This window comes from Candoia aspera, chromosome 6 (genome assembly GCF_035149785.1).
Source record: "Candoia aspera isolate rCanAsp1 chromosome 6, rCanAsp1.hap2, whole genome shotgun sequence".
NCBI lineage: Eukaryota > Metazoa > Chordata > Lepidosauria > Squamata > Boidae > Candoia > Candoia aspera.
Window position 1 is genome coordinate 36,077,206 of NC_086158.1, and position 144,179 is coordinate 36,221,384.

Consider the following 144,179-nt stretch of genomic DNA (forward strand, 5'->3'; position numbering starts at 1 on the left):
CTCTGTTACATTTTTTAAATATTGTTTTGATGTATTGTGAGCCACCTAGAGTCATTTGGCAGGATCAAATTGAATAAATAAACTATTACTGTGTTTGTACAACACAGAGAGCCTGTCTGTCTGTCTGTCTGTCTATCTATCTCACATTTTGGTTTAGTGTGATATGTGAACTAGGTCAAACTATAGGAATCGTTAAGGAAGACAACTACTGAAGAGAGCAAAGCTTTCACACTTGTACTATCTGTCTGAGACAGTGACAGGTTCATGAACTTCCTTTCCTAGAATTCAGTAGATGAGTTCCCACAGCCCACTAAATCATAATGGAGATTGTTTTCATTTTAGCTTATGAACTAGGTATTGTGGTTTGCAAGTCACGGTTTTCTGGTTTAGCATAATGTGCAAATTCTTCCAATTGTAATTTATTCTATAAATCATGGCTAACATATCATGGCTTACTGCAACATGTGACCAGCCATTCAACTTGCATTCAACCTCTCTCCCACTGCAGCCCCTTTCTTCTCTCCCATTGGAATGAATTATCCTATTAACTTCTACAGAAAAAAGTAAATTATAACCTGTCACACAGTAGGGATAGCTAAGATAAAATGTAGCTGTGGTCAGGATCTCCTGCACATTAATCTTCTAAAACTTTAAGCTGATCTTCTATGTCACCTACACCTTTATCAAAATTATTTACTTGGTGCCTTATATATGAATAACCTTTGTATACTGAACCTGCTCATGTAAATTCATGTGTGACTGAAGTGGATGTCACATACAAGACAAACTATCACCTTAAATAGTAGCAGATATGAAGGATTGGCTTAGGCAGGTAAAGTCCAGACCTTTTTCCTTTTATAGTGCTTCCCCAGACAAAGCTGAAATGCTGTAGTTCTGATAGCGGATGACATACCTATGCTATGATTTTCAATGATGGGGGAGTTTTCAGCAAATATTTTACTCAGTGTTAATCCTCCTTTTATAAGAATAAAAATTCTGATTTCAAGGTTATTAAAAGAGACCAAGCTCTGCATCATACAGCATTCATTTGTGGCCACTAACAGATGATTGTGAGGGAAGCAATTACTCAACGTAGATTCCAGCTCATGGTGGAGTGCCAAATTTTGCATTGGGGGAAGAAAATGGCTCCTGAATATATGCTCTGAAGCATGAGATTTGATTACCTTTATCATCACTTGCAAGGCCATAAATGTTGCAATAAAAGAACATAAAAGCATCCAGCCCTTTCCCAACAATTCATTTGCTGTACTTTTCCTTGCTTAAATTTTACCTTTAGTGGCTTTGAATTCCACAGATAAAGACACAATTGGCAGTGTTTTCATTACAAATCTTTTCAAAGCTAGAATGGATTCCTAGAATCTTTATTTCCACTCAAATTCTGCACTGAGGTTAGCAGCAAAGGCTTTTTCAAAAAGAGAACAAAAGGAAGTATTCTTTTAATCTTTCTGCTGTTTCTAAGACAATTTCCCCTGACTTGCTTGAGATATCTTATACTGCAGCTCCTAGAATTCCAACCATTATGGCTGGGGAGTTGCAACTAGATAGTCAAAGCTTTGCTTTTAAAAAGGATGTACAATATGTAATGCAGGAAAACAAATATGCATGCCTTCTAACATATGTTTGTTTTGTTCCACATTAAAAGTAAAATGCATTTTTTTTCTTTCCCTCTCTTAGCCCCCATTATGCTTTCTGATATTAATCAGGTAACATTTGGAAAGGGTGAAAGATTGGGGTGACTGTGTACTTCAATTTCCACACTTCACAAGCTTGCTTTATAGGTCTTTTGAATGATAAGAACATGATTCCAGTTCCTTGTAATGCAAGCTCAAGACCGTTCATTGCCTTGAGCAGAGCTGAGATGGCATCTCCCATACCACTACTATGGCCAATGATTTAAAACAAAAATATATAAGCTATGGTTCCAAGGCTGGATGTGGTCTCCAGAACACTCAAAAAGAGTTACCAAATTGTAGTCCTTAATTTTTGTTTGTTTGTTTGATTTATTGACTGGTAACCTACCTTTATGTTCTGGTGAATACTCAAGGAAGCTAACAAAACTTGAAAAACAAAAGCAGAATATAAAATATTAATGGACAGGTTAAAATTAATACTAATCATTTTAGCATTTAAATCCTTGGAAAGCAAGTGCATCTTTACTGACTTTCTAAAGGCTAAGAGAGTGGGGGCCAAATACAGTATCTGAGGGAATGTATTCCACAGCATTGGAGCAATGCAGGACAAAGCCTTCTTCCATGTTGCAGAAAGACATCTCTTACAGCTGGGAAATCTTCAGAATGATTTCTTCTATTTGGGAGATAACAAGTAACTTAGAGAGGTGGGGTGTCACAATTCCTAAAAAAAAAAAAAGATTAGGTTTGTGCAAGGAAAGCGGGAACATTGTAAAAACCTGCTCTGGTGAAATCTTTCAAATATCTACTTCCAATCCTCTATCTGTTGGGGCAATCAAGCCACCGAACTAGCTATAAGGGCTCTAAGAGCATCTTTAACAATTACAAAATTTGCATTAGGGGAATAAGTTCCCAGCTGCCTTTCAGCTATTCAAGACCAAAGCTTTGGGTATGTTGCTCTGTAGTAGCTCTGCAGTGCGTATATAAGAAGATTTCTATCTTTGACTCTATACAAGCTAAGTTCCTAAAACAATAGCATGCTTCCCTCACTCAGCCTTTAAGGCCATAGTGCAATTAAAATTGGGCTGTATCTCTTTTGGGACCTATAAAGGACTATGTCAGTTAAAGTTTTGGGCAAGGCAAATCCTTATGGGGACCTCCTTGGCTCATCTTACCCTGAACAATATGTTTGCATCCACCCTGCAAAGGCAAATGGATCAAGACTTGATATATTGTACTCTGCCAATGCTAGCTTTAAGTACTTTAGGTACTTTAACCTTAACAGAACTCAAGAGGATCTGGGACTTAGATATTCAGTCAGGTTCATAATCTTCCATCTCTATCATAGAAGAATTGACCTGCCCTCCTGGACTCTCCCCAGCTATTTTTTAAAGATTATGGGAGGCTTTTTTCCCTGGCCCAGATTGATGAACTACCCATCAGGGCAACAACTGACAGATACTTTAACATCCCATATGAAAATCATGTTTGTTAAATTTCGGAGATGGAATCTATATCCCATGTTTTATTAAAATATCCACTCCATACACACTGGTACCTAGTCACTGCATTTTGTACCAATAGCAACTTCTGGGTGCTTTTCTGAATCAAATGAACCCCAACATGCTGCTTGCAGAGGGAACCCTGATTCCTCCTTGTGTACACTTCATATATCCAGAAGATGTATGAATAAGGCTACAGTCTTTAAAAAAAAAAAGTCTTAGCCTGCTTCAAAATGTACGGTGGTTGATCTAGCAGTCGAAAACCACTGGTCTAGAAATCAGTGCGTATCAACCTTTAGACAGTATGATTACATAAAGACTGGTGAATCTTGCTCTCATGCCCTTGCATATTCTCATTAGCAGGGTTTCCTTCACATGCTGTTCTACATTTTGAAATACTATTCATGCTTATTGATCAACAACTCTGAATATTTATTCAACAGGAACTTCATTTATTTTTCTAGCATCACAGCTTCTGATCTACTATGTTTTAGCACTGGGGAAGGTTGTTTTATCAGTTTGGATCTGATCATTTGTATCCCTTGGTGATGCAGGAGCTAAATATAAAGGCTTTAATTATACAGACTGAATGCAGTACATGGTATTTTTCATCTGTTTGCATATTATTCTTCTATTGCAGAAAGGAATCTGGGGGGAAAATTGAAGAAGAAGAGAGTGCATTAAATGGAAGACCTGGAAAAATAATTATACACATATTATAATAGAAAGAAAATAGTGAATTTTAACTCTTTGAACAGAAATAATTAAGATGTAGATTAGACTGCAAAAATCCACATTGCCTCTAGAGGACAGCAAAAAGATCTTTTATATTATTTCTTTGCTGCCATCTAATGTTTGTCCAGGTCTTTGTGCCCATACTTGGTAGCCATAATGGATATTCTTCCGCAACTTTTACTGTGCAACACCAGCTCATTTGTATCTGCTGGCAAGCCAGATTAATACTCACACAGTGTTGAAATATGTCAGCATATATGTTGACAAATAAGTTTTAACTAACTACCTCTGTAATGTAGGTATATGTCACTTCTCTCTCCCTCTCCCTCTCTCCTTTAAAGTCCTTCCAGGCTGTTTGATTTCAGAAGCTAAGCTTGGTTAGTCTGGTTAGTACTTGGATGAAACATCACCAGGAAATCCCTGGAGTGAAGTCTAAACTACGAAGGAGGAGACAAATGCAAACCATCTTATAGTACTGCCAAGGAAATATATGAATGTTTCAGTGTAGTCACCAGCGTGACAGCTTGACTCAAAAAAGACTTTTACTTTTAATACCTGATATGATTCCTTTTAAACATTTCTTGGCAACTCTTACAATATTATCTGCAGAAATTCTAATTATTATAATAGTAGAAGCAACTACTATTTAGTTCTAAATTTCTGGGAATGATATTGCTTCTTTAATTGGGTTGAGAATTGCAATGTATTTATGTAAAGGAAACTATTTAAAGGTGATCTACACAGGTTACATGCATTGAAAGAACATTTCTAATCAGGACTCAGGCAAGATGTTCTCTTCTCCACAAAGATGTATTGCAGGAGGCAACATGGGCAGTTCACTGTCCTTTGTAAGATTTCAAAGCATGTTGAAAAGGACAGTGCTTAGAGCATATATATATCTGTTATTGTCATGAGTAAGGATGGCGAGCAGGGGGCTCCCATCCAGTCTGTTAAGCGCTTGCGTAGCACTGAGGAATTGGGCAGCCATTCAAAGAGACACAGATCGGGACCGCCTTAACCTTTGGGGTTTATATGGCTGGGTTTTTCCCACGCTTCTTCAGTTTGTTAGGATTCCTGTTGTGTACAAGCAATAAAACATTAGAGACCAGTTCCTTGTCTCAGCGTGGTTCCTGGCTGTTAGAACATCAATCCTAACAAACTCCTACTCCCATCGAAAGAGGGAGGAACAAGAAATTAAGGAGAAACATTTGGAAATGTCTTCAGAAAATCAAGAAATGCTGCTCGCCATCCTTACTCATGACAGTTATTCCATAACATCCTTTAGATAAAGCTATATAGGCTGGTAACTCTCATCACATCTTGTAGTAGCAAGCACATAGGAATGTCATTTGGTAAATAAAACAGATCCAGTGTAAAGAAATTAACAAAAATAATAGGACCGAATAACACCAAGTACCACATTGATCTATCTTATTGGTAACTGGTGGCCCTGAGAATAAATTTCAAGGGTTCATTCTAATCCCAGAGCAGAACTGTTTCTTCACTTTTAACTACTGCACTGAGACAGTGATTAACAGTAGTATTACCATTTATGGGTCTAGGGATACGATATTGAATACATCTATTTTGTAGAGTTGTTTCTACTTAAATTTAAAAAGATTTTGTTAGACAATGCAACATTTTCATAGAGATTATTCCTGTGTGCTCTCCCCCTCCCCCATATATTAAGATGGATCCAATCTGTCTGACAACCCTAATTTCCAAAGTTATGAACGGAATCCTATTTATTCTTACCACTGATGTTTTGAGTACATTTACATAGGACTGTAGTGAAAAATTACCTAGCATTATCTCAAGCATAAAATCTTGAACCAATTATAATGCAAAGGTCTCTCTCTCTCTCTCTCTCTCTCTCGTCCTTCTATACAGAAGGCCTCTCTTTAAGGCTTCATTTCATCAGTGATTTCTAAAGAAATAATTAGGCTGAACATCAGTTAGTTGCTACCGTCAGCTTTTGAATTAGGCTGAACATCAGTTAGTTGCTACCGTCAGCTTTTGAATTAGCTACATCCAGACAAGCCATTTAGTGACTGGCAATAAGTTACCTCCTGAAAGAAAGAAGTAATCTGGCTCTCCTTGTCCTCCAGAGGCAGGCAGTGATCATCTCATTTGCTGCAACTGCAGCTTGAAATTCTGCTGTAGCTGCCATCTGGCATGTGAGCAGGGTCTGGGCCTAAATGCAAAATCACAAAGATAGACAGGAAATGTGATGATTTGTTCAGCCATTTGCCAATTTGTAGTGGATTCTCTTTATTAAATGATGCAAAACAATGTGGCAAGGTTACTCTGATGACTGCTTTATCATATCATCCATCAAGCTGTCTTAGGAGTAGAAAACATTTTATAGCCACCACTCTCCAGCTTTGCACACCACACTAAAGCATCTTTTCCTTAACCAATGTTTGTTATGTAACAACATTTGGAGTGATACCCAATACTGAGACATAGCCATGGTTTACCTACCACAATAGCTGGATTCCTACAAATGGCAACACACAACTCAGTAAGCCAAAACTAAAGAAATGAACAAATAAAATGGATAACATATAACCCATTAAGTGACAACTGTGGCACCAATGAGTTGTATCCTTTTTAACTCTGGCATGAGCCTTGATGCCTAAGCCTAGAAATGTGCCTAACTGAAACAGCTGTCTTGGAAAGCCATAGAAAGGACAGGCTGGATTTCAAGGATGGGGTGTTTATTTTAAATCATTAGACTTAAAAGGAGGAACTGTTTGTATATTATATGCACATTAACATGTAATTTCATTAGCACTGCTCAATCATTTATATAGAGTTGTTATGCCTGCACATTCCTCTACCCAAAATACTGAGTACCCATTTTAGCATACTGATGTTGCAATGGCAGAAGCCTTTGAAACAGGTTGTACTGTTAATTGGAATCAATTAGGATGGCAGTAGAGCATGGAGCCCAACTCATCCAAAACAATTTCAACAGCTACTCTTAGATAAGCCACTTCAGAGACAAGTGCTGGTCTTCTAATAAGATCATTCAGCACTAATCATTATTTCTCAGAAAAGTCACAACATTTAATGCTCCATGGGGCCTAGTAAATTATGTAAACCAAATCAGTATATAGAAATATATTTGAAGATACCTGTCTGAATTACCTGGAAAGATAGCTCAGTTTGAAGAGATATAGGATAAAATAATCTTGATGGGATTATTTTTGCTAACCCTTTTCATTGCTTCTACATCTTGCACCTAACCTGAAGTAAGGAAACATGTCACTATAGCTACATTATACATATCCAATCATCTTTAATTCCCCTCCCCCCAAACCGGTAATGTTTCTGTTTGCTAATATATTTCTTTACGCTGTTGTTTATTCGTTTAGTCTCTTCCGACTCTTCGTGACTTCATGGACCAGCCCATGCCAGAGCTTCCTGTCGGTCGTCAACACCCCCAGCTCCCCCAGGGACGAGTCCGTCACCTCTAGAATATCATCCATCCATCTTGCCCTTGGTCGGCCCCTCTTCCTTTTGCCTTCCACTCTCCCTAGCATCAGCATCTTCTCCAGGGTGTCCTGTCTTCTCATTATGTGGCCAAAGTATTTCAGTTTTGCCTTTAATATCATTCCCTCAAGTGAGCAGTCTGGCTTTATTTCCTGGAGGATGGACTGGTTTGATCTTCTTGCAGTCCAAGGCACTCTCAGAATTTTCCTCCAACACCACAGTTCAAAAGCATTGATCTTCCTTCGCTCAGCCTTCCTTATGGTCCAGCTCTCGCAGCCATATGTTACTACAGGGAACACCATTGCTTTAACTATGTGGGCCTTTGTTGTCAGTGTGATGTCTCTGCTCTTAACTATTTTATCGAGATTTGTCATTGCTCTTCTCCCAAGGATTAAGCGTCTTCTGATTTCCTGACTGCAGTCAGCATCTGCAGTAATCTTTGCACCTAGGAATACAAAGTCTTTCACTGCTTCTACATTTTCTCCCTCTATTTGCCTCCCTCTATCAATCAAGCTGGTTGCCATAATCTTGGTTTTTTTGAGCTTTAGCTGCAAACCAGCTTTTGCACTTTCTTCTTTCACCTTCATCATAAGGCTCCTCAGTTCCTCTTCACTTTCAGCCATCAAAGTGGTATCATCTGCATATCTGAGATTGTTAATGTTTCTTCCAGAGATTTTAACTCCAGCCTTGGATTCCTCAAGGCCAGCTTGTCGCATGATGTGTTCTGCATACAAGTTGAATAGGTAGGGTGAGAGGATACAGCCCTGCCGTACTCCTTTCCCAATCTTAAACCAGTCCGTTGTTCCGTGGTCTGTTCTTACTGTTGCTACTTGGTCGTTATAGAGATTCTTCAGGAGGCATACAAGATGACTTGGTATCCCCATACCGCTAAGAACTTGCCACAATTTGTTATGGTCCACACAGTCAAAGGCTTTAGAATAGTCAATAAAACAGAAATAGATGTTTTTCTGAAACTCCCTGGCTTTTTCCATTATCCAGCGAATATTGGCAATTTGGTCTCTAGTTCCTCTGCCTTTTCTAAACCCAGCTTGTACATCTGGCAATTCTCGCTCCATGAATTGCTGAAGTCTACCTTGCAGGATCTTGAGCATTACCTTACTGGCATGTGAAATGAGTGCCACTGTTCAATAGTTTGAACATTCTTTAGTGTTTCCCTTTTTTGGTATGGGGATATAAGTTGATTTTTTCCAATCTGATGGCCATTCTTGTGTTTTCCAAATTTGCTGGCATATAGCATGCATTACCTTGACAGCATCATCTTGCAAGATTTTGAACAGTTCAGCTGGGATGCCGTCGTCTCCTGCTGCCTTGTTATTAGCAATGCTTCTTAAGGCCCACTCAACCTCACTCTTCAGGATGTCTGGCTCTAGCTCACTGACCACACCGTCAAAGCTATCCCCGATATTGTTATCTTTCCTATACAGATCTTCCGTATATTCTTGCCACCTTTTCTTGATCTCTTCTTCTTCTGTTAGGTCCTTGCCATCTTTGTTTTTGATCATACCCATTTTGGCCTGGAATTTACCTCCAATGTTTCTAATTTTCTGGAAGAGGTCTCTTGTCCTTCCTATTCTATTGTCTTCTTCCACTTCCGCGCATTGCTTGTTTAAAAATAATTCCTTATCTCTTCTGGCTAACCTCTGGAATTTTGCATTTAATTGGGCATATCTCCCCCTATCACTGTTGCCTTTTGCTTTCCTTCTTTCTTGGGCTACTTCTAGTGTCTCAGCAGACAGCCATTTTGCCTTCTTGGTTTTCTCTTTCTTTGGCATGTATTTTGTTGCCGCCTCCTGAACAATGCTGCCAACTTCTGTCCATAATTCTTCTGGGACCCTATCTACTAAGTCCAGTCCCTTAAATCGATTCCTCACCTCCACTGCATATTCCTTAGGAATATTAGTGAGCTCATATCTAGCTGATCTGTGGGTCTTCCGTAATCTCTTTAGTCTGATCCTAAATTGTGCAAGAAGAAGTTCGTGATCTGAACTACAGTCAGCTCCAGGCCTTGTTTTTACCGACTGTACAGATGTCCGCCACCTTTGGCTGCAAAGGATGTAATCAATCTGATTTCGGTGTTGTCCATCTGGTGAAGTCCATGTATAAAGCCGTCTCTTAGGTTGTTGGAAGAGAGTGTTTGTTATGCAGAGTGAGTTGTCTTGGCAAAATTCTATCAGCCTATGTCCTGCTTCATTTTGTTCTCCCAGGCCATACTTACCTGTAATTCGAGGTGTCATTTGACTGCCCACCTTAGCATTCCAGTCTCCTGTGATGAAAATAACATCTCTTTTAGGCGTGTTGTCCAGTAGGTGCTGCAGATCCTCATAGAACTGCTCTACTTCAGCTTCTTCAGCATTTGTGGTTGGGGCGTATATTTGGATCACTGTGATGTTAGATGGCTTGCCCTGAATTTGAATTGAGATCATTCTGTCGTTTTTGGGGTTGTATCCAAGCACTACTTTAGCCACTTGACTATTAATTATGAAGGCTACTCCATTTCTTCTGTGGTCCTCTTGTCCACAGTAGTAGATCTGGTGGTCATTTGATGTGAAGTGGCCCATTCCAGTCCATTTCAGTTCACTGACGCCCAGGATGTCTATCTTTAATCTTGACATCTCACCAATAACCACAACCAATTTGCCCTGGCTCATAGATCTTACATTCCAGGTTCCAATGGTGTGTTGATCCTTAGAACATCGGATTCGCCGTTCACCACCAGCACCGTCGGCCGCTAGCCGTCCTTTCGGCTTTGAGCTAGCTGCGTCATCACGTCTGGGGCTAGTTGAGCTTATCCTCTGTTCCTCCCCAGTAGCATTTTGACCATCTTCCGACCTGGGGGTCTCATCTTCCGATGGTATACCGACATATCTCTGGTTGTACTGATCCATTTAGTTTTCACGGCAAGAATACTGGGGTGGGTTGCCATTTCCTTCCCCAGGGATCGCATTTGGTCTGACCTCTCTGTCATGACCTTCCCGTCTTGGGTGGCCCTTCACGGTTTAGCTCATGGCATCATTGAGGTGCTCAAGCTCCAGCACCACGACAAGGTAACGATCCTTTGCTGAAGTTCTTTACGCTAGAAATATAAATTAGTCAGGAGATGCCAGAAAAAGGAAAGATGTTCTTAGCCATTCTGGCTGATTGACTGACAGTTCTTAGTTAAATTCTGCAGTCTTTCAGTATTTGTAAGTCTCACAGAAGTTCAAGGAAACTTCTGAGCAGGATCACAGCGAATGCTGAGCTTCTGGCAAGGCTGCTGATCTTTGGCATTCTTCAGAGAGACTGTGTAATTGGCAGTCTTGCTTGCTTCCTCTGTTCTGTAGCAGAGATATTGCATACTCTAAACCAGAAAACATGCCCTCTGCCTCTCTTTTTTATTTTATTTTATTTTTTGCAAATCCCCATCAAATATCTTAAATTTCACATCATAAACTACCAGTATACTTCCAATAAGCACAGTGCCACCACTAAATTGTAATTAACATGATCATTAATTAATTCATAGGGATATAGACAATGACTTAAATGGAAAAAAAATCATACCTGCTATGCCCAAACTTTGATCATGGTTTCATAATGGAATTAATCTTGAAGATCAGCTTTCTGAAGTCATTTGATGGGGGGGGGGTGTATTCAGTGGTGCAGAGATTTTCTATGAATTAAGTGGAATTTACAGTGGGGTACTGGTGGGCAGAGCAGGGAATGCTGCTTTTTCGTTACGGGGGCTTTGGCAAGAAACCTGACATATTATGAAACAACAGGTACATAGATTTTGGAGTAATGTTTAAGTTTTGATATTTTAACCAAGTTCCCAATCCTCTTCTTTGGGGGCAAATTTAAATGACATCCTCTATGGATAAAAGACTCATCTGAAAGCACTCTGGTTAGAAAGCTCCTGACAAAACATTTTTTGTAATTAAAAAATAAACCTGTCAGTAATTTGATTCATCCCCATGCCAGCATTTTATAAAGAAAGTAAAGCTTATGCAGCATTCCTTACAGACATGCTTGTTTTTTTGTGAGCCACTTTCAAGCAGACCAGTGGACTTATACTAATGGGGGATTTTGTTTTATACTTTTATATCAGTAAAAGTATAAAAACATTCATATATACTTTTGAATTTGATAAGTTGTATTTCCAGTTGTACTTTATGGTTGCTTCATTATGAACGAGACTTAGAAAATTGTATTTTATAAATGGACTAATTGATATAATAAAACGAGTTATATTTTATTACACTAAATTAAAGTAACTGCTATAAAGAAATGGAATTCCAGTGATTGCTATAATCTTGCTATAGCTTGATATTACTTTTTAAAGGAACTTGGTTTCCATCTATTCATTATTTTTACAAAGGAAAAAAATTACAAAGAAATAAATACTTTTGGGTGGTCATATCTCTTGGCTGTGTCATGGAAAAGAAATATCCAAATGGAAGTCCTAGGTTTTTCTGGGATTTGACCCAGGGCTGTATATAAAATAAAGTAATCCCTGAATTCTGTACCTGGGTGCAAACTAAAGGTTTCCACACATTCTAAATGAGTTGGAGAATTAGTCAGTCCTAAGCTGCAATGTCTGCTGCAGGCAGGGTGACAAAATGAGGAAAACAAAGTCACAAGTGCACCCATTTAATAAATGCTTTGGGGCATAGTACACAATACGAAAAGGGTGGAACTTGCAATGCAAAGGTGAATTTTGATGAGCAGCAAGTTGCAGCTGCTCTTAAGAATCCAAGTTAAAGTGTGGGTACTTGTCCAGATTTGTTTTTCTTTGGATGGAAAAAATGGTCTCTCTAGCAAACTGATGACAGTGATAACTTTGATTCTGTTGAATGAGGGTGGAAGGAAAAGTAGAAGTCCATTAGACAGACATTAGAAAGATTTTAGGCATCATTAAGTTAAGAAAGTTAAAAAACTAACCCTAAAATGCACTTGAGTTCAGGCAAAAAAAAAAAATCATGCTATTTACAAGCACATCTTAGATACATATACTGTATATTGCTTATTCATTTAGTCGCTTCCGACTCTTCGTGACTTCATGGACGAGCCCACACCAGAGCTTCCTGACGGTCGTCAACACCCCCAGCTCCCCCAGGGACAAGTCCGTCACCTCTAGAATATCATCCATCCATCTTGCCCTTGGTCGGCCCCTCTTCCTTTTGCCTTTTCCACTCTCCCTAGCATCAGCATCTTCTCCAGGGTGTCCTGTCCTCTCATTATGTGGCCAAAGTATTTCAGTTTTGCCTTTAATATCATTCCCTGAAGTGAGCAGTCTGGCTTTATTTCCAGGGGTATGGACTGGTTTGACCTTCTTGCAGTCCAAGGCACTGTCAGAATTTTCCTCCAACACCACAGTTCAAAAGCATCGATCTTCCTTCTCTCAGCCTTCCTTATGGTCCAGCTCTCGTAGTCATATGTTACTACGGGGAACACCATTGCTTTAACTATGCGGACCTTCTGATTTCCTTACTGCAGTCAGCATCTGCAGTAATCTTCGCACCTAGAAATACAAAGTCTTTCACTGCTTCTATATTTTCTCCCTCTATTTGCCTCCCTCTATCAATCAAGCTGGTTCCCATAATCTTGGTTTTTTTGAGCTTTAGCTGCAAACCAGCTTTTGCACTTTCTTCTTTCACCTTCATCATAAGGCTCCTCAGTTCCTCTTCACTTTCAGCCATCAAAGTGGTATCATCTGCATATCTGAGATGGTTAATGTTTCTTCCAGAGATTTTAACTCCAGCCTTGGATTCCTCAAGCCCAGCACGTTGCATGATGTCTTCTGCGTACAAGTTGAATAGGTAGGGTGAGAGTATACAGCCCTGCCGTACTCCTTTCCCAATCTTAAACCAGGCCGTTGTTCCGTGGTCTGTTCTTACTGTTGCTACTTGGTCGTTATACAGATTCTTCAGGAGGGATACAAGATGACTTGGTATCCCCATACCGCTAAGAACTTGCCACAATTTGTTATGGTCCACACAGTCAAAGGCTTTAGAATAGTCAATAAAACAGAAATAGATGTTTTTCTGAAACTCCCTGGCTTTTTCCATTATCCAGCGGATCCCCAGGTCCCTAGTTCCTCTGCCTTTTCTAAACCCAGCTTGTACATCTGGCAATTGTCACTCCATGAATTGCTGAAGTCTACCTTGCAGGATCTTGAGCATTACCTTACTGGCATGTGAAATGAGTGCCACTGTTCGATAGTTTGAACATTCCCCTTTTTTGGTATGAGAATATAAGTTGATTTTTTCCAATCTGATGGCCATTCTTGTGTTTTCCAAATTTGCTGGCATATAGCATGCATTACCTTGACAGCATCATCTTGCAAGATTTTGAACAGTTCAGCTGGGATGCCGTCATCTCCTGCTGCCTTGTTATTAGCAATGCTTCTTAAGGCCCATTCAACCTCACTCTTCAGGATGTCTGGCTCTAGCTCACTGACCACACCGTCAAAGCCATCCCCAATATTGTCTTCTGTATATTCTTGCCACCTTTTCTTGATCTCTTCTTCTTCTGTTAGGTCCTTGCCATCTTTGTTTTTGATCATGCCCATTTTTGCCTGGAATTTACCTCCAATGTTTCTAATTTTCTGGAAGAGGTCTCTTGTCCTTCCTATTCTATTGTCTTCTTCCATTCCGCACATTGCTTGTTTAAAAATAATTCCTTATCTCTTCTGGATAACCTCTCGAATTTTGCATTTAATTGGGCATATCTCCCCCTATCACTGTTTCCTTTTGCTTTCCTTCTTTCTTGGGCTACTTCTAGTGTCTCAGCAGACAGCCATTTTGCCTTCTTGGTTTTCTCTTTCTTTGGCATGTATTTTGTTGCCGCCTCCTGAACAATGTTGTGAACTTCTGTCCCTAGTTCTTCCGGGACCCTATCTACTAAGTCCAGTCCCTTAAATCTATTCTTCACCTCCACTGCATATTCCTTAGGAATATTAGTGAGCTCATATCTAGCTGATCTGTGGGTCTTCCCTAATCTCTTTAGTCTGATCCTAAATTGTGCAAGAAGAAGTTCGTGATCTGAACTACAGTCAGCTCCAGGTCTTGTTTTTACCGACTGTACAGATGTCCGCCACCTTTGGCTGCAAAGGATGTAGTCAATCTGGTTTCGGTGTTGTCCATCTGGTGAAGTCCATGTATAATGTCGTCTCTTAGGGACACATCCAATTTGCTCTGGCTCGTAGATCTTACATTCCAGGTTCCAATGGTGTGTTGATCCTTAGAACATCGGATTCACCGTTCACCACCAGCACTGTCAGCCGCTAGCCATCCTTTCAGCTTTGAGCTAGCTGCATCATCACGTCTGGGGCTAGTTGAACTCATCCTCTGTTCCTCCCCAGTAGCATTTTGACCATCTTCCGGCCTGGGGGTCTCATCTTCCGATGGTATACCGACATATCTCTGGTTGTACTGATCCATTTAGTTTTCACGGCAAGAATACTGGGTTGGGTTGCCATTACCTTCCCCAGGGATCGCATTTAGTCCGACCTCTCTGTCATGACCTTCCTGTCTTGGGTGGCCCTTCACGGTTTAGCTCATGGCGTCACTGAGGTGCTCAAGCTCCAGCACCATGACAAGGTAACAATCCCTTGCTGAAGACATATACTGTATACTCTCTAAATATTATATAGTTAAATATCAGTTTATATATTTTTACTTCCAAAGGCAGCTTACAAGTAACATCAGTGACTTTCATTGATGAGTAAACATGTTTAACACAGACAATGTGTATGCTAGGACTTCTAGAATTCAGCAACCACAGCTTTCTTCTGTTCTTGGAGTCTTTTCCTGTTCTACATATGTAGATTACTGTAGGAATAGTGCAGGGATGATGCGAATATTAACTGCTGGAAATCCGAATACTGTGGAAGTCAGGTCTGTTGAGGTAGCTTGGTGTAGTGGTTAAGGTACCAGACTAGAAACCAGAAGATTGTGTGTTCTAGTCCTCCTGTAGGCATGAAAACTGCCTAGGTGATTTTAGGACAGTCATTTTGTCTCAGCCCAGCCTCAGATGACATTTCCTAATGGATGGGACCCAAAGCATGCTTCCGTGCTGGATGTCACTGGACTGATAGATACAATTGGGGCAAGATAGTATCTACCCTCTCATGAAGGTGCAACACATCCAGACTATCTGGAGAAAATAGGAGGTGGGAACATATGTACAGCACCTTCAGTTATAAAAAGTGAAAGTGAAATATAATAATAATGATAATAATAATAATAAATACCAACCATAGGTTCATCAGTTTTTTTCTTTCTCCTATGTAAAGCAACCAAGTAGGCCTTGGAAAATATATTCAAATGCTGTGATGTATCTATACCTACAAAGATCAGAATTGTGCAAGCCATGCTATTCCCTGTGACACTCTATGGAAAAAAAATTTGGATTTTGAAGAAGCAAAATAGGAAGAGTATCGATGCTTCTGAACTTTGGTGTTAGAAAAGACTCCAAGTGGACAGCCAAGGAAACAAAAAAATGGATCATTGAACAAATCAACCCAGAGTTCCCACTCGAGGCACAAACGACCAGGTTCAAATTATCCTACTTCAGACACATTATATGAAGACCCAGTTCTCTAGAGAAAGCTTTACTGCTGGGAAAGGTGGAAAGACAGAGAAGAAGAGGATGACCAGCAGTAAGGTAGATAGACTCAGTTACAGTAGCAATAAGTGCACTGTGGGAAGAGCTGAAGTAACAAGTTAAAAACAGATCATCATGAAAAAATCTGTCTACATGGTCACTAAGAGTTGACAATGAATAACTTGATGGCATGTAATCGTCATCATTATTCTCTGATAAAATGTGCAATATACACTATATCCCACTATTAATAATATTTTATAGTAGCTGTGCTTTGAGAATTAATGCAGCCTGTGGCAGGACGGACTGTCATAAAATTGTAGGCACCCTTTAAGTGCTTTCCATCCCCTTTAATCCTAACACACCTCAGCGTTAGGAGGGCTGGGAGATGGTTAAAAGCTCTGGGTTTGGAACAGGTGGTGGTTGTGGTCATGTAGGAGAAGCAGAAGACAGAAGGAAGCGAGGGTTAGAGCAGCAGTCAAGGCTTGCAGCAAAGGTAGAAAAGGAGCAAGTGAGACTTTGTCCACTTAAAGGAGAACTGGGTTCTAAAGATAGTAGTAGAACTGAAGGTAGTGTTTATTAGTTACAGTAATAGAAATAGTAGAGTGATAGAATAGCTTAGTGACCTACATGTCTTAGTTAGAATAGACATAGTTTAGAGTAGTAATGGAGATAGAAATATAGATTAGTTGGAAAGAATTGTAGTAGTTGGTCCCCTAGGTAGAAAAAAAGCACTTTTATACTGTAACTAGTGGTTTTCTAAGTAAAAGAATCCCCCCAACATAAAAGGGGTGAACAAAAGGTCTTCGTGTACAGTGTCTCATTTGGGAACGTCTTGGTGAGTCTGAGTAAGCTAACCCTTGGGTATCAAACGAACCTGTGACACAGCCAATAATAACAGATTTCCTAGTCCATGCAGTCATTGCTGTACTTCTTTTTACGGACTATTGTATGAACGTGGCTGGTGCAATAGAATGGCTAGGGATAAAAAGCAGCTATTAAACTTGATGTCCTTTGTTTCTTTTGCTTTTCCTCTACTAGGGTACTTATCCCTTCGTGTCTCTTGTGCAAATCTCTGTGCCTCCACTCAGATGACTGTTGGTATGGATAAACACAGTAACATGTCAGATATAAAATGTTTTGGCATAGCATTTTAGGTTAACTCTGTCACTTATGGCTCGCTTTATGTGCAGGCCAGGCCAGGCCAGGCCACCATGTCCTGTTCAACACACCGAGTGTTAACACAATGAACTCATCCTGTGAAACCAGTCACAGTGTTATGACAAAATGTGTGTATCTAGATATTATTAAAAACAAAAGGAAGTGCCACCAAGATGTGACTGCTGAACATTTATTGGAACAAGAAACTGTCTGAATAAAAAATCTTATTTCTAAGTCTTGAAAGGAAGATCGTCTGGATGTGTTGCACCTTCAAGTGACAGTAGATACCATCTTGCCCCAGTTGTATCTATCAGTCCTGTGACATCCAGCAGGGAGGCATGCTCTGGATCCCATCCATTAGGGAATGTCATCTGATGGGTCCCTGGAGGAGAGCATTATCTTTTGTTGTGCCTGCCCTCTGGAACATCATTCCCCCAAAGCTTAGACTTGCCCTGACCCTACTGGCTTTCCATATGGCCTTAAAAACCTGGTTTTGTTGGAGAGCCCAGACTGAGTCGTTAGCCTGTATGTTGGTTATGTTGATGGTATTTTTGTTTTCATCTCAGCTCTTATATTATTTTTCAAATTGTTTTAATGATTTTATCTTAATTCTCTGTAGCCACTCAGAGTCATATGTTTGAGATGGGCGACCATGTAAATGGAATAACTAAATATTTATTAGCCCTACATAAACATTGACCCTCCTCTTAGAATAAGATTTGTCCCTTTAAGCATGCTTTAAAAAATGTGATTAGCATAACAGACATAGAGATAGCCCTGTTCTCAGCTCAAATAACAGCTATCCCTTTTGTAAAAAGAAGTCCAATGAAATAAGCTCTAATCTCTAAAGATCAATAGAAAAATAATAGTTGCATTAGAACCCCAATACTGTACTCCAATAATGGTGTATTTTACTGCCTTGACATATAAAATACTAATAAAAATATGAACTTGACATAAATAACATTTCCAGTAGCAATAAGATAGCATTGATATTCTTTTACTTTCAAAACATTTTTTAAAAAGCATTATTGCAGATGAGTCATTGGAAAAGCATTTGTTTCACTTTGTAGATATTGCTTTTTCCTGCCCTCATAAATCCTATTCTCAGTCTTTTATTATTATTTATTATCTTATTTTTCATTGTATTACATTGGTTGCATATGATGAACACTTCTATTTAAACTGAATATTTAATAAGTTGAAGACTCGTTAACATTATACGAGTCTGGAAGAGGTTTGAAGGAGTAAGCACAAGTTTCTGAACTGGGACCACAAATTTGAAATGTCCTTCCTCCCATGTTTAGAGCAAAGAAAAATAGACAATCCTCCAAACAATACCATTTATTCTCCTCTCCACAAGCATAACCAAATCAACATAAATTATCAGAAAAAAATCCCTTCATCCAGAAAAAGATCACTGTATATTTATCTTGACTGGAAAATCAGTAAAATTAGATTGATCCAGCTTGTTTTCAAACCAATGTTATCATTGTATTAATTCACATTTTATTTCAGAGAGCTTTGAAATTTTGAATTAGTCAATTTTTTAAAGCACTTAAAGATCATAACAGAGGAAGTGCTAACTGATTTAACTGTTGGGTTTATTATTGATTTAGAGACTCTTTGTACATGAAATCTTCATTCCTTTTCTGAGAATTTCTGTTTGTATGTTTTCCCAAACCATGATGGTTTGAATTACTGTCTGTGATTAATCATATTTACAACAGAAATGTAGCAGAACTGTAATAAAGTATTCTGAAAAACAGACAACCCCCTGACCCCACTCAAAAAGTAGTAAAATCCTGAAATGAAGTGGCAGCGAAATGGTAATGAACTTATTAAAACAAAAAAGAAAAAGGATTTTTATTTAGATGCCAACTGGGAAGCTATTTTTTTCCAACCACCCCTTTGTGCTCTTTAATTGTGGATTAACAAAATTAAAATTGATGTTATGTCTCCCGCTGTTCACAGAGAGACAGAAAATGTATGACTTTCAACAAAGGCAAGGAGCCCATGACGTTCACAGCTAAACTTCAATTGATTACTATGGTCTTGGATTTCAAGAGCATTGCTTCCACCTTGTCTTTCTGCCTATCAGCCCTGACCAGGAGAGCAGAAAGCAAAATCAAAAGATTCTCCTTTCAGTGTTACTAGCATTGCTACTATTAAATAAAAAGGCAGCAAAAGGAGAATGTATCATAGAATAATTGGTAACATCCAGAGAAAGTTAAAATTGGAAAGGCTTCATCACTGGTTTACTTTTTCTCTCTTTCTATAGGCTTGTACCTTGGGTGGAAGGTGAGGTAGGGTGGTTGGAGGGCCTTGTCTGTAGTGAGAGCCAGACTGGGGCAGGCTCTCACTGTCCTCTGGGGTTAGTGGGAAACTTCAGGGGCTGTGGGGGGTTAGGGTTAGGGTCTGGGGTGGCCATATTTATTGGGATGGAGACCTTTTGCTGATAAAGTTGCTAGGATTTGTTGAAGCCTTGACTCCATATGGATAGAGTCTTTGATGGTGACTGGAGCATCACTTTGCCCCATTATTTGGAACTCCTTTTGGTCTCTGAGGAAGTGGATAGGGTACTGTCTCAAATATCTTCTCCCACCAGCTAGTTGGATCTTTGCCACTCCTGGCCTGTATGGGAACTTGGAGCGGGGGATGTTTTCCAGACAATTGTTGATATCTTTTTGGGGAGGGGGAGCTTCCAGAAAGAGGCTGGAAGAGGCTCTTGTGACTCCACCCCACCCCCAAAGACAGCATCTTTGGACCTAATGTAGTTAGAAAACTACTGACTGGTCTCATCTTTCCTTTTTAGGGAAGATCGTTGAGATGGTGGTGGTGGATCAACTATGCAGCACTCTAGAGAAAGTGGATTATCTGGACCCTTTTCAGCCAGGGTTCAGACTTGGTTTTGAGCAGGAGACAGCATCGTTCATTCTCCTAGATGATATATATCATGACCTGGATGAGGGAAGTGTGCACCTCCTTGTCTTATTAGACTTCTCAGCAGCTTTTGATACCATCTACCATGGTATCCTTTTGGACCACCTGCAAGATCTGTGGCAGTAGGTGTTATTTTACAGTGGTTCCACTCTTTCTTAGTGGGAAGTTCCAGTCTGTACTGGTGGGAGAAGAGAGGTCAGCCCAGTGGCCTCTGACATGTGGGGTGCCACAAGGATTGGTCCTTTCTTTCCTGCTTCTTAACATCCATACAAAGCTACTAAGACAGGCCATCCAATGGTTCAGAGTGCGCTATCATCAATATGCTAATGATACCAAATTGCACATTGCTACCCCAGGCCATGGGGGAGGTGCTGTTGCTGCCTTTTCCTGGTGACTGGAGGCTGTCATGGTCTGATTGGGAAAGAACAGATTGAAGGTGAACCCTGGCAAGCTGAAGTTGCTGTTGATATATTGGGGTCCTCTGTTGCTGTCAGAGTTATTCCTTGATCGGCAGGCTGTACCCACCAGGGAGAAGATTTGCTATTAGCAATGCTTCTGGACTCATGGCTCCTCTTGGATCAGAGGTGCCTATGCCTATCTTCAGCTGGTGCACCAGTTGTGGCATTACCTGGAGCAGGATGACTTTGCTACAGAAATTCGTTCCCTTATCACCACCTGGTTAGATTACTGTGATGCATTCTACTTGGGGCTGTCCTTAAAGAGTATTCAGAAACTACAGCTGGTCCAAAATGCAGTGGTCAGCATTCTTTCAGACTCCCAGAATGGGGAGCATATTGTACCAGTTTTGCAGACACTGCATTGGTTGCCAATTGGTTTCCAGCTCCAGTTTAAGATGCTAGAAAGCTCTTTGTGACTTGGTTCCTGGGTACCTCCAGGACTGCCTACTCCTATCGGTATTGGTCTGACTAATTAGATCTACAAGGAAGAAACTGCCGTAAATCCCATATTTTCAGGAGGTTTGATGGGCTTGAGATAAGGGAACATTGCCTCTCTATAGCAGTGCCAGCACTGCAGAGATCCCTCTATGTTGGCCTTTTAGAAGTTTTTAAAAGCCTAATTGCTTAGGAGAGCTTTCCTCTGATGTGAATGTTGCTATCTTTATTTCTATTTAGGTTATTTATAATTTAGGTTGTATGGCTTTTATTTTTGTTGTGTTTGTAGTTACTTTATTCCTACCATGGATGTTTTAGTCTGTATCTGCTTGGTGCAAGCAGCCAAAAGTCTCTTTGGATTGCAGCAACATAGAAATACATTTCATAAATAAATAAAATCTTCAGTTACCAACCCAGTGTAGAAAACTAGTACTTTAGCATCCCCAAGAGATGTCCATCCAGCCTCTGTTTAAATACTTGCAGAAAAGTGAGTCCACCAGCTCCTGAGGCAACTTGTTCCATCTGAACATTTACCGTTAGGACATTATTCTTGATGTAGAATTGAAATCTGCTTCTTTGTAACTGAAGTTCATGGCTTCATGATAATGTAAACCCTTACCATCTTGGTTGTTCTTATTTGGCCATACTGTACTTGTCTACATCCTTCCTAAAATGTAGTGGCCAAACTAGACACAATATTCCAAGGAGAATCTAAGCAGTGTGGAAAAGAGAGAAATAATGGCTTAGCTTGATCTTGTTACTGTACTTTTGATGACACAGCCTACAATTCTATTTCAGATGGCTTCTCCTGCTGACTCATGTTTAGCCTGGAATCCACCAAGACACCCAGATCCTTTTGCATGCACTGCTACTCATGATAATTGTTTTGTTTGTTTCTGTCCATTGTTCCAGCTTGGGAAGATCTCCCTAAGTTTTATTATTTGCTATTCCCCAGTATCTTTGTGTCATGCAAATTTTTAATTATATTTTCCAATTCTTCATCCGAATAATGTATATATTTACAGGGTCTAGAACAGACCTGTTCTAGACCCTGTAAATATATACATTATTCGGATGAAGAATTGGAAAATATAATTAAAAATTTGCACTCTTTCCATCTTGCTCCAAAGCCATTAATGTATATTTCTTGGGTACAATTGTTTAGCTAGCTCTGTATTCAGTACATCTTTTGCCACTGTCTGTCCTAGAATTGCATGGGAGACTTTAGTAAAATGTTTTGTTGGTCTACTGTAGCCCCAACTATATCAACCACTCTATCAACAAAGGAGATCAGATAGTTTGGCATGATTTGTTCTTGATAAATTCATGTTGGCTGCTGTCAAGCAGTGCATTCTTTTCTAAATATTCACAAAATGACTGCTTAATAATGTGTTCCAACAGTTTTGCCTGGTATCTCTGTCAAACTGACAAGTCTGTATTTTCCTGGGTCCCTTTTTCTTGCCTTTTTGAAGATAGGAGCAACATTTGCACTTCTTCAGACATCTGGCATTATGCCCATCCTCCATAATCTTTCAAGGTTCACAAAAAGAGACTACAAGATAACATCGGTAAGCTCTTCAAGATTCTTCAAGACAGTTCCCCTTTGTGGAGAAGACCAAAGGAAAGTAGGAGTTTAGGACCTCTGACCTCTGCCCACCACCTATTGACACTCTATCATCATGTCCAGGCAACAAGGCCACCCTTTCCTTTTTCTTCCTGTTACTACTGACATAGCCAAAAAGCCCTTTTAGCTTTTAGTTTCCCTTGCAAGCCTACATTCCTTTTGTGTTTTAGCCTTCCTGACTTCATTTCCACGGATATTAGGTACTTGGTGATATAGTATGCTTCCTTGGTGAGCAGCAAGCAAAATAAAAAAAAAATTCTTTCAGTGTTGTTGGCATTGCCACTGGTAAGTAAAAAGTTACAAAGAGAGGAATGAATATGTGTCAAGAAACAATTTAGGTTAACTTTTTTCACCACCCACATATTTTCAGTGCACAGGGGAAGAGACTACAATTTTAATCTCTTCTGGCTTTTCTGTGTTGTAGGAAACTACTGTGTTTTCCTGGAGAATGTGCTTGTGTATTTGTCTTATGCGGGTGTTGTTTTGCAGATGTTTGCTATCATATAAGGAGGGTGGCAGAACGCATTATTGGGTTTTAAAGAAAGCAAGAGTCTATTATGTGTGAATGACGGAGAGATATTTCTCATCTTCCATGTATGCATGCCCATTGTTTTAAATTTCCATGTGGACATTTAAAAACATCAGGGTGGATTCATTCAGAACTCTCTAAAGTGTTGACGAGAATAAATCATGTATAGGAAATGGAAGAAGGGACACAGAACCAATTAGGAATACAAGATAATCTCCAGAAACTGTGGGAACTGTGTCAGAAAACTAAAGTTCAGAATGAGCTGAGGCTTATGAGAGATACCGAAACAAAAAATGAAAAAAGGATTCTTCGTGTATATTAGAAACAAAAGGCAAACCAAAGAGGGCAGACACCCATTGTAAGGAGAAAGTAGTGAAGAAGAAACGGATGGTGGTGAGAAGGCAGAATTCCTTAACTGCTATTTTGCGTCTGTCTCAGAAGGTAAATGGAGCTGTAGTTGGTCATCATTAAGCCACAGGGAGAAAGAGAGAACTGCATCTTAAAATAGACAGGAAGAGGGTAAAATACATACACACACACACACTTCATCTTGAGATATCTATCTATCTATCTAATCTTCAAGGGCAAACTGATTACATCCAAAGGTACTGAAGAAACTAGTGGCAGTGATCACAGAATTGCTCTCAATTATTTTTGAGAACCCCAGAAGGATTGGTACAGTCCTAGAAGACTAGAATGAGGAAGATGTCTCCATCTTCAAGAATGGAAAAGAGGAGGGCCCAGGAAACTATAAATTTGTCACTGTGACATTTATACTGGGCATGATCCTTACATTATTAAACAGCATGTTTCTGAACACTTAGTTACCTAGCCAAGTGCTCATAACAGTTAACAGAAGCCAGTGTAGGTTTGTCACAAATAGGAACATATTAATTGCATCTCCTTCTTTGGTAAAGTTTCTGGCTTACTAGATCAGAGGAACACCATTTGACATAACTGAACATCAGCCAAGCTTTCAACAGAGTCTTTCATGAGATTCTCTTTTATAAAGTGAAAAAAAAATGTGGGCTAGAGGATATAACTGTTAGATGGATTAATAGTTGGTGGAATGGTCTTTAAGAGTATTCATTAATGACTCAAGTTCAGCTTTGAGGAAAATATCAGGGAGAATGCTACAGGGCTTCTCCAAGGCTTTGTATTGTTCAATATTTTTAACAATAACTTGTAAGAGAGAATTGAGAGGTTGCTTATCAAATTGCAGATAACACTAAACTGAGTGAAGATCTAATGCTAATATTTTAGAGGAGATCTAGATAACCTTGAGCAATGAGCTGAAAGGAATAGGATGGAATTTAACAAGGAGAAATGTAAAGGTAGGAAAAATGAAAGGCAAAGTACAGGAAGGGAGAGACCTGACTGGGAAATGGTATGTGAAAGTTAAGCATGAACCAGCACTGTGATACAGTCACTAAAGAGTCAAATACTATCTTGCAGTGCATCAACAGGAACACAGAATCCAATCACAACAAGTAATTGGTTCACTCCACTCTGTGTTGATCATACCTCATTTAGAGCATGCAACTCTGAGTACCCCTGTTCGAAAATGACAATAGCAAACTGAAGAAAGCCAAAACTGAGTTCAGAAGAGGACCACCAAGATGCAAAGAGTTTGAAACCAAGTTTTATGAGGATCTGAGTCTGGTTAGCTTACAGAAGAGTCAACTGAGGGAAGATACTACAGCAATCTGCAGATATCTTTCACACAGAAGAGGGAGTAGACTTAGCCTCTATTGCCCCACAGAGCAGGACCAGAACCAGTGGATTAAAACTACAAGGAAAGAAGTTCAGGCTAGACATAAGTAGGAACTTCCTGACTGTATGAGCTGTCACCCAGTGCAACAAGCTGCTATGCAGTGAGTTCTTCTTCACTAGAGGTCTTCATCAAGCTAGACAGAAACCTGTCAGAAATCCCTAAATGGAACCTGCAGCAAGCAGGAGATTGGACTGGATCCCTTTCAACTCTATGGTTCTATTCCAATCCAGTTTGTGGAAAATCAAATGGCTGCAACTCCAGTTTCAGAGCTTTTCCCCACTGCTGAGTTGGAGTGCTCCTCACCCATTCTTGAGTCACCAGAAAAGTATACAGCAGCCTTTCTCAACCTTTTGACCTGGAGAAGCACTTGAAATATTTATCAGGCTTCAGGGAAGCCCTGCACATATGCTCAAATATAGCCTAATGGGGTGAGCTCCCGTTGCTAGTCCCAGCTCCTGCCAGCCTAGCAGTTTGAAAACATGCAAATGTGAGTAGATTAATAGGTACCGCTTCGGCGGGCAGGTAACGGCGTTCCATTTAGTCATGCCGGCCACATGACCACAGAAGTGTCTACGGACAAACGCCGGCTCTTCGGCTTTGAAACGGAGATGAGCACCGCCCCCTAGAGTTGGACACGACTGGACTTAATGTCAAGGGAAACCTTTACTTTTACCTTTTATAGGTCAGAAGTTACAAAATTATTATATTCATTTCATGTGTAGGCCTGTATATTTGCATTAACAGTGTTCTTAATAAAGAATGGAAATTTCCTCTTTAATGTGAAGTTGCCTGAATTTGAAGTAATTTTTTAAAATAAATTATGATCTCTCAGGGATCCCTAGTGACTTCTCAGGGAACCCTGGGGTTCCACAGAACCCTGGTTGAGAAACCCTGGTGTACAGGCATGAAATTTGCTATCTCACTTTCTGAACTGTATCCTAGCTCTTCAGCCTTGGTTTCAGGTCACTGAAGTAACCTGCCTTCCTTCCAAACTAATGGGTGGTTAACAGATTGGTACATTTTAGCATTCCCCTTGGAGGGTGTCAGAGTAAGGGGTGAAGGGAAACACTGCTCTAACACTGGTCCAGCCAAAGGCAATGAAGGTCCTATCACTCTCAGACTGGAAGTGAGATGAAGAGAAATTTAGGGACACAAAAATAGGCATTGGTTTCATCCAGGACTTTGATCTTACTATACTCCCAAGTCATAGACCTCCCAACACAATATTTGGACTCAAAATTTCTTCCCCCACGTGCTCCGTTATTTTTCTTGTTAAGAAAGAACTACTAGGTACAGCAGAATCAGCGAGCAATACAGAATTCAGAAACTGTTTTCGCATCATGGGCGGAACACAGAAAACTGGGGCGAGGAAGGTAGGTTAGATTAACCACGGATAAGGCCCAATCAGGATCTGTTTACGCTCAAAATCCACTCTCTGGCCCGGCTCAGACAAACTCCACCCCGTCTTGGCTGTCCGGGAGCAGCACCTCCCCTCGAGGGGCAGAGCCTGCTGATTAAGTTCGGGAAGGTGGAAGGACTTGGTGGAGCTTGGCGATATTGACGCCCGCTGGTAAGGGAGGATCAGGCGGTTCAAATATTATTTCCCGTTTGGGCGACGCCAGTGCAGCGTGGGGAGCCGAAGGGGGGATGTTTGTCGCACGGAGGCTTGTGATCTCCCAAGGCCGTAGCGCGGAAAGTGTTTGCGATCGCGCTTTTCCTGAGCTGCGCAAGCGGAGGCAAGGACCGGAACGAGGAAGGCTCTCCTTCGAATCTGAAAATAAATCGTTCAGCATCAGGGACAGGCCTCCTCCCGTCCCCTCTGAGTGGCGCCACGGGCTTAGATTTCCACTTGACCCTTTAAGGCTCTCCTTCTAGGTCAGAGGCAGGCTTTGAATCTAGGCGAGTGGCCAGACAGAGAATATTAAAAATGAGCAACGGAAGATGAAACGCTTTCGTAAGGCACGGACCTGATGAAACTGCTGTTAGAGCCAACAGTATCTCAGTGGCCATGAGAAACAGGTGAACGCTTTGTAATTTGCAAATGGCTCTTCTCACCTGGATTATTAACTTCTCCAAAGATCAGACTGGATAAGAGAGGTGGCTCCAGATGGATCTGTAGCCAAGCTAATTCAAGATGATAACCCATTTGCTTGATACTTTCCCTGTTTTTCGTTAAAAGTATATTTTTTGATATCTGTGCACACCAAAACTTACTGCCCTTTATTAGCGCCAGTCCTTAGTCCAAACTAGAAACCAAAGCAGAGATTGTCATTGCTGGATTTTTTTAATATCTCGATGCCATCTGGAATGTTAACCAAGCCTCTAGATTGTTTTAGGCATGTTTACATTTATAAGTCATTGGAATGTTACCTGTTGGATTAATGCCATTCCTTCTGTGCAGCATATGGTGATGTTTAGGGTTTTCAGTAAAATAAAAAGAAAAAATAGAAGAATGAAGTATAAATATTTTTAATACAAATTACAAGTTCTAAAGATACCTGCTAGCCCTTTCCATTTTTAAGCCAGTGAATTTTTTTATAAGATCTTGAGCTCTAGAGTTTGTTTGAGCAGAGTAAAATAGGCAGACCGGATGTAGTTTGATACTGTAGAAAGGAAAATGCCTTGTGTTCTTGAAATCTAATCCAGTGCTTCTGGAAAGGCTAAAAAAAGAGTATTTCTGCATGGAGGATAGAAATATAGGCTGGGAATTAGCCACCTTGTACTGTTTGGAAAGTGGGAACAAATATGTAAATACATAAAAATGATCTGGATCATTTTCTGCATGTCATATAAAGCTTTTTTTAACAAAAGAAGTTTAAAAAGTATTTAGTGTACTTTAACACATATAACATATAGTTACTGAAAATGCTAATAAACTATTGGGTCAATATTATTTTTTAAAACACAAAAAGAGAGAAATGAACACACTTTTTGGAACTTGTTTTCCCCTTTCTTCCCTTTCTCCCTGTCCATTTAATTGCTTCTGCTCATATCTGCCAGAATACAAACATATCTGTTAGTCCTCCATCAAGTACAAGTTGGATTTTTGGACTTAATTTAATCTGACTCATAGAAGTAGGTCCAATGGCACTTATCTAGAATATTAGGGCCATTCTAGTGATTCTCATCTATTCTGCCTGTTAAACTGGTTGACCATGTAGATACAAGGAATGCATCTGTAAGGAACGTAAAATAATACTTCATCACTGACAGTTATGACTCTTGGTAGTAAGGAAAATAATGCTTCTACTAAATACCAACAATATCAGAATCACTACCCTTCTTTGCTAAAAGTTACAATTAGATTGATCATGACTCTTCTTGTACTCTACATAGTATTATTGTTTTATATGCTGAAAAATAACTATAGTTTTAACCTTCAAAGTGAGTAAATGATTACAATATGCATTATTTCTAAACTATTTGAATTCTTTTAACATAACATGGGCTTTTGTCATTAATTCTGTACACTGGCACTCTTGGTTGGTTGCCATTTTATGTTTGTTGTACCAGAGATATGAAAAATAGCCTTTTGTTTGTAGCACTTTCCATACAAGCTTATACATATGATTAATTTGGCATGTCGCATAAGACAAATATTTTATTAGTACGATACTCCATAAAAGAGGACTACAATTCAATTCATTCAAGTGATGTAAGTCATTTTATTAACGAATACTTTCCTGAAGATCAGCATTGTTAGACATCAACTGCTTTTCTTTTTTGGGTGCTGGAAAAGTAGTGGAAATAGTGAAGGTACGTTGAGCAAAAACATAATAGATAGTTTAATGCAGTAGATCACTAAGGGTTTCTGACTGTCATTCATTTAACAGTACCAAGAAAAAAAGTGATTTCCCTGTTCAGATTAGGTTGCTGATATTAAAAAAAAAAAGCAAGAGAGAGAGAGAGAGAGAAACATACAGAAGATCGCTTCTGGAGGTTTTTTCAACCCCTTAATCGCAGTGCTTCTGCCTCCATGTGACCAGGAGGAAGAAGCGAGGGAAACTGAAGAATGGAGCCGTTGAGAACATTCCAAGCTGCAACCCACCTTCCTCTTCCATAGGGATGTATTGAGGCAATTTTCCCTGTTTGTTTGTTTTTTTAAATGCAACCTCCAGCCAGATCTGGCCCATGTTCAACTTCTTTTGTTTGCCACTTCACCAAATTTAGTCCTATTCTGTTCTGTTGTCAGAGAGTTATTCTGCTGATGGACAGACAGATGGGTAATATGAACAGACACCTGAGCCATCTTCATGATTTATTTCTAACATTCTATTGGGTTGGAAAGAATAGCAAAGTAGAGAAGAGAGAACATGAATTCTGGAATTCTTTCCAATCCCTATACTAGTAGTGGCCATAGGAGGCAGCTGTATTTTCTTCTGTGTAATAAAATAACGTGTTGTGTGTCTCATGTTTGTATGTACTGGGAAGCATAGGACAGACTTCCCAGACATACCTTCTGCTCTGGGTCACAAGGTTGGGAAGGAGTGGAACAATCAACATTCTGATGCACTGCTCAACTGCTTCTCCCATAGAAGTGTATTAGGGAATTTTTTTCTGGAATGTTTTACTCTACTGACCTGGCCAGATCTAGCAATTTTCAAATTTGTTTGTTTGTTTGTTTGTTTTCTATCCTATCTTTATTATTTTTACAAATAACTCAAGGCAGCGAACATACCTAATATTCCTTCCTCCTCCTATTTTCCCCACAACAACCCTGTGAGGTGGGTTGGGCTGAGAGAGAGGGACTGGCCCAAAGTCACCCAGCCGGCTTTCGTGCCTAAGGCAAGACTAGAATTCACAGTCTCCTGGTTTCTAGCTCGTTGCCTTAACCACTAACCAAACTGGCTTTAATTTAATTTAAAATGGATATGACTATGTGATTTGTTTCACCCATGTCTGAATTCTTAATCTGACCTTGATGATTGGAAGATTTCCATTTCTCTTCCCTTCTACAAAGGGAAAGGTAAAATGTGAATGCAAGAATTAAAGGGTGGGTTAGTTTGTTAATTGTGCCCACAAGGGAATTTTTGATGAAAGGATATAGTAGCTGATGTTGAGCAAAATTGAGCAGAGGTGTGCGGACCAGATTTTTTGTTCTTCCCTAGTCATTGAGAAATGTATCAGTCTTAAACCATACTACAGGACAGTACCATTGATTTGCAAAGACATTTCCCATAATTTGGCAGAGTCTTCATAGAATACAGTTAGTCCCCAAAATAAATTCTGAATAGTATTAGCATGTTTTTCAACATGCTTAGTGAGTATAACAGACAGCTGCTAAATGACTTAGTTTTTTACATTTGTCTAATCAGGACATTCTTTCCTCTTTGCATGTCCTTGGAGAGCAGGTGCCTCTGTAGCCAGTTTTATGTATTGGTGCAAATTGCCTTGGTTGTGAGGCAACTTTTGTCTGACCTGGCTTTCTCCTGCATCCTCTGCATAAGCTTTTTGGATTGTTAGGATTTTATGTCGACTACCTATAATCCCAAGAAGATTTCTTTGTTATGTTTCTGGACTTGAATCATTTCAGAATTTTGTATCATCTACAGGTAGTCCTTGTTCAGGAACCACAATTGTGACCTGCAACTCAGTTGTTAAGTGAAGTGGTCACTAAATGAAAAATCATGTGACCACAGCTCCGCTTATTATTTTATTTCAGCTTTCCTTTGCTTTACAGCATCAGAAGGATACAGCTGCAAATAGCCAGGTGATCCCAAATGGCAGGGAAGGTTTCTGGAACTTGACTCATGAGGAAGGGTAAAAGGGCAAATCTTAAAGCCTTTTTCCATTACTCCCCTGCCCCTTGGAATGCTCACCCTGATGCTGGGATAATGAGCAAGAAGAGAATTGATGCTTGTATTTATATTCATTGGAGAAGAAGGGGTTACAAGAGAGTAAGCAGGCACACAGTGGGGAACATGCATCAAAGGGAATGTGCTACTACCTTTAGGTAGTACACCTACACAAGGCACTTAGAAGGAAACAAAAGCCTTAGTGTGAAACTGATTAGAGTCTTGTCAGTGTCAGGCAGCAACATGAGCCAGGCCCAACTACTTAAGGTCACAGAGCTGAGCTTAACTTGCAGTTAGAACTTTTTAGGGACACGCTGTGCTGTGAAGAAAAGCAGATCATTTGTTTAGGCAATCTCTCCACTCTGCAAGGGGAGGGGAGAAAAAAAGCAGGTCAGGCACAGGACAACACATACTAACTGACTCTAATGGCAAACACGTGATTGAAAAAGTGATGCTGCGAAGGTCGTAAATGCATGCCTTGGTCACACAGTTACTTTTTCATCAACATTGTAACTGTGAACAGTTGCTCTCCAAGGCAGTCGCTAAACGAGGACTACCAGTACATCACTCCATCTAAGACTAAAGTTGTTTTTATCTGCTTACTTTGGGATAAAACATTGTCCAACATGCTCATAACCAGCGTGTCCCTCATGTGTTATGCTTGCAGCCTGCCAGTCGGCCCCTTTCAAATGCATCCACTTTATATAGGGCCCAGCCGATGCTTCTGGCTTTTGTCCCCTGTGATTCATGGATCAGGTTTCTCTTGGGCAGAATCTTCATCAGATTTAACCACACTTGGATTTCTTCTTCATTCAGTTGGCTAGAGATTCTGTGGTGGTGGAGAGGAAGGAAATCTTGGCTTCCAATCTAGCCATCCAACAGTCCTGTTAAAATAAAAAATCGGATTTTTTTCCCCCATATAGGATGTCAGGTTTTAAATGACAGTGTTACTTACATATGCAGGAATTTCCAAAACTGCAAGGTATTTCAGACCTCTGGCAGCTTGTTCTATATAAACCACCTGAGATTTTCAGTAATTAAAATCTATAGTCTAGGTTGAGAACCATTGGTCTAAAGTCTAAAATATAGACTGCTTCCAGCATTTAGTCTCCCTTTCCTAGTAGAAAGTATATTCCCTAACTAAATCCTGCTTGTGTTCGTAGTTCTATCTTGCTATGATAAGGTATTGGGTCTTCCTTGCCTTAGTCCTAGAATGGGATTACATTTCATTATGCTGGTGAAAAATACCTTGATGTAGCCCATCCTTATGGAAAGAGGAACTTGAGATTTTCTGAACCCGTTATACTCCTCGTACAATTTTCTAAGTATCCCACATTCATTATTCTAGATGTGTGTTTCTGGAATACTGCAAAGTAGAGAATAATTACAATCAGAGGATTTGGAAGAAAAACTGAGTAGAGAAGAGGCTAAATCCTCCTGGCATCTTTTTATTTAAAACGCACATATAGATCCACCGTGGTTTGGACTATATTGCATTTTATGCTGATTATTGGTAGTATTTATGATTTTATTAAAATTTTAAATTGTTTTTATTGTGAACTGCCTAAGGTCCCCTGTGTGGGGGAGATGGGCAGTGATAAAAATTTGATAAATAAATCTGTCTCACACACCCCTGTCCATTAATCCCACCCACCACCCCAGAAAAAACCTCTGGTTTCAATTGTACTTTAATCTTTAAAATCGTTTGAATTAATATATGTATTTGTATCCAAAAAATTTTGGCTGCTTTACACATCCACCAAATATGATAAAATGTCCCTTCATGTTGTTCATGTTTCCAGCAAAGATTCAAAGTACATTTATACATTCTAGATAGTTTCTCTGGTGACAAATATCAACGATACATCATTTTATAAAAATCTTCTTTAAAGTTAGAACATAATGTAAATTTCAATCCTTTCAGCCACATATTTTCCCACTGTACCATTTGTATATTGTACCAAATTTTTTAGCCCATTTTATCATATATTCTTTCACTTGTTCTTCTCCTATCTCATATTTCAACAAAAGTTTATAGATTTTAGCAATAACATGCTCATATTAGTACATAATTCTGTTTCAAACTCAGTCTTACATTGTTCAAAACCATGAAATCTTTTATCCACTTTAAATCTTTCTGGTAATTGTACATAAGAAGACAGTTGACAAGGATGTCCTTCTATTGTCAAATCTTCTCTTGATTTTATCTTACAATCCCCTTGAGAAAATTCTAGTACATCACAGTAAGTTAACCATTTATTTAAGTTAACCATTTAACCATTTAAATTTACATTTATTCCATACTCTAAGAATCACCCACCTGACATAACAGTTTTTGAAATCTACTCTAACCTTAGCTTTGTCATTCCATATATATCCATGGCATTCAAATCTCAGATCATATCCTTCTAACTCCAATAGCCTTCTATTTCTTAACAACACCCACTCTTTCATCCAACAGGCAGTGGAATATAATTTCAGATCTGGTAGACCCAATCCTCTTCTTTCCTTTGCGTCTTGTACTACGTTATATTTAACTTGTGGGTTTTTTCCCCTGCCATACAAATTTAGATGCATCCTTCTGTCATTGTTTAAATGGTACACCAGTTGTCAGCTAATTTATGCTTTTCGTAAAGGAGAAATTATAAATAATTATAGCAGGAAATGAGGCATTTGCATTTAGGGCACAGAACATTAATCTAAAAGTTTTTAGTACAGATTTCCTGGGAAGCAATGGTGGATCTCGCGGAGCCAACAACTGAGGTGGAACGAGGCACCAGCAAATGGATCAGCGCCTTGGAATTTGTCTTGGGAGCAAGGAGAGGACCAGGATTGCCCACAAGTGCTCCATACAGTGGCTCCCTGTGAGCGGGTTGTAGAGCTCTAGGAGCTAAGGAATGTCATCTCTGCCCAAGCTGCAGTTCAGAACCTTCAGAAGGATACTGGGTTCACATACTTCCTTTGTTAATCACTTTTGGAAATTGCTTGTGAATGGCTTTTTGGATATTAATCAACCTTCAGAAAGGCAAGTTTCATTACACCGGCTGAGTTTTCTTCTATCCTCGATGAAAGATGTTTCATGCAAGTTTAAGGACTTAAAAAAAAATCTTATTTTTGAATAAACAGAAGGGTGATTAGAATATTGATTTTGGAAAGTTATAAATGGATTAAGGGCCAAAGGGACTTGAAATAAGATTTTGAAATTAATTACAAGAATCCTTCCTGTGGATTGTTTAAAATTTCATTATATATACAGTGGGTGAATACACACACACACACACACACACACTAACTGTAAGAAACCTCCCCATGGGAAAGTGGTGTTGATTAGGAAAAAAAAACATGATAAGAAGGGACTTTGTACGTTGGACACTAGAGGGAACCAGAAAGAACTAAATATTATAATTAGAGACCCATTAATACAGAACGGAGCAAAATTATCTGACTTTGGAAGAATTGAAGGATATTTGGGGACAATGAACTGAGAAACTATTCTTAAGATTGTTTGCTATTATAAAAATGGATTCAAAGGGGTTATAGAAGAGGAGCAGATTTTATTGGACAAAACAGAGACTGAGGATTATTTGAATGTGGATCTGAAAGTGGATTTAAAAATGTCAGGCAACAAGAATGATATGGAAAAAGATGTTATACTGGATTTACAAATGAAACTGCCTGATGTCTTAATAATTAAATTGGAAATACAAATAATAAATCAGAAGAGTGACCTGAATAACTTTTTTATCTTGGATTTTAAAAAGAGACTTATGAAGGAGTTTCTGAGAAGAGACTAAGAGAAAGTGATAAGAAATCAACTTTTGGGACATTATTTAAAGGGATTAAAGATCAAGGTTCTTAAAGTAAATAGAAGGAATACAATGTTGGGTTATTTGGTCAAGGTTAAAATATATAAATTGTTTCTGGTAGCTCTTAATGAACTTTTCTTGATTAGAATGAAAGGCTTTAAAGATTTGTTTATAGATAAGAGATAAGATATGGGAAGAAGAGATCTTTTGCTATATTTTTAGAAAAAGTGATAAGTTACTGTGTTGAAAGGAAAGGAATATGAAACTGATTTATTTGGCTAAGGTTAAAATATATATGTTGTTATTTCTGGTAACTGGTAATGGACTTTTGCTGATTAGGGCTGAATGACGAGGCTTTATGATTTGTTTATCGATAAGAGGTAAGATATGGGGAAAAGATCTCTTGTTGAAATATCCGAGAAGGTGATAAGTTACTGAAATTGTTTGTCTTAATGAAGGGGGAAGTCATTTCTTCATATATCTTTTTTCTTTATGATTTTTTTTCTTCTTTTTCTCTGCACTTTTTATTTTTTATTTTTATTTTTTATATTTTTCTCACTTTGTATTAGCATTTTATCTTTGTATCTGTAAACTTCAATAAAATCATTTTTAAAAAATAATAAAAGTTTTTAGTACAAAATGTGTGCAAACACTTGTTTTAAAATTTGGCCTTTTTGTCCTTAAGAGATTTTGAGAATCTTAGAAATCACCTTATCTTAGAAATTGCTATACATTATTGAGTGTAATAATTTCTTTCTCTGAACATTGATATCTTATGCCTATCTACTGAGAAGTAAGGTTCACTGGGTTTATCCAGATGTCTCCATCCTTGCCATAAATTATATGCTTGCCTTATAGGTAGGTAGGTTCTATGACAAGCTGGAAGGGAGTATCTCCTTTTATCTAAGAATTTAGTGCCATGTTGAGCAAGGAAATGTCTTATTAAACCTCATCTACATGCAAGACTGTGATTGCAGAATTATCTCTTTTTTTTAAGAATTGCACAAACTTTGCTAAGTTCTGTATTACTGGGCTTGGGGCAGGAAAGTAACTTCCCTTCTATTTTTCCCAGGGCTAACCTGGAGGGGGAAATTCTTACTAAATGGACTAACAAATCCCCACCTAGAAAGACTAGGGGTGTCAGTAGATTCAACCTGATTTATTGTATGTACATTTTACGGGAGAACCCATAAAGGAAGGGGTCTGCCAATAAACTTTTAAATTATCCATCTATACAGTATGCATAGTAGGGATGCAGTGGCGCTGCAGGTTAAACTGCTGAGCTGCTGAGCTTGCCGATCAGAAGGTCGGCGGTTTGAATCCGTGTGACGGAGTGAGCTCCTGTTGCTAGTCCCAGCTCCTGCCAACCTAGCAGTTCGAAAACATGCAAATGTGAGTAGATTAATAGGTACCGCTTCGGCGGGCAGGTAACGGCGTTCCATTTAGTCCTGCCGGCCACATGACCACGGAAGTGTCTACGGACAAACGCCGGCTCTTCGGCTTTGAAACAGAGATGAGCACCGCCCCCTAGAGTTGGACACGACTGGACTTAATGTCAAGGGAAACCTTTACCTTTACTACAGTATGTATACTTACAGTGTAATCTATGGATATGTCAAAGCTAGTTTACCTGATAAACTGGTGAATATCAGGTTTAGTTATTTCTTACTATTTCCTGAGGCTGGCTAGGAATTTAATTTGCTTGATTAAGCATCTGCTGTAATGTAATAATGTATACCAAATCAGTATTGCATCTGGTGTGTTTTTAAAATTAAAGTGAAGTGTTTAATTAAATTCTGATTGGTATTCATTTTGTTAAAAGTTGACATAAGCACGAAAACAGTTGAATAAGACAATGACATTCATGTGCCTAGCTATTTTTATTTTCAGAGGAATTGTTAAAAGTACATGTATAAATAATAGGAGAAGTGTTTGGGGTAGTATTCTTAAAAGATTACTTAGGGCAGACCCTGGTGTGTTCAATGTGGCAGAAATAGCTGGTGGGATATAAATCTTTCATTGCAACGTCTAAGAACTGCATTTTCTTTCTCTAGCCAGATGAGATGTCATGCTGGAGTAAGAAAGCTTGCTATCTCTACTACTCTACCCTTCTAGCATAAGGTTTGTAATCTTTGGTGAAGATGGGAGAATATAAAGACAACTTGCTACCAGGGCTTCTTTGATCAAATATTCAAAAAGTTCCCGAAGGTTAGCTCATCCTTGCTAAAAACTAACACTGTTTTTCTGCATTGGCTTTGAATTCAACTGTTTTTAAATTTGTTGTTTTTTTCCCCCAAAAAAGGTAAGATTAAAGTAATTTCCAAATAAATCAAAAGACGAAAAGCTGAATTTGGAGTATTTGTTATATCTTTGTAGTATTAACGTTTGAACTAACATTGTCAGATAATCAAGCAATGCCAAACTGGAAACAAACTCAGACTGTTCTACAGATGGTTCCTTCCTCAATCAGCCTCTCAGATATTTAATATTAATGATAGAAAGATAGAGTGTAGGTTGAGTATTATGAGTTATGTCCCTGGATGACCTATTGCCACTTGCTGATTAAAACTGCTGTTTTTTATTAAAATATAAAAAAGCCATTGGCCTCCATGCAACTGAAAAATAATTGTCAGAGCTTTGAAAATGTAATCAAATGTTAGCAGAATTTGCTTATATATGCCCATTTGCCTAACTCCTACAATAGAAATGATTAAAAGTACATTGCACAGTTTAACACAGAACATTTTTAAAAACTTTTAAGGTCCACTTTGAAATATAAAAAGTTTTGATTTAGCCATCCATATCTCTTTGATCTGATTCTTAATATCCAGGTAAGTCTATATATCTAATTGCAAAAACGACCAATTTTTAAATTTTGTAACATGTTTTGGGAAAAGATCTCAGTCATAAAATACACATACGTTGTGTCTGAATGTTTAAAATACTACAGTTGAATTATAATTTTGGCCCTGTTTTCATATCAGTCCAACCATGTGTTTGTGAGAGGCTGAAAAAAGGGGACAAAAACTTTGCAGATATATACACATGCTGTTTTTCTCTAAATTATAGTGTTTACTGTTGTGGTGCTTTTAGGTAGATAATTTGTGTGTATTGCCAGGAAATAAAGTGACCTTGGCTTAATAAACTATACATATGCAATTCTACACAGCCAATTCCAAACACAGCCTTTTAGAGTTCCTTATTTATTTCACTGCTTCCCTCCCTCCCTGATTTGCAGAACATCAGTACTTTCACTTCTGAGATGACTTGTATCCTGATGGGGGCTCGGAAAGGGAAGAAGAGAAAATAACTCTTTCCTGGCTTTCAGAATCCTTGTCAGGCAATCCTTAGTGATGTCCCCCAAAAGCAGTCCTACTTTCCACCAGCCAGTCCCTCAGCAAATCTCACCTATGGTTGTGCTTGCTCCTGCTGATTCTTCAGCTGTAGAGTCCACCTCCACCTGATACACACAGGCCATGTTGTACAAAAACAACTCCAGCAGTGTCCAACAACCTCCTTCCTCATTGCTTAACACCTCTGCTCTTTTAAATGCTTTCAACTATAAGGCAGATGTACCTACATTCAGATGTTTCCTTTAAGCTTGAAGCTTCTTGGTGCTTATATGATACTGAGCCTGGTTTTGTCACAAAGGAAAAAAAAAAACCTTGAGTCCATCAGGGTACCTTACCTTCCTACAGGAATACGCCTCCTTCCCATTTATCCTCTCCCTGCTTTTGAGAATCCCCCTTTTTTTTCTGGGTATTCTTCCATGCAGTTGCCATATGAGAAGAGCTGGCTGAAGATGTGTGATCCAATTTTGCTGTTCATGTGTTATGGGGAGTGTCTCTTATAAATTCATAGACTATGATTAGAAATGACTGAGCCATATGAGCTTAACCAATTTCACATATCTTTCTGGGGCAGATGAGCAGATTTTACAGGAGCAGAATAGAATTAGCACCTATCCAACATGATCGCATTGCATAAACTATTTTCTCAGTTGTACTGTCCTTGAGTAACAGTTCTGTGAAACTTAACTTATCCTGTAGATAGGATGGGAGAAGAGGAATAGAACAATGTTGAATACTTCTTAATTTAGGCTTCTGGCCAAAGATTCTAGTTGTTTACTACTGCCTGGTGACCATCTAAGGGCTGGGCAAGTGTCTGGGCACAGTCTTTGGGAAAAACATTCTAAGTTTGAAGGTCTTTTGGCATTAAGTTTACATAAATGTAAAAAAGTAAAAAGCTCTGGTTGCTAATGTATTGTTTTGCCCAAATATAGGTTATATGATGCAAGTTGGTTCAATAACAGTAAATAAGTTATAGGACATACAAGGTTTTATGAAGAGCAAAAACAATATGTGGCACAAGACTGTCAATTCTTACTGAGTTATATGTTAAGGAATATAACTCAGAAAAGCTTGAGCTTTCCTTGCCTGTGCAGGAATAATATACTGTTGGAATCTTCAAAGAAAAAGCTGTCTAACTTCTAGGAAGGTGCTTTAAACTTAAATAAAAAGTTTAAGCATTTAAAGTTGGCACTAAAGTGAAAATGTCTTCTTATGTGAATGGGCTTAAGACTAAAGATGGGCTTCCACCCCTGAATGATCAAAATAAATAAAACTAGATATTGTCTAGTAATTGACTGAAATCAGGGCAAAGAATTGATATATAATCTCCAAAATAATTAGTTCCTGGGTGTACAAATCTACAACTGAACTCTCTAATTTTATGTAAGAATAATTTATCTGTGAGAGGATGCTCAACCAAGAGCTGCACTGGAATTTTGAGGTTGCAATCTAAAAAATGGTAAGTGGGGAGAAGACAAATCTAATTTCATGTCATTTGCACTTAAATTCAATTAAAATGAAGACAAGATATGCAGGACAGTCTAGAATTTGAAATACCTTCAAACATATAAATGTGCTTAATTATCATTCCATATTTGAGTGAACACTTACAACTCTGTACAGCTTTTGAGGAACAGGGTTGTGGTATTGGGTGTACTACTGGTCTTTCTTCCTAGTCCTCTATTCATTATAGTACAGGACATGTCTTCACAGAAAAAGCTACACTGCAAGCAACTATTCCTGTGGCCATTTACACAAATGGGACTGCTAAGTTACTCATGAATAAACTGGTTCTATTCCATTCATTCTTCCAGGGGCAGGATCAGCAAATTCCCCTCTCAAGTGCTGCTCACACGATTAACTTGTGTAGCTGTTTCTAATTCAGTGGATCACATTGTAATATGTAGTCGTTGTAAAATACTGTTTGTTCCAGCCAAGAGCCTTAGTGTAAGTCCTAAAATAGTCTTCTTATAAAACAAAGAACTCTCTATCCCCCTCAGACTCAAGAAAAAAGAAAACTTTAGCTTTGGATCATCACCTTGTCCTTGAGCACCCAGAAAATAGCTGTCCTCAAATATCTAAAGGTCACATATATCTGAAAAGAAACCCTGAAAAGGTTTTGAGGTGATGTCTCATTCAAATTCCTGATGTGAGGTTACAGCTCTACAATTTCTCTCTTGAGAGTTCTTCAAATCCAAAGGGTAGGTGATTGTAGCCTGAGATAATTTTCATTGTTGCAAAAGGTTTGATGGTTACCAGAGGTGACCCTTCAGAATGTTTGGCTGGTCAAAGAAAACTGCTACTAGACCTATCTTGAGGTCCACTGATCTACTAATCTAGGAACTCCAGTGCTTAAAAAAATACTTCATTAATTATTCTTACTTAATCCTTTCCTACTAGAATAACTTTTGACTTCAACATACAGTATCTGGATGTTCCTTTTCCTTCATTTTACAAATTTTACAGGCTACAGAGGAACTTATAAATTAAAAGACAGGAACAGCATTAAATTGTAGTCTTGTAGTTAATCATAAATATCTCCAATTACAGACTCTTTTAGCAAAGATTTCTGTGGTCACTAGCCATGTCATTTTTTAACTGATACTTTGTAAGAATATAAGGAATGCAGGATTATCTGGGCCCCTTTCAGTCAACATTCAGGCCTGGGTACAGGATGGAAACTGCATTGGTCCCACTTTTAGATGATCTCTGGTGGGAGTGGGATGGGGGTTGTGCTCTGCTTGACCTCTCAGTGGCCCTCATTACCATCAACCAGGTTAACCCTCTGGACCAGCTCCAAGGATTTGGGGCGGGCAGCACTGTATTGTGCTGGTTCGCCGCCTTTATCCGGGGTCGACACCTATCAGTGGTGACTGGGGAGATAGATCTAACCCTTGGTCCCTACCATGTGAGGTGCTGCAAGGTTTGGTGCTCTCTCCTTTCCTATTCAACATCTACATGAAGCCACTGGGTAAACTCATCCACTGCCATGGGGTGAGGCAGTGATGGGTATCATTGGCATCATACGCTAATGATAGCCAATTATACATCCTATGCTAACGATACCCAATTATACATCTTCTGCCCCTGGTGAATTAAGCAATGCTGTGGATATCTTGTATCGGTGCCTGGAGGCTGTAGGGATCTGGATGGGGAACAACATTCAGTTGAACCTTGGCAAGGCTGAGTGGCTGTAGGTTTGGGGACCTTTTGGTTCTGGGACTAGGCCATCTTTGGTGCTGGATGGGGTGGCATTGCCCCAAACAGACAATGTGCGAAACTTGGGGGGGGTCTTCTAGACTCAAAACTCCTGCTCAAAGAGCAGGTGGCAGTTGTACCTAGGAGGGCCTTGGCACAGCTTCGTGTTGTGCGCCTGTTGCACCTGTTCCTGGAACAGGAGGCTCTGCTCAGTCACTCATGCCCTGATCACCTCCCAGATGGACTATTGTAAAGCATGGGGCTGCCCTTGGGGCTGCCCTTGAATATTATCTAGAAGCTTCAGCTGGGGCAGTTATGTGTGCCCCTAGAATGGCAGACGTTACACCTCTGCTCTGTGAGCTGCATTGGCTGCCAGTTTGCTTCCAGGTCCAATTCAAGGTGCTGGTTTTGACCTTTAAAGCCATTCATGGCATGTGGCCAGGTTATTTGAGGGACCGTCTCTTCCCAATTACATTTGCCCATTCCATCAGATCCAGTAGAAGAGGTATGTTGCAGATCCCGTCTGGTAAGGAGCTGAATCTGGTAGGCCCCCTGAGAGGTGTTTTGTGAAATGGGCGGCTATATAAATATGATGAATAAATAAGTAAATAAATGTACAATTTCCTACACAATTGTAATTTGATTTTCAGATTTGGAAACATTTTATAGGGATATAAAGCAAGGTCCCCTTTCTTAAAGATTTCCCAGTTTGCAAAATGACTGTCAGGCATCGCTTCTTTACATTCCTTCTTTCACCCACCTCAGTACCTTGGCAATAGCCTGGGGCTGTTTAAGCAAGAATAAAGTCTTTGGATTCTGGTTAAAGTAATCAGGATCTGTTTATACGCAAACACTGAGGAGCAAGCAAAAGGAGGAATAAAAGGAGAGGGAAGGACAAATCAGCAGGCTTGCAGTTCATTTCAGGGGCTGTAAAGATCACTTAACCCGGTCTGAAGTATGCGACACTTAAATCAGAGACCACTTAAAGAGAACTAGCATGTGACTATTTGTTGTTCTTTCTGCAGCATTTTGACTATCTCTTTGGTATTAGATACTATGATATGAATATTACCTGTTTTAAAGTGTAATTACATAATTCATAATCTTTATTATGTTATTTTATGAACCTTAAAATGCAAACGTGTTTTGGACACTAAACAGCATTCCCATATGCTATTATGGATTTTCACTAAATAGAGCTGAGCGAGGGAGCAACTTTTACTTACTTTTCCACCTTTCCTTACTATGTTCCATAAATTTGAGTAATTATTTACAGACTAATACTGGATAGTCATACAAAGAGTTGATTAAACTAGGAAGGAATAAGGATGGTTTGGCTCCTTTCCCTCACATACTCCTATAAAATACTGTTAGATCCTTCCTAACCTTTCTTTAGATAGAAATTTGATGCCTGTGACAACTATTTTGGCCCATGGTATTAGCCAGAATTAAATACGTAAGCATGCAAGATCATGAAAACAGAACAGCAGCAATATAGCTGGGAAATTTGTGAATAGTATGTTCAGCTTGTGGTACTGCAGTGTAGGATTTCTGGAGCCATGTGGATGCTTAATTTGACATACTTACTGAGCAGAAATGACTATTTTTAGCCACAGGCTTTCTTTTGTCATCATCATTGTTGTACGCCCTTTATCAGTACTCTGTAACTATCAAAGAAAAGGCTATATTTCTAAAGTATTTCTTTAAAGCAATAATCCTTACAGCTGTGTATCTTCCTTTGATCTGATGTTCTACTTCAGTGTCTTTATTTAAAATACAGTAGATTTTCTGAAGGTTGGCTTATATCTGAAGATTCCAAATTTAATAGATTTTTTTATGGTGGAAGTTGGAAGATTTCAAATAATTACTTGTAAAGAAACTCCAATATCAGAAGAAACCTGTACTGCAAATATACAGGAAAGCAGGTTGTCGCTACAGTCTCTATGCTGTGTAGCAGCAAACTGCTTTCTGCATAGGAAGATGGATGAAAAACACAATAATTTGGAATGTATCTAGTCCAGGTATTTGTGGACTGATATTGTTGTTAAACCCAGGTCCATAAATTCATTTCCTTTTCCCACCATAGTACAAGGCCAATCAGATTGTGTGAATGAGATGGGCCAAAGCATTTGAGCTTGCAGGGGAGAAGGATGATCCTCATCCCCAAACATGGCTAGAAGCTGGTGCTAGTAGGAAACCTAAGAAATATGTTTCCCATCTTTTCCTCTGTTATATTAACAGCTTTCTAAATGTTAACAGGGAAAGAGTTAGTATAATCTTAGGGAGGAGGGGGGAATGCTGTTCCAGAGAAGGGAGACCGTGACTAAGAAAGCTCACCACCAGTATCCCTGCAGATGAAATCCTCTTAAAGAAGGACCCAAAGGGAGCCCACTCTTCCAGATCTTATTGGACTAGCAGAAAGCAGGGGGAGTAGATGGTCTTAAATATATCTGGGTCCCTAGCCATGTAGATAACCAGAACCTTGAAATGTAGCCAGTGCAGAAAGTAGCCAATGCAGCTTCTAAAGCAAGCTTCTTACATGGGAATGCCTAATGGCACTTATCACTGCATTCTGGACCATCTGAAGTTTCAAGTGGTCTGCAAGGGCAGCCCCACATGCAGCACATTGCAATAAACTAGGGGTGACTAAGGCATAAGTGACTGTAAGTAGAGCCTCTTGGTCCAGGTAAGGTTGTAACTGATGCACAAGATATAATTACGTGAAGGCCATTCTAGCTCCTGCCATGTCCTCCTCAGGCAGGAGTTGAGAGTACAGAATATGAACCAGTTCTGTCTGGGGTAGTACAACCATGTGCAGAACCAAAAGTGAGCACACTTAAAACCGCAAGGACCCTTCCCAGTTCCCCATAACCTATGGGCTCAAATTCTTTCCAGATAACCATGCCAGTCTATGCCTCATAACTCCAAAGTACCTGTATAGTCAAACTTAGCATATCCAAGCAGTGTATTTGACAGATGCCTAAAACTGTCTTCACAGCAGTCCTGTAGATCAGTCTCTAGCCCTTCCTAAGGGAGAGACCAAGCCACCTTAAAAAGGGCTATCAGTCAATATCTGCAAATGCAATAAGAGTAGGAAAATAATTACATTTTGCTGTTCTTATTGCTCTTACCCATGCTTGGTTGGCTTCACTCTTTGTTTTCTTCTGCGGTACTCCAGGCTTCTCTTCTGCTGCTTCATCTCCCAGACTGTGTTTGAAAACCAGGAAGCTCTCTGGGAGCCACAAGCATTAAAATCTCCTAATACCATAAGTCTGAGGAACTCCAATGTCAGCCTGGCCACAACATCAATAAATTCAGGTAGGGAATCTGCTGAGCAGCACTGAGGCTGGTACCATAGCAGCAATCCCAGCTGATCCCTAGAGCTCAGTCTGAACAACATGGTTTCACATCTCATTATCTGCATGGTAGTATCTCTGAAAGGTTCCCGGGGCTCTCAGATAACTGTTGTCATACCACTGCCCCTTCCCTAGGGTCCTTGGTGGTACCAAACTTGAAACCAAGGTGGGCATATTTTTGAGAGAGGAACATCCTCCTCTGTGCCCTGCCAGGTGTAGTTATACACATCAACTTGGTCCTTGATGAGGGAGGCCTTGTTCCAGGCCATCTTGGTATTCCTTAGCAGTAGCTAAAAGCTTGGGCCATTGAGGCTCTGATGACCAGGCACCTGGAGAATCAGTATTAAACACCGAGACCACCTTCCCTGCAAACAGCCTACTCCCAGTCTTGTACCCATAGGATATCCCCCCTGTGCAAAAACCTTATCAAGACTGGCAACTGGAGGGCGCCACTGTCCAGTATGTCATATGTCGGTTACTGTAACCTTACAATAAAGGTAGTGTTGATACCCATGGTTGGCACTTCTTGTCTGGATTACCTCGAAGAGTTGACATCAGTCTTACAAGTCTCAAAGTACATCTCTCTCTCTCTTGCCTTTACAGTCCAAGAAACCAGGGAGGGTCCCTTCTGAGATGTTTGCCATGCCCCCATTCCTTCTGTGGGCTAAGCTGCCTCTTATCTCACCATTACCTAGTCTGCAGCTCCTCATCCTCCTCCTGTCTCTCAAGGACAATCTTACAAACCGTTATATCACCAAGGTTGCCATCAATACCATCACTCAGTTAAAAAGACAGACCCAATTAGGCACCTCACTGCTGCCACCTGGATGCAGTTTGCTGCCAGCTCCGTTGCTATCACAGTACCACTGACTCTTCGGCAGCTGAGCGGTGGCATCTCCAGTCCAGCATGTGTGCCACCAAACAACTGATCACCAGTGCTGCCACCACTGCCATTCTGCCACTGGTTCACTTTATAATGCAGTCAGATGCAAAGCCAACCCAGCCTTAGACCGCACACTGGCTTCTGAATAGCCCGTGCTCATCCACCATCCAAAAGATCATTCTGAAAGCTTTGTTCATCACCAGCGACCACGGCTACCACAAATCTCTGTTGTGCAAGCTGAAGACTCTCTGATTCCTCCTCAGGGCACCACCACTGCAGAACCAGCATATTTTTACCAACAACTTGTGTGGCCCAACAGTAACACATTTAGCCTTGGTACCAATACTCACTCACTCAAGTTGATAATCTGTTTTTGCTATAGGAGAGTTCCTTCATCTGAGGAATCTAGGGATATTTGCCTCTTTCTATTACCTGTTTGAGAAGAATCAGAGTGCTATATTAGCAGTTGCAGAGAATATTGCTGAATACCAGAAGCATTCTGGTATTCTGTGCTGTAGCTGAGAGAAAATGATACACTTTTCTTTTATTTACTTTAGCACAGTGAAGGAAACATTCTCAGAAGGAAAATAAATAGTCCAACCTTGCCTTTAAACAGAGGAATCTTATTTTAGCCTGTGGAAAGCTAGTTACAGAAGAGGTTTCCCTTATGTTAGGTTTCCCTTGAGAGTTGAAAAGTATCTCCCCCTTTGCTTTTTTTTCTTTGTTATTATATTATTCAATCTTATAGATAGTATTTTATATTGAAGTCTTTTTTGTATGTAGACTGACATAACTTGAGACGGGCAGATAGAATCAGAGCTCCCACTATTTCCAATGCTCAGAATATGAGTTCCCTTGTTTCTATAGCCAAAGCTTCACCATCTACTAACTAGGAAGAATTATCAGCAGGCTTGAGAAAAAAACCAAAGGTTTATGGAAATGCAAAATAGCTTTAGAATTAAAACAACCCCTAAAGGGATAGGACCAAAAAGGTCAAGGAGAATTAATTGGACTTGATAGACATGGTGTGCTGAAAAAGTTGAAGGGCAGATGGAAAACTATGGGGGAATGGAATAGTTCCTAGAATCCTGACCTGATTTTTTCAGGTGCCAATTATCTGTGCAGTAGAATCATATAATTGGCCAAGTACATTTAGACTATCAAGTCCAACTCCCTGCTCAGTGCACAAATTAAAAAAATCAAGGATTGGTGGCTGTCCAGCCTCCATGTGAACACATCTAGTGAAAGGAGCCCTTTAACTGTCTGGGTAATTAATCCCATTACTGAATTTGTTGTTAACACTTTTTTCTAACATGTCATTGGAGTCTGCCTTCCTGTAACTTCATAATTCTCTGTCCTGCACTATGCAGTAAGAAAGAAGAGATCTTGGCTTTCTTCTATGTGACATCCTTTCAGGTTTGGGGAATGGCTATTACATCTTGGCTTTGTCTTTTCTTCTTAAACCTAGATGTACCCAGTTCTTTCACACTAGTCCCGTGACCATCTTTGTTGCCCTTCTCTGAGCCTGTTACCATTCTTCTGAATTATTTTGACAGCATGGTACTGACAACTGGATATACATAGTATTTTAGGTGGCATCTGACCAAAACAGAATGATTGGGAAAATAAGGTTCTGTTGATGGAGCCTAAAACTGCATTTGTCTTTTTGCAGCTATTCCACACTGCTCACTCATACTCAGTTTGGAATCTACTATTTCAAGAACTTTTTTGCAAGTAGCATTAACTAGCCAAGTATCCCTTTTCAAATCCAATGGCTTACTAAGTGAAGAACATTGCATTTTTCTGTAACATTTTATTTTGATGCTTTCATTCCATTTCTCTAACCTAACATGGTAGCTTTGAACTGTATTTTTGTCTTCCAAGGTATTAGTTATCCCACCCAATATTGTGTCATCTGCAAATCTGATAAGCTTTTGTTGTATTTCTTCATCCAAGTCATTAATAAATCTTGAAGAGTATAGGATTCAGCTAAATCTCATGGCACCTCACCTAATACCCCTATTCTGTTTGAACAGAAACTATTGGTAAGCTCTCTGAGTACAGTCTTCAAACCAGAAATGGATCCTCCTCATAGATATGCCATTCAGTCTGTATTTAATCAGAATATCGTAGAATGCTTTGGTAAATACTTTGCTTAAATCAAGATACATTATGTAAACAGGATTCCAACAATGTACTAAGGAACTTATCCAATAAAAAAAATTAATTAATCTGGCAAGATTTGTTCATGGCAAAGCCTTGCTGACTTCTGGTAATTATTACATTGTTTTCAATATGTATTTAGATCGATCATATTTATTTTGGAGTCTTTCCAAGTATCAGACTGACTGACTGGTAGTTGTCTGGATCCCCCTTTTTGAAGATACAGATATTTACTTCCCTTCAATTGTTTGGAATCTCATTCCTTTGGATTTGTAGTGGCAGAAGTTCTGATTGACCAGGCATGCCACAGATTAGCCTGGAACACTAGGTAGACTCCTGACAGTAGGGCAGAGTGTCATTTGCCCCTAAATTAGCTCTTTCCTCTGATTACGTATTTGGTTTGAAAGTCTTACTCTGTGGTTGTTCTATGGCAGCTGTTGACTGTTCATGACCTTCTGCCTTCAAAAATCAGTCTCATGAAAACAGTACTAAACTGATAAATTTATATGTGCATTTTTATTAAACTGAAATAGACTGAACATATATAATTTGAGTGTTTGTCATGAATATTCTGTTTAAAGCAACTTTACCCAAATATTATTCCAGATTTTAAAATAAAATGCCTTGAATTACTAGCTAGCATAGGAATTGAGAACCAACACATCTGGAGACCACTAGGTTATAGAAAGCTGTACTAAGTAAATATAGCATTTGAAGTCAGTTCTTAGATCAGAGGTTATTTAGAGCAGATCACAAAGCTAAGCAGGATCAGGCCTGGTCAATACTTGGATAGAATATCAGTTCTGGGGTATACCAGTGCTGTAGGATAGAGTGGTATGTCAAAAAATATCCCAGAAGAAGGCAGTGGTAAACAACTTCCATAGTGTTGCCAAGAAAACTGCATGGATTTGTTCATGACATCACCAAAAGTTGACTTAACTTGAAGGAGACTATCTTTTTAATAAATCTTACTGGGGAAGTGGAGAAAGGTTGTTTATGAAAATGCATGTATACAAAATAATGCAATGGTATTGTATTGCCAAGTGTCAGGCAATGGCCAGATGCCAGACAATCGGTTCTTTCGGGATCCAGAGACAATAAAGACACCAATAAGTAAGGAGATTTTAAGATTTATTGTTAACTTTAGTAGGCAGATAAAACAGAAACACAAAAGTATAACATACCAAGCAAGATAATAAACCTCCCTCAGCTGTCGGGAGCCCCAGTAGAACGACAGGGGAGAGACCCCAAGATGGCCAATTCACACAGCACCCAATACCAAGTGATTTCTGATGAAAATGATTATTAATTATTTATTATTTTAAGAAATAATTGAGAAAGCTCTGAGTTGGATGAATTGTTACAATTGTTCTTTTCCCTTTTCAGTTGAGTGATGTGCTATTGAAGATTGCTTGGCTCAATGAAGCATCTGACACCCCTCATTCTTCTTGCCTGTGGCTCCTTTAATCCCATAACAAATATGCACATGCGTTTATTTGAACTAGCAAGAGATCACCTGCATCAAACAGGTTAGCTTATTAATGTCTCCAAAAAAGTGTGCTATGTTGCAATAAGGAATCATTTGGATCTCTGAAATGGGACAACATACCACATCATTTCAACATGTTTTAATTTCTGTTAATTAAAAGTTCAAGACTTAGGTCAAATATTTCACAACACCTAAATAGAAAGTTTACACATTTATTCCTTCTTGAAATAAAACTGACAATAAGGAAATATAAAATTGTTCCCACCAGTATAACTAAGTTTTGCCAATGGTTTAATAGAATTGCAGACTAACGTGTAATGAAAGTGGTCTTAACTCCTCTCCCTGATTCTCTCTCTTTCTCTTTTTGAGGTGCCATGAAACCTTTAAAGTGCAATGTCACATCTGTGTGATAATTTTCTCATGTAAGATAAAGAAGTGATATAGTCCGCAATTTTAACTGGGAAGATAAATCAGAAAAAAAACAACAACCCTGAGTATTCATTATGACATTCAACTGTTTTTTTTCAAAATAGCATTTACAGAAGAGGAAAAGCTGTGTTTTAGCTGCTGCTGTGTTCTACTGTGATGAGCCAAGTAGCTAATGATCCAGGTAGTTGACTGGGTCATGTTCACTCAAGCACTAGCAATGATCTAAGATATGGATGAGCAGGTTCATTCAGTCTCAAATATCACTGATAAATGAACTGCAAGATATGACTGCTTGAAAAGCATCAGGAAATAGTTCACAAGCAGTAGCAGTCAATGATGGACAATCTAGAAATGTTGCTGTAATGGTATACTGCGACATAAAGTCACTCACAGTTAAGGCTTAAATTTCAAGGTTAACCAGAACCTCATACAGTTTCAGTTTTCAGTGATAATGCAAATAATGAACATTGGTATCTGTGTTAGTTATGGAAATAGAAGATAATTCTTACAATGCCAGATAAGATTTCAAAGGAAAACTATTTTTTTCCAATGCGCATCTTTTTAAAATGATTTCTTACATTCTTTTTTTGACTTTTATTGATGGTACCTGATAATTGAAGATTTTCCCAAGAATAGCACATGCAGCTATAATAAGATCCTTTCAGTGTTTAATGAAGAGCTTTCTATTTTCAGTTTTGTCAATATTGGTCTGTTTTTATAGTGTAACAAAAAAAGGTTGGTATCTAAATCATGTTTAAATATCTTTATTTTTTTTGTTAATATTAAACAGACATCTTTGCTGAAAAATGGCTTTGTCCTGGAAAGAATAACTGAGTAAGGGTCTTAAGAAACTGCTAGAATCAAATGATACCCTGGATGTCTTCCTGCTTAGATGACTTAAAATAAAATCAATATTTTGTTTTACTCAAAGCATAGAATCCTATACTGTTTTTAAAATTGCTGTAAACCTCTTTCTCTCCACTCAGAGCAAGCCACTCATTTTTTCTTTTCTTCTTTTCTTTTTTCTTCTTTTTTTTTTTTTTGAGGCAAGACAAGAGGGCTGGGTGGGGCTATATGAGGTTCACACAGATATTTCATTCCACTTAATTCCCATTTTGTTTCTTATATTTGCATGTGTAAACATAACAGGAGGGAAATGAGGTTGTCTTGAGTTTTATTGGATCTCCCATCCTGCAAAGACATGGGCTTGTAGTGGTAAAGTTCATGTATATACTCTCTTAGAGTTTCCTTTGAATTTTATTTACTTCTATGGGGTAGAGGAAGGGTTTTTTTCTTGTTTACCATAGTATTTTCTTCATTATTTCTAATTTCTGCTAAGGAACAAACTCAGGTATGTTTATGATTGTTCTCTTTTATTCATACCAGTGGAAAAAAATTTATGAAGTCACTTCTTAAATATAATGGATAAGTCTATATATTAGTGAATAATGCATCTTATTGTATTTATTATTAATCCTGAGGAACCTTGTTTATTTTCCATCCCTTATCATGCTTGCTTAGTGTTTTGTTTTGTTTTGTTTTGGGTTTTTTTGCCATAATATGATTCAATTTGTTGTTCTATGAGTGCCTTTTTGTACTCTGGTGATGGTGCCAAATATCTTTTTGCAATCCGTTAGGACTAACGCTGTCCACTCACAAGTTCCTCTGTAAATTATTATCTTGCACTGCTTGCTATGATTTAAAGTTGTCAGAAATGATCTATATATTTTACCTTTAATGAAATCTTTCTCTGTAGAGTGAAATTATTGGAAGAATGTAAAATGCATTTGGGGAGAAAATACAGGACTAAAGATTTGCTCACCTAATATTCTGAGAAAATGCATAAATGCAACTGTTATGTCTTCCTTCTCCTTTTCTGGACACTAACATATTTTTAAAGTTTCACATTTTGATTTCAGATAGACTATTTGAAAGTTTTGTACCTATCCTCAAAGCTTCCTTTTCTGTTGGTCTGCCACAGTGATTTCTCCTCCTCCCCGCACATTCATACATTCAAAGTGGGGGTGTTCTAGCAATGCCTACTTTTGTTTTTTCTCTACTATTGACACCTTTAAAAATCTTTAGTTGGATCAGCTGTGTAGAATAGTTTGGCTCCCCAAAGCATTCTGTCTGTTCCCAACTAGCTTGTTAAGACTCCTGGGTGGCCTGCATATTGTGCAGTATACTGTGCTGCCCAACTCTGAGTTTGCAACATATGCCCTTCAATTTAATTAATTTAATTTCTGACAGCAAGAATGGCATTGAGTGTATCCTATCAGACCTCATTGCATGGCATTGAGAGCACTAGACTGACAACTAATGGTCTCGATAGCTGTATAGTTCCCAAGGTAAATTGACTGAGTTTGCTGCAATTCTTTCTCTGGAAAATTATTTAAATTAAAATGCTGTGTGTACATTAAAACATGCACCACTGGCTGAGATTGCAGCATTTATTTCACGTTATTGTCTGCCATTGCCTAAGTAAGTGGCTACTAGTGCTGTTGAATTGGCCTCATTTCAGCCTGCACTGTCAGCGGTTGTCCATGACTAGAGATAGGCCCCTTTAACAAACTGAACTAAAGGTCTTGGGGGTTGAACAGATTTTCTTATCTGGAAGCCCAACCTGATCAATCTACCCTACCCCAAGAACATTCTCCTGAGTAAGTAAGACCCTTTTCTTTTTTAGACCAGTAAGATATATACATTGTATCACTGTCCCTAAACCCCAGAGAGCACTAACTTTAGCACACTTCTAGCCACTTCCTACGATAGTTCTTGAGGCCGGATACAAAAAAATTCCATACAAGCTAAGTTGAACCCCTGTGGAGAAGGGTCTGTCAAAACCATAGTCCATATGCTGTTACATTGTATTTTTAATAAGGGTGCAAGGGTACATTTCATTACTCCCCATTTAATGAAGAATCCAGGCAACTCTTGATTTATTCTAGTAGAGTTGTTATTATCAGACCAGTATGATTCCAACTCTGTGAACATGGCCAGATTTTGATACACTGTCTTCAAAACTAGGCACACTGTGATCACATCAATGAACTAGTCATGAACTGTTTTATTTTGTTCCTCCACTGCTGATTGTTGTCTTCTGGTCAGTAGCCATAATAAAGATATGGGTGTAGCTCTTGCTGATTTTCTTGATCAGCAAGTCCTAGGTGAGGCTGAAAGTCTTGGATCTGGCAACATTCTATTTAAAAAGAAAAACCTTTGCTTCAATATCCTCACTTTTTTGGAAGTAATAAATGATTATGCAAATATGCCACAGAATTTAATACTTCATTTATCTGACAAATTTCAAAACAGAAACTCATCAGAGTTGCTAAACACATACTCTATGTTGTGGTACATTCTTGCCATATGAAACTATTTGCTGTTAGTTTTTCTTTAATATTATATAGTTTTTTAAAATTTTATTTTATTTATTTTCTCTCCGGCCTTTATTTTTATAAATAACTCAAGGCGATGAGCATACTTAATATTACTTCCTCCTCCTATTTCCCCCACAACAACAACCCTGTGAGGTGGGTTGGGCTGAGAGAGAGTGACTGGCCCAAGGTCACCCAGCTGGCTTTCATGCCTAAGGTGGGACTAGAACTCTCAGACTCCTGGTTTTAAGCCCGTTGCCTTAACCACTAGACCAAACTGGCCTCTTAGTTACAAATTAAATTTTGTTTTGGAATGTAGAATTTGCTATGTAACATTTTTCAGATTATACTACCCAAGATCTTGTTCACACTGAAGATTTTTTAAAATTTAAAAGCTATATATCTATGTATTTCATTATTATCTCACTACCTTCTTCAATTTGGTTGATGAAGAGTAATCCTAAAGCATCTAATATAGAGACACAAGAATGGATTTAGCTAGCGCTTGAATGAAAGACCTTGGAATGCCGTATGTATAAATAAGCTCTTCTAGGTACGTTAACATTCTCAGGCAGCGATTAGCAATGTAAAGCAATGTAAAGGCCACCAAACTCAGATAGATGATAGACAGACACACACACACACACACAAAATAGCTTATTTGGGAATATGAAAATCACCAACATTTGGTGATGTTGGAAACAACTGTTATCCCTGGCTCTCCAAGAAACATTTAGATTCTTACCTTTTTGTTCTTTGTCTAATGATTTTTTTACACACTTGTATTGTGATAAAAAGTTTTGTGATTATGATGATGTATACTGTCACTAGATAAACATAAAAAGGCTCTTAGAGCAGCAAGATCTAGTCTTGATAACAATCATATGAGGAATTGCCCTGTAATCCTCATAACAGATGCTGAATGTCTTTTGAGATTGCAGGTAACAGGAAGGGTGTGTTCTATGTACTGCTATTATTCTCTTCGTCTTTTTTCAAGGATTTAAATCCTATTTAAACCAACAGCTATGTAACTAAAGGAAGAAAATGCCTGATCCCAGGTGCCAGGTTAGTGTCAGATTTTATTAGTGTCATAGCAATTCCTGGCATGAGTTTAATTTGGATTTCCCATTATAGAATGAAACTTGGGAAAATTAAATACTGCATGGTAAGATATTTCCATGTAATCTAATGAAAAGGGTTAGGGTTTTATTTTAATAATTCTCTTTAGTCCTTCAACAGTATCATCTTCAAACTTCTGAAATATAGAGGCTTCTGTAAACATAAAATAAATTTAAACCTTTTATGTTGTGTTTCTACTCTTAGTTTAGCTTTGTTAAACAAACAAAACTGCATAATAATGGCAGGTAGCTCTCCAGAAATTGCATCTAAAGCTTCAATAGCATGCTTCTTTGTTTTATTGTGCATCCCCTCCTCAAGAAACCATCACTAGAATCCAGCTTCTGGAAGATTGGCATCCTGTCTCCAACCTTCCCATTTTAGGGGAAATATGTATGCTGATGGCATCTAGTTGTACTTCTGTGCCTTTAGCTGACTAAGTGATGCTGTGGAGGTCCTGTCTCAGTGTCTGGAGCCTGTGGGTGTCTGGATGGGGAATAACAGGGCTTAGATCAACCCTAGCAAGACTGAGCAGCTTTGGGCTGGAGGTCTTCTGGATCCAATGATTTTCCATATTTTGAGGTAGCACTACTGCAGACAGAACTGGCATGCAATTTGGGAATTCTCCTGGATTCGCAGCTCCTGTTCAAGGAGATGTGGCCAGCAAGGCTTTTGCAAACTTTCTATTGTACACCAATTTCACCCCTTCCCGGATGAGGAGGCACTGCATGCAGACACTCATGCTTCCGAGTAGATTATTGCAATGTGCTGTAATGGAACTGCCCTTGAAGAATATCTGGAAGTTGCAATTAATCTAAAATGCAGCAGTGCAAGAAATTATGGGCATGCCTCAGTATAACCATGTTACACTTTTGCTTCATGAGCTGCATTGGCTCACAGTAGTTTTCCAGGTGCAATTCAAATGCTGGTTGCCACCTGTAAAACTATGTATGGCATGGGACTGGGATATTTGAGGGACCACCTCTCTCCAGTTGTTTCTACCAATTCCATTAGATCTGGCATGCTGCAGGTCCCATTGCTTGAAGAGTATCATCTAATGGGACCCAGGAAGTGTGTCTTCTCTGTTCCAGCATCTGCCCTTTGGAACCAGAGATTAGATTGGCCTCAACCCTGCTGGCCTTCCATAAAGTCCTTAAGGCATGGGGGTTTGGAGGTAGTTGAACTGGTGAGTTGTGTGATTTTGTTCTGATGGCTTTACCCTTAAGTGCCATTTTTCCTTTGTTTCTGTTTTCATGTGTTTTTATTATCTTTGTAATTTGTTATTATACAGTGGGGTTTTTTTACTGCTTAGCTTCCTCAAATTGCTTTGCAAGAAGAGTGGCATATAAATCAAATAAACATTTATGCTGCAGTCTGGGACTGATTTTCTTAAGTATTACTTTTGATTGAACTCAGTGAGACTTCTGAAATGAGATTTGCATTGCCCATTCCTCTACTGTGCAAATCCTTCTTGGCCTTTTATGCAAAACTCCTGGATTATAATTCTAATAGCTGCTTAATTATCTCCTATTACTTCTGCAGTATGTTCTTCCTACTTCTTTATTTGGTTTGCCCCTTGAACCAGGCACAGTTAATTTAACATTGTTTTTGCTTTCTCTTTGCTAGGTTCTTCAGTATATAGAAATGCAGCTATAAATTAAACAGGTCAGGGAGCCCATACTATCACTACTGAAGGAACATCATCCCTTTGAGAGAACTGTTGGATAGCTTCTTTTTCTTCCGTTAATTTAGGTCCCCCCTGTCCAAATGGTACCATCCATTCCTGAAGAGAATTTTAATTAAGATGAGAAAAATCTGTTCTAAAATTTCAGTACAGGTAGTCCTCACTTACCAACAGTAATTGGAACCAGGAACTTGGTTGTTAAGCGATGCAGTCATAAGTTGAAAAACCACGTGACTGCACCGCTTAGTGACAGCAGTCCCAGTTGCCATTGTTAAGTGAGGACTGTGCTGGTCATTAAGCAAGGACCTCACGTGACCATGACTTCCAACTTTCTGCCAGCTTCCCCATTGATTTTGCTTGTGGGAAGCTGCCAGGGAAGGTCGCAAATCACGATCACGTGACTGCAGGGACACTGCACTGGCCATAAATATGAGGTCTGGTCATAACTACCACTTGTTCAGTGCCCGTCTTAAATTCAGTCACTGAATGAGTGGTCTTTAAACAAGGACTACCTGTATTTTAAATTGTACAACTTCAGTGACTTGGTGGAAAGGCAGTATATAAATGTATAAATAAATAAATTTACAAACTCAGTAATAGGTTTTGCATTCTTAAAGCCCCAAGTTGCATAGTATTTTCTTTGAAAAATATATTTGGTAACAGGTGGTGCTAGAGCTCTCATCCATTCATAGTACTAAGTTAGATAGACCAATGTGAAGCAATAGGGCCATGCAAAGAATTCAAAGCATGTTTTGCCATGTGCGTTAAATGTGAGCAAAGGCTCTTTGAATCATTGAAAGAGCCACATCTTATGCAGAGGAGCAAAAGCAAAGTGAGGCCGATAGGGGCAGCTTTCAAAGCAGCTGTGTGGACCTCACAAAAGCTGCAGCTACTTTAGCCATACAAAGAGAGACGGTTCATTTGTAGGAATGTGTATTGCAAAGCATCTCTTCCAAATGCTTTGCAAAGCCTCAAAAAGAGAACTCTGTAAGTGGTAAATTTGGGGCAATCATTCTGACCTGAACAATATCACAGCTGTTGTAGTGGAAACACTGGTTGGAGGGAATATGGTATCCACTGCTTTGAACTCATGGAAGAAAAATGGGTCGAAATCTAATATTTATTTTATGCATTAGATTTATCTAGCTTGAAATGTTACTTCAGTGCAATTTGGGGAAACTGGTGGGAATATTATTTCAGGCAGTTTTGCTTTCCTCTATACTTTGCTCTTTATTCAATTTTATAATTTCTAGGAAAAAGTGTTCATAAACACCACATTGATGTTTATTCATCTGAATTGAGGACTTTACCATCTGCCTTGAAATAGGCATTAATTAATTATATTTCAGTACATTCTTGGGGACACTTTACTTCACCTTTTAATTAACATGGTCATTCATATAGATGGGATGGTGGCAGCACATAATATTAATTGTTGTCCCCTGTAGCTCTTCACACTTGATCTAAAAATCTGTGATAATTATTTTCTTAGCTTTGGCTAACACTATTATGAAGATTTGCAGAAAACGTTTAAAAACGCATGGCACTGTTGCTTTATAATAAGTATTAGATATGTTTTTAACTAGAATGCATTATACCAAGAAGCAAATAGTGGTCAGTTAAAGCATACATCAGCTAGGCTATCTTGAAGCTGTTCTTGTAGTTCTGGTAGATACTTGAATTAAAAATTCATTAACCCAATCTTCAGTCTTTCTAATCCTATACATTATAGATGAAAAATGTTTCTATTTGCAGAGCGCTTTATGCTTATCTGCTCTTCTTTTTAGTAATGTCTAATGAAGTTAATGCTTCAGTAATAGAACTTTCAACAGTTTAATTGCAGAAAAGAAGGAACAATCGTTTTTATTGTTTACCCAGTGAAGACTTTCTCAGTTTCTCATTTATCACTGTTACAAAAAAGATACAAAACATTGGATTGTTTGTACTTTTTTTCCCTACCAAGGAAAGTACCATGTGATAGAAGGTATAATTTCACCAGTTAGTGACAACTATGGGAAGCTAGGATTGATAGCAGCAAAGCATCGGATAGCAATGGTTCGGCTTGCGGTTGAGACATCCGACTGGATCAGAGTGGATCCTTGGGAGAGTGAGCAAAGTCAATGGACAGAGACTCTCCTAGTACTAAGGTAGTATTATTGATACTGACTGCCACTTCTAGTAGAGTTTAGTTGAATATTTTAGTGACAAGATACAATCCACAAGCCAAGAAGAGAGCAAACATTACTTTGCTTAGAAGGCTAACAGGTTGTAAGTAGAGTCCTCTCATACATAGAGGAGGAGAAGGTAGATTAATAACCTTTAACATTCCCTTCTCCTCATCTTCCAGTCAAACATCTTCTTCTCATTCATTTTTTTTTAATTTCTTATTTTTTCCAGGGCTGAATATAATGATATTTCCTTTGACACAAGAGAATGCCTGGGAATAATACTTGTGTTGCTATCATATCCAGCTCCCAAAATAGAAGACTGTACTGGAGCTCATTTGATTACTGATTGATTAATTTGTGATACTCTATTTTGTTTTTAAATTTGTGAGTAATCATTAGAGTAGAAGGTTTGGGTATAAATTAAATAAATTGAAACAAAGTAATGTTGACAGCATGATGAGATCAGAGATGCAAAGTTTCCCTTGTGCACCTCAGGGCCTCATTTTTCCCAGAGTAGATGGAAACAGAAATATTACTTTTTTTGTCGTTGTATTTTGGGGAATGGGAGCACTGAAGGCAACCCTTAAAACTTCTGAAACTCTCTTCCACTTTTGGGGCACAGTGTCAACATTCCACACAAAGCTTGACATGAGCCAGCAGATGTTTGGCACCTTACTTTAAATTATAAGCAATTATTAACAATTATTTAATTGCTTTTGGGTGATTTCATTGCAGCTTTTTAAATAATACATGAAATTTATTTTTATTTAATGTATTTTGTAAAGAGATCCAATAAAAATACTATTTTATGTCACATATATCCTAGGAGAGTATATAAATTACAAATGTACGGTCAACAGATGTTCCAATTGGGCAAGAATGTGAAGTACTGTTGACACACATCTTGCAATACACAGAATTGATCTGGCAAATTCTCCATCCCTCTCATTAAACTCTGACCTGAAGTACACAGCAAGACGATTGAATTTTAGAAACTGCCAATGGAAGGCAATCACAAAATGTATCCCTAAGAGGATTACCTTATAATGAGACCTTTGTTTTATACAGACACCATTACAAAGAGCTACTTAAATCACAGGATATCAGAAAACTGCCTGGAGAAAACACTTGGCCCAAAGAAGCAGCAGCTGAGTCATCAGTTGGTTCGCCAATTACAGGTTGGTTTATGCTGTAACTTAAGTAGCACTCCTTGTGTAAATGATAAAAGTCTATTACCTTTAACAGACATGGGTGAAGTTAGATATTCAAAACTTTGATAGCTAGAGCTGATGGTCAACATTTGGATAATAATGCCTGAAGGGAAGCAGCTATAAATGAGCTTTCAATGTTCAAGTGTGAATGCATGGAAGGGCAGGGGTAGAAGGGTGAAAGTAACATCATGAAGATCTTCACCCTCCATGCAGAGTGCCCCAAGCCTTTGAGATTTCTGCTTTATTGGATTCCCAATGGGAAAGCCTCTGTGCAGAGTTCTTTTTTCATGTTCTAATGAATGTGCATAGACTGAGGCAGAGACTGTCACTATAATAGCACAATAAGCTATTAATAAGCTATAAGTGGAGAGCCAGTTTTGTCTAGTGGTTAAGGTGCTGGGCTAGAAACCAGGAGCCTGTGAGTTCTAGTCCCGCCTTAGTCATGAAAACCAGCTGGGTGACCTTGGGCCAGTCACTCACTCTCAGCCCAACTCACCTCACAGGGTTGTTGTGGGGAAAAGAGGAGGAGGAAGGAGTATTAGGTATGTTCACTGCCTTGAGTGATTTATAAAAATAATAAAGGCAGGATAGAAAATAAAATAAATAATAAAATAAGTTTAAATGAAATGTTTAAATTGGCTCAACTGTGTGGGAATACCTATGTATGTACAACTATGCATGCAGGGACTATGTGTACATTGGATGTATCGCATATTGATTGATTGATTCAATTCATATGGCCTCCCAACTCAAATTCATGACTCTGGGTGGCTAATAACAGTTTAAAACACCATAAAGCGTAACTATAGAAAGAATACATACATAATCGGCAGCGGAGGTAAAAAAAACAAACCAGCAGCAAATAGTACAACCATTGCAGGCTGTGCTGCACATCCAGATCCCCAAGCTCAGTGATACAACCATGTGTTTAAAGCCTTACATAAGGCCAGCAGGGTCAAAGCCAATCTAATAGCTGAGGGGATGATGTCTCAGAGGGCAGGCACCATGACAGAAAATGCTCTCTTCCTGGGTTCCACCAGATGGCATTCCCTAATACTTGGAGAATGCCTCTCCTGGACCTAATGAGATGGGTTGAGATAATTGGGAAGAGGCAGTTCCCTCAAATAATATCCTTCTAGAAAGCCTATCAAATATTATAGGTAACAACTATAATTATGTTTTCTTTTTCTTAGCTATATGCATTTCTCCTAGTTGTGCTCATTCTTCCCTGAGGGTACTTTAGATGAACATTTAAACTAGTATTACATAGTCAAGCCAGGACAGATGTTCTTCAGCAGAGTTCTACATTGATCTTGATTCTAAGGGGAAATGGTGATTTGGAGCTTGTACAAACACACTTTCTGAATCACCTTTTTTCTTTGGCTCCAGCTTATGACATAGCCCTATTCTTCAGCCACCTGCAAACAATGAGTGATTTCAAATTTACTACTCCTAAATTATATTCAATCCCATGCATGCTGTTGATTGGCTTGCCCAGATATGTATTTCCACATATCTTGTACCTTGTATTAATATTATTATAATTGTTTTGTGGATCATAGAATGTAGTCCCATTATAATGTACTGTACAATCTCATTTTTCTTCCATTCCATAGTCCTCAATAGAAAACCAATAAAAAGAGAGAGAGAGAAAATGTATAGACCTTGTGGATTGTGCCAGATAATTAGAAGGTTATAACTGCATCAGAATTTGAAGGCTAAAGAAACATTGTAATAACCAAGAGAAATGTTTCTCCTTAGCTGCACTAGAGGCAAAAATAAAATGTAAGAGATCTATCCAATAATCATAAAATCATGATATTGACAATGGAAACCTAATGTTCAGTCACATGATGTCTGTCCTGGAACACCTTGGAAGACAGAGAATGGGTCCTTTGACAGGTTTTTGCCAAACTTATAAAATATTACTTCAGATATTCCTTAACTTGCCTTGAAAGAAGGTTAAGCTGTTCTGAGTTTATGTTATGGGTATGAGAATAACCTGATTCCTTCTAAAAAAAAATTGAAGGTCTGAATTCATCTGGCTAAGGAAAACAGTCCATCTTTCACTCTCTAAAACCTATTCAGTAAAGGAGAGTGATGCTGTTCTGGAGTTACAGGAGCTGAACTTCAAAATGTAGGAGAGGTCCAACTTGCTTAAAATGCTGATATGATTTATCTACCCTTAGTTACCAACTCAAAAGGGGCATGGTGGCTCAGTGGTTAAGATGCCAGGCTTGTCAAGCAGAAGGTTGCAAGTTTGGTGATTCGAGATCCGAGTGCCATGTGATGGAGTGAGCTCCTGCACTTGCCCCAGATCTTGCCAACCTAGCAGTTGGAAAGCATGCAAATCCAAGGAGATAAATAGGTACCGCTTCAGCGGGAAGGTAACAGCATTCCATGACTGCCATGCTGGCCACATGACCACAGAAGTGTCTTCAGACAGCGCTGGCTCTTCGGCCATGAAACGGAGATGAGCACTGCCCCCTAGTGTCAGACATAACTAAATGGGAACCTTTACCTTTTACCTTTAGTTACCAACTCAGTAGTTCATATTTGGATTGTCTGCTTTGGAAGATGGTGATTGTATGCACTGTCAGGTCAAGTGATTGTCAGGTATCAAAGATGCCAAGACCAGTTTTAAAAGTATTTGTAGAACCCTTCAGCATTGATCAGATTATGCATGGTTTTCAAATGCTCTACCCAACAGCACATTTTATTAGCTGGAGAAGTTGGAATTTTGGGGGTTGTTGTAAAATTTCCCTTTCTGGACATGACAGTTACTTTCTGAGCCTACTGAGAAAACAATATTTCTATCTTCTTAGTTTAGCATATAGCTTGAGAAGATTTCAGTTATTTGCAGTTTGCCTTTAAAAAAGAAAAAAATCCTACTCAGGTATTTTTAAGTATTCTTATTGCTTTACTGCTTTTTCTCCTTCAAACTACTATTGAAGTACTTCACATTTCTAATTAGGGTCACTAATTTAGCATTATATACACAGTTATTTCTTTAAGAAAACAAGGAATACCTGATTTTTATTTCAACTCAGTCATACAACATGGTTGTTTTCTTGGTTGTTTGAGAGCTCTGCCTCTTAGTGAGATCTTGTTGGGTATTAAATCTAGCAGTTTCTTTTGTGCTGCTGGTAATCTCTCCATTGCCTAACCTGGCTAACCTTCTGGAAAGGTCTTAGGGAGTGTTATAATAACTTTTGCACTACCAGTATTGATTCATATTACACCAGTCAAAAGTGTACAAAAACAAAGGCCCAAGAGCTGAAGTATTATTATAGGCACTTGACTTCAGCAAAAGCTATTATCTGTTGTGAAAGAGCAAGATCATTATTTAACAGTAGCTCTCAAAAATTGAAGGATATTATATGCTCACTTTTCTTCCCATTGAACTTGATTCTTTTGTCAGCCTTCTTTGAAAAGCCATTTAGTTGTTCAGTTTTGGCTACAATGTTTGATTTTTTTTTAAAAGAGATCCCTATGTTTTTCTCACAGGTTTTATTCTGTGACTTCAGGACAGGTAGAGGTATTATACATCATTTCTCTATCATGTCATTGAATGTCATCTCTTAAAGATCTTTGTTTACTTATTCAGGAGAAACCTGCCATGCAGATCTCCATCAAGAGCTTAGAACATAGCCTGATTTATGTCTGTGATGCCTCATAATCTCCTCTTGCTGCTTTTGGATTTTTCCTTCTTTTGAAAAACGAGATAATATTAATACATTTCAAATGGTCTGTTCATTTTCAAAATATGTACCGAACCCAGCTAATATGTTTAGTCCCAATGAATTCATTGCAATTGAAATTAAAATCCATAGCTAGGGGGTAACGTAGGCTAATATAATATGCAATTTCAAAGGAGCGTTTCTAACCTTGTTCCTGTGTGAAAAAATCCTGCATACAATTAAGTTTATAATTCATAAGGATTAGATTCTGGCATCTCCATATAAAAGAATGTAGCCAATAAGTATTGGAAAAGTTTCTAGGGAAGCTATGATGCATTATGGCCTAGGTAGTCTAATGACTTGTTACAAGGCATTTTGTTCAACAAGAAAGTTTGGTCTAGTGGTTAAAGTTCCCCACTAGAATCCAGGAGACTGAGTTCTAGTCCTGCCTTAGCCATGAAAGCCAGCTGGGTGACTTTGGGCCAGTCACTCATGGTCTCCCAGTTCCTAATCTAGTGCCTTAACCACAATTTACCAGATCAAAAAATGAAATAATCATAGTCTGACAATTATATGTTGACTTTTAGTGATGCATAAAATCAATAATTTTAAAGATGTAGGAGCATTAGAATGCCTCCTTACAATGTTTCTCTCCTTTAGGCTTTATGTTACTGTCTTTCATAAGAAGCCTGATATATAAAATCAGTAATGCCCTTTAAAAAAAAATTAATAAAACAGAATAGGTGTGCCTCTACCCTGATGATATTTCAGATGATGGGAAGAGTCCTCTTCAAGGGAGCATTCAGTCTCATTTAATGGCAGCTATGTGTTTGTTGATAGTTTTAAATAATTTAGATTATTATTTATTAGTTTTATGGATGGATGTTATGATTTTATTAGTATTTTATCTCGTATGTTGTAAGCCTGTCTGGGGCTTGTATTGGTCGTGAAAGTGATGCACCAATTGCAACGTGTGCACGTCCATAGCTGCCTCTCCAACTCTCGGTAGCCTTTCCTGTGAATCAGGTATTCAACCCACTTCCTCTGCATCTAGAATCTAGCAGTGCCTCCACCTCATATTCTTCCTCCTCATTTACCAGTATGGGAGGGGCGGTGCTGTCTGTAAACTCAGAGGCAGGACGTGCCTCTTTCACTAGCAAAGACTGATGGAATACAGAGTGAACCTTCATCAATGCTGGCAATTGCAGCTGGAATGCTACTGGGTTTATTTGCTTAATCACTGGGAAGGGGGCAATAAATTTTGAGTTCAGTTTCTTGAAAGGCCTTGTGGAAGTCAAAATTTTGTCAAAAGCCACACCAAATCCCCTTCTGCAATTCTAGCTCCCTCTTGTCTGCATGCATCTGCTTTTTTTTTTTTACACAGCCTTTACTAGTTGTAGCTGTTTCTTTAAGAGGCTTTGGGCCACTTGCCTCTCATGCAGGAAATGGTGCTTTCTTGCTTGGTGGTTGGCAAGACTGGTGGGTAGAATCCGTAAGTTGCCTGGAACAGGGACATACCAATAGAGGAGTGTGCTGCATTGTTGTAAACAAATTCAGCAAGAGGCATGAGGTCAGTCCAGGTGTCTTGCTGATATGGAATATAGTATCTTAAATATTGCTACAACAGTTGGTTAACCTTGGAGGCCGCATGATGCAAGGAAGACAAATTAATTTTAATAGTTAAATGCAAGAAGGCCTTCCAAAATTTGAAATAGAACTAACTTCCTCTGTCTGAAATCACATGATTGACCAATCCTCTATATCTAAAGATGTGGTCCAAAAAGAGCTGAGTTGAGAAGAAACATAATCCTTAATGTTTGCACAGAGGCAAGGCCACCAAAACTCTCTGAGGGCTCTGTGTTGGGTTTTAAACATCTCCCCGTGTCCTGCTGTTTTGTTGTTGTGGCACAGCTGTAGTACCCCTTCCCTTAGGGGAAGAGCAACATATAAACTTCCATTCTGCAACAGCTTCCCTCCTTCCACTGTGAAAGGCGCAAAATTACCTTGCTGGACTCCTTGGAAGTCATCCATCTAGGCCCTGGCATAAGCATCCTGCTGCTGTGCCCTAATTCGATCTAATAGATCAACAGTCTGTCTCCCTGCTCCCAGCTTTTCAGGTTGGTCTCATTTATGAGAGATTCGAAGTTGCATGGCTGGAGCATCATTGCGGGGGAGGGTGACTGGCACATCGTACTCCGGCTTACGTGAGAGGGTATCTGGAAGTTTGTTTTGGGAGTCCAGAATGTAGGAAATGTAAAAATCAAAGCGAGAGAAAAATTGTGCCCACCTGATTTGCCAAGGGGTGAGAGACTGATTGCCAAGGGGTGAAAGACTGTACATTCTGCAGAACCTCTAAATTCTTACGGATTTGTATAGAGTCGGCAGCTCCTTCCAGCAGATGTCTTCATTGCTGAAAGGCAGTTTTTACTACCAGCAACTTCTTATTGGAAATAACATAGTACCTTTCTGCTGGGAGGAGCACTCTAGAATAAAACGCACACATTAGTAGATCTGCCCCCCCCCCTTCTCCAATACTGCCACATCTGAAGCATCCATCTGCATCACAAAGGGGCAGGAAGGATCAGGGTGGTGGAGGAGGGGCTGAGAAGCAAAGAATTCTTTTAACTCTTGAAATGCTGCTTCCTCTTAAGTTGACCAGGAGAATCACCGACTCTTTTTTAAGAGCTGAGACAGCAGTTTTACACAGTCAGCAAAATTAGGGATACATTTTCGATAGAAATTAGCAAAGCCCAGAAAAGTTGCACATCTTTCACATTATGGGAGGGAGGGTGGCATGACAGAATAGACTGTAACTTTGCTGAGTCCATCTGTATGCCTTTTGTTGAGGTCTGTACCCCAAATAGTCCAATTGATGCAGGTCAAATGCACATTTTTCTAGCTTGGCAAAGAGCTTGTCCCTCCCACATTCCTGCTGTGGGTTAAGCTGCCTTTTATCTGACTGTTCCTTTGGTTGTGTCTCATTGCCCTGTCTCCCAAGGTCATTCCCACATACCATTATAACAACATACAGATGGATCAGTGGGAGAAAATGTGGGTAAATGGGATGAATTTCACATTGAGTTATAATTTAAGAGAGAACCTTTATAAAATGATGTACCATTGGTATATAAGTCCAGAGATATTATCTAATATGTATAAAGTTACTTCTAGTCAATGTTAGAAATGTGAAAAGCATGAAGAGACATTTTACCATGCATGGTGGACTTGTGAAAAAGAAAAAAAAATAGATACAAATACATGTAATGATACAAAGAATGTTCAAGATTAATACTGAGAAGAAACCAGAACTCTCTTTATTGGGACTTCCGGGTAGCCAATTAGAAAAGACTCATGGAAGATTGATTTTACATATGGTAACTGCAGCAAGATTATTATATACACAGTGATGGAGAAATACTAAAACACCCACAATGGAGGAACGGATTGTAAAAATGGCAGACATGGCAAAAATGACAAAACAATAAGTACTTTTATAAAAGACTGGAAACCCTTTATGGACTTTTTGCTGAAAATGGAAAAAAAAGTGAAATGATGATTTCTGGATTTGATGATTGAAAAAGGATTGAATAAGGGGCTGAAGGGATTTTTGTAATACTTCAGAGGAAGGACAATGAGTTTATTTATAACTGTTGAAAAGAAGGTTGGAAGTCACTTATTTTTTATTATTCTTGTTTCTTTATCTTGTTTCTTTCTTTTACTGTCTTTCTGCACTTTTTCATCTTTCTTCTTTTTCTTTATATATTTCTATATTTGTCTTTTATCTATGTAAAAACTCTTAATAAAGATATATTTAAAAATGGATTTCAGTTATGGAAAAACAAATTCTGACTGAATGTTAGAAATAAAAGCCTCCTAACGGTAAGAGCAATTTGGCAGTGAAATCAGTTACCTATAGAGGTGGTGGGCTCCCATTCATTGAATGTGTTCAAACAAAAGCTACTTTGGAATGCTTTGATTTGGATTCCTGCACAGAACAGAAGTTAAACTTGATGGCCTAAGTGGCCCCAGGGCCACAACTAGGGTCTGTGTCACCTGGAGCAAACATGGATTCCGTGCCCATTTTGGCACACACACACCCAGCGCTCATTTTGGCACCCCACCAGCGTGGCGCCCGGGGCACATGCCCCGGTTGCGCCCCCCCTAGTTGCCGCCCTGAGTGGCCCCTCCAATTCTGTGTTCTAAAGAATTTTGCAGGAGAAGAAAAATAAATGATTTTTTGTCTGGATTTTGATATCTGTTGCTCTCTATATAGCTACTGTATATACTATATATGTAAAATGTGGAAAAGGAACTTGCATGTGACCTACAAAGTTTGCTATCTTCTCATTACAAGCTTTAAGAATTTGTTATACGAAATATTACAGTGCAAAAAGGCTTAACACATCACAAATAAGGCTTGAGCTGCTTCTAATTTAAAGGGAAAAGATAGATGTTCCCTTTGATACATATCTACAGCATTTTTTCTTGTAAAAATGCCTTTTTCTTACTAAAAAAAAATCAAGAACCCAATCCAAATCAAGACTTAAAAGAAAGCAGTGGCTTGGTGACTTCTGAAAAGGTCAAAAACAAATTGGCCTTTTTTTCCAAATCACTAAAATTGAATCCAAACCAAATTTAAGACTGTACAAAGCTTCAAAGGAGTGCTGTGCCTTGACAGAGCTTCAAGCAAAGCACTGATATAAAATTGATTTCTAATAGCGAAGTGACACATTGCTTCACTTCATGATGCTTCTGGGATTTCTACTAGCACATGCTTAATGTATATGTATAGGTAGTCCTCGTTTAACTACCCTAATTGGGACCAGAAACTTAGTTGTTAAGCGATGCAGTTGTAAGCCGAAAAACTACTTGACCGCACTGCTTAGCAATGGCAGTTCCGGCAGTCCCAGTTGCCATCATTGAACAAGGACTGCGTGGGTTGTTAAGCAATGACCTCACATGACTGACTTCCAACTTCCTGCCAGCTTCCCCATTGACTTTGTGGGAAGCCGGCAGGAAAGGTCGTAAATCACAATCTTGTGACTGTGGGACGCTGCAGTGGCCATAAGTACACGTTGTAACTACCACTTGTTCAGTGCCATTGTAAGTTCAAAAGGTTGCTGAATGAGTGGTCATTAGACAAAGACCACCTGTACAGAAGCTTCTTCTGGCCACTAGAACTGTCAAGAGATTTTGAGGAAACCATTGTGATGAGGAGAATCACAGAGACTCTTCATCTTAATGAGAAGAATTGGAGTGATTTTTCTGGATGAATCCAAGTGTTCATGCACAGACCTACTAAACTAAGTCCCATAGGCAAATGTTGCTTCTGATGAGGCATAATTTGTCTAAATAGAATTCATTTGAAGCTGCTTCTTCTGAAATACTGTGAATCCTCCCATGAAAGTAAAACATGGAACTATTTCTGAATCTTAAACTAATGTTAATAATAATCTGAATACAACATCTGAAATGGGGGGGGGGTTATCACTGATTCACTGATCACATGATTAGGCAGCAGGTAGAGACCCATTCTTTAGCAAATAGCTCTGTCAGATCAAATCTTTATTATGGTAATAGACCAGCATAAACTGTTCTGTATAAGCCAGAACTTAGAACAGAAAATAGGCAATTGGGAATTCATTACTAAGGTGAGTAAAAGGGAAGACAGGGAAATGCATAAGAATGACATTATTTTAATAATAAGGGAAATATTTTCATAGGAGCGATCCAATCTGGGTGATGAACCTAAATACCCTCATACAGAAAGTGAATAACTTTTGCTTGTGAACTATTTGATTAATAGAAACACAGAAAGATCATTTTGTGAAAGGTGTGTAGACTGCATGGTGACTTATCTGAATGATAAGGTTGTAGACAGTATGCATCAACTAGAGAGGTGTCTGGATAGTGCTGGGAAAGAGGGATGGGTTGTCATTCCTATTGGCATCAGTGACCCTGAAAAATGTAATCAGCCAGTTCTAGAAGCCAAATTTATGTTCCTGGGTAGATGAAATCCAGGACTGCCAGAATTGTGTCTTACACTATCTATTCCATGTGTAGGGCCACCTTGACAAACAAGGGTCAAGGGTACTAATAGATGTATGAGATGTTGGTATCAAGTAGAGGAATTTATGTATGTTAAGTACTAAGGAAGTTTCCAAGGCAAGTCAAACCTGTATAAATGAAATTGCCTCCACCTGAACTAAAATGGACACAGGGTGCTGGCACATAACTTCAGAAAGAATGTACAGCAGTTTTTAAATTGTTGGAAAGTTGACAGATGTTGCAGACTATCCAGTGCTACAAGGGCTTGTTCCAAAAGGGTGTGAAAAGGCAAGGTATATTGGCATTGGCATGTGGATGAATGTCCAGTAGAAAACCACCAGGCTAAGGAAGGTTAAGGAAGGCAGGGTAGGAGTGAAGTCAAAGCAAGCTAGCAACACCAAAGTTCAACACCAAAGCTGGGTTGAAAATGGGTGGTGAAGTGCTGGAGTGACTTGGGGCCATTCACTGTAGCAGTTTTCAAAATATAGGCAATTTTTACCACAGAAATAGAAGCTCTCAGTCTTCTAGGAGATTGAAAGATAAGTATTCCAATGGCAATAAAGAAAAAAAAATCCAGTATACCAATGGAAAGAGAGAAAGAGAGAGAGAGAGAGATTTTGCTACTGAGTAATGCTGTACATATGTAAAATTGTGTTCAATAAATAAAGTGGGAAATGCCATTACATTGTTCTTCATGTACATTATTTGACCAGCACGCATGAAGATCCATTGACAGTGCACATTTTATGTGAGGAAAAGGGGTTTGGAGATTTACAATTCCCATTTTAAACTTGAAATAATACAGATTAAGAAGGTGTTTGTAGCCAGCTGGGTTTTGGAGACTAGAAAGGTTGGTGGACTGAGTTTTAATATTTATTCTTAAACAAAGATTGCATGTCAGCAAAAAGAAAAAAAACAATAAAAATAAGATTTCTCACAAAATATTCTCATCATTCTTGCAGTTGTTCCAGAGCTAAAACTTCTCTGTGGAGCTGATGTTTTGAAGACTTTTCAAACACCTAACCTCTGGAAAAAAGAACATATTACAGAAATAGTAGAAAGGTTTGGACTAGTCTGTATTAGTCGTGCTGGCCATGATCCTTCCCAGTACATCGCTAACTCGGAGCTTTTAAATACATGCCAGCATAATATCCACTTAGTAAAAGAGTGGGTTCAGAATGAAATCAGTTCTACGAGCATAAGGCATGCCTTGCGCAAAGGACGAAGTGTGAAATACTTGGTTCCAGACTCTGTTATTTCTTACATTAAGCAACACAATATATATACAGAAAGCAGTGAATGAAATAAAGGGATTTGCTGCAGCCCTTTAAACTGTTGGTGCTGTGCTTCGCCCCCAGCAATCACTGGTTCACTTTCTGTTAACTTCTTCAAAGAGACCAAGAGAGAAAGAGTATGTGTATGGTCTATTGGATGTCATCATTTGGAAGAAATTCACTAAATGGAAAATTTGCATATAACAATGTAAGCATTTCTAGAGGTTTGATTTAAAACTGAATTTGCCCACTTTCTGCAGTGTTGAAAACTATTTTACATACACAGTCAAAATTCATGACAAATGCTGTTCTTGTGTTGAAGTGAATGAATAAAGCCATTTTAACTTCCCCTGATTTCATCTGATTTTTTTTTAATCCATTCAATCATTTCCAATTCTCAGAGACTGCCTGTACAAGTCCCTGCAGTTTTCTTGGCAAGTTTTTTCAGAAGTGGTCTGCCATTGCCTGCTTCCTAGGGCTAAGAGAAAGTGACTGGCCCAAGGTCACCCAGCTGGCTTTGTGCCTAAGGTAGGACTAGAACTCATGGTCTCCTGGTTTCTAGTCTGATGCCTTAACCACTACACAACTGGCTCTCAAAGTCACCTGATTATAAAGTTTAAAATACTGGAGTCATGTATACACACTGGAAATGTGATTTTTTTTTTTAATGAAGCCTTGGGCTGATTGAAATGTGGTAAAGTTGTTTTAGAATTTGTTAATATAAAAAGTATTTTTACTTGGTTTTTGGGAAAAATCTGTTGTAACATCTTTAGTTAACATTTCAGTGTGAATTTTTTTAGACATCTTGAATTATTGCTCTAAACGTTTCATCATATCACAGTGCTATAATGCTTTTAATGCATCGATTTTAGTATTGTCAGCCATTGTCATGTTAGAGTAGAATAAACAATCCTGTTGTCAACACTAGATTTGCAAGGCTTACCTGATAACATCAGGATGCCATTCAGGCAAAATGTTGTCTCATGCCTGAAACTTGAATATATGCTCCAATAGTGAAAGTTGTGCTCCTCAGAGCCAATCAAAGATGTTGATTAGCTTGAGGACATATTGCCTTTCAATGGTGGAGTCGGTAAGTTATGGAGAAATCTGTCCTTGATGCTAACTCTGGTGTCAGCACAAACATTGTCTTAAGTAAGAAGGAACTGGCATTTCTTTTCAAGCAGCAAACATGCTTTTTATTGCTTTTTTCCTCCTCTCCTTTGACCTGCTGCTGAACAACAGGAAAATATTTACATAATCATTTTGAACCCCCTTATTATGAGAAGAAAAGAATATCAGTCAGAATTCTGAAGGATACATACTTTGCTATATGTCTGCAATCTTCTCGTGGCAGAATATAATTCAAGCTTGAAGAAATGTTGGCTTGTGTACAATTTATAAAAAATTATTTTGCATGCTACATGTTTCTGATAAAACATTTCTTTCCTCCAGAAACTAATTTCAATGCAGTTTCCTGTATTCTTTTTTAAGAAAGCCAGTCTGAGCTTTGTCATTCTCCAGTAACATTGTTTTTTGTTTTGAGGGTAAATAGAAAAAGTAAGAAAATGAATGAACATAGGATAAATAAATTTAGATTGCCTTTTCTAGGCAACTTTCAGATACACTCTACTAATAGCTAGTAGAAAGGACTTTGGCCACAGAGGCTTGGATTCACATTCTTCATCTATGAAGTTAATGGGTACATATTGATCTGAACATATTAGCTGATTCATGGGTACCATTCAGTTTCAATGTTGTCTCAAAGGCATTTCATTTAAGAAGTCAGATCAAATCACAGTATCTATATAGCTATTAAAATCAAATGATTCAAATGTTAGGTAAAGGGAATCAGAAATTCAATAAACTGTTTTGATAACCCAGCTCATATATAGCAAGCGATCACATAACTACAACATAGTTAAACAGCAAACGTTCAACAGGAAAGTGAACATTTATGTTTTAAAAAAGCTAAACCTAATCTGCTTCAATTTAATACTCATTTTGCTTTGTTTTTACATTGCTTTGGAATGCTATCCTAGTAAAATCTGAAAAACTCTGAATTAAATGAATCAAACTCAAAAGACAGTCTTCAAGACTGAGTTTGGAATGAGTACATGAAATAAACAACACATGATTTACCCTGGCATCATTAGTAGAACCTGGATTATAACACTTTTCAAAGATCCTTTTATTTAGGGGCATAGTAAGAAATATCCTGAATTAGCTAATCCAACTAATTTAATCTTGAATTCATGTTACACTGAAAAGTATTTGTTCTGCAGTAAGATCGCTAAATTTCTCTGCTGTATTTCCAAGTGATGTGAAGACTTTACAGTCTAATGCGATTCCTTTCAAGCAACAGCATATTGTTGAATAATGCAGTACAACGTGTATTTTTTTTTTCTTCACTTGCTTACTTGCACTGGAGTTAATGGGTTTCTGTGAAGTACTGCTTATTTCTCAGCCTGAAAAGACTTCACATTCTCTTGGCTGAAAACGTGTTCTGATTAATAAAATTCTCACTTCTGCTAGAGATGCTGGATGTTAGTCCAATAATACAAGGCTGAATGAGTAATGTCTGGCACATTTTCAGCCATCTATTAACTAGCTAGTTAATATCACCTGCCAATTCCCATCACTAAGGAATTATTGCATTAAGCATGGCTTGGAGAACAAATTTAGTTATTCATAAAGGAATGTACAATTCCTTTTTAGTGGCATAACTTGTGTAACTCTTTGTGCAGTTGGAAACCAGTTTTTAAAGGCTGTAAGTTGGCATCATCCCTATCAGCTCAAATAGAATGCCCACTCCAAACAGTGGGTAGAACTTACCAGTATCATTAAAAGCCATCTTCTTTGTTTAGTTGTTTGAAAGCAAAGAACTAATATGGTTAAAATCTCTGTACAGATAATCAGTGACCTTACAGCTGTCCTGTGGAAGGGCAGTGACCTATTCTATTGAAATCAAACCACCCTGCAAGCTAAAATGTTCAGCTTTGTGGGAGAACTTAAAAGTAACATTTCAATGCTAATCAGCTTAAAGGGACTAGCTTAACTGCACTGCTAGAGGAGCAGATAAAAGAAACTAGAGTTCAAACTTGCTTCTAGAAAAGGCACTGAGCTGGATGGTGCAGAATTAAGACACTAGTCAAAGGCTTTGATTTCTAACTGGAAATAAAACAGGAGTAATGCCTGCAGATTTCAATGGTTATTGGAAAATGCTCAGCAATGAGAATTTTGAGGAATATTTGAAAGCTCTAGGTGAGATTTTTTTTCTTTTTTCATTTTAGCCTTGGGATGAATTACACAATTTCAATAGATGTGCATTTTGCATGAAAATACTCTTAGCAGCTAGTTTCTTTATTAATATTGTTTTTCTGACTAAATAGGAATTGAAGCAACTCAGAAAGAAATAAAATCCAGAAGTTACAAAGTACAAACTGCAATATCCAGATGAATTATCAAAAATTTATTCTAGGATGAGTACTATACGTGGCATAAGGTATAAAACTTAATGCTTTGAAAGGGTGGGTTTTAAACTATAAGAAGGTAATTTTTCATACATTTAAACCCTAAATTTCCACAGGTTAAAGAGTAAGTAACCAGATCTGGGTTAGAAAACTCTGGATGTCCACTAGTCAGCAGAGAACCAGTTTTCTCTATCTTCATCTAGAGGTTGTCTGGATTTTTGCAGACCACATGTGGTAATTTTATTTTAAAAGGAGGTATGAACAATTATTAACCTATATTGAATTTCAGATTTAAACAGCAGCACAGTTTTCAGTGTTTCCCCAAATTTTGTATAATTAATTTTACAAATTGTTCTAGCCTCTCTCTTTTTTTTCCAGATGTAAATATTGCAGTGAGAAAAATAGCCAGTATGCTCAGACCTGACAAAGAGATCATTCAGGATGGAAACCATATGATCATTAAAACTCTAAGCAGTTTTAAAAACTACATCATGGATTTTGAGATAGGGAAGGAATTTGAAGAGGATTTAACAGGGGTGGATGATCGCAAATGTATGGTAAGATTTAGAACGTTACTCCTGTAGGACTAAATTATTAGCTTAAAAATCCTGCTTCTTTATGGTCACTGGTTTTATGGCAAGACTTTTCTCATACTCCTGCTTTGGTGTTCAACAACTTTTTTTAGCCAAAAAGTTCAGTACAATATTTATTTTCAAAAAAGCAGGCAGCTGAATTTTTACAGTTGTATAACATTCAGCAGTAAGCCCTACTGAATGCAGTGGGCCTTACTTTCAGGTAAATGGGTACAAACTATATTTTTTCATTAAGGCTAGAATTCTATGAATATATTTCTGCATGGAAATCTTGATGATTAAAGATAGATCCATATACACTGAACTGCACTGTAAACAAAAATCATTGATTTATCAGTTAGGTTGATAAATTTACAAAACTAGTTTCTAGGCATATTTTGGTTATTACTCTTTATAAAACAGTTCTTCACTCAGGTATATTTATTCATTGGAATGGGATTACTGGTAGAGTAGAAACACTTGTCTTAAACTGAGTGACAGCAACAGGGCATTTATTGCTTTTCTTTTTATTTTTTGCTAATGATTCTGGATAAGCCAAGAATGAATGCACATTGCCTTGAAAAGATATTTATAACAGAAACATCAACTTTAACAGAATTGGACATTTCGGTCTTCTTCCTTTTGATGGAGAAACAGTAATGTGACTTTGATAAGAAATAATATTAATTAGCAGCCCAGGCTTGCCAAATCAAAGCCTAAAATATTGCTGTTTTGTTAGTCTCAAACACAGGTCAAGGGATTTCCAGCTGCAAAAAGCTGTTTAGATGGGGAAAGCTTTACAAATGGAAGAGAAACAACAAACATTTTAAGTGAGCACTGCTCCATTCTACACTTAAGACAAAAGATTCTTATTACAGAAGGTGAAAAGATGTGTGTGCATTTTGTTTTGACACTAGGCAATACTGCTTACATACACTAGGCTGTCAAAACAGAACGTAACATGGAAAGAAATTGAGTGACAGGTTCTTGGTTTTAAATAGTGCTAATATTTCCTTCATAAATAGCTTAAAATCGATTTATAGATTTTAGTATAGTACAGTACTATACTAAAGTATAGTATAGTATAGTATAAATGTATGAAGAGAAGATACTGTGTCAGTCTGAAGAATCCATCTATAAGTATGGCTTCTTCCATAAAAACAGGAGCTGTCACTGATAAGCACCCCCATTCTCTGGAAATGTGTCTTACAAATTTTCTGATTTATTGGAAGTAAATTGCAAGTATCTCCCCTTTTCTCTGAAATCCCAAAGCAGGTTATATCTTTATGTCCACAACAACAGTTCTATGAGGTAAGTTGGGCTGAAAGAAAGTAAGTGGCCCAAAGTCATTCAGGGGGCTTCCATGGCTGAGGGAGAATTTGAAACAGGGCTTCCGTAATTATAATCAGTTCTTAGCCACTATATTATACTGGTTTGCCTGCCAAATTGTAATTGATTAATCCACTTTTTTATTTTGGTTCAGTTGTTATGATTGGTTGTTACGATTTTCATTCTTACTTTCTGCATCTTTCCATTATGGCAGGTTTGTCACAAATGAGTCAGTTTTGGAATCACTAGAGGAAATGCACCAAGTCACAAATGAAATAAAGAAGCCTCAGTGAGAAACAAAAATTGCGTTTACGTGCATTTGGTTATGGCATAGCATTTTTATTTCAGGTTAATTTCCCTGAAATCATCCCCACAATTTGCAATTCTAAAGAGTGCTAATTTGAGCCTCAGTATATTATACTGGTTTGCCAGTACAATCATCAATCCTAATTTCCAACCTGGAAAGCTGTGGTTTGTGTGGATAGAAGTTAATTTATCAGTATATTTATTCGAACTTCACAATTACCAAATTGTTCAGTGCTAAGATTTACCATCTCAGCCTTTCTGCAGTCTCAAGAAAGCATTCTTGATATTCCAGTTCATATTTGCTAATAGCAAAAGCTACATTTTCATGAACTTTACTGAAAACTGCATCAAAATTATCTATATTCTTCCTGCTCAATGCATATCTTATTTAATATGGTAGTCAAACCATTTACTTAATTGTTGGTTCCCATGCTACTTGTCACACTTTTAAAAATAAAATAGGGATACAGATCACTATAAATAAATAAGACAGCAACAAACAGGTAGAAGTGCAGACAGTGATGATCATGTCAAGGCCTGAAAGTTGATATAAATTTTTTTTGTCTTCTGCCCAAAATCAGAAATAAATAAATAAAATAAAATAAAAAACAGCAACCAGGAAGGCTCCAAACTTAGGATCTAGCTATATGCCTAAGTAGGCATAAGGTGACTGAAAAAAAGGCTTTGCAATGTTTTCATTCAATCAACGGTGAACTTGTTATACAAAGACAACACCTAGGATTCAGCTTGCCACAAATCCTGAGAAAAAGCAGTCTGGTAAATCTACCAAAGATGTAATCAGCTTGTTTTTTAGTTGGAGACATTCAAGCTCTTTTCTTGTAGTAATGCAGTTAGGTCCTAAAAAAATTAGACCTACTGACTTAGATCTATTCTTAAGCCAATTATTTAAACAAAAAAGCAATATTATGTAACTGTGTCCATAGACATTTATGAGAAATCAGATTTGGAGAAGATGAATTAGAAGAAAATTTACTATTGTAGAAAATGAACAAAAAATAAAGCAAGAACATGAAATAGGCTTGGTAACTACCCTATTATTTTTTCTTCTTTCTGGTCTGAAATGTCTGGCCATATAAACAAGTAATTGAGAAAGGATGGTAGAAGTGAAAAGGGAGAATGAGAAAGTGAAAGTGGGAGAATGAAGGTGGCAGTTCAGTGATGAAGTACATTGTGAAATGAGACCTTACAATATACTGGGAAGCAGATGAAAAATAAGGATAAAGACTGTAGTACCCCAAGGAATTGGTCCTGGTCTTGTTTCTGTCTTCACTGAGAAGCTTCTGGAAAGAATCCTCTGTCTTCAGAACACAAATGAGTTGAGGGCTAACATGAGGTTGTGATAGTTGCACCATTAACATTATGGAAGGATGAAATAGTTATGCTGCCACAGGCATTGACGAATGATAACAAAAAAATCTGCAATGTGACTGCAATGCAGTCACCATGGCACAGTGACTGCAGTCTGGGCCTTAGGATGATGGGCAGTAGTTGACATTAGTGAGAGAGATCATGCTGCCATTACATATAATTTAAATCCATCAGCTTCAGAGGAGGAATGGAGTAGCCAGCAATAGTACAGGAGAGTAGTACGGGAGCTGATCAATAGACCTGCCATAGTTTGCTCCAGCTGAAAGTTGGATGCTGTGGAGGTTACTGCTGAAGGTTGTTACTGCTGCTGAGAATAAGACTGTCCAGAAGATTAGGGGAGAGGTAATGACAACTGAACTGATGATTTTCAAATTGTGCCCTTGAGCAAACAAAGAAGATCCTCCCTGTAGTGAGAGAACAGGAGGGCTGGGGATAGAGTTTCAATGAAGCCACAGTTCTTTCAGTGGGCTAGGGAAGCTCTTTTGCTGGATATTTTTACTGAGTGATGACTCAGGATTACACTGGGCTGAGCTAGTCAATGGCTTGAGTTGGTTAGAAGACAGTTAATTTGGTAGGGTTAATATGCATGGGAATGTTTGTAATAGAGTATAATTGCATGAATGAGACTAAGCTGTGATGGTGGGAGTGCCCTGCCAGCACATCGTTGCTAATGAGTGGTCTAATAAGTGGTGGACTGGACCATGTTGGGATGTCAGTAGAACTGGGCCAGGATTGGTTTTCTGGGATGCTGTGATGGAAGCTGCTGTTGACACTGTTGAGAGTGATATGGTGTGGGCCAGGAGAAAAGGGAATCCAGATAGTAGTGCAGCTTCCTCTTAAGCTAGTTATCCCTGTTCTGGGCCTCAGTAGTTGAAATCATCCCATGCCTTAATTCCTTTTGTTACTATTTCTTACTCCTTTTTTGTGTTTTGCATAATTTATTTATTTTTTTATTTTCTATCCCACCTTTATTATTTTTATAAATAATTCAAGGCGGCGAACATACCTAATAGTCCTTCCTCCTCCTATTTTCCCCACAACAGCAACCCTGTGAGGTGAGTTGGGCTGAGTGTGTGTGACTGGCCCAAGGTCACCCAGCCGGCTTTCATGCCTAAGGTGGGACTAGAATTCACAGTCTCCTGGTTACTAGCCTGGTGCCTACCCCAAAAGGGAGTAGCATGACAGGCACTTATGTATGTATAAGTTATCTCTGTGATAAGTTTTTATGTGCCCAATTATATGTTTATCACCTGAACTGGTTAGGTCACCTGCTACTACTGTGTGCTCTGAACATGTTCACTGGTTGATGTAGTAGGTAGACTTGGAGAACTAGTTGCCAAAGGAATAAGACTCATGTCTTCAACTATTTGTATCTCAAACTCAGTCCAAAAATCAAAGTAGAAGTTAGACTGCAGTAAACTTTTCAAAGGATATTGCCTTCACCTAGCTTCATAGATTATATATTTTGTGATGACATCATACATGACTACATTATCATACAAAGTCTATGTATAAGGATATTATATTGACTTAAATAAAGTCCCAAAGAAGTGTTCATGCACCTGAGATTAGGTGGCTCTTGGAAGGAATCTGTTTTCCATAACACTGCTTTGTTCCTGCCCCTCTGTGACCCACTGACAAATTTTCCTCTGTTTGGCTAAGGGACTGTAATCATGAATTCATTAATAGTAGAGAACCTGGTTTGTGTATCAGTGGTGAAAACTGCTCTTTTAACTTGCTCCTAAAACCTCAGGCACATTTCAAAATTCCTGCTGTCGTCTGAAATAAAAAAATGAGGAAAATGTTAGTACTTTTCTCTTTCATGATTTCTCATTTTAATTCTTTAATTCTGTAGCATCTTTTAAATTTACTCTTTATATCTGCTATTTAAATCATTTGAAACTGACTGTTCAGAATTGAACCATAGCAAGAAAACCTTTTTTTTTTTTTGGTCTGTGTTTATGTGTGTGTGGTCAAATATTCTCCTCTAAAACCTGGGGGCATGACTGCCAAAACTTGGCATCGTGGTTTCCATCTATACCAAACAAGCCTTGGTGCAGTTCAAAAAACAAAGACCAAATAACCTTAGGAGAAAAAGCAGTGAATTCTGCTACCGCCAAGAGGCATGAGGTAGCCTTGCTCTTTTGCATTACCATCCTCTTCTTCATGGCTCTCCCCCCTCCCTGAAACAGTGACTACTGCCCTCAACTTCCTGGCATAGGCAGAGGTGCCACACAGCTGTGGGAAGAGAATAAGATTGCTGAAAACTTGGTAAGGAAAGTTTTCCTTTCTGGCTCTAATGTGCAGTGGGTGGATTTTAAGTATGCATAAACAATAATGCAATTTGTTTATAGTTACTAATACATACACAGGGTAAATCATTAAGTATTCTACATAAATTAAATGACAGTGGGCTTAAAAATTGATCCCTGCCCGTGCTCACACCAGCTAAGCACTATAATCTGGCACTTTATCCTTTTCAAGGCTGCACAGTAAGCATTCCACATTTTAAAAGTGCCTGAACTCTTTCATTAGAATACTGAAAAGCAATTTATGCAAAGCATAAAGAGCAAAGGAGAATGCCATTTACTGAAATGGTTGATTTGAAACTCTTCCATGAAGTACACAGCCTTGCATACAATTTTATTTCATGCATTTGTCTTATAATTAATTATTTCCTTCGCTATTAAATGAGCTTTCTATACTCCCATCTTTCTGAGTATTGATCCTTTATCAGTGATTGCAGCTTAGCTCTTCCATTGGTTCCTTGCTGACTCAAAAAGAAGAAGTAATTTTCAAGTTTAAGATTGTAGTTCTATAAGGCAACAATTTGCCCTTTTGTCCTAAGCTTGGAAAATTCAATAACCATCTATGCTACTGACAGTATTATGTGTACAATGCATTATATATATTCCGTATTTTCCTCTCTTTTTGTGTAATTTGCAACCACTGGGCCATATTGAAACAACCAAATCTACCATGTTTATACAAAAATATCTGGCAGCTCTTCACTCTAGTTAAATTAGTAATTTTTAGAGATATAGCTATATATGATGCTGTCCAGATAGCAAAAGTGGTATGGAAGATTTTCCTTTTATTAGATCCCTACAATCTTAGGATAAGTAAAAAAAATAGAAGCAATCCAATCAATGCAGGCAGCCACATTAAAGGGAATGGAATAATACATTGTTTGGTACACTCTCCCTATTTTTCTTAATTTTCCTTATTTCAGTCATTAGAATTATAATGCCTACATTCTGAGTCACATTAAATTACCTACTCCAATCTTTTTGAAACAACTGATGTCTTCTCACATCCTTTATAAACCTCTTTTCTAAACACCATTGTCAGTATAAAATTGCACTTTTTGATCACTGATTTAACACAACTTCTGTACCCCATTTATTCACCAGAACTGAAGAAACTGATCTCAGTCCTCAAGATCAGGAATCAGTTTCCTGGATGTAGTTAGTTGGCAACTGTGATGCTAAATGAGCTGTCAGACTGATCCAACAAGGCTCTTGTAAGGAAATTCTTACAGTAAGGAAATTCCTACTGTAAAAAAATTCTTACAGTATTTCCCTCACTTCATGTTCTGTCTGCTTCTGGAAAGTATTCAGGATGAAATAAGCCAAACTTAAAAATTGCCAGCCCCAAAAGTTGTTTTGAATATCTCATAACGTACCATCATAATGTTTAAATTTCATACGGTAAAGATGGTCTATTTAGGGGGAAAACATGATTGGTAAGAATTGACCACACTGTCTTGGATTCAGCTGCATTCAAAGAGTACTACCAAGGAGAAAACCACACCCCACCAACACTGGCAGGGCAAGCTACTGTATATAAACAGGGAACAAACCCCACACTCATTAGCACTGATGACGTTACATAGTCAGGTAATGAAACATCTGCAAGCAAACAACCAAACTCAGCACCAAGGACTCCACAAACAGTCCTATATTCAATGGTTGCTCCACTCCTGAGAAACTCCTTTTCTGCTGTAGATCCACCAGAACATTTTCCAGATATACATTGTAAACATTTTCCAGAATATAGCACAAAACCAAATAATAAAGCAAATCACTAAATATAATGAAATAATATACTTACTTACATTTTGCTTTTTTGCTAAATAAGTTTATTGCCATAAACATGAGTGAGGATTGTATCCTAGAATCTGCCTGTTAACAAATCACTGGTATTTTAGTAGAGTTTTGGAGGGGAAAATTGACTCTGCTGTCAGTTTTCAGAATCTTTCAGTCTGCCTTGGGCCTACATGCTATGATTCAGGAAAAATTGTGCCATAATGCTAGGAAATATGAAGTAATTGTTTGCATGCCAATTCCCCCAATCATGTTGTAGTTCAGATTATAATCTAGTCCTTTTCCTGTGTTTTGGACTACATATAGGGGAAGTCACACTATTTCAGGATTATAACTCGTTGAGGTATATTTACTTGTCCATTGAATAAGAGACTCATTTACAGTATAACATCCAAGTAGTAAATTGGAATATGTTTATATTAATGAACATAAATCAAATGTAGTTACTAGGTCATGAGTTAACGCAGAGACTGGAAACATTTTCTAGTTATCATTATATACTCTTAGTCATAAGTCACATAAATGCAAAGGTTGGGGTTTTGTTTTTTTGTTGTTTTAGATTGTAAGAACTTCAGTGTGATTTTGGACAGAAAGATGAAGACAAAAGAAGACATTGTTGACCTTGTATGGAAGCAAAAACTATCTATCAATGTCTAGAAGATGTTATACTGAAGTGAAATTATCATATTTAGAGACAGTCAGTCATTAAAGGCTAGATATTTGTGTTCAGCTACTCAACAGAAGTGGGTTGTTAATTTTACAGTAGAGATGTGTGTTTCACATATTCAATTCAAATATTATTTGATCAAATCACTGCACTGAATTGAATTTCCAAATCAATTTATTGAATTGATTTAACAATTTGATTGCCTTCTGCACGGGTACCAAACCGATTTTTCCTAATCAAGTTAGTGAAGCAAATTGCTTCAGTTTTTCAATTAGACTTATTTTCACAGGTCTACTTAAGTTTCATTTCCTACTGATAGGATTTCTTGTTGGATAAGATTGTAGACTGGTCTGCTGCATGGGCCCAGTACAATACGGTTCCTGTGCCATTCTTATATTCATGTACATATTAACAAAGGAACCTTTGTACCTTAATTAGGAGGTTTAATAGGAGTCAGAATTTTTTTATAGGCTGGTAAATTGGCATCTCTTGTGGGACATTCCTCAAGTTCTTCTATTTAATGCTGTTACTAGGAAACAGGGTAAAAAATGGAGATTATAGTGAGTCTCATGTCAAATTCATGCCCCTTGGCAGTGACGTATTCAGAACAAATGTTTGCCATATCAGCTTTCAGTGATACTGTACCTGCCTCAGAGAATCTAACTTTTATTCTAGAAAGGAAGAATGACTGTTCTGTCTCCTCCACACCAAATGTAGGGCTCCTTTGATGCAGCAACCTGTAATGTGATACACTATAAATCCTGTATCAAGGTTCTCTTGAGGACAACATTATTGCCAGCAACTGTGGAACTCTAAAGTTGTTGCAGATGAAGAGCTCATAGCTATATGGAAGGGATGAGCAGGCAGACATGGTATAAAACCAATTAAGAAGCAGTCATATAGGCCATTCCTTTACTAGTGATTTATAGCATTGTCATAACATCATCCTGCCATTGCTGAAGTGTCAGAAAGCCTGTTCTCATTGCTGTTATTTTAGTACAACAATGGTTGGATGTTTCTAGAAGACACTGTAGATTGGTAGTGGGCTTTGGGGAAAGTTGCTATGTAAAAGAGCAAAAGGAAGAGATGGCAACCACCAATGCATGTTTGGCCAATACAGAGTAAAACTTGTTAAAGGTCAGTGGTTATTGACAAATATTTTTTTTCATTAAGCTGTATTTTAGTCAGAAGTGAAATATTTTTAGTGGCCCTGCATATCATTGTAGATACTTGGTCAGAGAATAGAGTATCAATAAAATGTGGAATGCTTTATAAAGGTTCCAAAGGATTTTGCATATAGATCATAAGGGCAAAATACATTGTCTTCTAATAAAACAATTACTTTGATGACTACCTCAGTAAGCTGCAAAGATCAATATTCTTGATCTTATGTATTTCTACACTGCTTGGCCCAGGCACAACACACTGAGGAAATACAAATAATCTAAATAACAGCTTTGTTTTGTTTTTTACTAATTGCCACAATTTAATAAATCTACAGTGAAAGCAATATCATAACTAGTGTAATTTGCATTTATTGTTGAATCTAATTTGCCTGGGGCTGATGCTCTCCAGCATACATAAACTAGTGACAATTTGCTTAATAGCAGGAACCCTAATGAAGCTGTATTACCTTTAATAGAAAGAGTGTTTCTTCTAAGAGGACTTAGAGCAGTCTTCCCAAATTGCTGCTCTCAAGATATTCTAGGACTACGATCTCCAGAATTCTCATGTGGTGAATCATGGATTTTGTAGTCTGTTATATCTAGAGGGCACTAAGCTGAAGATCTGCAGGGTACATTGATTACACTGCTTTTCTTAGTAGATGAGCAAAACAAGGGAATCATTGGCATTAAAAGCAAAATGTAGGAAAAGTTCCATTGTAATGCTCATTGGTGTCCTGACTAGGGGTAAATATCCATAGAAATAAGCCAATTTATTTCACAGGTTGGATAGTGCAACACTTAGCAGCTACATTCTTGTTGTAAGTTATATGCACTTGTTCTCTCTCTGCCTGACAGGAACTGCTAACTTAATTCCAATGTCCAGCCATCCAGTTAGAGATGGGAAAGACTCATGAATTTTATTTATTTTTCTGTACCAGCACATAATAGTAGCAAATATGAATCCAATACACATTTTTAAAAAGGAAAAATATGTTTCAAGTTGAGACCAGTTTCTGGTAATTTTAATGGATATGTCATATATGCTCAGATATAAATTCTCTTAAGTTCAACAGAACTCTTTCCAATTACATGTTTTTATAATCACCACGTCAGAATCTAAAAGGTTCTCTGAAAGCATTAAGGAAAGGAATATGGCTGTCCAGATGTTGCTGGAGCATCTCTTTTCATTGATCATGCTGTTAAGGTCGCTTGGAGTTGTAGTTCTTCAACATCTGGAGAGCCTCAATCCATTAAAACAATAAAAGACAGATTTCATTTAGCAGCTTAAAGATATTCAGATAACTATTATTAAAGTATTGTTAGTGAAGGAATCCTTCTGTTTGTCCTTCCCCAAACTTTTAGAATAGAAGTTGCCAAAGAAACATCTCTGAAGAGCTCCTAATTGATATGTATATTCAAATAGGATATTGAATTATTTAAAGATGTAGATTCTACAGAGTGCAGTTTTAAAGGACAGGATTCTGGTTGTTAAGAATTACCTCAGTGACTGCAGGAAGAGTCAAAGAATGTATGATGCTTTCTGCTTTTCATCCAGTTACATGTATGAAGTTCTGAAGTTACATTCTTCAGACTTCCGTATTTCCAAAGGTTTTAAAATAACTGTAAACTAGTGAATCTAAATCACCAGAAGTATAAAAAGAATTAATGTTTCAAAGAATGTGTGTATGTGCTTCCCAGCCTTTACCTCACCCAGCTGTGCCTCTCTCCAGGTTATTGCAGGTCTCATTAACTTGTCTGTCTCATACATCCTTAGCATCCTCATGGTAGAAATTATAGGCCTTGTTACATACAGTCCATTGCAGTTGAACCAGGAAGACATACCATGAAACTGATTTATGCTCCACAATAGTTGAAAACAACTGGACTCTGAATTCCCTAGAAGTGCCAAAGCAATGTGGGTTATAGATAATCCACAGAGATGCATTACTACTATGCTCATAACTTGTAATGATTTGGAATTTTGGTAAAACTCAGTAGAAATATATTCCTTGTAAAAAAAAGTGGGAAAAGCACAAAGAAATGTGCTAATCACACTTTAAGAATATGCAAGATTCTTCTTAACACAAATCTCTTTACAATTTTACATTCCCATGGGTGTAAGGTTGTAAGAAAGCTAGGCAGAAAACATTACAAGTGTTAGTGTATGAGCAGGTGAAAAGAAATTATAGTGAACCATGTCAAGATTTCTACAATTTCTGACTCATCTGACCTTAGTAGACAATGTGTTCATTTTCTAGTTTCTTTTTTACATGTTGTTTCAGATGGAAGTATAGAAACAAAACATCAGGTACAATCTAAGGTGAGAACTAATGTTAATTTTAACATAGGTCTGGGTAACCTGCCCAGAATGATTGTTATAGACCCTGGAAAGCACTGCAAGATCATGCTGCTAAAATTTATTGTCAAATTGCCAATTTTTAGTAGCACCTTTTATTCTTTTTCTTTAAAAAAAAGCACCTTTAAAATAAGTGATTGAGCTTCCAAAAGGCTTAATATTTTACTGAAATGTATACATGAAACAATCAGACTTCTAAGAGGCAGAGAAGGAATAGAGTTAAGAGGAAAAATATAGTACTGAAAACTTGGGTGTATGAATTCTTTCTAGAAATCAAGTTTTGGGCAATGATATTAGTTTGAGTTGCAGACAATGATATGATATATTTTAATGTAGGTTGAATACTATTCAGTTGAGATCCATATAACTAGGTTAAGTCCTCTCCCTGACCTACAGTATGGCCCGTCCATTCTTACAATGGAAGATTTCTAAATTATTACATTTCCCCTTATTAAATAAAAAGTGAACCTAAAACCTATTTCCTAATAAGAATGTGCAGAGGTTACACACATTTCATTCAATATTAGCTTTTCATCACTCACAAAACCTACACTATATCAAGTTTCTTAAGTTTTCTGTGAGTATCTTTGCAGCCTTTGCTGTCTTCTGGTATCGTGCTGTTTTGAAGATGTTTCTATTCTTCTGGCATTGCAGGTGAATCAGGTATTTAAGAGCCATCCTGAAGTATTTTGTGGTAAATTGCCTAAGAGGACATTAGACATCTTTTGAGGATCCCAACACTTACGTCAGTAGTGCTCTCCTTAATCTGTCTAAACTGAGTAAGACTGTAATACAACCATGGGCATGCACAGATAGGAAGATGACAGGAAAATGACCAGTCATGGTAACATCATGATACAAGAATAACTGATGCAAGTCCATAAGTCTGCAGTGCTATGACATCATGAAACATTTCATCACCTGCCCCCTTGCAGTTGTATAACTGTTATAACTCTTTGTTTAATAGCGTTCTGGCATTAGAGCTATGGCTACTCAGATAAGCAAGATATCCAGGTTTCAATTCTGGAAGCTCACAGCCCACAGGTCAAAACACTCTGTTTCGTTTAATGGATTCCCTTTTCTTTGTACTTTTATTTTCAATTCCTAGAAACAATGCATCAGCTATGGGTAATGTGTAACATATATTGTGGCTTATTAACAAATGTGCTGGGAATAGCTGCTGTCTAGATGTGTGCTATGGTAAATGGAGCTCCATCGTACCTTGCTTTTTTCAACAGATAGTTTACTGTTTGATTTGACATTTCTCTAAGGCCATTGGATTGCGGGAAACATAGATTTGATGGGGAACAATGCAAACTCTCCTCCCTGGTAAAATAGCTGAACTCCACTCAAGAATACAGAGGCCCATTATTACTAACAGCTACTTGAAGAATGTCATGCCTTCAAGCCAACAGTCATTGATGTACTTATAGTATTATAGAAAGGCCAGAATTCGTAATATAAATTAAAATAGTTCACAACTATTAGGCATAACTTGGATTTAAAAAAAAAAATCAGCATTGATCCTCTCGTTTACCCTTCATGGAACTGAATGAAGGTCCAGGGGCTCAGGCTGCTGGCAGATTCATATATAAACAGATGGAACAATATGCCACCATTTGGCAGTATACTGACTGAACCATGGCTAGATTGTGAAATCTTGTGTTTGCTTCTAATATTTTTTCAGTGCCTAAGTAACCCTCATGAATCTTGGGCAATATGACACATCCCAGGCTCTGGAATCACTGCTTAGCTTGTCCTTAAAAAGGAACCTCTCAACCACAGTAAACCCATCTCTTCATTTATCAAGACACTCAACATGGGTCTCATGCCAACATTTTGACAATTTATTTGCATAGTAATTGCAAAGAATCAACAGCTGTCTCATGCTTGATTTGTAATACTCTCCTATCTGCAATAGAGTGGGCCTGCACAATCATATCAGCGTAGATCTGTACTTCAGCTTTCAAATTGTCTCACCATACACAGAAATTTTCATGAATACTGTATGAGAGAGGGTTTTCTCTTCTTAGGCTCTCAGGCCATGAAATATGCTCCCCAGGGAGGGGTGTTGGGCTCACATGCTTCCAATATTTAGGAAAATCATTTTCCAAATGCATTTCATTTGCCAAGCATTTAATGTTAACTGATACTAATTTTTATTTTATCTGTATTTTTGTTATTTGTTATGTTCTATTTTGTACATTGCCTTGAATGTTTACTTTAGCAGAAAGGCAGGGTATGCACTTAATGATTAATAATATTTTATGTATTATTTATAGTTTTATTGTATTTTAAATATTTTACCTTTATTGTAAACACCCAGCTCCCTCCTCTGGGGAGGAGATGGGCGGTGGCAAAATTTCATGAATAAATAGATAGATAGATAGATAGATAAATAAATAAATAAATAAATAAATAGTAATAAATGTGATCAATGGTTGATGGTTTCAGTCTCCATTTCAGACTAGTCTATGGTGCTTTCTGCAGAGCATCTCAAAATTACTGTTTTCTTGTCCACTTCAATGGACAAATCAAGTATAAATTTTAACATTTTCAGAAATTAAATTGAGGGTGAGACATCATGTCAGTGACTACAATTTCCTTTCCATCAAGGGAACTTTTGCCACCTGAAATATAATTTGCTTTAATCCTAGATTGGCAGTTCTCGCTGCTGGAAAGCATCAGATCATGTTCTGCTCTGGTTTTGCCACTTGGAAAATTGATACTCTTAAGCTCATCCCCTCAGCCTGATTCCTATAAGAAGAATAGAGAATGCTACTTTTTAAATATTTCCCCCTATTGTTAAGATAGAAAGCTCAGAGAGATGCATGCTCTGTGGCAGAGAGTGTAATTAATTTGTCCTTTTGGATCACAAACAATGGGATTGGTTCAATTAACATATGCACACTTTGATAAAAATGGACTTTTATGAAATATTTGGAGGATTCCAAACAGAATTATTTCCTTCAATTCCAGATTTCATTGCCCCTGACATTGCAAAGAATCCTATACATAATTAGTGCATTTGTTGTGCCCCACCCCCAAACACAAATCCTGCTAGAAGTCCTTGGATTGTAAGATAATACTCAAACATTTCATCCATCTTTTGCATGTATTTGAAAATAATATGGCTTTCAAACATTTTCATTTGTTCTTGACATGCCCTATTTCTCAAGCTTTTCATTATTGCACTGTCATCTGCAAAGTGAACATTATTTTATTTGCAATAATTACTCCAGTACAAGTTTTCCCACATCATGCAGAAAAGGAAGATAATTTAACTTCATCATTTTTGTCCTCAGCCCCAACAGCATCAGTTGTCAAGGTTCTCCAACCATGACTCAATGGTATGTCGCTAAACTCTTTACACGGCTAAACTCTTTCCCTAAGCTAAGTCTCTGCAGAAGTCTCCCAGGCTCAATGCAGCTGGATAAGAATTGTTATTGCAAACTAGAGTGAAGCTATACAGAACAGTTGATTGTCCACTGCTGGTATAAGGGTGTAAGTGCCTCTTGTGCTCAGAGTTATTCAAGTCCGTAGCATTTTCTTCCCACAAATTAACAGACTCTTTGTGTGCTGTTTGGTGGCCTTGAAGCTGAGTGGCTGTTGTGTGTTTGCATAGCTGCCCACTCTAGCCTGAAAACCACTGGCTCTCAGCTTGCTTCTCACAGCAGCAACAAATTAAAAACATTACCTGAATTTCCTCCAGGATTTTGAAATATTCCCTACAACTGGGAGAATGTGAAGCTGAAATGGGAGAAAAGATGGGTCTTGTAAATAGAACTTTGGCATTCTTGTCAAACCCTGCAGCTTTGTCTGCTCAATGTTCTACAAACTGAATGAGAATAAACATTTCTGTACCAACTTTCATGTTCTCCATTTCTGATGCCCTATATTCATTTGGGTTCCAAACACCAAGGAAAAGCAGCAACATTTATTTATTGTACACTACATGTTATTCTATGAGAACACATAGAATCAGGTTTGATCCATATTTAATGTATTTATTTTACAAGGCTTATAAACCACTCGAATGGAAGCCAACTCTGAGTGGCATACCATGCCCAACTTAATTCCTATTCAAATAAAGAACTGAAGTTTGGCTGGACTGATTCCTCATTGTTCTTGCGTTGGGCCTGACATCAATCTTGCCAGACTCAATCCACTCTACTCTAACCTAATGGAAATAACCTGGGGGGCTCTAGGGTGGGACTACTCTGAATCTCTTTGTCTTCCCATGTTCTATCTCTGGGCTATGGCGTTTCTTGCCCTGCCCCTCCCCTTTGGAATGTGCTCCCTCCTTCCTGACAACCAGCTGCATTACTGTAGTCTATCACATCAGTAAATCAATTAACCCCTCAGATCAAACTGGGAGAAGCCATCCAGGGGCAATTTTATTTTACTTAATTAAGTCATAGGCCGCCATCTCATATACATGACTCTGGGTGACTAACAAAACAGAGTAAAAACAACAAAAAAAAACCAAACTTAAGAGAAATAGCAGAAAAATAGCAGCCAAGAACACTCATACACACTCAAACTAACCATGAATACTAGCCCATCATTGCTCCCCTATTTCATCAGGCAGCTAAGGCCTCAGGAGACCTGCCAACATAGCTTCAAGAAACTCTCTGAGTGCCCTCTGGAAACTGAGTAGATCTGTTACTCCTGAGGGTGGACTGATCAAATAGATTCAACTTCTCTGAAGAAACTGATGGGACTGGTTTACTCAATAGCAATTAGGAAGTGATCTGACCATGACAAAGAACAGCTGTTAAGTTCCTTACCCTCAGAATTGGGTCGTGGCTGCCCTGAAACAAAACTGGATGACACGTGTTGCCTCCAATGTGGCTGGGTCTGGATGGCCTTGGACTGGTCCCTGGTTGTTATGGTGACTATGCACCTTTACCTTTTATCCTGCTTCCTAGAGTTTATCCCCATTTTTTCATTCTACTGTTATGTGAAAGAGAGTAACTAAGGTATATTAATAATTACAGGATGAGCAATTGCAGCTTTTTCTATATGCAAGTTGTAAGGAGGAAGATAAACAAATGTGTATTGAATTATTTACCAAAATGCACATCACTGTATAAAGAACTGTGGATCTTCAAGTTTGAGGGTAACAAAGAAGGTCACACTTCATTAATGAAATAGATGTACCCCAGATTTTCACCTTAGATTACACAGATGTGTTTGCTTTTTGTTTACGATCTCTTTATTCAAGTAATGGATTAATTATTATTTTGTGTGGTTAAGACAGGTTTAATGGTCTGTTTAAAAATTAGGCTGCATTGTCTGTAATATAATCTCATTGGCAATATAATCTATGTTTGTGTGTTTTCTTGTCATGTTATCCTCCCTTTTGAGCTTCCTTTTTGATATATTAAAGCAAACAAATGGGCGGGGGGGTTGATTTCAATAATCACTTTGTCTGGCAACAGCTAAAGATGATCTTAGCATATCATAGATCCAATCTTGTGTGGGAATTGGTGAAAAGGTATGCGTGACAGAGACAGGGATGCACATGCACAAAGCATATATTATAGCTACTGTTGATTTTCTATCACGTCAGCTGGCTTGGAGTGTATGGTTTATGATTTGTTAAAGATAATACTCAAGTGGCTAGAAGAATGATAATATCCAGAGCAGAAGTAGAGAATCTTTGGCTCTCCAGATATTACCCAAGCCAGCATAAACATGCTGAAAAATGTTGGCAATTGGATCATATCTGGTCCAAGTGATAATGCAATAGGTAGCACCACCAGGAAAGCATAAAGTGACTAGAAGGATTCTGAGAACAGTTTCCTATCAAAGAACATACTGAGCATCCTGACTACGATAAGTCTGATGTAGATGTTTCACTCCCAGATAATATTTTGTTTTCTAAAGTAACATGCTCTAACAAAAGGGGAGCCCGTACGCTTATAGTTTAGAAATTAGGCAAGTTGGGCAATTTTCAAGAGAGGTATTATCTCCAGGGTGAACACATGTCATCTTCTAGGGAATTCTCTGAGCCTGCTGTGGGTTTAGCTATCCTTGCCTATTCTTTTCTCATAGACAGTTTTTACTCCCTCCTATTGTCAATGCTGAGGGCCATGGGAAATGCTTACAATCATAACTTTTAAACTCAATGTTTATTTTAAGAGATGGAAGACAGCAGGGAAGATTTAGTATGTTTCATGCCCAATTGGAAATGGAACCAGCAATATTAATTTTAGAAGTTATGAAGCTAAATTACATTTTAAATAAAATGTACATCTTTGGGCTAGGAGTCTCTAAGCAAAAAAATTCTAGTTAGCAAAAAATAATGAAGTTCTTTAGGTATTAGTTTTGCTCTCCCAGAGTAAATCCCAATAGGGTTCTTTCTGATTATAGCTTCTTGAAATGGGTATTGTGAAAGAAAAAGAAAGAAAGAAAGGGGAGGAAGGAAGGAAGGAAGGAAGGAAGGAAGGAAGGAAGGAAGGAAGGAAGGAAGGAAGGAAGGACTTTTGTTTAACCACATTTAATCATAAATGCCAATGTTTTTGAATTAATTAATACATTTGAATCACATCACAATATTACATTACTTTTCCAAGGTATTTGGGTCCTTTCAAATGGCTTTTCTATCTTCTGTTTTCATACTTAAATTAAATGTACAAAGTATATATTTCATCACAGTGATGAACATTTTGCACAGCTATGGGCAGAGCTACAGATCACCTTGAAAATACGAACTTTGTAGTTGGGCAACACCGTTACTGAGCTCAACCAAAATGATGCAACCTTTGGAGTTCTACAGCAGATATTTGAATTCCATCTTGGATATCTGCTTTTATTTCTTCCTACTTCCCCATTTCTTACTTTACTGCTATTATGCCTAAGGAAGAGTTTAGATAACTAGAACACTTTCATGTGTGTCATTTTGTCAGAGAAAGGTATTTGCGAGTGACAGAATTTAGATTTTTTTTAATGGGCCAACGCAGCTACAGTTTGTGTGCTTTTTATGTATTTTAAGGAATGGGTTTGAATACAATTAAGGGGCAGAGGAGCACTTGATTTCTCAAATGTATGTGAAGGCACTACTGTAAATGGGGAAAATGCAAGTAACAATTCCATGGAGGGTGCAGAGTATCAAAATGGTATAATCAGAGGATGGGGCATAAGTTTAATACCTAAACTGGCCCATAAACTTACAGAGGATTGGGAACTCTTTCATTTCCCCTAACATAGTTTTGCTGTAACACTCCAATTCTAAAACTGTTTACTGTGAAACAACCCCCACCTATACCCAAAAAATACGTATGATTAGGATTGCAACCGTGACACACTGGTACCTTCTATCTCTCTTAGCTAAGCACTACAAGCTTTACAAGCACTACAACTATTTTTATTAGTCTGCACGTGGTAAAGCTGTCAAAAGATAACAATTACTTGAGGTGCACTTTTTCTTGGTGAATCCTTGTGTATGTAGCCTCATGCAATGAAATTTTATATTCACCAGAATATCACAGTAAACACAGTCTCTGGTCATATGGAAGTATATAAACATGAAAACTTTGCCATGAAGAACTTTATGGAGAAAAGTAATCTGAGGCTTTTTTAAAAAGTACGTATCAGTGATAGCTGGGTATGTCTAACTATAATGTTTGTACTTTTTTTATCTATGAAAATAAGCCAATGCAAGAACTATCTAAGTTGTCTGGTCAGTTGGACAAAGTAGAAGCTAACATCTTTGTGATTTATGGGAACCTTGGAAATAAGTGTTTGGTGATCAGCCAGAATAAAGTAAGCAATCAAGCTCTACTCACCTTCATTACTTTTGATTGTTTGCTATGCCAGTCCTAGGAAAGTTCTTTTCCCAAGTGAGATTATTGATTGATCTTAGTATTGTTCAGCTGTGACAACTTAGGGTTTAAGAGGGAGACAGCATGGAGCCTTCTGTAGGAGAATCACATCTTCTTTTACTGTGCTATAGGCAGCTACCCCAAACATGGCTGTGAGCTGCTGATAGAACAAAAATGTTTAGGGCAGGGAACACTGAGGGCTTTCAGATTTAAACATGAGCTTCGTGGGCAACTATAAGGGTTTAATAGGAAGGAGGTATTTTGTGATTATAATTTGCTGATCTGACAGTCCTGAAGGATGGTTCCCATATGAACTATCAAAACACATTGTCTTCCCCTTCTTCACAGATTAAAAAAAAATGTGGGAAAGGCAGTGGGATCCTACGGAGGGAGATTACAAACTGAAGATATCATCTGACCTCTTGTTTGAAACAAAACTTTTGCAGAATTAAAGTATTATTCTTTTATTTTGGAAGCATCTCCTAGGCAGGTGTTTTGTGCACTCAGTGAAGTGAATAGAAATTGTTCAGCGTTGGAACTTGATGGTACTGATTCCACAGTATTGCGAATCGTGTTATATTCCATTGGGGCTGCCTGAAAACAACATAGTATTAACAGAATAAAAAATATATACTCTTCTCTCAAGGATAATATGCATCACAGGCTATGATTTCTGTTTTTCCAAAGCCATGTTAAATTATTGAAAGCAACAACTGGTGAAACAGAACCATAAAATAACTGTAGTTTTTCAAGGTCAGCTGGTGCTCTATTCAAAGTTAGCAAATGCTGGATGAGGGCTCTCCCTACTGGTGGAAAATCTTTTGATTTGTCTGTATCCACTGACGCAAGGGCTGATTGTAATGTACAATATCCTTACTGCATATTTGAGCATTGGGCAGGTACAACTTATTTCTGACCTTGTCTTGAGTTCATATTTGTAATCTTGCTAACTTCGGTGAAACTAGCTTCAGTTAGCTTTGTAGGCTGTGCCTAGTAGAGACATTTATCAGAAATCCACACAATAAACAAGCATTGTTAAATAGATGTATACTTTTTTTCAGTGTAATTTACTTTATGTAGAAAAATAAAACGACTTTCCACCTTGGGTTTAGTGTACTAAATCTGTGCTATGTGACTCTTTAAAATATGTATTATTACATGACCACCAGGAGTTAAGCTATTTTCAGAAACAGTCAAAAAAGGGAGTGACCAGATCATAGTTCTAGCACCAAGGGTAAATGAATCGAATCAGATGAGTTAGGACTGTTGAAATAATGCTATTTTATTTTTATTTCATATATAGCAGCTTGAAAATAAAAAAATTTTCCACCTTCGGTATCATTTTTTAATGTACCTTTTGCAAACAGATTAAAACCAAATCTAATTTAAACATCGTGCATTTAAAATAATTCCCTTATAATCCTAATAGAAGATATCTCACTTTTCCATTTCCTTAATTCTTAACTGCTCAAGAGTAACACTGTAAAAGATTAATATGGCTTGGATGAAATCAAATATGCTGTTGGTTGCTCTGGTTCCCTTGTTTTTATTTTAGAGAATACTACAAGTGCTTAATATAAAGGAAAACTACATTAGAAACAAAGATTCATATTTCATATGAAAAGAGTTCTAAAACAGACACTGAAGTTATATGTTAGTTAAATGTGTACATGTCATGTGTTCAAGCTTTCTAAACAGTCACCTTTAATATCCCATGCCATCTTCGTTTCATATAAGACGTATGTGGTAAAAACTTAATAGCTTCCTGATTTAGTAGGATAAACTAAAATGTAGAATTAGTTTATGAATGTAACATCCTGCCCTTATCTTTGTATTCATTTTTTTCACATATATTCCTTGATATTATTTCAACTTCAGCAAAGGATCGTTACCTTGTCGTGGTGCTGGAGCTTGAGCACCTCAATGATGCCATGAGCTAAACCGTGAAGATCAGACTAAAGAGATTAGGGAAGACCCACAGATCAGCTAGATATGAGCTCACTAATATTCCTAAGGAATATGCAGTGGAGGTGAAGAATAGATTGAAGGGACTGGACTTAGTAGATAGGGTCCCGGAAGAACTATGGACAGAAGTTCGCAACATTGTTCAGGAGGGGGCAACAAAATACAACCCAAAGAAAGAGAAAACCAAGAAGGCAAAATGGCTGTCTGCTGAGACACTAGAAGTAGCCCAAGAAAGAGGGAAAGCAAAAGGCAACAGTGATAGGGGGAGATATGCCCAATTAAATGCAAAATTCCAGAGGCTAGCCAGAAGAGATAAGGAATTATTTTTAAACAAGCAATGTGCAGAAGTGGAAGAAGACAATAGAATAGGAAAGACAAGAGACCTCTTCCAGAAAATTAGAAACATTGGAGGTAAATTCCAGGCAAAAATGAGTATGATCAAAAACAAAGATGGCAAGGACCTAACAGAAGAAGAGATCAAGAAAAGGTGGCAAGAATATATGGAAGACCTGTATAGGAAGGATAGCAATATCGAGGATAGCTTTGACGGTGTGGTCAGTGAGCTAGACATCCTGAAGAGTGAGGTTGAATGGGCCTTAAAAAGCATTGCTAATAACAAGACAGCAGGAGACAACGGTAGCCCAGCTGAATTGTTCAAAATCTTGCAAGATGATGCTGTCAAGGTAAAGCCTTTGACTGTGTGGACCATAACAAATTGTGGCAAGTTCTTAGCGGTATGAGGATACCAAGTCATCTTGTCTGCCTCCTGAGGAATCTGTGTAATGACCAAGTAGCAACGGTAAGAACAGACCACAGAACAACGGACTGGTTTAAGATTGGGAAAGGAGTACTGCAGGGTTGTATACTCTCACCCTACCTATTCAACTTGTACACAGAACACATCATGTGACATGCTGGGCTTAAGGAATCCAAGGCTGGAGTTCAAATCGCTGGAAGAAACATTAACCATCTCAGATATGCAGATGATACCGCTTTGATGGCTGAAAGCGAAGAGGAACTGAGGAGCCTTATGATGAAGGTGAAAGAAGGAAGTGCAAAAGCTGGCTTGAAGCTAAAGCTCAAAAAAACCAAGATTATGGCAACCAGCTTGATTGATAACTGGCAAATAGAGGGAGAAAACATAGAGGCAGTGAAAGACTTTGTATTTCTAGGTGCAAAGATTACTGCAGATGCTGACTGCAGTCAGGAAATCAGAAGACGTTTAATCCTTGGGAGAAGAGCAATAACAAATCTCGATAAAATAGTCAAGAGCAGAGACATCACACTGACAACAAAGGTCCACATAGTTAAAGCAATGGTATTCCCAGTAGTAACATATGGCTGCGAGAGCTGGACCATAAGGAAGGCTGAGAGAAGGAAGATAGAAGCTTTGGAACTGTGGTGTTGGAGGAAAATTCTGAGAGTGCCTTGGACTGCAAGAAGATCAAACCAGTCCATACTCCAGGAAATAAAGCCAGACTGCTCACTTGAGGGGATGATATTAAAGGCAAAACTGAAATACTTTGGCCACATAATGAGAAGACAGGACACCCTGGAGAAGATGCTAATGCTAGGGAGAGTGGAAGGGAAAAGGAAGAGGGGACAACTAAGGGCAAGATGGATGGATAATATTCTAGAGGTGACGGACTCGTCCCTGGGGGAGCTGGGCGTGTTGATGATCGACAGGAAGCTCTGGTGTGGGCTGGTCCATGAAGTCACAAAGAGTCGGAAGTGACTGAACAAATAAACAACAATTATTTCAAATGGTCCAGAGCAATGTATATCTAATTCCTGACACTCAAGCATTTTTTATCTACTGTAGTTTCCAGAGTCAGGGATGCTTACACTGTGTGACCTTCATTTAGATTTTTGAGGGTGCAGAGCAATATTTTCTAAATGTTTTGTATTTTTTAAAAAATGAAGCACGACTTTTGTCACAGATACTTGTTTAACTTGGTAGTACACATATGAATCCATGGAGCAGGGTGCAGAATGACAAAACATTTTTCATGAAATCATGATGCAAAACTCATGACTTATCTACTTGTGTCAGAAGCTGAAACACAAATATAGTATACAGTATAAAGGTAAAATGTATAACATGACATCACCACACACTTGTCAACATTTTGACATAATCTTGGAATACTGCAGATGTATATGCCTGGAAAGCCATAAGTACAGGTTCCAGGGACTCCCCAAGCTTATTATCAGTTTGCAATTTTTATAGAGTGGAAATGGAATATTGATTTTAATTACATGATTGGAGTACAATTTTACCAAGTATTTTTAAGTGATTTAAAAAAAAAACTGGCCTTACCATTAATTTTGGGCCTTCACTTACCAAACCAAAATCAAAGTGGATTCTCAGCTCACAAAAGGTAATATATCCCTTAGCTAATTAGACAAAATCAGATTTCAGATATTCAGGAAGACATATCCCAGTGCTCTCTGTCTGTCTGTCTCTCTCTGGCAAATAAGCTAAATATTTTTCCAGGAAATAAGAATTCACCATGTCTTATTTCTTTGAATTTTTTATCATTTTTAAAATAATGAAGGTGTTACATATATATAGGAAAACTGTTAAAAGCTATACCCAATAGTACCTAATTTGAATGGTCAAAACTAGATGGGCAAGCTGTTTTCCTTATTCATTGGTACTTAATTAAGTTTAATTAGACAAAGATGCAGAACAAATTAGATTATGCCCCCTGCTCAGGGTACAGAGGGAAAGAGAGAGAGAGATCATGGTTGATAATGACTTTTCTATGTTTTTCTCATACAAGAACTTCTCATAAAGTTATCACATGTTGCCAAGTTACCATGTTCCCTCTTTGGTCTCCTATTTTAAAAAAGTTTGAGCTGAATCTCTGCCATACAATCTGGAAGAATCCTGAACTACTTATTTTTATTTTTAATTTTTTTATATATCCAAGAACAATAATTCTGTTGAGAAAATATTTCCCATTTTTTAAATAGAATCTTTATTAAAGATACACTAATTCCTGAAATTAAATACTGAGTTTTATTTCCTAAAGGAACTTAAGGAGTGGTTGAGGAGAATAAATGATAGCTTATTTTTGTTTGTTGGTTTGAACTGGATGTTTTTTTTTTTAATTAGACTTATGTGACATGGGATGGAGATAAACTTCTTTGTGTGCAGAAAGGAGAAAAAGAAGACCGTGGCTGGACCCAATGGATCGAAGGAAATGAAATGCACTTAGTAAGGATATGAAATGTTTTAAAATGTAATATCTTCTTCTCTTTCCCATCCTCTTCCCTTTATTTGCTCCCATGGCTAAATGCAATAATCAATATCTTGCTTGCACTTCCCACTGCTTAACTGCAGAGTAATTAAGGACTAGTGTTAGGTTTGATCTACTTCTCAGCAATACCAACAGTTTTCTATGTTCTTTCATAAACAGTATTGTTCTAAATGGAAGAAAGCTTTCTACTGTCCATTTCCTTTCAATCTGATTTGTTTATATCAGTGGAAGCATGTAATAGGAGCATTCCTACCATATGTTGTGATATAAAGAAAGTTTGAAATGGGGTGATTTTTATACCCCAAAGAGTATATCATAAACAAAGTGTGTGCATAAAGTGGGGAGAGCAGCTGTTCTTTTTATCTTCCTTTTTTTCCTTAGGATTACAATTATTTATAGCTTTGGAAATGAAAGTGAGCAATTCACTTTTGAAAGCATCATTTTCTTTCCAACCATTATTTCTGACAATCCTAGCTACTAGCACCTAATAAAGTTTATTATTTCTTTCTCAAGTAGTTGTTTATAGCATTGAAAGCCCTCTTCCCCACAAGAGGTTACAAAACTATCTCTCAGAACTTGCTGCTTATGAAATGTATTTTCTTGTTAGGTCAGGACTGTACAGTTGTAAACATCCAGGAGAACCATTAGGTCCTTGAATTGTGTTGGTAGCTGAATCTTTTAAGCAGACAGAGAGGGAGAAAGATGCTAAAACCCCAAAAATGAAGGGACTTAAAATTAAAAAATAATCTATCCAAATCTGGGCAAGTAACATGTCAATCTGGCACCAAAAAGTCAGCAAGCCATGCCTCCATGGGGAGGCCATTCCATGAGCGAGCCCCACCATTTGGAAAGTCATTGTGATGTGTTGGGAGGGAGAAAAGGATCACAGATCTTGAAGTCCATAGAAGCTCAGAATAGAGAATATTGTCTTTTAAATAGCCCAGTTCCATATGGTATGTGTCTATATAGGCCTTAGCCAGAATTTTTTTTTAACAAGGAAGCTGAGTTTCTTTAACAAAGAAGCCATCTATGTTTTCAAGCCCCCAGTACACATACTGTAACTAAAATATCCAACTATTCTGGCCTTATGTAATATGAATTTGAAATCTCACTTATCAGACAGCATTAAACAGCACTTTTCAGACAGCACTTCATGGTTTTCTTAATGGGGGGTAGCTGGCTTTTGACCTCTGTGTAGTACAGATAAAGATACAAATCAAATCCTTGCAGTCCACAACAGTTGCTGGCTGCTTCAAATAAGGAGACAGTGAAATGGCAAGAAATGATAAAGTAAAAGAACTTACAGAGTTTAGCTGGTACAGAGTGTTGCTGACACCGGATGATCACATCTTAATAATTGAGGATCCCAGTGTGGCGGCTAGGCTATACAAAGCACTCTGGGATTTGTGTCAGGTTATCCCCAAGTTTGGATTTTAAGACTGAAGTAGCTCTGAAGTGAGTGGTTACAGCCATTCACCTGAATAGGGCAACCTATGCTGCATAGGATAGATTAGATGGTCTGAGATGACATGCAACAGGCATTTGGGGACAGAAAACCAAATGCTTTCTGCAACTCAAAAGAATGGGGTTTTGGCTTTTCATGCTTTACCGCATCCCTATAAACTCTGAGAATCCCTGTGTGTCTGGGGCCTGTCCTGCCTATAAGCTCTTCTATATTTTAAACTGCCCTTGGTTGTATTTTAAGTATGCTTAGTAAGGCTTGCATTATTACTTCTCTAAACTGCTTCTGAAAGGTTCATTTTTCTTTCCTCCCCACCCCAAATATATGAATGACTTTTTATTTATATTTTAATATCTGCTGTACATATTTTTATATCTTTGAAAATCTTTTCATGTGCAAAACATCTAGTTGACACAAGAATTATTCTGTGATGCTTCACTAATAATACTTTTATGTCCTATTGAATGTCAGGCACTATTCCAAATGTTAATTAATCCTTTTGCAATGTCTATTAAATGATCTGCCATAGCTTGAGAGGTTTCTTCATGATTATTTCCGGGCAGCTCAGCTTCTAGTCAGCATTTTCTAGTCAATTAATAGACACATTTTTCTTAGGCTAATTTCCATAGCATTCTAGACCTCATTTCTCTGTTCTTGTCAAGCACAGTTATTCATAACTTCTTTTTAATTAAATAACCATTTCCTCTTCTATAGATGGCCTTTTCTGAGTTGCTCTTCCTGCTGCAATGTCTTACATCCCAACTGCATCTACTTTGTAACTGGATTCATTTGATACAAAAGGGAATGAAACGTAGCATGCTATTTTTTTCATTTGTTGAACCAGGTCCATTAAACATGGCCCATTTTTTAATACCTTTTGATATCTAAAGTGCTTCCCTCCTTCCTGCTCAGATTTCATTCAGATCACATTTCCCCTTTAAGTCATTCATCCCAGAAATGTTTTTATTCTCTGAGAAGTTACATCAAAAGCTCCAGTTTTGACTGACATAATTATGTTCATCGCATCCAGATAATTTCTTTCTTAAAATAGATTGGTACCATTGTCCAAAGTCTCTCCTATAGCAAGTCAAGTCTGATATTTTGTGTTAAATCAAAGACACAAGAAAATGACATGAAAAGCATCCTGCTGAATCAGATTATAGGCCCATCCAATCCAGCACTCTGTGTCACAGATGCATTTCAGAAGTTCACAAGCAAGCCTTGACTCGAGAGCAATAGTTCTTTCCATGGTTGCTTCTAGAAACAAGTATTTGAGGCATGGTGCCTATGATTCAAGAGGTAGTAAACAACCATCAAAATTAGTAGCCACTGAAAGTCTGATTCCAGTCTCCTTTTAAAAGCATCCAAATGGGCTTCCATTACTGCTGACAGTGAATTCCCCAGTTTATGTGCTGAGAAAAAGTGAGATTTCCTTCTGTTTATCTTGAATGTCCGTGCATTTAATTTCAATTCTAACCTTCTGAGGAAGAAAAAATTCTCTGTCTATAGTATCAACGCCATGCATGATTTAATACTGTATGTAACTCTATCATCCCTCCCCTTATCCCATTAACCTCTCACATTTCCACCTAAAAAGCCCCAGTATGTGACATTAATGTATAAGAGGAAGTTCTGATACTGTTGATGTGGTCATCATCATCATTGAATAATACAGTTCACAAAACAAACAAAAAGAATCACATCTTGACTGGTGTTCTTTGGTAATTCAAGTTCTAGCCAGGAACCTAGGAATCTGTTCAAGTTATTATTACTATTATTTGTGTTAATGTGCAACATTTTACACTTTTTTACCTGGAACTACATTTGCCATTTTGAAGCTGAGTTATTAAATTTGGTGAAGCTCTTTTGGATTGCTTTACAATCTTATTTTCATTTTACCATCTTGAATAAAGAAGGTTACTTTATTCCATAGTATTAACTCCAGATATATAAATAGAAAAGTTCCATTCTTAACAGATCCAAGATGCCACAATGGGTGATTCCAAATACACACCTTGACAATGGAAGAGCTATCCATTTATTTCTACTTTGTTCTCTGTATTCTAGTCATTTTCTAAACCATGAGAGCACCTGTTCTCTTATCCTATGCCTGGGTTTGCTCAGGAGCCTTTGATGATAGAATTATCAAAGGCTTTTTGAAAATCTAAGCATACATTGTCTATTGGATTTACAAGCTGGTTGACACCCTCAGAAAAATCTAGCTTTGTGAGACTAAGTTTACCTTTACAGAAGCTATGCTCATATTTTTTTTTCATCAAAGCTTAAAGTTTTCTTATTTTCTCTTCAAAATTATTCCCATTCCACAAGATTTCTACACCACTTGCTGTATCTATGCTCAAGCACTCCAACTCTTCCATTTTGGCTTGGAGAATCCTGGCATTGTAATATAAGCACCTACATGCTTATATGTCTCCCTTAAAAGTCTTCCTTTTAGATCTTCTGTGGCATATTCCTTCATATATATGACTTTGACTGAATTGTTCCCTCTGCACATTTACCTCAAAATGCACCCTCATCTTGTAGGAGTAATTTTTCCAGAATCAGATGCTCTTTGCATCCTGCCAACTTTCTCCCAGAATCAGTTTAAAAACTGTTCTACCCCCTTTTTCATTTTATATGCCCAGCTGCCTTGTACATTCCTGGTTCAAGTGCAGCATGCCCATTTTCTTCAGACCTGCCTTGTCCTTCAGGGTATTCCAATACCTCACAAATCTAAAACCCTTCTATTGTCTCATCGGTGCACTCAGACTATTCAGCTCTGCCTTATTGTATCTGTCTGTAGAATAGGTAGCATTTCTGAGAAAGCCATTGTGGCAATCTTGGATTAAACCAACTGCTTAGCAACCTAAATTGGCTTCTAAATTTGAGTGTTGTTCCTTATGCCAGCATTCATCTTGATTACACATTCCTCCAAGAACTACCTAACTAGACTATCTAGACAGTGTGTAATGTCTGTTTTCACCCTATGCATCTATGTGTATCTATAATAATTCAAAACCCCACTAACAGGAACTATCTCAACCCAGAGGCATATCGTTGGTGTGACAGGATACTTGTTCATTCTTCAAGGACTGGATTCTTTCAAAGAGATCCTTTCCCTTTTCCTTGGAGTGACAATTTAATTCCCTGTGACTCTCAAGGCATTACAACTGGAGTGGGATGCTGCTATCTCAACCCACTCGGTACAATACACAACCCTGCTGGCAATATACTTGTAAATATTTGTTAAGGGTTATTTAGATGAAGAGTCCAAGTGCCTTAAAATATTAAGACAAGAGGGAGCAAATACTCTGCCCTCCTCACTCTGCTACTAAATGCACACAGATGCTTAACCTATGAGTCTGCTTGACTGTGGTTTATAAAGAATTACTGATGCTTTGTCACTGGAGCTATTTTTGTTTAAGTATCACTGCAGCTACTGACTGCTGTTAAATGTGAATAGGGAATTCTAAAATCTTGTCCAAAAAGTAGCATATGGTATTTCAAGGGTGGTTCTATGTTACAAAATTCTTTTCTAGTAAAATTGTGTGATCAAGCAAAATAGAATCCATTGCTGCACAAATGGGCATTTAATAGATGATGTCCACAATTTCAAACATTTCTTGATTTCAAATTTGCATATAAAATGTGCAAAAATTTGGGAAAAAATTTAAGCCACTATATATTGTTCTTTCTACATACTCATTGCACATTCATTGTATCTTCACAGCAACCCTGAGAGGTGAGTTGGACTGGAAAAAAAATGAATTTTTAAGGTTAAGTTGGAATTCACTCTGTTTTAATCTTTGAGCTTCATTGCTTATACTGTTGTTTTCAGACAGCAGGGTTTTTGCATGAGAAACAGATAAGTCTGAATAAATGGCAGCTAACAATTGAACTTCCCTTTTCAGGAAATTAGAGCTTGTGGTGTCAAGTGTAAACAAGTATTTAAGAAGGCACAGTGATAAGCCTAGCCACAGGGATCCAAGACGCCTGGATAGAATGGATGAACCTGCTGCCAACCCTACAGATGCTGCTGTGCACAAACATTCTTCTGCAACACCAAGAAAAAAAGGCCGTGGCCCACATCTACCTGCATCTAATTTTCTTGCAATAGTGTTAGAAATTCACATTAAAGTTGATGAAACCTAAATGTGTGTGAATATAAATTTTGTGTTGATTATAAAATTTGATATATGGTTAGATACTAAATTTAAATACGTACTAGAACTATCCACAGGGAATTCTGCTGTGAAACCAATTCAGACTTAATATGCATTGGGAATAATGTCAACAAACATTGCGTAATGGTAAAAAACTACTCACTAAGGGCACTTTCACACAGCACCTTTTTCACTCCCCAATCCCTCCAAAGCAGATTAACATAGGTTGCTTAATGATCTTCACTCCTGCCAAACAAAAATACTCTGAGCTAAACAGTACTCTCCTTTCAGCTGACCAATAAGAACATGCAAACATCTACTTGTGACTGCAAATCCTACAAGAACAACAAACTCTGTTAGTATGTGCACACAAACCTGCCTTTGTTCTAAGTACATACGTACATTTGTCTGGTTTAAAAACAAATCAGAGCATTTGTAATGAGGTAACACTGCCTGCCTATCAGGCTATTGTTCTTTTTGTGTTAAAAATCCCAGTGATAACATACGGTATGATGTCATATAATTGATTTTACGATCAGTTTTCTGAACACTTCTAATCAAGCATGTAAGATGCATCATGATTAAAATAGGGCAAGGTGTTGTTAAGTTCTGATCAAAATGCGAACATTTAAAGCTTCAGAAACTGGAGCTCATGGAAGTGACACTTTCACACCATCATTGTTTCCACTCCACTAGAGTTACCTCATCCCTCTATACCAAAGGGAAAGAATTTTTAAAACTTTTAAAAACAGTCTAGTAGTGCTTTGCATGTCCACTTGCCCCTGTGGAAGTGGACTCTTGTCAATTTCAATAAAACTCTTGTCAATTTCATCCCTACTCAGTCAAAACTGCATTTACCTTAAAGGATTACTATGGTGGCTAAATTTGAGAAACCAGGAGGCAGAACAAGGGAAGAGTCCCCTCTACTGAAGGAATGGACTACCCACAAGCTCTGTAGAGTACTACCGAAATATAAAAACACAATCAACTCCTAGCTTTGCTGTGATTGCAATTTCATCATAGCTTATCCAGAAACACAGTAAATCAGCTCACTTGCCAAGCATAGACAACCGTGTGGGAAACACATTACTCTGGAACTGATTTTGGAATGGTGCAACAATCCTATGTGGTAAGAGTTCTAGAAGCAGATTAATAACAAATCAAGGATGCTTTATGAACATCAACCTTCTGCATGGAAGGATCTGTTAACAAATAATCCCAGTAGAGATGATTTAGAAGTTCTCGGCTATCACGTCTAGCAAGCAATGTTCATTAGAAACTTTTCAGGTATAAATACTTATTCCACACTCAACCTGATTTTCCCAGTCCAAATGTTCCACTCCTTCTCTCCTAAAGCAGGCATTCCCAATATGCTCACTGCAGTGGAGGGGTGGGTAATTTTGACTGAAAGGCAGCAAGGGAATAGACATTTAAATATCCTCTGCAACCTCACTAGTGAAATTTGATTCTGTCACAGAAATCAAGATAAAAGAAAAATAAACCATTGGAGATTCTCCCATATAACAAGATTGGCCCAAATAAATTTGAGAAGAGTATGTTTGCAGATTTTAAAGCCAGGTAATCTTTACAGATGTGAGAAACATTATTTGAGATACAAATTTTTCCCTTAAGTGGAAGCATAAATTAATGGTCTCATGGTAGACTAAAGTTAATTCTGATTGCTACAATAATAAGAATAGATAAGCATAAAACAAGCTTGTTCCGGTACAGCCGCCCACCCAATTCATGTATACTGTATATACACAGACACAGAGAGTGCAAGGCATATCTTGGTGGATCATTGTCACAGGTTCTTCTTTAAAACCATGCCCAGTTGGATTGACCCAGACTCAAGAGGGACACAAAAGCACTGGACCCTGGACAGGTGGTTTCTTTATACCTCCCTATAAGGATTGAGATGTTTTATTTTGTACAAACAAACATATAAAGCTGATATGTGAGTGCTTCCTATATTCTATTGCTATCTCTATAATATTAGTATAACTACTATTTCAATATACTATTACTCTTCAATTACTATGACACTGTTTATACTATTACCTATTATATATATATATATATATATACACATACATACATACACACATATACACATACACACACACACACTCCAATCATGTCCATTCTCAGAGGCTGCCTGGACAAGTCCCTGCAGTTTTCTTGGCAAGGTTTTTCAGAAGTGGTTTGCTATTGCCTCCTTCCAAGGGCTGAGAGAAAGTGACTGGCCCAAGGTCACCCAGCTGGCTTTGCACCTAAGGCAGGACTAGGACTCACGGTCTGCCAGTTTCTAGCCTGATGCCTTAACCACTACACTGGCTCTTCATTAAACTATTACAATTATCTATATACTATGCTCTGTACTATTACAAATCAATGTTTCTTTCTTAAACCTGTTCCGTCTTAAGTCCCCTCTCTCTGAGATTTCTTCTTACTTTTCTGTTAATGGCCAGCATGTAGAACCCTTGCACCTTTTTTACATTGCACTTTGTCTTACTGGGCCTCTATGCTTCTTTTCCTCTCTTTTCGACCATCCACTCCTTCTTTCATTTGGCTGCTGTACTGCTTGCTGGTGGCTGCAGAGCTCCAAAACATGCATCTTCTCTGTTATTCCTCCCACGCCAGTGTCAAGGTTGCAGCTTTATTGGCAACTCTACCGGGCTGACACTGGAAAGAAGGCTCAAATGGGAGGGAAAGAAGTCAGCACAGGTGCCTTCAATTTTGCTAAGCAGCCTGCTCTTCCACAATCATTATATTTTATTGAAAAGTAAATGTATGTTAATTTCATGCTAATTAATTGACACTGTGTTAATGTACTGGATACAGTTTGTAATTTAGCACTAATTAGAAGCCTTTAGCTAAAACATCAGCAGGAGTGAAGCTCACTTGGACCATGAAGACCCAAGCTGATTGATATTTACTTTGCAGTAATTCCAAGGAGATTATTCCAAAGGAATAGCTGAAGCTAACTGCAGCATTATCACTGACCCCAACAGGGTCAGAATTTTAGCTATAGATCATGACTAACATTGAAACAGCCCCTTGAGACTAACAAAAATGGAATACCTGAAGTATTCACTAAATTTTTTCTTTAAGGTTTCCATTTACAAGAGTTATGTTTTTCTAAAATCTATTTTTAGACACCTAAGCAAGAACTCAGTCACCTGTGAGAAGACTGGGTATTTGTACTGAAATGTTTTTATTCTAACTCTATGACCGCTGTTGGCTTTTCTTGAGCACTGTCATCATTTCAGACTCTAAAAGAAACAATATAAGATGCATCAGCAGGCAGCCAGAATAGCTTTAAGATTTATTAAGATTTAATAGATTTAACCATGAGCCTTATACTTGCTTGAAAGTTGGTGACACAAAAAAATGCAAAGAAGAGGCAGGGCAGGTCCAGCAGAGGGACCAAACTTGAAACAGGGGTTGCATTGGGAAAAGAGAGAAAAATAGGCAGAAGGAAGAATGGGACTATGAAAAAGTGTAACAGGGAAAAGGGAGGAAAACAGCAAGCTCTGGAAGCAGAGAGATTAGGAACATAACCGAGAGTTGACTGAGAACTGATTAAGTCCAAACAACCTTGTGTATTTATTCCTTAAGGAAAGGATACTACCTTCTGGCTAAGCTTGTGAACTCCTATTCATGTGAGATAAGATGTCATCTTCACTAGCCAGTGCAAGGCACAAATCTGTGAACATGATCATTCACCTCCTCCCTCTTATTCAGGAAAACCTTATAACCCCGAATTGTCCAGCCCAACCAACCTAGCTATGCTAGTTTGTTTTTTGTTTTGCACTGTTTTTAGCAGAAGTAACTACTAGTCAAATTAACTACTATTCATAGCTGGTAATGGACAACACTACTTTGTCCTAGCAGGCATGAAACTCCTGGCTGAACCAATGATCACACGCAGATTTTCTTACATATCTGATACTCATCAAGTTTACCAAAAAGTTGGTTTACATGTTACTCTATAAAATCCCTTGTGAGTTCTTATACATGATCAGAAACAAATGAGAAAAACTAATCTGCATATTGTATGTTACTGTTTAGTCCATAGTTTACTTCTCAGCATGCAATGAAATATATCACAGCCTTTATCTGCATCAAATAATCAACAGCTGCATTTTCTATACTCAGGAATATGAAGATACCTCTCTGACTCATTCAAGGATATTCATCAGTAATTACCCTTGTTTGGATTCATCCACTGTGTATAGCTCTATTGGGTCTAGGAGAATTGCGACTTAGTCTCAAGACACCACTGCAAGAAATTAGAGCTCTTGTATCTGATATGCAGGCATACATTTACATGGTCTCTTCCACACACCTGTTAAGAATACAAGCGTCATGTCCTGCTTTGCTCCTACTCATTGTCTGCTGCACCCTAGACTTGTTGCTTAAAAGTTGCTCAGTATATCCTGTAAGCATTACAGAAGATAAGAACTAATGGTCTTCTGTGATACTTAGTTTTGGCAAATCAGGGAATTTGCTTTGAATTTTCTCCAATCCTATGACTCATTTAAAAACTGTTCTGTAAAATGGTATAAGTACTGAAATTAACAACTAGCCAAGTAAAGCCAATTGTTGGCCATCTTATTACTACTATAATTAGGCACAAATATTTTTTCCCTTGGGGACATTTGACACAAGGGCAAGATTAGCATTACACTAAACAATGGGGAAAAATACTTATTTAAAATAGAAGTACTCAAGCCTTGATGAAGAAACAGTTTTTAAAACATTATAGACAGTCTTAGGTTTTTAGCATATGAACTGCTTTAGGTGTGAGAGGTTTTATTGTTTGTTTTGTGTTTTGCTAAGTTGCTATCAAACCTAGGATTATATACAACATTTAAAAACATCCAATATATGAGCATAAAATTTTTTAGAAGGGCCCTAATATCTGGCCTTTTTTAATGTTACAAAAATAATGTAATGCAGCAATTGCCAAGAATTACTAGCTATATGGTCCACATGTTCCCTTTATGAAATTTATTTTCATGCAGGGGAAATGTCATATGTAAACACTTAGGTATGAAGAACATTTCTCAGCCTAAATTTTCAACCTGTTAAATGAGGGTAAGAAAAAAGCTCTTTGGATTGTTATAAAGCTGAAAGAATCAAATAATGATTACCCATTAGTTAATCATTCTTAAACATTTTTCCTAGAGATTTTTCTGCTCCTGTTAGCTGCCAGTTTTAAATTAGGCAAAATTCAGTATACAAATAGCCATGTTCATGAACAATTTAGAATGGTCTAAGACTTAGGCAAACTCAGTTTATCCAAGTATCAATCCAGAGTTTAAGCTTTAGGCCAGCTTTTCCCATCAGCTATCTCAAGTGAGATAAGCTAAAACTCCCACCATCTTCTGCTAGTATGGACATGCTTGATTGGAGATTATGTTGACTGTACTACATCCATCTGGAATGTACCAGCTGAGGGAAGAAATATGTAAAATACCAACAGGATATTGACAGTATTCAATATGTTGAGCTTTATTACAGAAGGATTTATGTCTGGAGGAGAAAGACATTATGGAAAGAATATATAATGCCAGGAAATATGAATCAAGAAGAGTGAAGATTGACAAGAAGAAATATAGGGTTGTGGTGGAAGGAAGATAACCAGATTTTCTGCCCAGAAAAAGAGAGCACAAACTTTACATAAATTTGTTCATTTTGAATGTAATCTGTTGTCCAAATCAGTCTGATCATAGGGGCCCACTTAAATTTGATTTGAGTGTGCTTGCTTAATCTATTATTTTTTTTAAATGATCTAAACTATCATAATCAAAAGAAAATTATTTTAGACAGAAACTTTGCAATAAAATACTTTCTCTTTTTCCTAAGCACTCTGACCTTGTTGGTAGAATGTTTTGCACTGATAATACCATTCTTGTTCTATTGTGTCAGTATCCAATGGTAGTATGTTTTGCATGGAAAGCTACCAATTCACCTCCTTGACTTGAAGTTCTCTGTCTATGGAATAAAGGTATCTGCTATAGCTCAAGTCAGATCACTGGACCATCTTAACTGTGTATGGAAATGCCAGTTATTGAAGCTGGCCCTTTGCATTAAAAACAGATATTCTGTCAGTGAACTGCAGCTCTATCCAAAGCTCTGAAGCAGGTATATATCTTTCGGTTCCCATCAATTTTCTAATAGAATCCCTGTAACACACAGTCATTTTGGTAAGCAGAAGCAGCAGCAGCAGCAGACAGACAGACTGAACAGGCTAATCTGCACAACCCTCCTGAGTAGAATTATGGAAACCAGAAATATAGGGGGGCTAATCTAAAACTTTTCTAAACTGAGAGGGAGAACAGATAGTGTATATGTTTATATCTGGTGATCTATATATAATTCAAAATGCAGGATGGTCAAGTGAGAATAGAAAGGCATTGTGCTATTATATAAATCATTCCTTATAAGATAACTACCTTCTAAGAAACAGTATTATGGTATAGGACTTTTATTTGGTATATGCATATATCTAAGTGCACTTCAAGACTGATTGGTGTGATTAGTTTCATGTGTTTCCTATAGTTAGTATAAATGAGCATTGAGGCCACTGCCAGACTATGCTAGATTTTGAGTAGGGTTACCTGATACCTGAACTGGCAAAGGAGGACACAAGCAATTGGAAGGAGGACAAATGGGGGAAAAGAAAGACACACTAACCATTTAACTTTTTTGGCATCCATGACAAAAATTACAGTGGAAAAACTGCAAAAAAATGTGCATAGGCCTACATCTATATGAAAGGTGGGCCTTCTCTGCAGTGGCACCCGCCCTCTGGAACATTCTGCCCCTGGAGCTGAGACAGGCCCATGCACTCCTGGACTTCTGTAAGAACCTAGAAACCTGGTTCTGCTGCCTCGCTTGGGGTGGGAGGGGCACCAGTTCATCTTGGGGGTGGCTATTATAGATCTCTCCCCAACAAACAAGATCTATGCTGCTGGATTTTATATTTTGTACTGTATATTTATTTTATTTTGTAGAGTATTTATATTGTAATTTATGTCTTTTAATTTTGATTGTAAACCGCCCAGAGTCCCCTTTTTGGGGGAGATGGGCGGTGATGGAAATTTAAAATATAAATAAATAAATAAATAAATAAATTGCTTTTTCCAGCATCAGCAACATATCAGCAACATATGCTAGCAATAATATAGAATTGATGACATCACACTTTTCAAATTTCACCACAGAAATGATGAGTCATGTGATTTACAGACTACAGTGATCATAGATCTGAAGGGGCTGGATAGAAGCCCACTGCCAGAAACAGGATATAAATAACATAAATCTAGGCTGTCAAGTCTGTTGAAAGATGAGGGGAAAAAAGGAAGCAAACAATTTGCAAAGTCACAATACACAAAAGTTTGAATGACTACTTTTGTGAAAACCATCCACCCAAAAAAAAGACACTCAAAAAGCTGGAAAATATTTGATTTTAAGGTTATGCCTGCCAGACAGAGGCCATGAGGACAAGGAAAAGTTCCCTTTGCTCTTTGTGCGTGTGTACCGTTGAGTCAGTCTTGACACCTGGTGACTACATGGACAAGTCCATGCTATTTTTGTGGCAGCATTTTCAGAAATGGCTTGACATTTCCTTCTTCCTAGGGCTCAGAGAGAGTGACTGGCCCACAGTCACCCAGCTGGCTCTGTGCCTAAGGCATGACTAGAATTCATGGTCTGCTGGTTTCTTGCCTAGTGCCCAGCACTACACCAAACTGGGCCTCCCTTGCCTTATAAGGGAATATAAATAGGCTGTGATGGTGGCAGAATCAGGAGATTCCAAGCATTGGCAATGGGCTCTTTGTAAATATGTGAGCTTCAGCAGGTATAATGATAGTCCTTGAAGCTGGTCTTGAGAGTACAGGAGTTAATGAAAGTGTAAGGGGATGGATCTGAGAAATGCAATTGTTTGTCATATCGATCCATAATAACACAAGTGTCATCATCTGGTCTCTTTAGCAGTGGTTTAGGCACCACTGTGTTGGGAAAACAATATCCTCTTTCATGTCTGCAGATCAGATGGATCCCACATTTAGCCAAGCCAATCTCTCCTGGCATTCAGAAAAGATAATAACAACTGAACAATGAGGGAATAAAAGTCATAAGCCATAGTAATTATATTTAGTATTAAAGGAGACAATGCTGAGAAACCACTGAATGCTCAGATCATAGTAGTAAAACAAATTTTGAAACCCCTGTGGGAAATTATTGTTAAATAGACAAGGAGCCGTCTAATACAGAAGTGTGTTTTGAAGCCTTGATCTGTATTCATTTCTAAGAGGAAGAGACAGATTTAAGAGAAAAATAATATGGCCCATGTTCCTACGGTTCAAGAAAAATAGAAACATTTCCTGAGAGAAGTGTCAGGTCCATTCATGCTGCCATGCTGTCCCTTTAAAGCATAATTCTCCAGTGATTAACAATCATCTATTTCTTACCCGTCCCCTGCTTCCAAAGCTCTCATCTCTACATTAGCATCATAGGCTGTCTGGAGAAACTGCTTAATGTTTAACTTTTGTAATGCTCACACTTTTTTTTCTTTCTTTTTTAAATCTGATTTGATTTTTTTAAAAAAACTGTTTTGTCTGTTAAATCGAAACAGACTGATGTATCTTATTTTCAGAGAGCTTTTGACAGTTAGGCTTGAAGAGAATTTTAATGCTGCCTGTGATGGGAATGAATAAATGTGACTGAATGTTCATTTACTACCTATAACTGTAGACCTGGATCCTTAAATAGATGGAAAACCAACAGAACCAATGGGTTTGGAGGATGGTGCAGTCGATTTTCCATCTTCTTCTTATCATAATCTCCTGCCTTTCTTAAACTAGAGGGGAAACAAGCTAAAAGTTGGATCTAGCTCCTTATAGGGAAGATATGCATGACAAAGTATCTGCAAGCCTTCCAAATGAGTCTGTTTGCTGGCGGTTTCCTTGCTGGTGGTTACTCATTTTTGCTCTGGTTCAGATGTCAGAGTGGGACAGCATTCTGTGTCATGGTCTGGAATTTTTTTGAGCTTGAAGAATTCAAGAAAGTGGACATGTCACTGTGGGCTAAATCCCTCCCCCCCCCTTGGGTGTATGTAGCTGGATTGTGTAAATGGCTAATGCTTCTTTGAGGGATGGTTTATGCCATCTGTTATAAGATTGGTCAAAGCAACTTCATTTTACCTTTTCCTGAACTTTCGGTGACAGCAAGGAACTTGACTCCACTAATAGTTTTAAACTAGTAGAGGAGTAGAATATGAAAAGAAAATATCTTTATCACTATTTGGGTATAGGAGAATGAGTCTCCAGCTGGGTACATGCTAAGGTTGTGTGTTGATGCATGAAAGCAGGAAACAATTCAAGAAAGATCAGAGGCCAAAAAATGGGCAATTAACTGTCATGGAGGTAAGTCGTATTTGACTCGGTAATTTAACGGGTCAGCAAAAGGCTGAAGGAATGTGTGATGCGCACTGCTGGCAAAGGATACAAAAACTCTGTGGGAAGACTCTGTTGTCCAGGCCCTTCACCTGTACTATGTAGCTGTCTTTCCCAAGACCCAGGTTGAGTTCATATGTATGTTGGTATGAGTGACTTAATATGTGTTTGAATATTCCTTTTACAAAGTTCGAAATCAATACAATTTTACTGTTGCTGAATCTTAGTGTCTTGTGTTGCTCACTGCATAAGATTAAGCTACTGCTCTGGAGACTGGAAGCTACCCCTCTACATTAGTGAGGCTCAAGCCAGTAAAGTGATTTATGAGAAAGTAAGGTCCATGTCCTTGGAGCTAAATTCTTATATAACACTATCATCTTTTAAAGAAGTGGTAGTACACCTTCTCTGGAAGAAGATATCTTTCAATCCAGTCATTTTTTACAACTTTCACATTATCACCAACCTCCCTTTTGGGGGGAATGTTGTTGAGAAGATAGTAGGGAATCCGCTACAAAAGATCCTAGAGGAATCCAGTCAGGATTCAGACCACTTACAGAGTCAAAACAGTATTGGTCACTCTGGTCGATGACCTTCATCAGGACCTTGATGAGGTTACGATGTCCCTCTTGGTCCTGTTAGAATTCTCAACCGCATTAGATATCATCAACCATGGTATCTTTCTAGATGACTTGCAAGGTTGGGGATACTATGTCATGGTGGTTCTGCTAGTACCTGAATGGGTAGTCAGTCACAGAAAGGCATTTGAACCTTTGGTTGCTTCAGTGTGGGGTCTTTGATGTTCTCCTCTATATTATTCAATATGAATAACCATCAATTTTGTGCAAGGTGTCATCAATATGCTGATGATACTCAGTTGTACATTACCACCCAAGGCTGAAACATAGAAATGGGTGCTTGGAAGGTTTTAAAGAATAGATGGGAAAAACAAGCTCAGATTATATCCTGCCAAGTCAAGGTTGCTGTTAATTGGGACTATCTGGTAACACTGGTCTCAGTAATTACTCTTAATGGGATTGCACTCCTCCTGAAGTAGTTGATCCTTGACTTTGGGGTCTTCTTGCACTCTCAGCTCCTGTTCAACAGCAGGTAGAAGCTGTAGCTAGGGGAGCCTATGCCCAGTTTCAGCTGGTGCCCCAGTTATGGCCCTACCTGGACTAGGAGCATTAACAATAGCAACTCACACCCTGATCAACATTTGGCTGGACTGCTGCATTGCATTATATGCAGGGCTACTTTTGGAAAAAAAATGGAAACTGCCACTGGTATAGAATGTAGTAGCCAGATTTCTAGCAGGGCAAACTTACTATTGCAGAGTAATATCCATTTTGAGATCACTGCATTGGCAGCCACTAATTTTCCAGAATCAATTCAAAATGATGGTTATTACCTATCAAGATCTATATGGTGTATATTAAAAATTAAGTATATTAAGAATTGGCTCCTTATGGTTTGAGCACCAAGGAAAGGTCAGATGATGTCCTAGCCCTATGTGAGGATGCTATTTAGATGCTAGTCCTTCTTGATAATAGCCCTTTGTTATGGAATACACCACACCCAGAGGTACATTTGGCTCCAATCATCTTCATGTTCAATTTCAATGGGCCTGTGGTTCTTAGTATGATTGTATAAGGATCAAGTCTGAGGCTGAGGCTGAGGAAGGGGAAATCGAAACCTATGCTAGCCAATTCAGGGTAATTGAAACTTGGAGTGACTCAGCAGAGCAGGAAAGTCCTGAGCAGCCAATTGGACAAAACCAAGAACCAGATTCAAAACCGCCAATCAGCGCAAGGGAGAGGTGAGCCAAAAAGCATGCCAAGCAAAAGGAAGCTCAGTTGGTTCTGGAGGAAAAATGGCATGAAGGAAACAAAATAAAAAGGAGTCAGCGCAAGGACTGGGTCACCAGAGACAAACGTTCCACTGATCTAACAGTGTCCTTAAAAGAAGAAAAGCCAGAACTGTTCTCAGAGCCCTACCCTGTATCTGCGACAGAACCAGAGCATTCCCAGCCCTCTATACCTTGCCTTGCTGCCCCGCTGCACAGTTCAGCCGAGTCTTGCCTTGCCATTCTACCTCAAAGCCCCGTCCAGCGACATCGCCTTGCTCTCCAGCTGAACCTGACCTCGCTGTCTTTCAAAGTTCTCTGCCATTGCCCAGTTGGGCTTGAACTGAACTATTAATTAAAGGACAATTATTGATTGTATATAGTTGAATTGTAAATAAAGAATTCCATTTTATTTCCTAGTCACCTCATAGTCTAACCAGAACAGATTGACAGCAACAATCTATTTTGTTATTTTTTGAATGGAAGATGATTTGTTTTTGTCCTTTTTCTGGTTTTGTTCTGTTTTGTCCTTTGGTGTGCATTGCCCAGAGTCTTGTGATTGGGGTGGTATACAAATATTGTTAAATGAATAATGTCACAGATTACATGAACTGAAGACTTTTGTTGCTCATTGGTTTCTAAGAAAAGTTGCCTGAATTCTTGACATTGCTGGGAGGGAAGAAGAGAGAAGAAATACATTCTTTGAATATGATGACCCCACTAGGGAAAGTCAACTGATGTCCCTGATGAAGGAGATGGAATTTAGGACTGAGGTTCTCTGGCTCTCCAGACTGTTGAATGACACCTCCAGTTGCCCCAGGTGATATGGCCAGTGCTGAAGGATGCTGAAAATTGTAGTGCAAAAATATATGGAGGGCTCAGATTCACTTTATTCTAGAAACTGAAGATTATGTTCTGCTTTGCAGCTGGGAGAGGGGCAGCAAAGTCACTGCAAGATTTGTAACAAGGCCTGTCATTGGATATATTCATAATTCAGTTGAAAGCACAAAACAACAAAAATGAAACCATCCAGGACTCATCTTGGATGGTATCCTATGCTATACTTTCACAAAGAGGTTTGTGCAAGCAGTAAATTATCCTTAACCTCAGTCAAGAGTGAATTATCCTCAACTTTTATCAGCAGCCTTCTTTGCCTCTCAGAAAGCCTTGTCTGAGGCTCAAGGGATTGCTCCTATGACTATCTGGGGCAGGTGAACTATTTCTATTCCTATGGCAATCATAATACTTTTCCTAATATCCCTGACCCCCAGGATATTCTTTGTGTGATTGGGAGATTAACAGTTGCAATGCAGAAATCAGGTCACAGTAAGGCATTTTGCTTAGGTGTTTGTACATAGTGTTGGTATTACCCACCCAATTCAGCTTGCAGTTTCTTTAAGAGCTGACAGTTCCCATATTTCAATGTATGCACTGATTACCATTCAGAACAGATAAATTCTAAATGAGGAGAGCAATTGCTGAATACATTCAGTCTCTCTCTCTCTCTCTCTCTCTGTACGTGAACATAGGTATATTTAAATTAGCTAAAATACAATTGATGTTGTCAACTCAATGGTATCAGTGGGTTTTTGTATTTTTTTTTTCATAATGTAGGTGACATTAATACAGAATTCAGTTTAGCACTTTGGGGCCCAGTGGGGAATAGACCCCTGCTTTGCAATTCTCATTTAGAACTCAACACAATCCACCATTTGACAGTTTGGATATAAGGCCAGATTATTGTTCCTAGAAATCAAAGGGTCATGACATCTGCAGGAGCCTACTGTTTTCACCATTCTGCCCCCTACTTTCACCCTCCTTCCCCTCCCTCCAATGGGTGCTACTACAGGGACTAATCAGTTAAGCAGAATGTTCAAAGGGAGAGACAGAAGGGATCTCAAAGTCCTGTGCTCATTTCTGTAGCAATTGATGAAATTGCCTAATAAATAAAAGGTATGTCTTTACATCACTTGATGGGCAACTGACTTAATAGCATGAACCAGGTGAGTTTATCAATACAAGCACATTGAGTCATTGCAAAAGAAATGATGATATAAGTGTGTGAAGAAATGTCTGAACTGCCACGTAGTTACTTAACCTTTATTCTCTGGGCACAAAGAAGGAACAGTAGGGTTCAAGGAAAGTTAATAGTTAAAACTGGCAAAGGATTTAAGCTCTTTTCAATCTGATTACAAACACAGAAAAGACACTAGATTGCTTAGAGCAATCCTTTGCTATCTTCCACAGATTTTGCACTTTGACACTATGAACACTGATTGCAATATGTATGGTAATATTCGAGGTTAAGCTTCAGTTGTAGGTTTGACCTTTATACCAATGAAGTAATTGTGCAACATTCATTTTAATCTCTTAGACCGGGTGTCCAGAAAACTAACTTATTTTTGTTGCTGCAAAAAGAGAAGTGCTTTCAGGTTTTGCTTGAAAATAACTGCTAAAATCTTTTATATACATCATCTTACTGTATATGCAAGCAAATTCACAGAAGGCAGTGATTAATTTCAGACTCAAGAGAAGCCACTCCTGAAGTTTATGAATTCAGGGATTTTCCTTGCCTGGAACCTATATGAACATAGGATCCTGGGCAAACTACCCATTTTCCAATTTTATACACGATATACCTCCACAAGTCAGAATGGTATATACAAGTTTGGTCACAGGAAAATAAACCTTTGCATAATAAAACCTGGGTTGTCGTCAGATTCAGAATACAAGTAAGCAGGATAATCTCTGTGTTAGCCACCTCCAACTGGATATCCTCTAGGCATGTAGGATTTGAATCCCATGTTCTCCAGCCATTAATAGAAGGACATCAGATTGAAGACACATAGTCTATAAATGGCAAAGTAACCAAATAATTTTCCTAGGGTATTTAGGAAAGGAGCAGGATTTGGAGAAAATAAAAATGGAAACCCAGCAAAGGGACAAAAGAAGCGCCTTCTCTGCCATAGCACCTGCCCTCTGGAATATTATCCCTTCAGAAATCAAGATGTCCCCAACACTGCTGGCCTTCTGTAAGGCTGTAAAGACCTGGTTATGTGCCCGGGCCTGGGGACCCGAGTGTGTTAAGGACCGTGTTTCTTGGCTATATTAAAATCCATGCATTGTTTACTTGGCAACCATATATATTTATTTTGTACTTCTAATTGTTTTTAATTATTTTAACTGTTTTATGGTTTTTATAGTTGTAAGCTGCCCAGAGTCACTTGTTGAGATGGGCAGCTGTAGCAATTAAATAAATAAAAAAATAACATTTTGTTAAAATATAGACCATCTGGAAGAAGAGCAGGAGAAGACAAAGTCCATATACAATGTAGTCCATTTGGCCTGATCAAAAATGCATCTCTGCACACTGTCAACAACCACCATTCCTCTTTTTGCAGGTGCTGTTGCTGGAGAAAATGAAAATCACTTCCAGTGGTTCTTTATTGAATGGCAAGATACCATCTCCAAAGAACGATTCCTGATCAACAGCACTGTGATTTCTGAATCAATTATCCACACACTATTCCCTGTCTTTAAATCACAGCTGTAGATCTTGGAACAAAACTGTTCAGAGTTAATTGAGTGGAGGATAAAAGAACTGTCCTATCTATGCTGTGTTTGATTATGCATAATTGTATATATTTTATTGGGTAGATTGCATATTTTAGCAATAGCAACCAGCATAAACTGACTCAGTGTTTCCAGCTGATTTACCTCACTGAGTATAACTCTATCCTTCCTAAGCAGTGGAGAGAGAGAGAGAGAGAGAAATTTCTACTGTTGAAAGAGTCCCTAATAATTTTATACAAGGACACACTTTGAGATTATGAGGAAGCACTGCCCAGTCACAAAATTGCCCCTATATGGCCAGATACCAAACATCCATTTATATACACAGGGATTATTGGAAACACACATAAGGTTGGGGTCAAATGCTGTGCTTAGCAGCATTCCAGCTTCCCATTTAAAAGTAAAATAATCTATTTTAGGTCAAGTTGAGCAAGAGACACCAAAGCAGGGTTTGTAAACATAATGGGCATTGTGTTGAAAACCTGAGGTAAAGGTAAAAGTTTCCCTTGACATTAAGTCTAGTCATATCCGACTCTATGGGGTGGTGCTCATCTCCGTTTCAAAGCCGAAGAGCTGGCGTTTGTCTGTAGACACTTCCGTGGTCATGTGGCCAGCATGACTAAACAGAACACTGTTACCTGCCTCCCGAAGCGGTACCTATTAATCTACTCACATTTGCATGTTTTCAAACTGCTAGGTTGGCAGGAGCTGGGACTAGCAACGGGAGCTCACCCCGTCACGCGGATTTGAACCGCCAACCTTCCGATCAGCAAGCTCAGCAGCTCAGCGATTTAACCCACAGTGCCACTGCATCCCTATGGAAACCTGAGACTAACACATTTTTTCCTATAATAATTAAGAATTGTAGTCATAATAAATTAGTTAAATTTTCATAAATAATTATTGCAAATATTTCTAGAATAACAGAAACAACTGTTATTGAAGTGATGCTCATGGGGAAGCTCCCAATATGTCAGACTATATGTAAGGAATTTCAAGAACCCCAGAAAATTTTATTCCCAGATAAGTGTGTCAAGTTGTATGTAGTAGTCAATGAAAGCACATAATGCAGATTAAAGAAGAAGCCAATTGCTTTGATTCTACATTCCCTATGCATTTGTTGTACACCAATACCAAACTGAAATGCACTCAAAATGTAGCCAATTCACATAGGACAAAGAGCAGAATCACAGGATCTTGCCCTATCCCACCACCAGATTTCCTGGAATGTGTTTCCAGTCTCTAAGCTTGTACAAATGGATACAAGCAATGAGAAAGCAGGATTCATCAGGCAAAAAGCAATATTCAGTACAGCTTATGGATATAGCTTGGGAGGAAGCCTGTCACTGTGATCTCAACACCTGTTCACACTATAATTGTACATTCCATATGATTTGACTGAATGAAAATATACATGCCGACCCATCGGCCTTTGTGTATTACTATGACAGTGATTCAAATAGCTAGGAAGATGGTAGGAGATGGTATAGAGTTGCATGGAAGATTATTATTATTATTATCGACCTAAATCAATCCACTGAAGAGTGAGAGCCTCTTTATGAAGGTTATGGATGATAACCTACCACATGATCCAGTGGGATTGGTAGATGTTTTTTGACTTCCCAGTCTAGGACTGAGAGTGTGTAACAGGTCCAAAGTCACCCAATTGGGTTCCATGCCCAAGGGAAGATGAGAACCAGGGTTCCTGCTTCTAGTTGAGTGCTTTCACACCACCTCACTGCAATCAATTATTATAATATAATGTAAAGTATATATTTTGTGTCCAATTATATAATGGGCACAAAATATATACAGGAAAATCCAGATTGTACACTTTTATAATGACATTTCCCCATCATTTTTTTCAATCAATAATTTTCTGTTAAGTGTTTCACAGATCCATTCTTTCAAATATTCCTGAAGGAAATGGGAAATGGTAACAAATGACATTATGGCATTCTCGTTGGTCAGGCATGAGAAAGCTTAATGGCATACAGATCCTTTTAGCTAAATTATGCTTGTCAAAGGGGGACCAGAAGGGTGAAATAACCCATACAGCTTTCTATGGAACCTCTCCATTCAAAATCCATCTATCAGGCTTGCGGTTCAATTATGGAATAATGTAACCTTTATCTGAGGAAGATAGAAACTGGCAGCACCAATTAGAAAACTTTGTTGCAGAATAAGTACAATTAGAGTGATAGATTGTACATGTTAAGCACTAATTTATGTAAAGAATTTGGAAAGCATATGAAAGCTTGAGATATTTCTTTGGATTAATAAGCAGAGTCTCTAGCCTTGTCTAATATAAAAGCCTTTTTCTTCTATCTTAACAGATAACCCTCCATAGACGTCAGTCTTCAACATCCTCAGTTCCCAGCCCCATTCCTACTTAAAGATCCACATATCTGGAGGACTTCAGTTTGGGGAAGCAATGTGAATAAGTTCTCCCACTGGGTAGTTTTAATCATTTAAAACCACAATTTCAGTAAAGCAACAAAGATTGTCTTAATAAAGGAACAATGTAGATCCAACCCAAGTTTTATCATTCAAAGCTACTATGGATGCTGTCAGCCAAATTACAGAATTACTATATAGTTATCCTGCCTTTTTACAGCATATTATGTGAGCTCTAGATGATGCATTCCCTTTGTAACCTTTATGTTTTTTGTTATTTTGGTAGCACAGAAAACTGGTTAACAACTGAAACCTGGAATATTTCTAAAGATTATAATTGAATAATATCACTAGCAGCTCTCTATCTGAACATTCTTTGTCAGAATTATCAAATGCCTCTCATTAAAAGATTTTGTTTGTGATGGAGGTACTAGCCCTCACTTGCTGTCTTTGCCACCATCACTAGCCATAAGTCTGAAGCCAGGATGATACTTAACAGTTTCCAGATTGATTTTACAATCTTCCCATTTCAGGTGTGACAGTTAGGGACCATACAGTGAAACAATATGATAGCATTGCAGAAACAAAGGAAACAGTGAAGCTAGACCAGCCCACTCAAAGGAGGAGGCCAAGTAGTCTGTAGGGTGGGAAGGACAGCCAAACACAAGAACAGTCAAACACAAGAAATAGTTATACACTACTTCTATATATACTGCTTGTTCCTGAATCTCGATAGTTCCTGAAATTCTTTATGGTTTCCAACTTTATTCAATATACATTACCTATCTAACTTTCCTGGATTTCTTCTGAATGGTTCATTCCTGCCTGTGAGTAAAACCTGGCATATAGAAGTTGCACAATTTTAAAGTAGCTTTTCCTTTTCTCAAGTGCTGCATTAATATTAATAGATGTAAAATAATTTGGTCAGAATCAAATCAATCTTTATTATGGTCATAAACCAACATACACGTTAACATCTATTAATATTTGACAGTTGATATATGAATACCTTTAAGTGTTCATTAATATATATTGCTCTGAATTTCTTTTTGATTAAACCAGTTTCTTTTCTTGTGCCTTGCACTAAGATATAGCTAAGTTCGGTTTATGTGTTTGGTCCATAAATTGGACTGGTGTAAACTTTAAAACTTTTTAACATTCACCACACCAGAGCATCTTTTCTCTCCTGGGACCGTTCATATGCAAAGGATTCGGAAGAAGGTTGAGGATTTGATTTGTGTGTTTTCCAACCAGTTGTGAAGCCACTCATCATTTCCTCAATTTTTCTCCATGTACCAGGTGCTCTGAAAGAGAATGGATCTTTCTCTTCAATCCAGCACAAAATAAGGCCCTTTCTGATCCTCCAGCTTCTGCAACACAAGAAAAGGCTAGGAAAAAGAAAATGTCTCCCTTTTTTCCTCAGCAATCTGGAGAAATCTTCAATTATTTAAAAGATATGGATTGTCATCCCATTTAGAAACCATTATCTTTAGTTTGTATATTTTTCCTTCCGAATGATTAAGACCATTTTGTGAGATTTCTCCTTGTCAGAGCAATGCAGGATACTGGGATGTCCAGCTTTTGTCACACTACACATTTTGCAATGTCCTTTACAGTTATTCTTTAAACAGGAATGGATGTGAGAATACTGTATATTAACCAATGGAATTGATGAACAGATTGTAGAAATGTTAATCAAGTCAATAGATGCTGCTTCATTACAAGCTAACTGTCCCTCCTCTGGGGGGAGATGGATGGTGGCAAAATTTGATGAATAAATAAACTGTAATACCAGGAAGTTTTTCTGGTACAAAGTTTTGTTTTTTCCTTCTCTCAGGGAAGTCTCATTTACTTGTTCAAGTCTTCCAGCATGTTTGTACAGCCAGTTTTAATTATCCTTACTACTGTTAATTGAAGGTCAGGGTAATTTATTCAAAATAAATAAATAGGTTTTGCAATAATTTTTATTGTGCAAATACACAGAATATTTTTTTCAAAGAAAATTAGGCTTGGTTCAGTTACAACAAAATGGCACATTAAATCAAAATTAATGCCATGTACTTCTTTCTTTCTCACCCCAACCTCTCATATGCCATGTCATTCAAGACATCTAGAGCTTGTAAGCCATCAGGCTTATCTACACAAGAACACTGTCTCCATTTAATAAAGAGAATATGCGATCTGAATTTGTTTGCATACTGATTAATAAGTGAAGATTCAGATTCAGACATAATGGAAAATTGGTGGTAGATAAAGGGCAGTATTAAATTATAGTAAGCAGAAAGAAAGTACAAGACGGAATGTTTAGACCAACACTTATTCTGTTGAATAAAGCATATTTTATTAGCCTGAGAATGTTACATCTGAGCAAGTTGTATAATAAAGCTATGAGTTCAGTGTTTATTTAAGATTATGCTTGGAAAAACAAGAGAATTTGTTATATGCCATTGTCCTGCCAACAGATGGCAGAATAAATCACAAACTCTTAATCATAGTAGTGTTTGTATAGGAGTGGCATAAGTTCTTGGAAAGGAAGAGAATTTTAATTAAAGGAAAACACAACATTTTCTTTCAAAGGTTGACAAGAACATCAAAGCAAGCTCCTGTATTAATACCCTAAGATACATCCAACTTTTATATCCTTAAGTTGAAAGCCTTATTAACTTTTCCATCCTCTTACTTATGATCTCTTGTACTCCTATACACAGTAGATATGCAATACTTTCAACAGTTGATTCAAGAAGGCTTCTACCCACACTTAACATCTTATTACATAGCAGAATTTAAAAATCAGAAAGGAAATGTTGGACTTTTTGCAAAGAGAGCCAAACATGTAGATAGACCCACGTAGATAGCAATGAGATTGAGCGGATAAGATAATACAAATATCTTGGAGTGGTTTTACAGTCTAAAATGCATGGAGAGCATACATACTAATTTGAAAATGCATTGAGGCATGTTAAAAAATTATGTGGGAGAGGGACAGACAATGAACAATCTATTCTTGAAGCCAAGGGGGAACAATTTGACATTTCAGAAGATTATGATCCAGTAGAGAATATTCAGCCTAAATTTTTGCAAACAGACCTGACTATGCCCAGGAGTTTGTCCAGTACCCTTTTGGTTTTAAAAAAGGGAATTATGACAATGGAAATAAGAACATAGCTATGCTGTTTTAAAATTTAGTTAAAATGTACTGCAAGAGCCTCCTGGATCCATGGAGTATTTGAAACTGATGCATATATTATTGTCTACCATAATATCTCAGGGTCTCTTTGTAGGTTCTCAGCAACCATATCCGCTAGCTAGGTAGCTAAATAAATAAATGTCAGAATGGTCTGTTGAATTCAATAGCTTTAATCATTCTCTTTGCTTCCTATGATCTGACAGAAGCTTTACACTGATATTACACTTGTATTTCTCTTCATTATACCTGCGCCTCAAGAAACACAAATTAGGTAATTGAGTAAATACATATGAAATTATTGCTAAACCACTGCTCATTTGCAAATACACATATACACAATGCACATACTATAAAGGAAACTAGCTTAAAATTAAAGATTAGATACAATTACAAGAACACTTGTGGATTCTTTTAATGATCAAAACCAAGATAAAAACGTTTTCCTGTCATGAAAATAAGCTGGAAAATAAACAAAAGGAAAGCTAGAAATTTATATAATCAGGGGGGTTATTTTGTAATTCAAATTATAAAGAAACAACTAATGCAAGATATAGAGTTTTGCCAGCTTTTACTAAATTTCAAACAACTTAATATTTAAAACCATTCAGCTTCAACTAAAGTAATCTTAATTTCTGGCTAATCTTAACTGTTGAGATATTTTACGGCCAATGAATCTGGTTAGCAATAATGCCTTGTCTTCTCATAGGCACATTTCTTCTGTTTTTCATTGAATGTACTCGGTACTTTAAGTTTTGTTATTAGCTCAAACATATTAGAAATTCTGGCTTTCACAAGCCAGAATTCTTTAGCAGTGACCCATGTGAAGCCAACTATCAAAGGGTCTTATAACTTTCTGTAATATTGGCTTCTGGGCAAATACTATTTGCCCAACAATGAAATCTCCCTGAGGATGAGTTTGTTATCTAAATAGTCAGAGAAAATGGAGGATATTTTTTTCCTATACATTTTCAGTGCTATTGGAAGGTACTCCTTATCCAAGATCAATCTTTTTCTTGACATAAAATAAGTGGAAAGAATTATTCACTGATTCAGAGCAAGGCCTTTCATAGGGGAAAAAAATTCTCTGTTGGCTTTATTTGACAAAAGCAATAGCTGATGACTGCATAATGACATGAACATCAATTGGTTAGGAACAATCAAGAAAAGAAAAAGCCAGTTTCATCAGCATCAGGACACTACAGTATGCCTTTAAATATCCACCTAGGTGGATTATACTAGAGAGTCTGGCAAAATATCCTGACCTCTTGTAAAAGCAATACTTAGCTAAAGATCTATTTCTAAAGTTCTTCAAAGACATCATTCAGCTATCAGAAGTATATCTCTGGGGAAAACACAAACAGGCTTCAGATTTACATACAAAATGGAATTTAGAAGACAACACCTAATTCTTTAGCTGCCTTAATATAACATAACTGAACTATTCCATGTTCTGGATTTTTACAATATATTGTACAATAAACAGATCAAACAATAAATTGCTGGGTTTATAAAACACACTAAAGCCACCAAAACCTAACCCTCATTAACTAAGCCTAGCATACTGAAGAATTCATTTAATCTGGGAAAGACGTGTGAACTAATATAGTTACCATCGTGTGACAATAGCCCTCAGGAAAGCGGAAGTTCAGTTCTCCATTTATTATCTTTCCACAATGAATATTTTGGTGATAAACACTTTATTCTTCCTTAAGACAGTTCTACTTGGTCAAGGGCTTCCTTTTGGAATCTCATTTAGTGGAAATGAAATCAAAATTTACCCAGGGGCTTACCTTGTACCTGTTGCCTTTTACCAAAGTGCCATGTAGGAAGTTTGCCATATTGTGGCCTGTATTTTATGGTTTGTCTCCAGAGACATTCTGACAAGTATTTACATTCCTATGAAAAAGCTGTCTCTTCCTGCTTTCACTTCAGTATGTTTGCAGCTGCAGGCTAGAAGAAAATAACATTATATCTGGAATACAGGGATAGCAAGGAATCACTTCTTTAATTAAATCTGCAGATGACCTCAATACTTCCTCCATCTAAAAAGAAACTACTGAGCCTCCTTCAACTGACAAAGCAAATGCTTCCAGAATTGTCTTAGATAGATAAAATTATTTTCATCAAAGGAAAGACAAGGAAATACCTGACCATATTGTATCTGCCAGTTTGGCCTACTCATTCTCCTATGGAATTGTGCATTGCCAGTGTCATCAGAAATTTGTTGTTTATTCGTTTAGTCGCTTCCGACTCTTCATGACTTCATGGACCAGCCCATGCCAGAGTTTCCTGTCGGTCGTCAACACCCCCAGCTCCCCCAGGGACGAGTCCGTCACCTCTAGAATATCATCCATCCACCTTGCCCTTGGTCGGCCCCTCTTCCTTTTGCCTTCCACTCTCCCTAGCATCAGCATCTTCTCCAGGGTGTCCTGTCTTCTCATTATGTGGCCAAAGTATTTCAGTTTTGCCTTTAATATCATTCCCTCAAGTGAGCAGTCTGGCTTGATTTCCTGGAGGATGGACTGGTTGGATCTTCTTGCAGTCCAAGGCACTGTCAGAATTTTCCTCCAACACCACAGTTCAAAAGCATCGATCTTCCTTCTCTCAGCCTTCCTTATGGTCCAGCTCTCGCAGCCATATGTTACTACAGGGAACACCATTGCTTTAACTATGCGGGCCTTTGTTGTCAGTGTGATGTCTCTGCTCTTAACTATTTTATCGAGATTTGTCATTGCTCTTCTCCCAAGGATTAAGCGTCTTCTGATTTCCTGACTGCAGTCAGCATCTGCAGTAATGGAATACAAAGTCTTTCACTGCTTCTACATTTTCTCCCTCTATTTGCCTGTTATCAATCAAGCTGGTTGCCATAATCTTGGTTTTTTTGAGGTTTAGCTGCAAACCAGCTTTTGCACTTTCTTCTTTCACCTTCATCATAAGGCTCCTCAGTTCCTCTTCACTTTCAGCCATCAAAGTGGTATCATCTGCATATCTGAGATAGTTAATGTTTCTTCCAGAGATTTTAATTCCAGTCTTGGATTCCTCAAGCCCAGCTTGTCGCATGATGTGTTCTGCATACAAGTTGAATAGGTAGGGTGAGAGTATACAGCCCTGCCGTACTCCTTTCCCAATCTTAAACCAGTCCGTTGTTCCGTGGTCTGTTCTTACTGTTGCTACTTGGTCGTTATACAGATTCTTCAGGAGGCAGACAAGATGACTTGGTATCCCCATACCACTAAGAACTTGCCACAATTTGTTATGGTTCACACAGTCAAAGGCTTTAGAATAGTCAATAAAACAGAAATAGATGTTTTTCTGAAACTCCCGGGCTTTTTCCATTATCCAGCGGATATTGGCAATTTGGTCTCTAGTTCCTCTGCCTTTTCTAAACCCAGCTTGTACATCTGGCAATTCTCGCTCCATGAACTGCTGAAGTCTACCTTGCAGGATCTTGAGCATTACCTTACTGGCATGTGAAATGAGTGCCACTGTTCGATAGTTTGAACATTCTTCAGTGTTTCCCTTTTTTGGTATGGGAATATAAGTTGATTTTTTCCAATCTGATGGCCATTCTTGTGTTTTCCAAATTTGCTGGCACATAGCATGCATTACCTCGACAGCATCATCTTGCAAGATTTTGAACAGTTCAGTTGGGATGCCGTCGTCTCCTGCTGCCTTGTTATTAGCAATGCTTCTTAAGGCCCATTCAACCTCACTCTTCAGGATGTCTGGCTCTAGCTCACTGACCACACCGTCAAAGTTATCCCCGATATTGTTATCCTTCCTATACAGGTCTTCTGTATATTCTTGCCACCTTTTCTTGATCTCTTCTTCTTCTGTTAGGTCCTTGCCATCTTTGTTTTTGATCATACCCGTTTTGGCCTGGAATTTACCTCCAATGTTTCTACTTTTCTGGAAGAGGTCTCTTGTCCTTCCTATTCTATTGTCTTCTTCCACTTCCGCGCATTGCTTGTTTAAAAATAATTCCTTATCTCTTCTGGCTAACCTCTGGAATTTTGCATTTAATTGGGCATATCTCCCCCTATCGCTGTTGCCTTTTGCTTTCCTTCTTTCTTGGGCTACTTCTAGTGTCTCAGCAGACAGCCATTTTGCCTTCTTGGTTTTCTCTTTCTTTGGGATGTATTTTGTTGCCGCCTCCTGAACAATGCTGCCAACTTCTGTCCAGAGTTCTTCCGGGACCCTATCTACTAAGTCCAGTCCCTTAAATCTATGCTTCACCTCCACTGCATATTCCTTAGGAATATTAGTGAGCTCATATCTAGCTGATCTGTGGGTCTTCCCTAATCTCTTTAGTCTGATCCTAAATTGTGCAAGAAGAAGTTCGTGATCTGAACTACAGTCAGCTCCAGGCCTTGTTTTTACTGACTGTACAGATGTCCGCCACCTTTGGCTGCAAAGGATGTAATCAATCTGATTTCGGTGTTGTCCATCTGGTGAAGTCCATGTATAAAGCCGTCTCTTAGGTTGTTGGAAGAGAGTGTTTGTTATGCAGAGCGAATTGTCTTGGCAAAATTCTATCAACCTATGTCCTGCTTCATTTTGTTCTCCCAGGCCATACTTACCTGTAATTCGAGGTGTCATTTGACTGCCCACCTTAGCATTCCAGTCTCCTGTGATGAAAATAACATCTCTTTTAGGCATGTTGTCCAGTAGGTGCTGCAGATCCTCATAGAACTGCTCTACTTCAGCTTCTTCAGCATTTGTGGTTGGGGCGTATATTTGGATCACTGTGATGTTAGATGGCTTGCCCTGAATTCGAATTGAGATCATTCTGTCGTTTTTTGGGTTGTATCCCAAGCACTGCTTTAGCCACTTTACTATTAATGATAAAGGCTACTCCATTTCTTCTGTGGTCCTCTTGTCCACAGTAGTAGATCTGGTGGTCATGTGATGTGAAGTCCCCCATTCCAGTCCATTTCAGTTCACTGACACCCAGAATGTCTATCTTTAATCTTGACATCTCACCAATAACCACATCCAATTTGCCCTGGCTCATAGATCTTACATTCCAGGTTCCAATGGTGTGTTGATCCTTAGAACATCGGATTCGCCGTTCACCACCAGCACCGTCGGCCGCTAGCCGTCCTTTCGGCTTTGAGCTAGCTGCGTCATCACGTCTGGGGCTAGTTGAGCTCATCCTCTGTTCCTCCCCAGTAGCATTTTGACCATCTTCCGACCTGGGGGTCTCATCTTCCGATGGTATACCGACATATCTCTGGTTGTACTGATCCATTTAGTTTTCACGGCAAGAATACTGGGGTGGGTTGCCATTACCTTCCCCAGGGATCGCATTTAGTCTGGCCTCTCTGTCATGACCTTCCCATCTTGGGTGGCCCTTTACGGTTTAGCTCATGGCATCATTGAGGTGCTCAAGCTCCAGCACCACGACAAGGTAACGATCCTTTGCTGAAGCATCAGAAATTCACATACCAATATTGCCTCAAAAATTCTGTTTTGCTTTTCTTGAGTTTCAGAGACAATGCTATCATCCTTACACCAGAGCCAACATAATGTTCACTTAAATTACTCATGCTCTCGTGGGTTTTACATTTACATTTGATTATAATTACATTAATTAATACAGTTAATATCATCCTCTTGCTGACAACTTTCTGAGATACTCTGGGAACTATACTCAAGGTTCTTGCAGGAAGGGCTCAGGTTGTTACTTCTGCCTGAAAGCCACAATACTGTAAGTCAAATTATGTAGGAAATTACAATGGCACTCCCAAATTTTCATCTGTCATAGCAGGAACAATAGGGTTATTGAAACCCTCAAAGTGAGCCAGCATAAATTACCATTATGCTGCATGGTAATTGTGGTCCCACTACATCTGGAAATATACCATGTTGGAGAAAGCAGCACTGGGCATTTATATTAAAAAGCTGATCTACTGTTTAAAACTATCAGGATATAGATTCTTTTTCTTCACCATTTGTTAACATTACAGGGGGACCTGCTAGCCTTTTATACAATTTGTGTCTAAATAGATAATTGAGCAATAAATATATTTATTAGGATGCTCTTGGAAAAGTATTCATATACTTCAGAGGTGTTTATTTTTTTTAATCTATCAAACAGATATGCCACTGAGCTGTAATCAACTCACAGTGGTTTTTGCATTATAAAATGCAAGAAAGCCCCTATAAAATCAAATCAAAATAAAACTCCAGTAAATAACACACAATACCAATAAACTAGTTAATAAAATCCAGTTTTAGATGATGCACAATCATTTTCTTAAGACTATCTGGAAAAGATTGGTCTTTACTACCTCCTGGAAGGCCATCACCCAAGGCGCAAACTAGCTTCTGAAGAGAGGCTGTGCTAGAGTATTTATGCCATGATGGAAAAACAGCTTTTCCTAGCTTCAGCCACCCTCACTACATGAAATTGGAGCACCACAAGCAGCTTCTTCAAGGAAAAAGTCTTCAGCCAGATCAACTGTAGTTGATATAGGCAGTCCTGAAGGTATCTAGGTGCCAAGTTATATATGGCTTTATAAGTTAAAACCAGCACTTCGAACTGCACCTGGAAACCAATTGGTAAACAATACCTATGCTGTTTAAATTAGGCAACAGCTAGATTGCCTCCTGGTTCTTTATTCCCAAAGTAGTGAAGTTAAGCAAGAGGAAAAGGCACAGAAACTACTGTGGTTTCCTGAGCAGAGATGATGGAAGCAGCAGCAATAACCTTCATGCTTTCTCTGGCTTGGACTGCCTGGAGGGCAGCACTGGCACCAGGAGAGTTGAGAGAAAGCAGTGACCACTGCACACACAGCAGAAGAGTCTGTGCTGAGTATCCTAGTTGTAGCTGTTGGAAAAGATCCACATTAGGAGCAAGAAGAAGAGAGAGGAGAAAGAGGATGAAGTGCCAGCCACCATGGGAACAAACAAAATGCCAGTGTGATTACGTTGGCACCCTGCATTGTACCAAGACCTGCCGCTTTATCTACATCAGGAGCATTCAGAAGTGCCTAAGCAGCTATGCCCTAGAGGTGCAGTGGATGTCAATCTGCCCATCTCAAGTGAAGTGGGATTATTGGGAAGAAATTAGCTATTAGTCATTTCAAACTGTACTGAATCAGCTAGATAGCACCCCTAATAAAATTCAAACAGAAGGGAAGGAACTGAGACATTTTTAAAAGCAAGGAAAACAACTAATTTAAACTTGTTAATTTTCCATTATGGAATACATTTTTCAGTGACATGCTTTCATAAAAATATTCAATTGTCCTTTTTCTTAACATTTCACAAAGGTCATTGCAACATCATTTCCCTTCTCACTTCTAGTTCCCCTTTGAACCTTAATAATGAAGATAAAGTTCTGCTTAGATTATCTCACTGACCCTTAGACTTTATTATATTGGAAACCATAAACTACATCTAAAGAACTATAAAAAGGATAGAACTACAGTTCATTCTTTTTGGAGAACACCATTTCAAATTCCATAGCTAAACTATCCTTGGATTTAATCTCCTAGCAGCAATGCCTGCCAATTACAATGGAACATGGGAGATGGTATCAAATGAAAACTTTGAAAACTATATGATTGCTTTAGGTAAGTATAAATTTAATTCAAATTATTCAGTTCTTTCTTTACAATACAGCAATGTACTTTGAATATAACTGCTTAAGCATGAACTGAAGATGTATAATCAGAGATACTTCAAATATTTTAGAGGTGCTTTACAACCCATGGAATGCATATGAAGCCCCACAATTCAAATTACTTTATTTTAATCAATGACCAATTCATACACATGCAAAGTAGTATAGATTAACACAAAAGAATTCAAAACCTAAAATTACAAAACAAATTTAAGTACACTGTTAAAAAGCTTTAACAGTGCCAATCAAGACAACAATAGTGTATTCTCTCATCCTACAGAACACCACAAATAATGTCACCACCTTTATGTACATCTCTGGACCTGATCTGGCAAGTACAAAAATGGCTTGCAAAACTGGGAGCAGCATTAAATTGGGGAGATGAGAGATTTCTACTTATCTTTATGGGCTGTGTAGCTTATGAGAACATATTCGATCAATTCAATAGAATACTGGATACTTGCCTGACAGGAGAGAAAATGAAGGTTGTCCCAAGGTGAGACTCATGCATTATATTCTAGGTGCACTTTAACTCCTGCAATTTCCCCATATGCAAGAATCTTGACTGCATAAATTGTGAAAGTGTTTCACAGTGTTTCTCCATGTTCCTTTATTCCTACTCAACAAAACCACTGAGAGTCAGGCTGCATACAAGTTTAATAAATTAAAACACAACTGAACCACAAGCAGAATTCCTAGGAAATCATAGAGACCCTCTTTTCCTCTACACAGATTTGACCAGCTTTCTGTCAACGGCAGGAACCTGACCCTGAAAATATAACATGGAGCACAATTTCCCTTCTTTGTTTCATGAGTACACTAATTCCCAAGACAAATTAGGGAGTGTTGAAAATGTTCAGTAAAACATATTCTACCAGTATTTAAGGTTAGTGAGACTGTGATTGCAATGCCTGGGACAGGGATGGGATAGTGACCCTTCCTCAATAATATATACTTTTAAGGAATATATGTTGAGAAGAGGTCTCTATCCCATCTCTGTCTCGGGTATTGTGATAATAGGAAAACTGTATAAGCAACACATTGACACCTGGATCTTAAATCTTTTTATCACCTCCTGTAATATTATCAGTATTATCTGTACAACACCCCAGCAGTTAGGACATAGAGTTCTAGGCTTGTATTCTCTAATGCAGCAGACCCAGTCTTAAGTGGGCAATCTAGTGACAATGGTTAACAGCCAGATTAAAAAAAAAAAAGATCAGTATCACTGCTGAGTTGTATAGTAGACAGAAGATTAAGTTGTTCTTATTCATTTCGCTCCCTACCCAATAATGAATTGAATATATAGGCCAGCTTTCTGCTAAAGCACAGGATAGACTATAATTTACTGTAATAGCTAGACACCAAACAAACAAAAATTACAGTTAGCATTGAACAGATGGTTGGTATATTAACAAAACTAGTCAACTGTTCGGAGTTCCTAGACTAAATCTGAGCATTAATTCTCTGGATGTCAGTTCTAAGGAGTGCTGATGTATGACTCCTGCAAACAGTGCAAACCATCACTGGGGGAATGATTTTGCACAAATCCCTCTTTTTATACAAGTATATACCTGTTGCATATTCTTCTCTCAGTGACCAACCAATGGAATATTATTATCTTTAGCTTTCATTATGTTCCAAGGTTTACATCGTCACTTTATCAATGACTTCTGGGATAGGTTTCTTCCTATATATCATTATATTAATTGCAATACAATAATATATATATTATTGTATATATATTACATCCTTCCCCCAGAAGTGAGGTTGGCATCCTCCCTCCTGGACTTCTGAAAACAGCTGAAGACCTGGTTTTGCCACATGCTTGGAGTGGGGAGAGGAAGAGCCATTCTTGGGGCTGGTTGGTTCCCTAGTCCTGCCAGGACCAGTCTTATCCCCTTATGGGCTGAATTAGATCTGCCATTACTTGGATTTCATTGTATTTTATATTTATTGATTACTGGTATTATTTATGATTTTATTGAATTTTAAATTGTTTTTATTGTGAACCACCCAGGGTCCTCCATGTGGGTGAGATGGGCAGTGATAAAAATATGATAAATAAATAAATAAAATATATAAAATATATAAAATATCAGTGTCAATATTTTATCATTTTTAGTATGGTGGTTTATATTTAAAAATGGCTTGTGCATCATCTTGATGGCTTTTTAGCAGAAAAAGAGATTTTAAAAAGAAAGTAAAAAAAGAGTATAACATAACTGCCCTTCAGGATAGGAAATCTGGAAAAGAAATGCATAGATTAAATTAAAAAGAAATTATTTCCTGGGTTTAAGAGGGGATAGTTTTCTTTTCTTTAGGGTTTTTTTCCCCCAAGGACAATACTAATAAATTCTGGCTGACAGAGGTGGAAAAACACCTTGAGTTCAAGGACATGTTCACAACAATCTTGGTTTACTGCTATTTCCACTGATGAATTTGTCTAGATCATCACTGATATCTTTTAGTGAAATATGACAAGAAAGAAATCAGCCCAGAGTATTCCTTTTTGCATTTGACATTTTCATGCCATTGCCCTCCAAAAATCCTATTCTGGACATGATCAAAATAAAGTGATAATGAAAGTGATTATGCAATGGAAGGCAATGATGGTAAAATCTGCTACTAATGCTTTGGAAGCCATTTATTCATGGCAAGATCTGAGGATACTACAATATATTTTTGAATCTTCTGTTATCCATGTGGGTGAGATTGGTTCCTTTCCAAGCCATAATTGCTCTCTCTTTCCATCCATGTGATTGTAACATTCAAATGCAAACTAGATTGGTTTAAAGGAAATCCGTGTAGAGCTCCCCAAGCACAAAAGCTGTCCCATGTGGCTTTAATATCTGAGTTTCAGTCATTTAGTGGCTTGCTAAGCAATAATAAAATCTAGCTGGTTTTTATTTAGCAAGTGTATGAATTGAGCAGTGTGGTTTATTGTTCAGTACATGTGTGAACCCCTTATTGTACCTAAACCCCTTATTGTACCGTAGTTAAACTTTGGAATTTACTACCATGAGATGTGGCTACCAGCTTGGCTGGCTTCAAAAAAGGTTGAACTAATTCATGGAAGTCATGGGCATCAATGGATATTACCTATTATTTTGCAGACAGCAAGAAGCTTCAGCTACAGATAGGAGGTTCCTTGCCCTTGTGCTGTCCCTGATGCTCCTTTGCTACCAGCCTTGTCCTCCATGTTACTTCCACTCTGTTATAACTCTCTATAACCTAGAGAGATAGCTAAGCAATGCTGCAAGCAGCCTTTCTTTCTTCCTTCATATTAAGCAACAGGAGAAACATGGAGAACCTGTTTTCCACTTCTGTGTTGGAGGAAAAAAAGAAAAATATCTCTATTTGAAGGGTGTCTAAGAAATTCTATTTTTTCTTCTTTTACAAAGCAAAGCCTGGAATACAGTTGGCTCTGGTGTAAAGGCTCAACTATTTATTTGTCCATAAGACTCAGTGTAAAAGCCAGGGAGAGAATAGTAGTAGTTAGGGAACTTGGACAACAGTGGCACATGGAATTATCTTCTCTGACTGACAGGGAAAGAACTTTGCATTCAGAATCCTAATATGGTAATTGCACTTCTAACCACATCACAGCAGCACATTATTAATGTTCATGCAATTATATAGAAGTAGCTTTAGATAATGAGATATTCTTATAGTGGGAATATGTACGTATGTACGTATGTATTGGTAAGTATCTATAAGTCATCTTTTAAAGCTCAGTCTTGTACATGTTTTCCTAGAAATCAGCCCAACTGCATTCAGTGGGAATTACTTCCAGATCTTTATATAGACGACTGCAATCTTGAGCTAAATTCCTATCAAAAAGTGGGCAGACATGCCAATTCAACAAGTGGTTTTTCTGATGCATAGAAGGTCACTTCAAAATAACTTGTTAAAAATCAGTTCATAAAATAGAAGAGATGTGAACTCCCCTTAAAAAGCCAGAGGTCCTATTGGGCATAACCTCACTAGTTTGTGTTTTTTACATTTAAAAACCTGAGATAGAACTTAATCAGGCACATTGTTAACATGTATATCTCTTGTTCCATCTTCAGGCATTGATTTTGCTACCCGTAAGATTGCAAACCATCTAAAACAAACAAAAGAATTTATTCAAGATGGAGACAATTTCAAGACAAAAACACTGAGCACTTTCAGGAACTATGAATTGAATTATACCATAGGAGTGGAATTTGAAGAGCACACCAAGGGGCTTGACAATCGAGTTGTGAAGGTAGAAGACCTATTATTTGTTTCCCATTTACGCAGCAGTCAATATAAGCACCTGACATTCAAGAAAACAGGGTGAAAGCAAATTAAAAATGTTAAAGAAATGCTTATTTATAAAAAAAGCTGCAATTTGCATTTCAAAAGCTAGATGTTTTGCTAGTGCAACTATTTATTCTATATGCAAATCATGACAATTTCTCAAGCAGATGACAGCAAGGTAAAATTACTTTTTATTTGCTTTCAATTCTTCATGGTACCAGATTGTTACATTTCTCTAGCTGACAGCCATGGGATTGCTCCTTAGTTTGGTACAGGTAAAAGCGGATTCCTGTTAGCCATGATAGTCACTGATGAGCTCTCTATCCTTCTAGGCTACAGCACACAAACCATTCTACCTATGGTAAGCAAAACTAGGTAGATCTTATTGTTTATGCAAAACGCCCTCCCTATCTGGAAGCCTTTCAAGTCCATCTTGGCTGTTATGAAGGCAAGATGGCACTTCCTCACTACCCTGAAAACAAAAGCTGTCCAGACTGGAAACTGAATGTTCTCTCAGAACTATAGAAGATGGAGAAACTTTAATGCATACTACAAGGGCAATCAAGGCTTTCCTTTTGTCTTCCAATGGACAGTTGGCCAATCTGGCTTTGGAATGCTGGGAGCTGCTTTGATTGTTGATTGGTTTTATAGAATATATTGGTCAGATGCCAGCAAATGTTTGTTTTATTGTTTCCACCCATGGATTGAGACAGAATTATATTGGGGACTAAATTTCACAAATACCAGTGTCATAATGTGCAACTCTCTACACCTGATTCTAATAGCGTGTCAGAGATACCTAATGTAAATTGTGCCTTATGTGCCTCTATATCAGATCTCCAGAACAGAACAGCAAACATTACAATCACCTAATTATTTTTTCCAAGGAGAATGGAGAGATTTGCTACTCACAGCCAACATCTTCCCTATCATCTGTGACCTTTCTGTGCCCTGACATCACAGCAGGCTCCTTATAACTCTGTCAAAGCCATTCTTTACCAGTCCTATTCAGGAGCACAAAACTGCCGCTTTGCTGAACTTTCAGCAACCTCAATTTTCTCTTCCTATCTCAGTCCTGTTATGTGACTGAAAGAAGAAAAAGCATCTCATTTCCTTTATAATTCTCTCTGATTTCTTATCAGGATGATTTCTGCCCAACATTCTCATACCAACACATTGCTACTTTTTTTCCCCCAGCAGAAGCAGGAATTAATTATTTTTAAGGGAGCCATTCTGCTCCTTTGTACTTCTTCAGCGCAGAGATGTGGGATGTTGCCAAACACCCATAAAGTGCATGGATGCTTTCTCCTATTCCTCACTGTAATAAACATTGTCGTTGTTTATTCGTTTAGTTGCTTCCGACTCTTCGTGACTTCATGGACCAGCCCATGCCAGAGCTTCCTGTCGGTCGTCAACACCCCCAGCTCCCCCAGGGACGAGTCCGTCACCTCTAGAATATCATCCATCCACCTTGCCCTTGGTCGGCCCCTCTTCCTTTTGCCCTCCACTCTCCCTAGCATCAGCATCTTCTCCAGGGTGTCCTGTCTTCTCATTATGTGGCCAAAGTATTTCAGTTTTGCCTTTAATATCATTCCCTCAAGTGAGCAGTCTGGCTTGATTTCCTGGAGGATGGACTGGTTGGATCTTCTTGCAGTCCAAGGCACTGTCAGAATTTTCCTCCAACACCACAGTTCAAAAGCATCGATCTTCCTTCTCTCAGCCTTCCTTATGGTCCAGCTCTTGCAGTCACATGTTACTACGGGGAACACCATTGCTTTAACTATGTGGACCTTTGTTGTCAGTGTGATGTCTCTGCTCTTAACTATTTTATCGAGATTTGTCATTGCTCTTCTCCCAAGGATTAAGCGTCTTCTGATTTCCTGACTGCAGTCAGCATCTACAGTAATCTTCGCACCTAGAAATACAAAGTCTTTCACTGCTTCTACATTTTCTCCCTCTATTTGCCAGTTATCAATCAAGCTGGTTGCCATAATCTTGGTTTTTTTGAGGTTTAGCTGCAAGCCAGCTTTTGCACTTTCTTCTTTCACCTTCATCATAAGGCTCCTCAGTTCCTCTTCGCTTTCAGCCATCAAAGTGGTATCATCTGCATATCTGAGATTGTTAATGTTTCTTCCAGCAATTTTAATCCAGCCTTGGATTCCTGAAGCCCAGCTTGTCGCATGATGTGTTCTGCATACAAGTTGAATAGGTAGGGTGAGAGTATACAGCCCTGCCGTACTCCTTTCCCAATCTTAAACCAGTCCGTTGTTCCGTGGTCTGTTCTTACTGTTGCTACTTGGTTGTTATACAGATTCTTCAGGAGGCATACATGATGACTTGGTATCCCCATACCACTAAGAACTTGCCACAATTTGTTATGGTCCACAGAGTCAAAGGCTTTAGAATAGTCAATAAAACAGAAATAGATGTTTTTCTGAAACTCCCTGGCTTTTTCCATTATCCAGCGGATATTGGCAATTTTGCCCCTAGTTCCTCTGCCTTTTCTAAACCCAGCTTGTACATCTGGCAATTCTCGCTCCATGAATTGCTGAAGTATACCTTGCAGGATCTTGAGCATTACCTTACTGGCATGTGAAATGTTTGATAGTTTGAACATTCTTTAGTGTTTCCCTTTTTTGGTATGGGGATATAAGTTGATTTTTTCCAGTCTGATGGCCATTCTTGTGTTTTCCAAATTTGCTGGCATATAGCATGCATTACCTCGACAGCATCATCTTGCAAGATTTTGAACAGTTCAGCTGGGATGCCGTCGTCTCCTGCTGCCTTGTTATTAGCAATGCTTCTTAAGGCCCACTCAACCTCACTCTTCAGGATGTCTGGCTCTAGCTCACTGACCACACCGTCAAAGCTATTCCCGATATTGTTATCCTTCCTATACAGTTCTGTATATTCTTGCCACCTTTTCTTGATCTCTTCTTCTTCTGTTAGGTCCTTGCCATCTGTGTTTTTGATCATACCCATTTTGGCCTGGAATTTACCTCCTATGTTTCTAATTTTCTGGAAGAAGTCTCTTGTCCTTCCTATTCTATTGTCTTCTTCCACTTCCGCGCATTGCTTGTTTAAAAATAATTCCTTATCTCTTCTGGCTAAGTTCTGGATTTTTGCATTTAATTGGGCATATCTCCCCCTATCGCTGTTGCCTTTTGCTTTCCTTCTTTCTTGGGCTACTTCTAGTGTCTCAGCAGACAGCCATTTTGCCTTCTTGGTTTTCTCTTTCTTTGGGATGTATTTTGTTGCCGCCTCCTGAACAATGCTAGCAACTTCTGTCCATGGTTCTTCCGGGACCCTATCTACTAAGTCCAGTCCCTTAAATCTATTCTTCACCTCCACTGCATATTCCTTAGGAATATTAGTGAGCTCATATCTAGCTGATCTGTGGGTCTTCCCTAATCTCTTTAGTCTGATCTTAAATTGTGCAATAAGAAGTTCGTGATCTGAACTACAGTCAGCTCCAGGTCTTGTTTTTACTGACTGTATAGATGTCCGCCACCTTTGGCTGCAAAGGATGTAGTCAATCTGATTTCGGTGTTGTCCATCTGGTGAAGTCCACATATAAAGCCGTCTCTTAGGTTGTTGGAGTAATAAACATAGCCAGCATAAAAGGAAATGGAAAAACTAACTTGGATTTGGAGGAGGGGGTCTTACCTTTAATATGAAGGCAAATGACATCTTAGTTTTTTTTACTGCACCTCCTACCACCTTCAGCAGAGGTTACATCCAAATACTGCCCAGTCAGTACACTGGAAGGTGCGGTACCTGAGAAAAAGCTTCAGACAGGATGACTGGTATCCTACCTTACAAAGGACAACCTACTGCAGGAATACAGGTTTCAAGAATTCAGTTCTCAAGGATGAACAGCCAATAGCCTGCATGAACTTTATCTTTGCATGAACTTTAAAGTTTTCTGCCAAATTTTTACAAGACAATTTGCTATTAAGATTCAGCTGGTGAAGAATCACTAAGAACAGTGTTTTCTTTTTAAAAAGGGAGTTTTTAAAATATTTTTTTCTTTAAACAAAACCCACCCCCAATCCTGCCCATTTTTATATTCTGGCACCATCTACTTTTTTGAGGGTGGTAGTCCACCTGAAAAAGATCAGCCCTCAAGCTGAAAAACTTGTCCAAGTTTGCTGCATTTAAATTGCTGTCTAGCCCAATTCAGGTTTAGAGATTTTTCAAAAATAATAAGAAAAAGAAGAACAGAAACTTTGACACTATCCACAACATTCCCAAAATAGCAGGTTTGATAAGCAGTAACAGAAAGAAAATGTTTTTAAAAAAAACAAAAAAACTTTTGCATGATGTTATTACTACACTGAAATCCACCTTGCAATTTTTCAAAGCTTTCTTGCCTGTTCAAGAAACTACTGCTTGCTACGTTTTCCTCTGGATACATGAAAATGTCCTGAAATTTTTTGCTGCTGTTATTCTTGGCATTGGCAGAGGACAGGACTGCTAGAATTGTTAACCATTCTGTCATTCTGATGCTTTCTTAGCTGCTGGGCTTTCCAGTCTGAAAACACTCAATAGAAAAGTTGCCTTCCTTGGGGTCTAATGGATGTATGGGAACCCAGGGAGGTTGTACACCAATGGAAAAATGATTGCAAAATATTACATGGACAATCACATGCATCCTCTTCATAATTAAATAAGAACAAAAAACCTACATACCATGCAGATTCCATTGAAATTCCTTCCTCCTTTGAAAAAATAATATTGAAATGAAGAAATGTTTTGCACTGCACAAGGCATTACATAAACAAGCAGACCAGGCTTTCATAGGTAACCTATCCTAGTAATTTGATCTGTAAGATGGTACCTTTCTTTCAAGCAACTTTCATTGTTTTTATCCCATATTATATCTGTCATAAATAGCTGCTTTATTTGCAACCTTGTTAAAGAACTAGGAAACTTACTCATCGGTTGGTGTGTCCCTTTTATACAAAACAATTTATTCTTCTGTGAATACCACCCAAATTACTTTTCTGAAATAGAAATATGTCTGTTAACGTTGTATTAGTTTAAATGAACCATGACTTTTTCTCTGGAGATTCCAGATTTAGTTGCTTTCCTCTTGGAGCAGAACCAGATTTCATATTAGTTTCCATTTCTAGGAAACGCTTACATCATAAGTAAATTTATATAATTTGTTTCTATGAGTATTTCATGAATCATTATGTCAGGACAAAGAGCTGGGAACATGAAACATAAGAGACAGTCTTGGTTTTCAGCATGAATTTGGGATTTTGCAGGGTGGTGGCAGTGTTACTTCTATAGCATTTTCCTCCACCTCCACCCCTTTTCTTTTCCTCCTAACACATACACTAAACTGCATTTAGCTCCAGCTTTGAATATTTCAAATTTCTAGAATGCTACTGAATATTATTTTTTAATCCTTGAAGACAATAGTGACCTGGGATGGTGACAAACTCATCTGTGTCCAGAAAGGTGAAAAAAACAATAGAGGATGGAAACATTGGATTGAAGGAGAAAAACTGCATCTAGTAAGAACCAAATACGTTGATTTTGTATAATTAAAAGCTGTTCCACATCAACTCAGTTTTATAAGGATTTTTTAAAGCTTATACCTTTGGCTTTGATTTTTATATGCTGTCTCATTCTGCAACTACTCAGATATTCATTCTGGTTCTGTTATTCTCCAATTTTATCACCACACATCAGAGTATCAGTATGAATCAGAGCACCATGTGAAGTTGCAAAACTAAGGTTCAAATCTTTGATCTCTAAGGTGACCTTGGCCAGTCACTATTCCCCTAAGAGTTCTCGGATTATGCCATACGCCTGCTAACAAATGTTTTCAGAATAGAGCCTATGCATGTAAATTGCACTACACACATCAGCTTGCCTTTTGCATGGAATATGTTTTAGCTCCAATGAAAACTATCAGAATGCCTAATAAAACCATGAAAAGAAATACCCCAGTAAACAGATTAAAAAGACAGATTATTTTGAAGGTTGTGGTACTCTCCATAAATATTGAAAGTGAGATGAATTTAAGATGATTCCATAATTGGGATGCTGCAGCTGAAAAGGGCTTATCCTGTGTTTCTCCTTTTCATCATGAGACAGGGTCATACAGGAGGGAACAGTCTTTTATAGCCTTATGAGAGAATCACTACCTTAAACTGTACCCTAAAATAATAAATTATAAATTAAGCTGGAGCAAAACAGTCTGATAAACATTCACTGGTCTGTTCTGAATTTCAAGGAATTTCTCCTTACTCAGGATTAAAATGTAATACTCGTTTTCATGTTAAGAAGAAATAAAATTGGTTCTGTTCAGAGGGATAATGGGAGATGAACTATAAGCATACCAAAGCACTGTTGTTTCACCTGTCAATTTTATGATGAGATAGCCTACAGATTGTTTCAATCATGAGAAACAGCACTGAAGTGAGTGAGACCATTATAGTGAGTAACAAACCCCATTTATTTAAAGAGGGAATTAAATCTTGGAATACCCTTTCAAGTGTACCCATTAATCTTTAATGGTTCTTTTTTGATGTTGGAAAGTCCAATGTCAGGAAGATTTGCAGATAAAGAGATCTTTTCAAGGCAGGCAAATATGAGCCAGGATGGCAGAGTTAGGATTCTCCAGGCTCTTCCATAATCAGAAATGCTACAAAAAGTGTGCACACACACTATCCAAAAAGCTGTACCACTATTTCCTCAAACCCCTTCAGCCCTATTAGTCTGCAAATCAGCAGCCTTTGTACTTATTTGAACACTTATAAAAAAATGTTGGACAGTCTTGCCTCTATATTCATTCAATAGTCTACAAGCAATTCCAGGTAGTAATTAAAATTAGGAAAATGCTGACCAAAACACTGCCATTAGAACAATCAGTTGGCTCAGGCCAGTTGGTATTTATCCACAGGCACAGTGCTCCATCCTGAGGTTATGAAATTGCAACGGTTGCACATTTTTGTTAATTAAAAACAAATAGCTCAAAGAGGAAATGCAATGGGAAAGATGGAAATGTTAAGTGGAATCTACCGTGTTGTAATATAACATCCCAATAATTGACAATAATATTTATTTTCCTCAACTTCATTTTAAGCTACAGGGAATACTATTTAATACAAGAACCCTTTTCTGTAGGCTGAGGGCTGGGCACAAAAGCAGATTATTAAGTTACGACTAGAATAATCATCAGGCATGCAACATTCTATCTTTAAAACATATACTGTAATTTAGTGCTGTTGAAGAAAAGCTAAATTCATATAGCTGAGTTCATAAATGAAGTTCAAATAAAAATGTAGAAAGCTTGAGTGATGTAAAGAAAATTAAGTAGTCAATGAAATATGAGAAACAATAATTGAGAGATTAAATAATAAAAGTGTTCAAGTGAGCAGTCTGAAAAGTGAGGACTAGGGTAAACCTACTTCCACAAAGCTATGCAGTTGCACTTCTGCTGACTCCCAGCATCTCTCTCTCACCAGTACCTCACAAGAAGCATAAAATATGGTAACCCAGCCAACACTTTGCAGACCTTCCTGTCCTTTTTGTTTCATGGCAGTGGGGAATAAAGTGGGAAGCAGCAAAGCCACCAAGATGACTAGAACTTATGGGAAAATAGCTGAAGCCATGGTGTCTTCATTTTACAACAGGATGGGGAAATCAAGAAGTTCTTGCCTATGAATTTTGGCATCTCTTAGGCAGAATCCTCAAGAGAAGGACCTTCAGCAAAACCAAAGCATAATGAATTTTCCTGTTTACTTCCTCACATATAGATTTAATTCCATAATTACTCTTGGTTTTATTAAGG

The 144,179-nt window shown here is 38.1% G+C and overlaps 3 protein-coding genes across 4 annotated transcripts in view; all 3 read left to right on the forward strand.

Annotated features, from left to right (window-relative positions):
- Positions 1–26,384: 26,384 nt before the first annotated feature.
- NMNAT3 (nicotinamide nucleotide adenylyltransferase 3) lies at positions 26,385–70,287 on the forward strand. 2 transcript variants are annotated; one of them, XM_063306711.1, is made up of 5 exons: positions 26,385–26,482; positions 48,850–48,992; positions 57,522–57,705; positions 58,795–58,904; positions 69,628–70,287. In XM_063306711.1, exons 2-5 carry the CDS (start codon positions 48,884–48,886, stop codon positions 69,966–69,968), a joined length of 744 nt encoding a protein of 247 aa, XP_063162781.1. In that variant the 5' UTR covers positions 26,385–26,482; positions 48,850–48,883; the 3' UTR covers positions 69,969–70,287. The 2 variants fall into 2 exon arrangements, with proteins under 2 accessions (XP_063162781.1, XP_063162782.1); XM_063306712.1 differs by lacking the exon at positions 26,385–26,482 and adding an exon at positions 26,797–26,931.
- A 2,840-nt stretch (positions 70,288–73,127) lies between these two features.
- Positions 73,128–103,787, forward strand: RBP1 (retinol binding protein 1). The gene is made up of 4 exons (XM_063306113.1): positions 73,128–73,200; positions 73,788–73,966; positions 98,216–98,317; positions 103,734–103,787. Exons 1-4 carry the CDS (start codon positions 73,128–73,130, stop codon positions 103,785–103,787), a joined length of 408 nt encoding a protein of 135 aa, XP_063162183.1.
- A 28,094-nt stretch (positions 103,788–131,881) lies between these two features.
- RBP2 (retinol binding protein 2) overlaps positions 131,882–144,179 on the forward strand; it is a 14,345-nt gene continuing 2,047 nt past the window's right edge. Inside the window, exons 1-3 of the mRNA XM_063306717.1 lie at positions 131,882–132,032; positions 136,156–136,334; positions 141,793–141,894. Coding sequence (XP_063162787.1) covers positions 131,960–132,032; positions 136,156–136,334; positions 141,793–141,894 — 354 coding nt within the window. The 5' untranslated portion in view covers positions 131,882–131,959. The remainder of the gene's footprint in view (positions 132,033–136,155; positions 136,335–141,792; positions 141,895–144,179) is intronic.

Coding starts and splice junctions, on each gene's coding strand:
- NMNAT3 (XM_063306711.1), top strand. CDS start 48,884: ATGAAGCATCTGACACCCCTCATTCTTCTTGCCTGTGGCTCCTTTAAT. Junction 57,706..58,794: donor GAGACTCTCCTAGTACTAAG/GTAGTATTATTG, acceptor TGTTTTATACAG/ACACCATTACAAAGAGCTAC. Junction 58,905..69,627: donor AGTTGGTTCGCCAATTACAG/GTTGGTTTATGC, acceptor TCATTCTTGCAG/TTGTTCCAGAGCTAAAACTT.
- RBP1 (XM_063306113.1), top strand. CDS start 73,128: ATGCCTGCAGATTTCAATGGTTATTGGAAAATGCTCAGCAATGAGAAT. Junction 73,201..73,787: donor GGAATATTTGAAAGCTCTAG/GTGAGATTTTTT, acceptor TTTTTTTTCCAG/ATGTAAATATTGCAGTGAGA. Junction 73,967..98,215: donor TGGATGATCGCAAATGTATG/GTAAGATTTAGA, acceptor TTTTTTAATTAG/ACTTATGTGACATGGGATGG.